This window comes from Camarhynchus parvulus, chromosome 15 (assembly GCF_901933205.1).
Source record: "Camarhynchus parvulus chromosome 15, STF_HiC, whole genome shotgun sequence".
NCBI lineage: Eukaryota > Metazoa > Chordata > Aves > Passeriformes > Thraupidae > Camarhynchus > Camarhynchus parvulus.
In genome coordinates this window covers 5784344-5928522 of record NC_044585.1, presented here as the reverse complement: position 1 = coordinate 5928522, position 144179 = coordinate 5784344, and the positions used below count along the sequence as shown (strand labels likewise).

The 144179-nt window shown below is 43.6% G+C and overlaps 1 protein-coding gene across 1 annotated transcript; it reads left to right on the top strand.

Annotated features, from left to right (window-relative positions):
• Positions 1-39950: 39950 nt before the first annotated feature.
• HIC2 (HIC ZBTB transcriptional repressor 2) lies at positions 39951-111108 on the top strand. The gene is given in 4 exon segments (XM_030959241.1): positions 39951-40296; positions 102923-103066; positions 109291-109936; positions 109939-111108. Coding segments are annotated over 2 exon segments (1713 nt in total). The 5' UTR covers positions 39951-40296; positions 102923-103066; positions 109291-109326; the 3' UTR covers positions 111042-111108.
• Positions 111109-144179: the final 33071 nt, after the last annotated feature.

The following is a 144179-nucleotide window of genomic DNA, read 5'->3' as shown; positions in this document are numbered from 1 at the left end:
CTGCTTCAACAGAGGTCACTTGGATGCCAAGCAGCAATTATTTACATGCTGTGTACCCTGATGAAAGGTACATGCCATGAGGCAGAGGTCCACTGGTCTGTGTTCAAAGCTTGCTACTCAGCCCTCAGCAAAGAGCAAAAGTGGAAGTGTGACCTCAAGATGTGAAATGACTCATTAACCAAGAGCAGCAGGAGCAAAACTCAGCACCAATGGGATTTTTTACTCCATCCACTCATCATCAGTGAATACTTGTATATCAGCTGGTAACAATGCCCAAGGATCTTCCAAAGGAATGGTATAAAGAGTGGCTCACAGCTAAATTATATATGGAGTATTTTAAAATAAGTGAACATTCAAATATTTAAATTTAAATAACATTATTTAACATGCTTATTTGTTTAAAACAGTGGAAGATTTACTAGTTGTTGAAGCATTGTTGGTTTTTGTATCTATCTCAATATTTGGTTTGAGATAAAAATGTGTTTTGTGTTTGGTTTTTGCAAATATGAATGTTGGAGATGGCTTTCTTGTGACACAGGCTTACTTAAAGCAACATATTTCTTGTAGTTTTTCAGCATTTGCTTTTAAACCCACTATTTAGTGAAGGATAAATTTATAAAACCTTATGAGAGTTCTCTTGCCCTTGCACTGTGTTTAGTTTCACAGTTAACTCACAAATGAATCTCTTTGATGAGAAGGGAATTTTGCAGATGAAAAGTGCCAAGGTCTAGTGTGGGTTCTACTGATTTGTGTGAAGTCACTCTGTCCCTCCCAGGTGGGGACACTTGAGTGCCATCCTGCACATTCACACTGCCCAGGAGCTGGTCTGGCTTCTGGCCTGCCTGAAGTACCTAAAGCTCTTATCAGTAGTTAAGAAGGTGCTTTTAAAATCTTTTCAATTTGTGAACTTTGGGTGTTTTACAGCGAGGTACAGAATACAGGAAACTTCACCTTACTGCTGGCATAAAGCTGCCCTCTGTTCCTTACTGCCGGCTGTCTCAGACAGCCCGTGAGCCCCTGTTTATCAAACAAAAAGGGGAAAAGGGAAAGCTGCTCGCGGAGCCCCGGCACGGAGCACTTTCCGAGGCTGGCTCGGGCTGTAGGGACACCATTAGGTGGCAGCAGAGCCCGGGGAACGAGACCCTCGCGTCCCTCGAGTCCGGCCGTGCCCCAAATGTCCCTTCTCCATGGCCCCTGGGTCGCCTTCAGGGGATTTTAAAAAGGAACTTTTAAAGCAAAACACTTGCTCTTCACCATGTGATACACCGCAGCTCTTCTTACAGCATATAAACTTAGAGAGTTTCCAGTCCTGAAAATACTTTGATACTTTCCCATGCCAGCAATGTGTCCAGCCCGTTGAGAACACAGGTCTGCACAATGCCCAGGGCTGAGTGGCTCTGCCACACACACACGACAATCCACAGGGTGTCCCGAGGTAATCCCAGCACTGGAACCCACACGCTTGTGTTTGCCCCACTGCAAGAAATGCTCTTGTACAGCAAAGCTGACGCAGGCTGGATGCACTGATGGGTGCCCTTCTCTCCTCTACTCTTAGCTCAGTTTGATGGAGCAGACCCTGTGGAAAACCATAACATTAACCCAAGTTTTATAGTTCCAGTATTTCAAGCCCCCTAATGTTGTTCTAACCAAGAAGCAGAAGTGTCATCCACTGAAGGGGACACACTTTGCTATGACTTTTACCCCTGACCTTTCTTGCACAGCACGTTTTGTTCCTGCGACCCAAGCACAACTGTTAAGCTGTCACATCCATGCAGAACGAGGACTTAGAGCTGGCATTAGCAACTCTGCTTATTCATAGACTGTGACAAGAAGACAGATCCACAAAGTAGGAGCCAGCCCTTCAAGATGGCAAATTTGGAGCATGCTGGTTGGCAAAAGAATGAATTTGTGTTAGTTATGTCTTGTGTTAGTTATGTCTTGTGTTACTTGTCTTCTTCGTGGTGTTCACTGGATATGTCTTTACTCTTTATTGCCTGTAGGTAGAGATGTGATGAACATGGTTTGGCAGGGAATGTTTAGATTGGATCTCACAATAAATCACCAAAGAAAAGAAATCCTTCTGTGACTTATTTCCCCCACATGACCAAAAGCATGTCCCCAGTCAAAATGGCATCCTCCATTCTGTAATGGCTTCAATTCTGGCTACATGCAAGGGGACAGATGCCTCCAGCTCCTGTCTCCATGGATGCCTGTCCAGTCCCAGGGAGCCACATGTTAAAATAAGGGAGTAACACATATGACAGACAAACCACAAGTGGACTTTTGTCCACAAGATTGACAAAGCAGGGAATGAGTCAGAGGAATTGTTCTGCTACCTTGCATTTGGCTCCCAGTGCATGATTTTCACACTTGCTTTACCTAAAGGACCTTTTCCATAGCAGGTGGAATAGCAGTGCTTCTCAAGGCTTGACAGTTCCTTCTGCATTCCCCAATTCTCCTTCAGAAAAACAGGAGTGGCAGAAGGATTGCCAGAGCAAGTGATGACTGTCCACTTCTGCTGTTTCTTCTTACAGTTCCCAGAGATTTAATTACTAAAAATTTAAGAATACTTTACATTTTACTTTACATTCTAGTTCTTCATCACTAAGTATTGTCATCATTTTCCTTGAGATCATACCAGTGACTTCAGAAAGCTCCAGCACAACAGTGTCTATAACTGATCTGTGAAACTCCAAGATCAAGGAGTTGGTTTTTTTTTTTTATTAATGCTATTCATTCTCAAAATAAGAAAACATGAAGAAAGTTCTTAATGCTTCAAATTATCAAATCACAAAGTAGGAAACCATTTAAGTTTTAAATCAAACTCATCAGTCATGATCTCTGAGAGGGCTCCCCAGTGACAAGAAACATGGTAAAGACAAAAATAATTTTTCAGCAGCATTTACATTGTATTCTGTATTGCAAAATAGGTCTCAAAATTCTAACAATTCTCCATTGCTTACCTTACCCTATTAAAGAAAGACAAAGAGCCTAGGGACAACAGAGCTTCCATGGCTTATGGCTTTTAGAAATTACCTGCTAAGTGTGTAATTTTAAAGTGATTGTCTTCCATTAGGACTACAATAAACAGCATGGTGGAAAATTCTATCTGATTACCTTTTCTAATGAGCTGCAGGAGGTTGTGGAGGCCAGAGCTGTAGAATCTTAAACATTTCACCACTGATTACAAACCTGCCTCTGAATTAATCAGATAATGAAGTGCATAGATGTAATGAGCCTTATGCTGATCAACAAATTATTAGTGATCCTTGCAGATTTTTGGCAGGTTAAACACCTGTTTTTATAAGATTTCCTTAAGTTGAAAGTTTATAAAAAGTATGTGCTCTATATATAGTTTTTAATGCAATAATCAGTAGCTATAAACTTTATAATTTACACAATTATTTAATTTACTCACAGTGTGTTTAAGTTCCTGTTGAGGCTCCGGGGGGCTGTTATTATCACAGATGCAGTTTAATTGAGACAGCAGCAATTAAAGATGAGCTAAATCTTGAGAACCTTTAACTACAATCTCACTGGAACAGGTGGAGCTCTGACTCTGGAAATGAGAGAACAGGTTTTAGACATTGCCAATATTGGTACTGAGGGCAAGTCCAAGTTCCTAAACCTAAACCCTCCCTTTTGGTAGAACTACTCCCCATGCCAGCATCAAACTGCCCCTGCCCTGGTCTCCTGGTGTCCACCCTGCATTGTTCCCCCTCCAGCCGTTTCTTTTCCCTCCATGTTTCATTCCTGTAGCTGGAATTTAATTATACACTTCCATTTTGCAGAACAACTGCCCAGTTCCCCAGGCCATTGTACCTGGCTGGGCAGGAGAACAAATCAAGTGGGTGCCACTGGGGCACACATTTGCCCTGTGCTGGACCTGCTCCCTGGGAGACACAGCCAGAAATGGCCACACCTGCTCTTTCTCCTGAGTTTGGTAGTGTTCTGCCCTTGGGATCCCTTTTGATTTTCTGCTTAGTCACCAGCTTAATACTCACTGAAAGATCAAAGTTATTACTGTTAAAATCTAATATACTGCTCTTGGCTACTGATGGATCTGGGGTATGGACGAGATAGACCTTTGCTCTGATCCAGGATGGCATGTCTTATGTTCCTATTATCACTTAAAATTTACTTTCCCCAAGGGGATGTGCTTGTAGAAGTCCATCTGTCAAGTGATTCATGAGAAGTGGACATAAAAGAGAACTGAATATGACTAACTGAATACATTAAAAAAATTAAACAAGTATCCCTGGCAAATGAATACTTGAAAGATCTTAAATAAAAACACTAAGAACTTGAATTTGTCACCTCTCTAGTCTCTGTTTTGCATTTTAAATGGTTGCACCTTTGATGAAACATTTTTTTAATGTTAAGTATTGCCCTTTTCTTATAAAAACATATGTGGCTTTTCCTTTCTATCTCAGTTGTTTTGGATTAAAAGAAGAAGAGGCAATTATGGAAATATCAAAGAAAGAGACAGAAGCAATGGCATGGATCAAATTATTATCTCATTGAAATCCAGGGCCTGCTATTTGCAACTTCAGTCAGACCAGGATTCATCCTCAGTGCCTGGAACGGTGGCAAATTGGTTTTAATCTCTGCACATTTCTCATCTGTGCCCAATATGATTTATCCTGCAATGCTAGGTTCTTAGTATTTATCTGGATGGCTTTTAATAAAGATCGAATAAAAATGCCAAACTTCTTTTGTAAAGTAAATTTTGTAAGAAATTTAATTTTTATTTCAATTCCCAGCTTCAAATGTTCAGAGTCACTGTGAAAGTAGAGCTGTTTGATAGTTTTTGAAAGTACTTTTTACAATGTTTGCTCCTGAGGAGTGGGAATAAGCTCAATTTTATGACAATAACAATTTTACACATTATTCCCAATATCGGTATGTATCTTTCAAGTGGTGCCATGTGTGTTATAAACAAGGTATCATTGTGATTCTGATAGGGCATAATCAGAATAGATCAGCCAATAGATATGTGAGAGGTGGAATGGCACAACACTGACACTCTCATAAAATAATAGGATAATCTGATTTTTCTGCCAAATGCAGATAAAGAATTGCTTACTGTGTGTTTGAGGGTGACATACCTCTAAAATGTCTTTTTCTAAGTATGATTTTGAACACAAATTGTTTCATTGCTTTGGAGTTTTCATTAAAGGCTTAATTCATAATGTTAGAAACCAAGACCTTACCAATTTCAGAAGATAAAGATACATGTATGGAAACAGGAGATTGTGTTTATCCTCAGCAAATATCCACACACTCAGAAATGAAGCCTCACTATTTAACATAGTACCCTTTGCTATAAATTAGCCCACTATCTCTTATCCTGTGTTAGTGTGCCTAAGGAGTGATGATTTTAAAATGCAAACATAAAATAGAAACACCATTTACATGTTTGGAGTCTTGCAGCTGCCCTCATGACTTTTCTAAATTTAATGAAGACAATTCTCTCAGCCTTTCCTCACAGGTCATGTTTTCTAAATCTCTCAGTGCTTTAGCTCTCCCTCTCTTTCTCTGCTTCCCCACTTTTGCTCTTTTCAGACTGCAGAGTCCAGACGAGATCCAGCAATCTGGCTCGAGTCTCACAAGTGCTAAATTGAGCAGAGCAGCCACCCCCTATTTCCAGATGTGCCTTTTGCAGACACATTCAGCCTGGGATGGATGACAGCTCTTCATGCCACGCAGCTACTAACCAAGAGCAAAAATCAGCTCATTAAATGGCTGAGAGTTACCAAATTTCCAGGTGTGCCAGTGCTGAGCAGGCTCTGTGCCATCCCAGCTGTGAACTATGGTGAGAAGGCAGTGCAGAGAGGGCTCAGTCCAGAGAGGGCTGTTTGTTAGAGCATCATGATGGGTCAAAGAAAGTTCTTGGCAGGCAACACAAGCTCTTGGTCAGATGTTATGCAGCCCTGGTTGATGTCCTGTTTTTTATGTATGAAATTCTTGTGGAGTTCTTCAAAAACAAAATTCCTGTTGCTCTTCTGCATGTTGTTCCAATGTCTGAAAATCTACCGACTGAAAATCTAGGTGCTTTTGTTTACAGAGGCTTGAATTCACATATTTGCCACTGAAAGTTATTGCCCATCCATTTAACAAATCTAACATTTCCACATGGCTCCCAAATTCCCACACCTCAAGGTTCTTCAGGACACACAGTTAAAATTAGATGGGAAGTCTGTAAATGGTGTAGACAGATACTCCATTTATCTGTAAATCTTTAACAATGGAAGATATGCAGAACGCTAGTGGGTCAATGTATATTTATTATATGAAGTTGAGAATTCAGCCAAGTCTATAAAGTGGTTTTTCTTTGTCATTTTCTCCAGTTTTCCTATGTCTTCTTAGAAAGAGTTTTGGGGCATTCAGTGGACATTCATAAGCAAAAACTATTGCTATGCAAGTGGATTAGAATGTGGGTGGGGCTTTAAAGAGAAAAGAATAGATAATTGAATAAACAGGAATAGAATAGAAAAGGAGAAAAATAGATCATTTTATAATTATAATACATGCATGGAGAGGGCTAAATTCACTGCTGCCATCAGTTGCTCTGACTCTCTTGATTTAAATGAATTTCTGTCCATTTACTCCCATCTGACCAGATGTGCTGGCCAAGTACATTTGAAAGCTTCCAGAGTATCTGATCACAGAACTGAGGACTCTCTGGATTAACTGCCTGTACAGATTTGAGTGACCCAACCACCACACATTCACCAATCACTCAGGCCTGCTGGCACCCTGCACCTGTGGCTGCTTTCTGAGTTGTGCAGAGCTGTGAAGGCTGCAAGTCAAATCCACTTTAGCTGAGCAAAGCACCTCGGATGCCAGTTTTTGAATGTATAGCTCTATAAATCTCAGTGTGGCCTTTTGAACTGTATATTACTATAGAACTGTGGGAAATCCCTTTTGGGAGAGAAGTGGCACAGTTGATATTTATCACTACAAAGTCTATTGCAACACACTGTCTCTTTCCTTTGAAATAAAAGCTTTTGAATTACAGATGATCAACTATATTCACACCCCAAGCGAAACCCAAATATTTCTGGCATTTTGCCAGTATCAGCTTGGGTGTGAAATATTTGACATTTTGCATTAATTTTTTACAATAATAAAAGCACTTTCTCAGCTAAAATCTCCTTTGCCATCCAGGAAGTGCCACTGGGCTTGCAGCTGCTCCAGACTCCTGCTCAGTAAATCCATGTTCCATGAGTGAAGGGAGCTGCAGTCCTGGGCACTGAGCTCCCTGAGCACATACAGATCCCACCATGGTACAAACATTGACCTCACCTACAGTGTGAGCAAGAGGCATTACTCTGGGATATATTTTGATAAAGGTAATTGCATTAATCTATGCTCATGACCAGTGAAACAAGGCTGCTGTGCAGTCTGTGTGCAATGTGGCTGAGTTAGCACCAACACAGGCATCTTACCTCAGCAGTTCCAAAATCTCTAGCTCTGCAACCTGAATGTAGCATTAACTTATCTTCCTCTCTCATGTATTGACATTTCTTTCCTTTGGGGAAGGAGGCATAAGATTTTAATGAACTCAGAAAGAAGATGTTAACCTTGTAGGAGGGATCAGCCACAGAGCGGGTTCCAAGTTAATTTCTATCATTTGGTCATTTGAGTATTGCTGCTCACAGGGTCAGTGTTCCTCTCTCCAGGAGATGAGCAGTCATCCCACTAAACTCCATTTTGGACAGTTTTGGGAACAGAGGCTGGCCAGTCTGTGAGGACCTAGGAAGTGAAGGCTGACAGATTTCAGACCATTGGGCTGCCCAGCTCCTGCTGATGTGCACTGAGGGAACAGACCAGACCCTCTCTGCAGGACCTTCCTGAGAAAGCAGAGCTGTCAGTCCTACTTCTAATGTCTCAACCAAACTGTCTTAGCTGTAATTAAATAGAAATAGAGAGGAGGAATAAATATTTCTCTTCCTGCTACAACAGTCACTTCTAGCATTCAATTCATCTCCAAGCAGAGATCTGCCACTGGGAATTTCACAGGACAGAAAGAATGCTGCCACTTGTGGATATGAATTTTTACAAGGGAACACTTGTAGGTATGAGGTTTAGGCTCTCACTTGTGGCTCATTTAAAGACAGCTACCCTGGGCTTGATATAAAGGTATGAAATCTCCTCATGATGCAGACAGAAAGCCAAGACCCTTGACCCTCTAAAGCCATGATCTGAACAAAAGTTTTTTGCTTAAATTGCTCAGAAGAATTCGTAATCACTTCAGGACTTCTATAATCTTCCTATAGGTGAATCAGGAATAGTTTCATACTTTAAATGCTCTCTTCCTTGAAAGGAGTAAATAACTGGTTTTTGCCTCTTTAAACAGGAAAAGTTGCATCATGAGACACAGTCCCATGAGATCTCCAAGTTATGTGAGTTTCCCTTCTGGTCAGTGGACACTGTCAACAGCAGAATTGCAGTCTGCAAAAGTCTTGCATTTGGATGCTCCCTAACTTCTACTTAGCCCTATTATACAATTATATTTCTATCAAAAAATAATTGAAAAAAAAAGTGTAAAAAGCAAAAAGTCCCTATACCTTAAAGGTATTTGGTTCTACAACAGTGGATCTACATAGGCATCTGCTGGCCAGAAGACTTCCTTCATTTATGATGTTAAGGGTTGGGATACATGACCTAGTGGGCAGGAAATTAGGCACACACAAAACTTACCATGTTTCTGACTCGCACTGAAACAGGATAAAGAAAAGCTGGTGGGGGGGAAGAGGATGAAGCAAGAGGGAATGAAAGACAGAACAAACACAGTTGTTCCAGCTCCTCATCACATCATTTTTATCTGTGACCACCTCCAGCCTTGCATGAGATGCTTTGGGACAGCCCTGGCTGTATGAACAACCATGGGCATGTGATGCTCAAATGAGAACAAAAGGCACTGTGAAAGCCATGTACACTCCATGCTGCCTGAAGTATTGAAAGCCACTTTTAGGAGACAATTTACAGAAAAATAAAAAAGTTTACAAACTGGTTTATGAGACAGTTAAATGGTTCTTGCTGGGGGGGTCTTTATAATTGAATTATAAGAACAAAAGAAATCTGAGGAGCAGGCAGAGGCCTTAAGGCCCAACATGCTTGACCTCATTTGGTTTAATTGCACTGCTGGCTCCCTCACTATAACCTTCACTTGGACAACAGTCTCTGGAAATCATTTAAACTCCTTGCTTCAGTTGCCTTTGCTAGAGATTTAGTCAATAATTTTATTGCCTCCTTGGTAAGTTAGCTCTGAGTGCCCCAGTCTTTAATTAAAAACCTCTTAAGTTTGAATCTTTTAGCAATATGAACATATTTATCTAAGATCATTATCAAAACCTTCTATAAATTTTATAACTTCCTCCTAATCATCTTGGGGATGCTGTTTTCCATTGTGGATGAACTCAGGTCCCCTGGAGCAGGGCACAGAGCTGAGGGCAGGCTGAGCTCTGCACAGCTCCTGGAGGAACAGCGAGGGGCTGGTGGGAGGGTGGCCAGGGCAGCAGGGACAGCAGGGACAGCAGGGAAGTGTCTGCAACTGAGGTTGAATGGGGCCAGGGGAGGTACCACAGCACTGGGAATCCCTGTGCCACCCCTGCCACCTTTGTTACTACAGCCAGGGGCTAACTGGGTGCAGATTTTGTCTTCCTGTGTGATGCTAGTGGCTACAGCAACATTGATGCCACAGTCCCCAAGACTTTCCCCTTCCTTTGTACATAGTAAGTGTTAAATTTGAAGCAAGGTCTTCTTGAGAGTCTTAGCTTCAGACTGACTTTTTCATATGTGCCATCCATTAGCTTTTTATTTTTAATATTTAGGTTATTTCTTTTTAAATCAGGTCCTGTTCTTCAGGAGGGTTTCTGTTCAACCTTTCTGAATCACAAATTCAGTGCCACATGATTTCAACTCTAAATGATCAGAAGTGAATGTCTGCAAAGCTGGAAATAGTCATTCCTCTTCTGAACTCAGTTGTGATGTTCAGTTTTCTGGCAGTGGAGCAGGGGCTAACAATGCAATGGGCACCACTAAAACACTAAAACTCCTGGGAATGTGATTCTGTCAGGGCTCAGTACTGCTGTGAGAGGGCTGGGGAGGATGCTTTTCTTGGGAGCATGTTTTGGAAGCACTTGGGTCTGATCCTGGCCTGTTTCATGCTCTGAGTCCTTACACAAAGTGTGCCCAGTGTGGCCCCTGGGCAGGGAGGACGGCCTGTGAGGATGGGGCTGGGACAGACACGAGCAGTGCTCAGTGGCTCTGTCCCCATGGTCCCCAGTGAGGCAGCTCAAGCTTCCTTGCCACAGAGATGGCACTTTTTTCACCTGTCCATAATCTTCCAGCCTCCTCCCAGGGCAGGATCCACCCAGGCAGATCTGAGGAGGATTTCTTGAAGGATACAGCACCCAGCAGCAGGTTACTCTGATTCCTCACTGCCTGCAGGCAATGGGAATGCTCAGCAGTTCCCTGGGGAGGTTCTCCAGGGCTGAAGAAACCCTCCTTGCACCTCTGTTCCCCCATCAAATTTGAGAACAACCTGCTTCCTACCATCAGAAGTTCAGCCAGCTCTCTCATAGGCAGGATCCTGAGCACCAGGGCTGGCTGTCACACTGTCCTCCAGCCCCAGGATAAGGCACAACCTTTCTGCCTCAGTTTCCCTTTCTGCAAAATTAGGGTAATTGTAGTGGACACCTCAAGAGGGAGGGGGTTCAGAGAGATTAATGAGCTCTTTGTAAACTGCTTTGAATATGAATATTGCTGTGGATAGTAAGTGCTAACTATCAATTATTAAGTGGGAGTCAGGTTTCAGGAGCCTTATATCAGGGAAAGGTTAAGGAAGTGTAATAGCAGAAGACATGTAATGAAGCTCAGTACTGCCCCATAGCACTGGCTGTGAGAAGCTAATATCCACAGTAAAATTCCAGCTATGTAGCCTATGTAGAGTATTTTGCTCTGCTGCTATAATGATGACACTTAGAATTAGACTGACATAACCTAGAGAGCTCTGGGGACTCATCATCTCTGAGATTTCACTTAATTATTGGCAAACTCTGTCATTTAGTATCCCAAGCAGGCTGCACTATGTATAACCAACACATCTAATTTGATTTCATCTTGAATTGCTCCTATGAGTGGTCTTGAATGGGACCGCATCTGGTATCTTGGCAACGTCCCTTCTTCTCATGGAGAGAGCTGTCCTTGAATCCATAAAATGGATCTCTTGCAGCAGGGGGGTGAGTGTGCACGTGGGGGGGAACCCTCTGGGAGCACACAAAGGGAGGCTTGGCTTACACGCACATTTGACATGTTTAGGTTTTTAATACTTTGGTTTTTGAGATAAATTATATCCTTGAATCTTGGTGTAAATATTTTTTTTTGAGCTAGGGCAGTGGATTTAAGAAGCACTTAGGATGCTTGATCCTTAATTTAAGCTTTCAAGAAGGAACTGGTTGCTGGTTTGTATGGACAAAACCTTATTTCTTTCTTCCCTGTGATGTACAATTAGAAGGTGGCGTGGGAGATCAAGTGTACATTTCAAGGAGAGAGCAAACTAATCATAAAAGAATAGTCAGAAGGTGATTTTTCTGTGTAACTGAGTGAGGTTCAGAATTCTGGTATGTAGGACACAAGGATCACTCAGCTTCCCACTAACTCAAGATTTCTCTGTCCAGCCAGCCCTCCCTCCTGGCAGCTGGCTTGTGAAGAGGAAAAATCACCCCCAATTTTCATGTACACCATAGAAATGAGAGACAATTCAAAATTTATTTCCTTCTTCAGAGATTTGATCTTACAGTTTACACAGGGATAAGCCCAGGTGAAGGAAGAGTGGTTTCCACAGAGGATGTGCGTTCTGCTGTGCTCATGGGAGAAATGTTCAGATAGACAATATACATATATATGTGTGCCACAGTTTTCAGTAACTTCTTTCAATTTTTATTACTCTGTGATAAAATGACATTTTCTGAATGACAGGAATTTTCTGTCACTTAAGACTTGCTGTTTCTTTTTGCTGCAGCAAACTTAAATCACTGCATTATCCTACTGGTCAGTAAGACCTAATCCTGCAAAGCTGAAAGCACAAGGACTCTTGTCCTGTGTTTCCAGAGGAGGAGTATCTTACAACATTTGTGACCTAAATTGCAATACTCTCCCTTTGTGTCACAAACTGAACATCCTTGGGAGTCATGTTTCAAAAGAAGTATGGTCCTTCCAGCTGTGAAAGACAGAGGCACATCAGGAAGAAGCTCAGGACTAAATTGAACAAAACAGTTCAGGTTTTGTTTTATGCTCTGTAACTCAGAAAGTGACACATTTTTCAGTCTTCTCTTGGCCATTCCCAGACTACCAAGTTAAAGTTTCAGTAGGATTAAAATACAGATTAGAACCCTGAACATTGACAACTACTTGGTAACTTGGTGAACTACTTGCTTATTTGACAAGCTCACAAAACTTTTTATTTTCCCAAAGGAAGATCCAGTCTTATCCTATTCAAAAGAAAGCTCTGGTCATTTCTTGCTTTAAAGACAGACCTTTTACCAGCATCTAGGATTGCAGAAACCGCTTATTTACAGTGATAGTGTCTATTTACTCCTTTGCCTTGCTCAGTTCTCTCCAGCAGGGTGAAACCACAGTACCACGTGCACTTGTGAATATACTGGTTTTGAGTGGTTAAAATACATTCATCAGCTCTAATAAAGTGCTCAGTGCTTCCTGGATGTACAAGATATGAATCACATAATGTGAAGAAGATGACCACATAGCATCCTCGTTACTGAGCTGGGGTAGTGCTCTGCTGCCTGCAGAGCAGCTGTGCTGGTGTGTGACTCTGCACATGTCAACAGACTGAGCAAAGGGAGGGAGATGGATGCAATTCTCTCCTCAGGCACACAGGAGTTAATCATGAAAAGGTGTGATTTTTGATTGGTATTTTCTTGTGTAATTACATCCCTGACTTAACATGGCTTCATTCTGACTATTCCTCCCAGTAACTGCATTAAGATTTCAAGTACAGAGTGATAATTGCTATTAATATTTGCACTTCAGGTTTGGTCAGATGGAGGAACTTCTATGACCTTCCAAATAAATGGATTAAAAAAATGATGCTAACATCAGGATATTTTGGGTGATTAATAAGCGGGGTAGTGTTTGGAATCAGGATAGAGTTGGCAGTGTTGCTGGGAGACCTCTAAGTAACCCCACTGCAGCAGAGCTCCTGCAGCCTGAGACCCACACCGAGTGGGACACTTCCAGTTTGTGCACTGGTTCCACTACACTTCAACAAAGCTGGACTAACTAGCAAAGAAAACATTTATAAGCATCTATGAAAATAAGTGATGTCAGGATAAAACTAATCAGAACAAAGGGACTTGTGCCTATTTTAAAGTATAAGCAGATCTGGCTTTAATTGCTTTTTTGAAAACTTTTGCTCAATGTGGGCCTTTCTTCAATTTAGAGAATAAAACACAATTTTTGGTTACTTTTAGATTCAAACCATTGCTGGCACTGTGCAATGGAACAGTTTTTAAAAAATATTCCAGGGCAGTCCTTTGATTAAAAAACTTGATGACTGCCAGACTAGACAATCTCTTGGGGTCTCTGCCAGCCTTATGGTTCCATGATTTGTCATCACTCTGGAAAAGACTCTGCTCTCATTCCTATCTGTGTAGCTGCACTGTCTTCATTTTACACAATGAAGAGATGTGGAGAGGCTGAAGTAGCTTGCCAAGAACCAAAAAGGGATCAGTGATCAAATCTGGGCAGAACTCAGCCTTCTTTTTTCCTCTGTATAAGCAAAGAGCACAGCCTCTGACAGAGCTGCCCAGCTCTTGGAGCTAACTTCTCTACAGACCTTGGTGCCTGATCCTTCCAGTCAAATACCAGTTCCACAAGCAATGGTTTTCATTAATTTCTTTAGCATCCTTCATTTCTCCCTCCTCCTTCCCATCTTTTTCCTAATTCCATCACTTCACACACCCCTGACATCACCTGCATGCCTTCCCAGGCCTCCATTGCCACTCTGTTCTCCAGATCAGTATTCCACCACTTCCTTCCCAATGGCTTTTGGGGTCACAGAAAGAGTGAACACATGTGCAGAGGTGGGAAGAAGAATTGGAGACAGGTTTGATTTGTGGGAAAGGAAAAAAGGCTGAAGAAGACCCAGCCTGTGCTGGCCTTACCATAAACTGCAGCTCATGAAAACTCTCATGAAAGAATTTAACACAGAATTACCAGGAAATGCCAGGAACATTTCAGACTCCCTCCTCCCTTTCACCAACAGGTACAACATGCCAAAGCATATGACACACTCACAGCCACAAGACTGCAGACTTCCTGTCCTTATTTAAATCAAACCTGCAACAACCCTTCAGTATTTGGCTTCCAAGAAAATTGGCTGTACAGTCATTTTGTCTGCCTGTTCCTTGTCCCAGTAATGTTTCAATTGGATGGCCAATTTCTAGGAATATGTTTCAAAGCCATTAAGTTCCCACATGTTTCATGAAAGTGAGTGTCTGGACAGAAGATGAAAGCCTTTGCCATAAAACGTTCCTATGCCTCATAACAAAGATCTGGAAGAGGATGTGTGGTTGCCCATTCCACTCTGAGCTAGGCTAAAACATCTACATTTTCCTCAGTGAATTATTTTTGAGTCTTTATCTCATCTGGAAAAAGCCTCTAGCAAGCGGATGCCTCATCACCCCTTGACCAACTCAGAGCAGCCACCTAAGCTTTTCCTTCACACACTGCTGTCACATCAGCTTGGTATGGAATACAGTTTTAGGGAAATGTAAAAAAAGAAGAAAAATAGAAAAAGGAAAATACTTCAGGGTAACAGTGGCAATGTCAGCTCTGTATCCTGATACAGATAACACAGCAGCTGTCTGCAGAGGCAGATCCTTTCAAAATTTAAGAGACTATTTGGAGAAATCAGTCCCAATAGTGCCATAAGCACAGAACAAAACACAGCAGTGCTGGATGTTGCCAATTTGTTGCTGACAATGCTTTGTGTCACTACCCTCATTTAGGAACATGAGATGGAAAACACAGTCCTAATACCTACTTATCTCCAATAACCTCTGCCCCTTATTCATTTCATTTTTGGTATAAATCTACTCTACATGCCATATCCTTTTGTGAGAGCGAGGGACCTGGGCTAAGTGTGCGTAAATATCACCCAGACATCGCTCAGCCTTGAATGCAGGCGGGGCAGCGTTGCTCTGTTTGAAGTGTGGGAGATGAGAGGACACAGCAAACCCACCTGCACTGAGGAGATGGAGCCCATGGCGGCCTTGGCCAGGGCTCGGCGGTGCTGAGGGCACACTGGGACCGCTCCCCGAGCTCGCCCCGTGGCCGCCGAGCAGAACCCAGCAGAGGGCACTGCTGAACCAGCGCCTGGAGAGGCTCTCCCAGGGCAAAGCCGCTGCGGGATCTCGCTCCAGCGAGATCCTTTCACACACACAGGGGCATCCAGAGCGGAAATCCTGACAGAAAATCCTGAACTTTCTGGGGAAAAAGCGGAGACATTCGCTGGCGCCTTGCTTCCCCGATGAGAGTTTGGTTTGCCAGGGAAAAAGTGATAGTTTTCCATATCCTCCAGCTCACGGTCACGGCTCTGAGTGCAGTGTTTCCGCCAGGTTTTCTGGCAGTGCTAAGAGCTAGGGGTTGTATTTCAACATGTATTAAAACAAAAGAATATAGGGAGGGGCAAAAAATTATTGTTTTAATGGGAAGGGAGAAGGCAAATGCACAATCTGCAGTCTTTGCTTTTCTTCACATTTTGTGCAAACTGGTCGCTTACTGGTTAATCTTCCCCTGTTGCTGCCATCCTGCCAGAGCAGCTCATGTTGCCCTTCCAACCACACTGCAGTGAAAAGGAGGTTTAAAAATCCTTCAGCACTCACAGAATGCACTGAGCAGTGCTGCTCACTCCCCCCTGCCCTCAGCAGCAGCTCCTGTGCTTTGACTGCAAACTCCGCGGGCCACAACTCTCCCAGGATAATTCGGAAATACTGAGGGAGTTTAGTTCTGGCTTTCCCATTTCAGAGCTGTCCTTTTCTCTGCTTTCAACTGCTTATTTTATTTGGTCTGTGTTGAATGCTCTGTCCCTTGACCTTTCACCTTTCCAGGAAAGTTACTTCAGGATTTTGCCAAACATGCCAGGGGAGGGCAGAGGCTGAGCAGGGAGAAAGTCAGGCATTGCCCCTTCTTCCAGCACCCAGGCTCTGTGCTGTGCCAGCTCACAGGAAATCTTGCTGCCACTTGCCAATGGGCACTGCCTCCACACATAAACATAACAGCAAAGGTGTAAGAAAGATTTTGTTAAACCTTTTGGGAAATAGGATACCATTTAGAGGTTAATCCCAAAGATTTATGGAGAGTTGCAGCCAGTAGAGGGGTGTAGGAAAGTGGAGGAGAGACATTTTTACTTCTGAATACAGCCTGATTTTATACCTGCAAGAAGAGTTGAAAAACTTCTCCTCCCCTTGGCAAGGAGAGAACTGACAGGTATAAAAAAAAACTCCACTGACTTTGGAGAAATAAAGGCCCTAAGAATCAACTCTACATATGCTCCTTTGGCTTCAGGTTTAAGTTAAAATCACCTCTTTCTATCAGTAGGTTTGGTTCTTGTTTAAGTGACAGCAATGTTTATTGTGGCTCAGCCTGGCTGCACAAAGGCTTGTCCATCTATTACTGGGTGGTTAAATTCTCAGGTTTTGAATTCTTGCAGGTGACTCAGGGAAATAAGATTTAGTGGCTTTTAAAAAAATTATTACTTGTAAGAGACAGACGGATTGCAAACAAAGGGCTGGTTCCTGCTCCTGTTGAAGGCATGGAATTGAGGCACCAGAGTTCATTCCTGATTGCCTTAGGTGTTCAGCGAGAAAGAAAGAAGTAAGAGAGAGCTGTAAGGCTAAAAGCAAGCACTGACATGCTGTAAGACCTTCATGATTACCTCTGAGGGGAGAAACACAACTTGTAAAAAAATTATAAGAGGATAACTGCACCTTCTTCATGAAAATGAGCAAATTCCAGAGTGTTTCTTCTGCCTGCTATGTGATTTGCTTCAGCTTCATTTCACGTGCTGTCTCACACAATAGCCTCTGGGGATTCTCAGGGAAAAAAAAATTAGCTGCCTCACCTTCTATGCCCAACTCCTGCCTTCCCGCAAGGAAATTATTTGCTGCTTCCCTAACAAACCTGCTTCAGTTGTCACTGTAGGTAAGGTTATGTCAACACTGCTATTATAAACTCCTCTTGTCAGGAATTTACAAGTCGGCTGTAAAAATTCCCTTTGCACTTAATTCTGGCAGAGATGAAAAAGCCCCAGGAGCACATTAAAAAAAAATAAAAATCAACATTTACATATTAGATTTTAACACTTTCCAAGAAATGAATACTTCAGTGTTAATGCAGACACTGTATGACCAGACAAAGACCTAAACAAATGGGTCCAGTCAGGGAGGGAATTCTCTACTGAAATAAGTCACCTTGGAGTGCCCTGCACACCAGTGCTGCAAATATGGAAATGTCACTCTGAGTGCCACCAGAGGAATAAGAACAAAAGTGCCCTGGAAAACCTCATCTACTTACACTGCAACAATAAAATGCAAGCCATCCTGTTTATTGAGGGATACATCCTGTCTGTCGTACCAAGAAGCTGAGTTTAATGTTTGAAGATTTCACTGGAGTTGGGGAAGGATTTTTTTTTAATCTGTCTGAAGTATTTATCTCACCTTCATCCTCATCTGAGCCCCTTGTAATCACCAGCACATTTAGCTTTCCTGGTGCATTACTGCCGTTTATTTTCATTTCAGAAACAGAATGGTGATATGGAGAGAGGTTAAATGATTTGCCCAAGGTCACAGAGGACAAGCCTGTGCTCTGGGAAAGGCACTGGCCCATGGCTGGGACCCACCCAGCACACTGTCCATCCTCTCATGGCTTGCTAAGAGGTAAGGACAATTTATTGTGCTTAATACAGCTCTGAGCCTGCAGTTTCTTTTCCCTGGGCTTCTACTTGGCAGGATTTAACAGTTACTGGCTTCATTCTCCCTCTCCACTCCCACCCTTGTTTTTTATGGGTTTAAGAGGAACCTGAAAAGGTCTGATTTTGGATCTGAGGATCTGAGGAAGTGTAGAGAGCCTGAATTGTTTGCGTACAAGAAACGTTGCTGTGTAGGGGCTGAAACAGACAGGGCAGATTTGGTGTGTACAGAGGTGTGTGCTTTTACATTCTGCCCAGTTCCATATTGAAAAGGAGGACTACATGGCACTAAGCTAAACTCTGGAAGTCTTGAGAGAAAAAAAGGGGAAGGCCAGGAAAAGGAAAAAGAAGATAGAGAATAAGCAGTAAGTGGTTTTGATACAGTCTTTAGTTAATTTTCAAATGCTATAGAGAATCAACAACTGAAAGAAATTATAATAATCCAGTTAGAACTAGTGCAGCTTCAATAAGACCATATTTTTAAAAGTATGATTCCAGCTCTCTAAACTCTTCCACATATTTAATGCATGCAAATATCTACACCCATGTGTATGACTCTGCAAAGTTATGTTTGCAGCCTTGCAAACCACATTTTAAACAAAGACTCAGATCTCCATCTTTTTCCTCCTCTTAACTGTTCAGGACACACACAAGGAGTGCTGCTTCCTCCAGTGACACCAAGCAGAGCATGTCCTAAGCTGGGGCACCCCAGGCCCAGTTCTGAGTGAACAGCAGTGTCAGTCTGCCAAGGAAAGGACCAAATTCTCTGGAACAGAACAGGTCCAAGAAGCACAAAAGGAATTTACAAAGCAAGATTTTGGTAATATGGTCCATTGGCTTTTGATAATAAAAACCACATTGTAAATGGCCAAGAAATTAATCTTTAAAAGGCAGCTGTAGCCCATGTGTATTAACTATTTTTCAAAGATATTTCCTCTGGATTTTTGTTACCTTCTTTAATACATGTTTCCAGCCAGCAGAGATGTTATGCTCTGTGGGTGAAATATAATATGCATTTTTAAAACATTTATAAATATGTATACACCCTATGGATTCACACTGCACTGTAGGAGCTGTGTTCTGGTCTGCAGTCTTTAAAAATTAATTACAAATATACTAAGGTGTATGTTCAACACAATGCATGGGGATTTAGCCACATAAATTTCATTAAGGCTGATGAGAGGTGTGCAGTTAAAGCCTTGCATATCAAGACATCATGCATAAAGAAAAGCCTGTCTAATTATGTATTTACTTATTAAAGCGGAACAGCTCTGAAGGGCATGCATGTTTATCTAATTTTATTTATTCCTTTTCAAAACAAATGAAATGCACACATGAGTACACACGTGCACACACACACACACCTGTATTCTGCAGAACATGGAATTTTAAAATTTGATATGTTAATATGTTAAAAAATCAATTAAAATGATTCTTCAGCTATTGTTATTTCTTGTAACAAGCAAGATTAAAACATCCCTTGAGGTCACAAACTAGGAACATGTAAATAACCTGACAATGTGAAATGGTATTTTTGTGCTATTAAAGGCATTGGTGGCACATTCTAGTAAAGTTGCAATTGTCACACACAGTACTCAAAGCTGGGAAATTCTCAGTTCCCTTACCTTGTTTCCTCAGGTCTCACTTTTGCCATCATAAAACTTCTTTCCTCTTCTTAACAGGGAGGCATGTAGATGGCACACAGCCTGCATTAAGGTAAAGCCTTGGCTTTAGCACATGCATGTGGGTAGAAACTGGGTATTTTGCATGAATGTTGTTAACTTCTGGACATGAAGGAATGCATTTCACACAACTGTTTAGTTTCTTCTCTAGATTACTGAATGGCTCCAACATGTGTTTGCTGCCAAGTTCAGGATCTGAAGATGTTGCTCCAGTGTCTCTTCTGAGCACTTTGATGCCATCTACTAGATCATTGTGTTAGGGGCCAAGTTAAGGCCAGCAGGGTAAAGGCAATTTATAACCCACATAGTGACATCAGTCTAACCTAGCAACCTCCCTAGCAACACTGCCAAAGCATCACAATGTGGCCCCCATAGCTCAGATGATATGAAGATAGCAGCATTGTTAGGGTGGGAGGTTGCCATTTTGGCCTAGCAACAAATAACAGCCTGACCTTGGGATCTATTGAAAGCTGAGAAGCCAAGCAGAACAGAGGGAGAACCACCAAATGAAAGCCCAAGGGTTCCTGTCTATTTATTTTATGTAACCTAAACAAATTCTTCAGAGAAAAATATGGCAATGCTTCCAGACACACTGCATGCTTATATATTCAACATTGCTTTTCCACATGGCTTGTTAAGAGATTTTACGTTGTGATTTGGAAATCACAAAACCTGTGTGCACAAAAAGGATGAATAAAGAAAGCACTCCAGCCAATTCAGAGTGGTGACAAACAGGCTGCATGTTGCTGTAAACGTGTGCTGATGTGAGGGCTCCCACCCCCAGGTATCACATGGGGTGATTTGGGAGCCACACACACACACTGGGCTTTGGGCTCAACCAAGAAATCCAGCTGTAACCAGCTTATTTGCAGCATTTTGTCACTGAAAATAATGAAATGGATATAAATCACATCCTCCCCTTCCTTCTCTTTCTTCCTGCTGCCCATTCTAATAAGCCCCTTGTCCACACCATTTGCCAGGCCTGCAGAGGCAGCTGCTGAAGCAAGGTAACACTTCTCTCTCCCAGATACACATCAGGAGTAGGGCATCCTCTAAAGACACTCTGAGGAGTTAGACCTGATCTGCTTGGTGTTTCTAGTTTCTAGCAGTGATCCCATCCTCCTGGTGTTTGTAAGTGAATCCCATGTGCAGCATCCTGACAGTTACAGTGATTCAGAAACAACAGAGAGAAACAAATGGCAAGCATGGAAAAAGCAAGCGATGCTTTTGTGTCTGTACTGGTGGCCCTGAACCAGTGTGTGGTGCTGGAGGTTGCCTGATGCTGAGCTTCCAGGCACCATTTGGCCTTAAGAAAATAGAAAACAATATTAGCCCAAGAGTTCCTAGGAGAATCATAACCCTCAGAATTCCAGAGCTGTCCTGTACAGTGAGCACTTCTAAGCCCAGCCAGTGGGGATAATTCACCTCCCCCTGGTTTGCTGGCTCTAAGCTACCAGCTGGCCAGTGCAGGGAAGCTCAAATTGCAGCTGCCTTCACCCTCTGTAGCTGTCAAGATAAACAGATGACTTTGGTTTGCAGCAATGGAATATTGAATATATGCTTTCAAAAATGTAATCTCTTTGGAAATTTCAATGAAACATGCTTTCACATATGTGTGGCTTTGCATGTGGGTGTGTGAATGCGCACACATTTTTGTATAATTACATTTTTCAATAGGTATTTTAAAAAATAATTTTAATTCCTTCAATTTTTGTGCATTGTGTCCCCATTGTATAACACTTGGTATCACTATCAGTTTATAACTTCTCTTGAGAGAGGAGCCACTAGCCACAAATAGCCAATTGTCTACTTGCAGCAGCCTTTTACAAAGGGCCTGATAGAGCTGAAGTGGACATGGTCTGTCTGTCCTGCTGTCACTGCTGCAGTAACCATAATTGTCGTGTGGGTAAGATGAAGTCAGGAGCAATTTATCTTATAAAACCTTAGTGCAACTTTCATCACAGAGCACAGCATCTGCCCATTAGCTCAGTTTCTGTTTTCAGCCAAGACTGTGACACATTCAAAGGCATTGTATGAAGTGTGTGAAAGTTTACTCCTTTGGATCTTTCTTAAATTACAAGCTTTAAGTACATTGAAAAATAATATTGGGAGAAACCTCTTGTGTTAGTGCCACTTCCTCCATTCCACACTTTTTCAAACTCAAACCGGCCACCCAAAGCTTTTTTAACTCCTTGGCTTTCCCATAAGAGCCCTTGCAGGAATTGTGTGTATCCAAATGGTGAAGGGGAGGCTGCAGTGGTACCCAAACAGCTGTTCCTACCTCCCAGCGATGCAGATGTGCTGGAAACCCCACAGACATGAGGGAAGAGCAGAATTCAGCTTGTCAGAGTGCTTCCCAGCCACACTGCTCTGTCTCCTGCTGCCATCTCTGCACGAGGGTGTCCCCAGAGGTTACTTCCAAACTGTAAAAGAATGGGAGGAGGATGGGAATGGGGATGAATTCTTACCAACTGACCATATTACCTTCTCCATGGATTTCCTGCAAAGCATCTTGGAAAGTGCTGACAATCTTTCTCAAGTCCTAATGCTGGCCACAGGTTTCCCCCCAGGTCTCCACATCAGCGTGAACCTTCTCTCCCTTTTCCATGTCATTTCCTTCCCTCTGTGAACCATGCTTCCCAGAGGAGGGAAGGGAGCAGGGTGGGGAAGCAATTCCTCCACACAGGACTGCCAGAACCAATGGTCAGTACTAGCTGTGTGTCTTTTCCTCAGCACCATATTTTGCCAATCTGTACAATAAAATGTGTGAAATACACTTGCAAAAAATAGCTGAGAAGTTCATTTCCTCCTCCTTCCTCATCACTCAACAGCTCTATAACTCCAGCCTGAGCTTTCACCAGTCCCAGCCATGGTGTTCAAAAGCTCCAGCCCCAGCTCTGGACATCCTCTGCCCTCCCACTGCAAATCAAGCCCAGAGTAAGAGCCTGGTGTAATGAGTAACCCAGAGGAGATTCATTGGGACCAACACCAGGAAAATTACTTGATTTCTCTGCTTACACAATTCAGAGTATTCATCATTTTGCCAGTTCTGAAACTGAGTAACTTTGGCAAATACCAGAGTCAGTCTCAGTTCCTTAGAGGAGACAAAAGACTTTACCATTAATATTTCCAGAGCCAGCTATATTTTTAGACAATGGAGGCTAGGACTGCATTGTGTGGGTTTCTGTATGTGTATAAATTTAACATTCTGGATACCCATGCTGTTTAAAAAATGTAATCAGTATCTAAAAATAAATGCACCTTATTAAATACTTAAAATTCCTATCCTTCCCTCTAGGGACCATGCATGACTGGCATTGAAGCTGGGTCACTGCAACCAAAAGAAATGAACAATTCCAATCACCAGGCTCTGACTGCATCAGTGAGCTGGTGGAGCTGGGGAGATTGTACCAAAATTGGGATATTCAGATCTGGGTTTTGTTCCACCAGTTAATGACAGATGTAGAATCTGGGATCCAGTTTATGTAGACTTCTCTGTGTTAGATGTCAATTTAGGCCCCTCTTTGGTGTAAATCTGAGTAAACCTCATGCACAAGTGCTGGGGAAAACAGTCTCACTCAACTCCTTCATTCTGGCCCAGGAGGGAAAAGCAGTGGCCCTGTATTTGTGAGAGGAATGCAGGGATATATAAGGCTCTCCAGTGGCTGCAGTTAATGCCAAGGTCAGCTCCAGCTGACACCGTGCCTGGGGATGTGGGGGAAGGGATGGCTGTGCTCTGTGGCCAAGCCACAAGATGTCAGGAGACTGCTGGGCTGAGCTGAGCCTTGCTGGGCTGTGCTGAGTTGTGCTGGGCTGAGCCGTGCTGGGCTGAGCTGGGCTGGGCTGAGCTGGGCTGTGCTGAGCTGTGCTGGGCTGTGCTGGGCTGGGCTGTGCTAACACTGAGCTGAGCTGCGCTGTGCTAACACTGAGCTGAGCTGGGCTGTGCCATGCTGTGCTGAGCTAACACTGAACTGAGCTGGGCTGGGCTTTGTTGTGCTGAGTTGCTCTGTTGCACTGTTGCACTGTTGCACTGCCTGGCAAGGCAATCTGCACTGGGGCCTGGCAGCAGCCTGGAAGCTCCTGCCATCATTTTTCAGCCCTCTGTGCTATTCTGCATCCTAACCATGCCATTCTGCTTCTTGATGAAAAGATGTGAGCAAGAAAATGAGGAATTTCTCCTTTTTCAAGACTTTTCCCAAGTCCCTATTTTACAGCTTGCCAACTCCCTTGCTGTATATCTACAAGCAGGTTCCTCTCTTATATTTCACTTTACGTGGTTAATTGTGTTTGCATTCTCCACAGGGTTCCTGGCATTTACAGCACACTGTGAGGTCACTGATTTGCTACTGTGTTTTCAGAAACCTGCCTAACCATCCCCATGTAAAACTGAAAACAAGTGGAAAGTGAGAAAGCAGCAGTTTGCAGGAACGTCAGGATGAAAGGGTAAACAAGATCTTACACAGAACCGTGCCTGGGCTTGCATCCAAACACAGTGTGCTACAGCTTTAATATAAAGGGATGGCTGTAAGATGCATTTCATTCTCGCTGCATGCACTCTGCTAGTGAATACTCTGATCACCAGACACTAACTGTGTGTTATGCACAAATCCTGCTGGTGGAATAAATCCTCTTCCCACAATTACAGTACACCCTGCACCAGTTTTTGCATGTCAAGCAGCCAGAGCACAGCCATGTGTGTTTCTAAAGCAGCAATGGCAAATCCATGAAGTCCAGTTCCAGCAGGTGGTATTTGGGGTGTACACAATTGCTGGGAAATTTCATCCAATTTAATTTCTTTAAAATAGTCCTTCAGGTCCACTCTGGTTCCTAATGAATATCTATCTCATGGATTGATAGGGCACTGTCCAAGTGACTCCCATTTTGTTGCCACTGTCAGATCAATCCCCAGATGGTGTCCTGCTGCATCCCTCTCCCTCTCACACCAACACACTGCCACTTACTTGCCTATACTTGCAGAATGAAACTCTTATGGAGAAGGCATTTTTCCAAGTGCAAAGCTGCCATACACAGAGGATACGTGTGGCCAAGATCTGCACAATTCACAAATTAGACTGGAAATTTCAGGGCCCAGTTCTTTATTATTCTTTTTATATCCTTGCTTTGGCTGTAAGGTATCAGCCAGCTGAATTGGTAACTCTGATCACTCTCTGTGTGAAGGTGTAAACAGAAACACAGGTCACCTACATGCAGGGAAGAGTCAGTCCCTTATTTTTGCTGCACTAGAAACTGTAGTGTCCTACACAGAAAGTGCTGCAAAAGCTCAATGGCTTTAGACAACTTCAAGCTTAAGACATTTCCTAATATGTTATGCCTGATTTCTCCAATGGTGGCACCACTCTCCACCAGCTGATCTCCATTGACTTTGGTGAGACCTGCTAGCCTATGCTGCATGCCAGCACCAGTGGTGCCATGAGAGAGGAACCAGGGCCGCTGAGAGTCTGGGAAAAGCTGAAGGTGCTGTGTCTGGCCATCCTTATGAAACCTGGTGTTCTGCTCAGGAGTTTGTGCACCAAGGGATTCACTGTTTGCTCAGCACTGCATCACCTGTGCCATACCACCACTTCTCCTTGGGTTACATTTTCAAGGAGTTGTGAAAAGCACATTTTAAAAGCTCTGCCATTGTCCTGTACTGCTATTAATATATGAAAAATGGCTTTCTGAGTCTCCTTGCTGCTAAACTCAGCTCTGGACTAGCAGGAATCCCATCCTGTTCAACACCTTATTTTACTTCTGTATCAGTGTTCCTGAGTTTCTGTATAATAAATGGATACAGTGTAGCCCCCTTTTTGATATTAAGTGGCATCTGCACGCCCAGGTCTTGGGTGTCATGCTAAGGACTAAGAAAATCAGAAGACGCCAGAAAAAAAAAAAAAGAATATCAACATTATTAGGGTGATAGCTCATTTGGCAGAGTGACATCAAGAAATACAACACATCCCTCAGTGTGTCAGTGTGTCCAGTTTCAAGAAGATTCAGTGCCGTGGGTGTTGAGGCAGAAGGCAGAAATGGGTGCCAGATACAAAACACAGGTACCATCATACACACAGGGTGTTTGCACACATTAAACATTGAAATGTTCAGTTTGGAAGTGACTGGAAGTTTTCATTCCACAGATTTGGAGTGGCTGCATGAAATGACATGACACCCATCAAGTTCATGTTCACATAAAAAAAACCCAAACCACGGACAGATGGCACTTTGTCTTTCTGGCAGTGTCAGCAGGCTGGACAAGGTTTAAGCAGGTAAGAGAGTGGAACAGGCTCTGTGGCTGCCACGCGTGGGGCTCCCCTGCTAGAACTGACTTGAACAGAATTATGATTCCTTCTGAACAAACTGCAGCCCTGTCCTGTCCCCTCCATGCCCACCCTCTCCATCAGGCCTGCAGCTCATTAGTGGAGCAGCACGGGATCCCTGCATTGTCACTCTGCATTTGGCACCTTGGAACCAGAAAATGTCTTCATTCAGCTCTGTCAGCCCAGTGCCCAGCTAGCAAGTCAGTCATGAAAATGAGTGCAATGAGTGCTTTTGGAAACAGTGGGGGTGAGAGGAGGCAGGAAGTTAATGAGTACTGAACACTGAATGCAACTGAAGAAGGAAGATGTTCACAGGTAGGACCCCACAATTCTGTAAATCAAGTTCTCTGTCCAACCTGCTACTGTAGCTGTGCATTTGGCATTGAGCACTGATGTGTAAGAATGAGCACAAGCTCTGCAAGGCAAGGCTGCAAATCCTGAGCTCCTGTGCAATGGCTCTTACTCTGCATTTGATATAATCATCAAGTAATCATATTTTAATGAGGGAGTAGAACATGCTAATTGTTTTTCTTCTGCTATTCTACATGGCTGCAAATTAAAGGGACACCAGGGAAGCAAGAATTACAGCCCTGTGTTTTAGGATGGTGCACACTTGCTCAACACAGCTTGAGTGTTTGGTCACAGCCACTTCATCTGTACGATGTGCTTTGTAGCCTGTGGATCATAACAAAAAAATAGATGGATTGCTTTTGTCATTGTGGCACCAGATTGGTGAGGAAAATACTCATGGATCTGGTAGCTTAAAGTGAGTGTACATTAGGAAGTTCTAGCATTTCATTTTATCTTAAAAGCATATTTCCTGAGACTATCTGAAGAAAAGCTGCTAGATACCAACTACACTCTCATATTTTAAAAAGAATCGCAAGAAAGTGAAAATAATTCTAGGAGGAGTTGCTAGGTACAATTCTGGTGCATAACTAATATAAATTTGTCTTATGTTATAAATGAAATATTTGGTTCTGTAAATTCTGACTCCTGTTTCAACAGGTCTACAACTGATATTCTGGGACACATTTTAGAATCTTCCAACAAAAACTGCTAGGAGTTTGGTAAATCCTGACAATTAAATAAATTGCTGTATTTCAACTAAGACCTTCCTCCCATGCTCTGAGTCTTCAGCACACCTCAGGCACTGCAGCACCTTCCTGTCAGGGCTCTCTGGTGCTTGCAGAGCTCTTAAAAAATGGATTCCAGCTTGAAGCAAAATTTCTGTTGACTGGTAATTGGTCACTTGCACATGGTGGTGGTACCTTGTCTGAACAGCAAAATGAGGGCTGGCTGCTTGCAGGGCTGCAAGCAAGTAAAAAAATAACATTAATTTCTGTGATATTTATTTCTATGTCCAGGATAAGACAAGGGAAAGAGGCAGCAGTTTGGTTTTTTTTTTTAAACTTCCCTATAAATATTGGCAATTATTTAAAAACAATAATTCTTGTCACCCAGTAAAACCTTGCTGTCATATATGACACTAAACATTTGAACAAGTGAATTTTCACACTGCACAGAATGATTTAGCACTTTCTTACTTTCTGGGAAAGTTTTTTAGCAAAGCCAGCAGGCTGGGGCTGAGTACTGGCATGATGGATCTTTTTAGAAATAACTGTTAAAAGAAACTGTGTTCTGCAAGTCCAACCCTTTTACAGGGGAACAAGGACAGCAATGTGTGAGCACTGCTGCGTGCTCTAGTGTGGTTTTGTGCCTCGTGTTGGCGGAAAAAACAAGTCGATGGTGGCACAATTTGTAAAGCAATTACTGCTCCTGGAATTGATAGTGTGGCACTGCTAAGTGGGTCTAAAGGAATCAGGTGTTTGAAGGCAGCACTGCCCAAACTAGGACAGACAGCAAATTAAGTGCTGTCCTGAACAGCAAAGAAAACATGACAATTTTTTTTCTCTAAATTAGCAACACTGGAGTTTTTATTTGGACTTCAAAGGCTTACATAGAGAGCAAAGCAGTGTGTTGCTCTGTGGTCAGTTTAAATTTTTAAAAAAGTAACAATGCTAGATTGAAAAGAAAACAAAAAGTCACTGAATTTGCTCTTGGATGCAAAAGACCACAAACTCTGGGAGCTCACTGTGCCATGTGACCGACCTACCCTGCCCATGGATGGTGGATTATCATCAAAGCTATTTGGGTACGTGCACATGACCTCACAAAAATGTGCACTAGCAAAAATATACTTTTTCTCAAGCCAAAAAGGGAACAAAATTTTTCATAAAAGAGACCTAAGACTTGCTCTTGTGCTAGTGATTGGATTAGGTAATGACTAATTAGATGAGGTCATCACTTTCTATGTCATATATATACAGTATTTATGGAGAATTTACTCATTCTAATTAACAGAATAGAAATAGTTTCTTGACAAACTTCATTTTCCTGAAACTAAGAGCCTTGAATTTGTTGCACTTTTGATCTTTCTTTGGTGGCTATGTTTGCTTTACATTAAAATAACTTCTAACATTCCCATTAAGGATAATCCCTCCAGCAGCCACAGTATGACATTTCTATATTAATCTTTTAAGCATTTTAGAAAAGCAAGGTTTCATGTTTTAATAATCACAGTGTTTTTCTCTGAGGAGTTGTAAAAATTTATGGGGCTTTTCTATCCTATTTGACTTCTACATCTTTAGAGTTTGGTGCTAATGGCCCATTCAGCCTGCTTACTCTTTGACTCCTTCTTTATTTCTTTTTCATCTTCTTACAAAAGAAATATTGCTTCCGTGCCTTACGCTGTTGCAGATGCTGTTCAAGTGGTAAGTAATTTCAATTCAACTGGCTGAAAAACCTCAGTTCAGCCTCATCTCAGAATCACTTGGGGGTCTCCAATGTAGACATGTGCATACAAATCCTTTTATTTATAATTAAGATCAAAATGTAGCCAGTTGTTTAAAGCAGAAAGAGCAGCAACATCAATATAAATACATACATTTTTAACAGTTTATTGGCTTGTCTTAAAAAGTATGTTTTCCTGCTCTATTTTAGTTCATTCTTGCTGTTTTAGCAGAAAAAATAAAAGATAAAATTAAATAATCGATGAACTATGTTTATTGTAATTATAAGATGACCATAAGCATCTCATAATTATGCTCCAGTGCCCCAGAAGCATTTTTGTCCCAGACTACTCAGACTTTGCTCTATGCAGAGCCAAGCAAGACATTGCAACTAATAAAAATCCAGCCATGCAATCACAGTAAAAAAACAAGCAAATTCCTCACTGTCACCGAGATCTCTGTCACTGCCCATGCCTTCACTTCCTGAAAGCCAAAAAATCTGTGCCCTTTTGGACAAAGTAATTTCCGAAGAAGAGAGAAAACATGCCTGCCTTAAGTCAAGATTGCCTCTGGTGATTTCCATTGCTAAAATCCCTGCAGAAAAGGAGCTCTAGCATCTCAATTAGGCAGGTCTCAAAGCATTTGTGGTTACAGAGAATAAAACAATATTCTCAGTTCCAGTGCAAGTGGAGACACTTAGTGAGATCAATTTCTTGGGAGATGTTGCTCTTGATTTGCTCAAGCACCAAACCGTCAGAAACAGGAGCTCACTCTTTACTGAAGCCACCTCCTTGGCTGCCCCATAGAGAACCAAGGGGGCCAAAAAGGGCTGAGAGGATAAAGAACAGAGCAGTCAGCAGCACATCAGAATGTTTGATAATGAAGGAGACAGGAGTTTCAGGGGCTGGGAACACCCACCAAGGAGATTGTAGTAACTACAGAGGAGTGGGAAAATGTAGTTTCTATTGCATATTCAAGACAGTAATTGAAGAGATAAGTGCCAAAAGATCTGCAGCATCCAGAAATTGTCAGAGTTGTCTTGCTACAGGTTCCTCAGTGATCTTATCCTGAGTGTTTCATAACAGATGGAAAGATAGCTGGAATGCATGTTTAAGAATAGACAAGGAAAAAGCAACTCTGTTTTGTACCACAAGACTCCAACCCTGTTCAGAACCAGCAAGGGCATGGTGGCAGCTCAGTCAGCACAGCAGCATCAGCCCTGCTCAGTGCCCTGGCAGCCAGCAGGCAGATGGGTCTCCCTCAGCACAGCTCTGTGATTTACTGCACACACACAAAGCCGCAGTAACTTAAGTGCCTCTGGGTGATTTATAGAGGCGTGGGCTGCTCATCTAAGCAGAGGAGTGGGATGCAGAAGTGCTTGTGCTCTAACCAGTTTCCGATGTGGAATCCTGCGGCCCAAGGCAGGCCAGGTTGTTTCTCAGCCTCTGTGCAAGTTCCCAAATCTCAAAGTAAAGCCCAAGCCTTTTTAGATGTGCTGTTAAAGGTTCCAGGAGAAGGGAAAGAGCTTGCAGAAGGGCCCAGCTGTTCCACCCCTTTTCTCCTGTGTATCCAGCTCTCCCCTAATTCAGCCCCCAAGAGTGGGTGAGTACCTGCTGTGCACGAAGGTGCAGTGATTTCCTTCAGGAGCCTCTGGGAGAGCCAGCGCAGTGCATCTGTTGTGCAGGATGCAAAGGGCAGGGCTGCTGTTGTTCACTGGTTTCACAACCACACAATTCTGGTCCTTCATCACACCAGAATCTTCCTTCAGCCCTTGTTTGTTTGACTTGGAACAAATATTTACTCATTTTTTCTTTTATTTGAACAATTATAAGTGCAATATTTCTTGCTCTGCATCCTTTTCCAGTGTTTGTAAAGCCACTGAAAAATGTTACATTTTTACTGACAAGGTAAAGGTATTTTTCAGCAAATAGTGTTGATTATGTCTATTGTTTTACTCTCTGTGTCAAGGTTGATCTTCAGTGCACATTTTGGGTAAGTAGACTGTTACTTAGCAGATGTTATACCAAGGAGTGGGGTCAGCATTATGGTTTAGAATATTGAATTTGCCACCAGAATTTAAGCAAAAGTTGAAAATATTTTCCTCTGATTCAGCCCAGTGAGCACCATATGGGTGGTACTAGGTGGCCACTCTGGTGTCTTTTGTGTTCCCAGTCAATGATATCTGCAGTTGCCTGTCCCTGCACCATCCTGTCACCCATCACTGGTTAACGCAGGCTAAAAGCTGCTGTAAATGATGCACTGGCCCAAGGGCAAAAGAAGAGCACCAAGAATTCCCCCTTGAACTGGGTTTCTAGTATGTTGCCTTTTTACTTGCATTGTCCTTAAACTAAAACAAGAATACTGCTAGAGATTTGTGCCTCCAAGAGAAACAGAAAGAAAAAATCAATGCAAATACTGAAAAGAAGGAGCAGCAGAGAGCTGGTGAGCAGAGAGCTCCCCATTCCCCATTCCTCATCTCCATGCATAACCTCTGAACTAGTACTGGAGATCTGCAAGAAAGCACCACTCAGCCCTTGGTGCTGATACAGACAACAATGAAACTAAAGTGCCCCAAACATTCATAACCAGCCCTCTGTCTGTCCCTGAAAGAACCCCAATCTCGTGTTCTTTGTCCCCTGAACTATAGTCACCTTGCATTACACGGTAGCAAATGACTGGCCAGCCTTTCCATTGCCGCTGGCACTGAGCACAGAAGATGAATATGAACTGACCAATGGTGTTTATAACCTTGTTTAACCATGTCAGGCAGTGGGCTGGGGTCTCTCTCCCTTTCACCCATAACATTCCAGTGGCTTCAGCCCAGTAATTTCAGACTTACCCCAGCACCAGTGAAGTCAGACTCAAACAGAAAAGTGCTTTTAGGACAGAAAAATCCAACCACACTTTTGAAGAGTAAAAAGAATGAGAAGTATCAGAACCCTGAGTTAGAAGTATCACAAACAGTGAATTTCTTTGCTTTGCAGCTCAGGTGTACCTGTGAAAACAGCACAGTGTATACCAGAGTGAGAGGGTCTGGCCTCTGAAACAGATCCCCTTGCCAGCTTTAAGGAAAACATGTTTCCATGTATGTATTTCCTTTCCCTGTATATTTTCATGAACACTTGAAAAATCACAGTAAATACAGTTCATGTGGGTAACAAACATGAAAATGTATCTCTGGTGGTAGAGAAACTTTTATCTTGGGTCACCAGTGCCCTGCTGGCACTGTAACATATTTATTTTTTAGCATTCAGTGACCTTTGATATCAGGAACTACTGAGGCTGCCAATCTGCCCATGGGCTCTTCCATGCCAGTCTTTATCTGCTTTGTGTGCCGGGCAGTCTGGAATTGAACTCTGCCTGTTTGTGAAGAGGTGGGCAGGGGAGGGGGCAAACCGTCTGGGGACTCTGCCCTGTCAGTGTGTGCCTGCATGTTCTGTGTGTGCCTGAGAGTGTGGCACTGATTCTGAGGCCCCTGACACTCAGCTAATGCACACCAATGTCTGCGTGCATCTATTCAAGGGCTCTGTAGTTTCTTTCTCTCATACAATATGAAGAGTGGTGTTTGCATGGCTGTTGGATTTAAAGAGCAGCCTTCAGCTGGGCTACAACATACCCAGTATTCTGGTGTCCACTTTGGATGGAAAAGAGTCTTTTTGTAGTTCCTGTGATTATCTTCTCTGCCATGCTAATTAAAAACACTGCTGTGACCTGTCCAAAACCAGAGTGCTCCCTGGGTTTGTACTTTACCCTGGGCAGTGCCAGCTTTTGGGGAGTTTGCACTGCCCAGCTGCTCTACTACAGTTCCATTTTTTTCAGCTAAATTCCCAGGTGGAGAGGCACGTGTCACCCTGATCCAGCTGTCCCAGCAACCACAGGACGTGGCTCACGTTCATCTAGAACATGTTCTCACTCACTAAGAAAATGCCAAGCTAGGAGAGAAGAAAAGGTGCTTTTTAGTTAGACCTCCACCAACTAAATCAAGCTAAAATTATGTCTGCCCTTTGCTTAAGTGCCACTGCTTGAGAAGCAATCTCATTACGTGCGGTAACACGTAAGCTTAAAAGCATTCAGCTAAAACCAATCCTTCTGCTGTCCCCTGGCCACCAACTGGCAGCACAGCTCCACACTGACACCACTCTGGCAACCTGTAGAGTTTGCCCTCTATTTCATTTTGCTTCTATAAGCACAGCTATTATTGGAACTGCTTACTTGACCATATTGCATGCTTTACCTCCATCTGACAATAATTCATTCTTCCAGCTTGCAACATTAATTACTTATGCATACTATACACACTGCCTCTCTAAGTACATACACATGAAGAAAGCAAAAAGATTTTATGTACAGCTGAATTTGGTGGTGGCTTTCCTACTATTTTTACCTAATGTGAGGACAAGAAGAGATTTCTGTGACCTGAAAGTCATTACCAGAAATACTCAGAAATGCAGCATACCAACAAATACTGGCTGGCTCTGTGGGTTATTACAGAAAACACAAAATATACCTCTGTGTTTCTATGCTTCTCAATAAAGAATAGAAGGAAAACTTCACTCAAATATGTATTTATGGATGGGTGTGTGTACACACACATATATGTACCTATATGTAAACAAAAACCCAAAACAAACAAAACAAACAAAACCCTCCACAAAAACAAACAAACAAACAAAACCTCCACAAAAACATGACCAGCAAACACATGTTCTTGATGGTTAACCCTTTCCTATCTGTAACATTAGAAAGATAAGACTGGAAGACATCCTGGCACATCAGAAATTCCCAGCCACAAGCAGCAAGGTATTGTACATGCCTCACACCCAGGGTCAGTATCTGTAGGGCACAGTTTTAAGCCCTCTCCTCTTGCTGGAAAGCTCAAGTCTGTTATGATTACTTGGAGCATCCTGACAGACTGATACCTGTGTTAACATGTGTGACAAGATCCTGCAGCAGTCAGGATGGTCCAGCAGTGCCCTGTGCAATGTCAGCAGTGCCTTCCCATTGCTGCAAGAATCTTGTCTAGGATCACATTTGTCATTTCTCTCACTGCCTCATGGACTGATGGTTCAGTCATCCACTGGCACACTAATACAGAGATTTGTTTCCTTTTTTTAAATACTGCAGTCAGTTTTCTTCCTTAAAGAGAATCTACTTTACTTTATCCTTCTGCATAGTTAACAGAGAGACTGACATATGCACACAACAGTCCCTCTTATCCTAAATCAAGAACCCAAAGGAAGCAGGACAGCCCTCCACTTCAGGGAATCTTCCTCTTTTCAGTGCCTGCAGAAGAAGCCCTGGATTAGATTAGCTTGAAGAAGATGTTTAATTTACAATTGTTAATTATGAAGTGCATCCCAAATGTATGTTTGTTTTTGTATGGAACTGCATCCCATTTCCATCACTTTCACCATCTTCCAGCTCACCAGCCACAATACTCTGATGCTGTTAATGATGGTGCCTCTTGACTCTCATCAGAACATTTCTTTGCCATTCTCCATCTTAAATGACAATAGATCATTAGCGTGAATATTAAACAAGTTCAATCTCAAATTACAAGAAATCTCTATCCCAATAGCAATCTCTCCTTTAGTACAAATTCTTACACATTTTATTGCTCTTGTATTAATCCCCATCTTCTCCATCTTAATGAATAACTTCCCATGTGGCATCATAGCAAATGCTTGACTAAAATCCATATAGATTAGATCTACTGCATTTCCCCTGGCTTAGACAAACAGATATCTCTGCAAAGATAAAGTGTCCAGGACACTTGGCAAAATCAGCATTGTGGTTGCATTTTATCCTGTTTATCTTCTCTTGCCATCTTTAAAACATATATATATATATATATATTAAACATGTTAAATATATTTTTCTTCAAAACTCTTCCGAAAGTCTGAGGTGATTTCAAAACCAATGAACTCAGTAGCTTCTTAGAAAGCTTTCCAATCCATTTAAAAATAAAAATATTATATCTAGTATTTTCAAATCATACAAGAACAACCTCCAACTCAAAGATTTATTTCAAATGGTTGCTATCAATCTGATACTAGTTCCTTTGGAGTTCTGGGATGAAAATTACTGGTCTCCCTCACTTGAAAATGTTAAGATATTTTAGATTTGTTTTCACTTTTCTTGTAATAACTTGCATTGTCTTCTCCTCATTCCAACTAATCAAATTGGTTTTACTTCCTTCTTCAAACCCACTGTTTCTCTTAAAAGCTATGGCAAAACTTCATTTAGATCTTGGGTACAGAAGTATTTTTAATCTTTTCCTTGTCCACTCTTCAAAGCAGCACCAGTTCTTTTCTTGTTCCCTGTTTATACATGGCTGAAGAAATGTTTCTTTTCTGTTTTAATCTTTGACATCTATTTGAGACTTATTTTCAGCAAGTCTCTCTTTACCCTGAACACTCACAGATGGTGGATTTGTTCATCACTTGTTCCCCTTACACTTATTACTGTCCCACAGCCCCATGGAGTGATGCTGTTGCACAGACTATATTAACTAGCAGGGTAGACACAGTTTAATGCAGATGTTTTGGAGATAGGTACAGAGTGAACATATTTGCAATGAAATTCACAGTCCAACAGAAATCAAAGATCTTGTTATAATGGAAGGAGCGTTTTTATCTGATTAGAGTTGCAAAACCCCTTGCCTCAGCCCTGCCTATGCCAGAACATCTCACAAAAAGCTTCAGCTTCTAGAAACAAAAAGAGTGCAATTTTCTTCTCTTCCAAGGAAATGAAAACTTCTATCAGAATGAACAGAGGCAGAAGTGGACAGGCAGAAAATAGTACCTTGTACAAGCACTAAACCACTAGCCTAGATTTTCAACCTGCTACCTTCTGTTGTGGTTTTTGTTTGTTTGTTTGTTTTTGTTATTGGGTTCTAAGCTCATGATTTTGAGCAGAACTCTCACAAGGCAAAACAGTGCAGAGCTGAAGGAACCCATGACCAGCCACAGCATAAACTAGCTCTGAAGTGGGGAGCTTTGTGGCAATTTTTGATACCAAGGATTCAGGTTACATTTACTGTTTCTGATTTTCCTTCATTACAAATATATTTCCAAAAATATTTTCTTTCCCTTTTCAGGTGCAGAAAAATTACTTCTCAAATTTGTGTTCTATCAAGTTCTGCATTAGTAAAACTAGGAACAGATAGGATAAATTAAGATATAATTACACAAAGGTCATAATGTAATGCTCTGTGCACCACCCACTGACTGCAGAAGTAGCAGAGTGGGGAACCCAACTAATCCAGTGAATGATGAAGGAGCTTTACTGAGGATGTACACTCAAGCATAGCACACTTGCAGGTAAGAGAGAAAAGATTTTCCAAACCCATCTTAGCATAAAATTGGAATCTCCTCCATGGGCACTTGTGAGTCTGTTGGACAAGACCTTCCGGACACATATGTCTGACTGTAGAGGAATATTTCTATGGAGGGGCCAGTGAAATAACTTTTTCATTTCATGAGCTATCCCCAGCTGTCTGATACTATTCAAGCACAGTTTCCTAGGTCATTGCAACGCCTTACACGTTGCCTCTCTCAGTTCCAGACCAACATTCTGGCCCTCAGCATTTTTCCTGGAGCTATCAGGAGTACTCTACTGCAGAGACAACGAGTGCAAACCTCTGCTAGGAAACTTTGTCTCAATTTATGTTTAGAGGTAAATCATTATCTATTCTTGAGGAGCAGGCTGGTCACCCCTTGCTTTAACCTTGCTTTCAGACATAAGCCCTAAACTGGCATTCTCTGCCCTGTATATTTTGCTTCGTTCCTTGAACTGCAGTTTTTTGCTTTTCATGAGAGATTTTCTGCCCAGCTTTACCCACCGGCTCGCTACTGTAAACAACAGTTTGCCTGCTAGATGGCACTGGCCATCCACCAGCGCTGGGACTGAAGGCAGGTGGCACTGAAGAGCCGTAAGGGCACAGGGCCACCCTTTGGTCGTTATTCTGTTTACTTTCTGCAATGGCATTTTCTTTGCTCAGATGACTTCACTCCTCACACACAGCACTCACTTGCCACCACAATAATTCTATCCATGCTCTCTTCCTGCTCTAGGATGAATATAAACTTGCTGTTAGCACTGCTACAAAGGGCTGGAGCGGCTTCTGAACCCATCAGTTTGCTGAAAACTGAAATGAAACCAAAGCCCTGAAGTTCCTCTGGCTTTCAGTCACCGACTTGAGTCTAAGTATTTTGCAAACGATAACTTATTGGGGGGTGATACAACCAATTAAACTTGTCTGCTTGAAAACAGCATTGCAGAGCTATTGTGAATAGATACTAAGGACTAAGATACAAGAACGGTGTGCAATCTGCTTGTTCCTTGGATTCTGCTCTAAATTTTTTGTATATTGTTAGGACAAAAATCTGTTTGTCAAAGCTACCTTGGATGTGCTGCATTCAATGTATTCATCAACACACCAAGGAGGAAGTTGAAGCTTTCAACTGTGTCTGCAGAGCACCCAGCACAATTCACTGCTGCCTTCCTCTCCATGGTCCTTTCAGTAAAGTGCTAAAAACCTCAGAGTCAAACAAAACTAGAAAACAGTTAATGACAAGTGTCCAGCTGGAAATAGAAGAGTCTCTTTCTTCAAAATATTCACAAGCCCAAATCATCCTCCAGAACATGTCCATTGTGCCACAGTGTCTGCAAGCAGAGTGCCACCATCACCCTTCTAATCCAGCCTTTCATCTGAGCATGCAGCTCTCTGCACCTGAGCAACCCGTTTGCTTCTCACACACAGGGGCATGTTTTACCAGTGCCAGATGTGCCCACAGTGGGTGTGATTTCTCAGAACTTGAGGGTGTACCCTCTGTTTGGATGGCAAATTCCCTGGCTGTGGTTGCTTGGAGACATCACAGGTATCATGGTATCTGCCTTGCGTGCCTGTAGATGTTTTCCAGGTAGGTGTGGCCATACTTCAACTTGGCTCATCAGATTCTCCACAGATGTCCCTGGTTCTAGTGACAGTGCCAGGTCTAACTTTCTCATTAGTTCTTTTCCAACCTTATAATTATCACCTATATATGAAGCTGAATGCAGTGTTGTATCATACCATATCATTTCCAGGTGCCAGACACCTAATTTCTATCTTTTTTTTTTTTTGTCTCCTCTCTACTGAAAATGTGTCCATCTCTCAGTTTGCTGAGGGATGCTGCAAACTGATCATTCCCAAAGCTAGAGAGGATCCAAATACAAGTAAAGGTTTTTAGACTAAACCTTGTGGTCTCATTTTGGGATGTTTCTGTCCATCTTCCCAAACTTCTTTCTCCCTTTCGCTCTCAAAAGTTAACACCTGCCTAGCAAAGTTGGCAGACAGGCTGAAATGCTTGTGCCTCAAGCCATTCCTGTGAAAAACCTGGCACCTTTGTTCAAATGTCTGATGAAAGCGGGTTTGAACAAAGATGTTGGCTTGTGAACTGGCAGGGGCACAGATTGTGCTGGGGTGGAAAACTTGAGCGGAAGGAAGGACGATGAGGGCAGATGGTAGCATTGTTGAGGTCTTGAAATGCCACACAAAGATTCACAAAAGTGGGTCTTTCTAAACCCAAATGTCTAAACTTATCTGAAAAAAGAATCTATGATGCATGTAGCCCCTGTTTAGATAGTGCAAGGACTTCTGTGTATTTGCCTACCAATTCCTCTGGCACAGCATGAAACAAATGGCGTGAAACACCTCCCTGGCTATTTGCAAGGCCACTTAGCTTTAAAATACAGCTCAGAGCAGCACCACCGATCTTAAATTAACTTTCCTGGTGGGGGAAGAGTCTTGAATTGATCCTTATCTACTTCACTGGGTCTTGTGCTGACAGTCAGGTTTGCTGTTCTCACCACTGTTAGTGTTCTGCTCTTTATTGGGTGTACTGTGAACAAACCACCAGTCCAGACCCTTCTGATATGGCTGTTGTGATTTGCCTTATCTTTATTTGCTCCTCAAGCCACTTTGGTAAAGCTGAAGAAACCATGTCCTGCAAAAACTTTGAACTCTGGATGAGCAACTAGAAAATATCTTTATTATCAGGGATGGAGAGCTTAGGCTGCAGCTGGGATCCAGCTGAAGGGCATGCAGACTGCAGGGATCTGCACAGGAAGTGGCTGAGAGAGTCACTGGCATTGTGGCTATTAGGGAATTATTAGACATGTGTTAAACGTAGGCTTAGCTTCACTAATGAATCGCCTTGCTGAGGTTACAGAGAATTTTGGTTATGGGTGGCTGTGAGGGCACAGAAGGAAAGGAAATATCATCTCATACTTGGAGTTAATACAGTGATTCCTACATGGGATAGTGGAAGTACTCCTGTGCACGATTACAATAAAAATGTTTATGTGCATTTCTCCAGTTATTACAGAATAATTATCTATGGAAGAGAGAGAGTGCTACAAAGGGGTAATTCAGATTTCTGCACAGTTGTACTTTGTGGCAATGGTCAATAAGATTAAGATGTAAAATGTTAAGTGAACTTAACATTTTACAAAGTGATAGGTTGAGTTTGCAGGCTGGGCACACTCAGTGTAAGCATCTGAGTAGCCCTTCTTACTCAGTGTGATCACTGATGTGCTTTAAGTTGAGCGTGCAAGGAAATATTGCAGGACCAGGGATGCATAACACAAATAACTTTTCCCTCCAATATACTTCCATAGATAAATAACTAAAAAAGAAATGCACAACCCAAAACTTCAGATTCAGTGGGTGCAAAGGCCATGTCTGTATCTGTGCTTTGAATGATGCAAAATGCAGCGACAGTCCTTAACACATAGATATGAGTGACAAAAAACTAATATGCAAATAGTGCTATGCATGATGTTTGCTAAATTTGTGTGTAAAACTAATTTCAGATTCCAACACATGTACAAGCTATAATCTATATAATTTCTCTTAACACACACTTAAGAGCTCATCAGTGATGGGAGAAATAATCTTAATAAATGCCTTTTTCATTGCTCAAAACCTGGGAGGGAGCAGCAGTATTTGGGTTGCCGGGAGGCAGTGGTCAGGCTCCGGGCTGGGTTTCGGGGTGTGGGTGGCAGGGAAGGGGGGGCGGCTCGGGGGGGGGGAAGCCCTGGTCCCTCGGTGGGAATTACTCAGATCCCCATCCCTTTCCCAGCCCCGCCGCGGCAACATTTATTGCAAAAGCAGGAAATTGCTTATTACTAAACTAGCTGGCAAGGGAGCAGAGCCGATGCTGTTCCACACTGGAACAGCACTTGCTTAGCTGCTGACTTCCCTGCCTCTCCTTGTTCCGCTCTTTCTTCTTCTTCTTTCCCTTCTTTCTCTCCTCTCTCCCTCGCTCTCTCTTCTTTTTTTCATTTTGGCTTCTATTCAAATGTGGGTCAGGGGTGAGCGGCTCCCAACGTCACAAGCTTGCAAGATGGCGCTGGGAGGAAGGCTGTGAGATGAGGAACAGGCTGGTATAAACCGAGAGGACAGGAGAGGGAGAGGAGGAGAGGGGAAAGGGAAGAAAAGCTACTGCTCCAGATGCAATAAGAAGGTAACGCGGCGCGGGGCGCGGGCGGGGGCGCGGGTCCCGCGGGGCGGTCGGGCGCTGCCGGGCTCCGCGGTGCAGCCCAGCCCCGCTCCCCCGCTCTTTATTTGCAGCCCCGGTGATTTGCCCATCTGCACGGGTCCGCTCGGGAGAGTCGCCGGGGTGGCGCGGGTGTCCCCTTGTTCCCTGCCCTACATCAACCGTGCCCGGCACCGGCGGTACTTCCATTGAAAACGCCCGAGATGGTTTCTCTGCTCTTGCCCCCCTCTCTCCGTGCCCTGGGCCCCCTCCCCTCGCTCTCCGGGCGCGCTGCCCCGTTGCTTCGGGGGCCGGGGCGTGCATCGGTGTGCCGGCCACCGTGCCTGTCTGGAGCTTGCAAATGTTGGTTATTTGGTTGAAGCGGCTGGAAACTTTCCCCTCCTCCCGTGCCATTTGTGTGTGTGCGCACGGGTGTGCGCTGCCCCTTCCCCGGCGGCAGTGGGATCGGGCCGGGGGGCCGCAGCTGCTGCCCGCCGGGGCCGGCCAGCGTGGGGCTTACCGGCCCTGGAGCAGCCGCCTGCTCCCCATCCCCACTCGTCCCTTCAAGTGAGCCGTATTGTATTTTATTTGATTTTATTTTTTCCCCGAAAGGAGGGAGCGGAGCTCCGGGGTGCCGGGGGGCGTGTTTGTGCCGGGGATCTGGCCGCATTGTGGAGGAGAGGGCAGGAAAGGGGCTCCGGGGACTTGCATCGCCTTCTTCCCGCCCCCCGCGGTCCATCCGCCGGGCTGCGAGGCGACGAGCCAGGCCGGCATCCCCCAGCCCCAGCGCCGGCCCCAGCCCCACCGAGCACCCCCTGCCCTACCGGGACCGCGGTGAACTTTTGCCCTGGCTCCCCCCTTCCCCGCCGCCCCCCTCGGCCGCTCGGGATCGCGGAGGGAAGGACCCGCTGGCCCCGCTCGCTCTGCCCGTCTCTGCGGGTCTCTGGCTTTTGTTACGGCCCCATCTGGGACGCAATGGACGGAGCAGGATCGCGCACCCTCCCGCGGCCAGGGGCTCCCCGGACCCTGCCCGCCGGCTTTGTGCCCCGCAGGAAATGCACGTTCCCCGGCCGCGCTAGCCAGCGTAGAGCTGTCCACTCGGTTTGAAAAAAAGAAAAAAAAAAAATTGTACGTCCGGGCTGGCAGAATTATTGCCGAGGCGCTCGACATCGCAATTGAGGGAACCGAGAGGGCTGGTTGCTGCCCGCGGCTGCCCGGTCCCGGGAGCACGGCGCCGCGGAGCCGGACCGGGCTCTGCATCTCCCGGCGCGCCGGTGCCGGTGCCAGCTCGGCGGCGGGGGAAGCCGGGCTTTTTGTGTTTTTCTGGTTGCATTTAAAAGCAAAGCGAAGCCGGCGGGGGGAGTGGGGGCGGGGGAGGCTGCGTGCCGGCCCCCTGCGCGGTGCGCGGCCCGGGAGCCCCGCGGTGCCCGCAGCGCCCAGCCCGCGCCCGGCCCCTTTGGTACGGGGCGAGAGCCGGCGGGAAGTCAATTATTGACTTCTGCTTGGCCGGGTCCCAGGTGGAAGTGGGCACGGCGGCGGTGGGCGGCTCTCGGCGCGCCCCCCGTTATCGGGGCCGCCAGCCGCGCTCCTCCCGGGGGCTCCGGACACCGTGCCCGGCCCCGCCGCCGCCCGGGGAACGCGGATGTACACACGGGCTCGAATCTTTCTGCTGCGAAATCCGCAACCTTTGAGAACTCGGGTGGCCTGGGCGCTTCCAGAGACGGGTAACTTGGCGTTAGAATGTGCGAGTGGGGCGGGGGTATACACACCTTTACACAGAATTAGTGAATTATATATGGAACCCAGTGTTTTAGCAGACGGTTACCGAAATCACTCAGGGTATTACTTAGTTGTTAGAAAAAATCTGAGAGAGCAGCCAGAAACCAGTTAAGAGCATCAGAATTACATTCTGCTAATGAACTGTCCTTTGACCAAAACTGGTTTAAATTTGTTGCGGAATGCTGTTTATATTTGAATAGCTCCCATGTTTTTCCAGAAATTAAGAGGAAAACAATATGCAATAGTCACTTTCATTGGAAAATGTCAGAACTATGAGCAGATGTTTGCTATGCTTGATAAATACAGTGTATAAACAACTAATATTTCAAGATGACTTATTGCTATTTTTTATTACTCAGAATTATTGTATATACTACAGCGGCTCTGGAGAGAAAGCTGTAAATGACTCCTTAAGATTTCACAGCAAGTCTACATGAGGAAAATGACATATGGAAAGAAAATTGACTTATTTCCACAACTGCAAATGGCCTCCTTTTTGCGCCTTTTCATTAGCAATCTAATCCTAAAAGCATTATGAGCAATTATTTGCAGTGGTGCCTGACATTCTAGGTCTAATTATTTAAATCAGTTTAACTTTTGATGGTTGACCCATTAGGTCAATTCTGTGTGCCCTTTGTTATATTTTTTAAAAAAAAAAAAAAAAAAGAGGAGGGGAGGGGGGTCTTCAAACTTGACACCTGCTACTGACATATCATTTTAGCTCTGGAGGAGATCAGCATTAAGAATAAGCAACCTCTTACATTTGTTACTTTCCATTCTAACATGGGTAAGGACACCCTGTGTAAGTGCCTTGTTCTCTGACATCTAAAATCCATTGCTTAATCACGACAGACTTGTGTGGCCGCAGGAGCGTAAGCAGGAGGAATGGGAGAGTATGAGGATATGGCAGGTTTTCCTTATGTCATGCTTCCTAATCTACGTGAAATGCAGATGAGACACACACATAAAAGGGATGATTTTTCAGTATTTCAGGGGACAAGCTTCTTCCAAGGATCTGGGAGAGCTCTAAATCTTTAATGCATAAGGAAATAGCTCATGTTAGTATTCACATTTCTGGGTGGAATGACTTATGGATGTGTAGATAGTAATAAGTATTGCAAGATGCTTGAAGCACTTGGTATCACGTGATGTGCTGTAGTGTCAGTGCTGAATTGTTTGGCAGAAGCCGATGTGTGACAAGGGATGGGGGGAGAGAGGAGAGAAAGAGAAGGTGAGAGGCCTTGTTCCAGAAGGGTACATGTTCAATTTATTTTGATTAGTTGTTTAAAATAACTAGAAAACAACATAATGCTAAGCAGTTTGGCTGTGTAATGGATTTAAACTCTCTAAAACAGCCACCACAGCCCAAAATTGGTGATCACAGCATGAAATTTGAAGTTGTGAACAGCAGATCTTGCAATGAGAGTTGTCGTTTTCTAGCATCTTTACAGCCCATAGTAATTAAGAGCTGCCAAACATAAAGTGTATGTTGTGCATTCCTCTGACCTTGCAGAAAATAGTATGTGGCTATTCTTTGAGCCCCTGCTGCCTTTTTTGATGATAGATGTAGGGAAATGGGATGATGTTTGAAAACCGAGGTGCATTTGCCTTCCTATCAGAACTGTTTGTGCTGACTGCAGCATTTAACCCTGTCATCCAGTCTGATGAACATATCACAGCTCGACAGCCAGAGCTATTGGTAGGAAGAAGTTGCCATGTTTTCTCTACAGAAAACCAGGTTTCCCATACCCTAACCAAATCTGACTGATAAAGTGCATGAACAACATTGCAGCTTCTGCCAACAGCCAGAGAAGAACATTGCCACAAAGTGACATTTCAGAGCTGCAGCAAATGTGGTGTTGGAGTGGAAGAAAGCAGAATCACATTTGTGCCATAGCCATTATATTGGCTGCATTGTGACAGGCGAAGCTCAATGGGAAGGGCCCATTTCAGCATCAGCAGACATGCCTTCCCTGCTGGGCTTGGAGAAAAATTAACAGGGCTCAGCTGTGGCATTGCAACAACAGAGTGTCAACCCAACCATAAGCAGGAGAATATATTTTAAAAAAATAAAGATGACTCCTTTGGTTTGGTGTGTATTGAACACCAATGACTGAGCCATTAGGCCTTCTTATAGTGGTTTTTGTCTTGCTGTACTATCGAGAGCAAGGACAATGCTTTGCAATAGGGATTTCACTCTGCTGTGCAGGAGTTCATTGGCAAAGAAACTGCGCTGGTTTGTTCAGGTCTCTTGCAATCAGCAGTGACAGTGTGCTTACTTCTCTCAAAAGCAGCAGGACAATGTTAAAAAGATGTTCCTGAGAGTTGTATTTTCTTGTTCAGTTAGCATCCCCAGGTTCCAGCTGGTTTTAAGCTGGGTTTCTTTCCTTGAAGCATACGTGTATTGTGCTAGCTGTCCAAACTTGTAAGTTACTCACGCTTGTTTGTAATTCCTGGAAAGAAAATTTACCCTCCAGTGCTGGCTCCCACGAAACAAGGAAGAAATGAAACAGTGAGGTCAATCCTGAATTTTAAGCTGATACAAAATGAGTTGTTAAAATAGCTGTAAAGGATGAGGCTACAACACAGCAATAGCTGTACCTGCTGTAAGTGACAGGTGGGAGAAATTCTGTTCTTTTTCATCTGTGTTTGGATGATGGCCCAGTGCTGGCCACAAACTGCAATCCAGGATTAATCCTCACATAGTGTTTTCTTTCTATGTATCAGATTTCTCATTTTGTTAATAAGCACAGCCTAGCATGCACTTCAAGTCAGCTGTTCTGGAGTGGAAGCAACAAGGTTTTGCTTTATTGAAATGATGGCTCTCATGCTTTCCTAGAGCCCGTATTGTTTGACCAGGGTAGGGCGGACTGTGATCCTTGTAATCACAGATCCTAAACAGGGATTCTAGTTACTGATTTTACTTAATGGAAAGGGGTGGGGAATGGAGTTTATCCAGGATTACATATGTATTATATCACATTTTCGGATGTGCACCCTGCGGATTTGAAGGGGCTGAAGAGTGATCTTTCCAACTAAAAACCTCAAGCAGGCATTTGGAAATGGACCAATTGTAGGAAGCGTCCTTCACTCACTCTCTCTAATGGAGAAAAGACAAACTGAGCTGTCCTGCAGAAACTGTCAGAAGACATGCACTGACAGCTAAGCTGGGAGAAGAAGGGTCTGAATCTTCAACTGGCAGTAAGAAAAGTTTAAAGAAGTGCAGGGATTGGTTTCCTGCTCAAAACATCACCAGGGATCCCTCACAATGAAAGCATCCCCGAAAACAGGGCAAATTTCTTGCTTCTGTTGCTAGGTGTTCTGAGAGATCTGTGCAGGAGTTAGGAACAGCCCCTCTTGTTGTTCCAGCTTTAGATACTGGATGGAAAAATGTGTCAGTGTTGTCCTCACCCAGGTTCTGGATGGGAGGTAGGAAACATTTCATGTCAGTGCGCTGGCCTGAGGCATTTGCTGTCCTTCAGTCCCCTGGGTAAAGGAAGAGGGGATGGCTTTCCATAATACATCAGTTTGCCCTATCCTCTCCCTTCCCCCACTGAACCAAACACTGTGCAAGATAAAATTGTCTTCAGAGCAGTCCTTTGCCATGAGTGTAAAAAGAGATACACGATGGAGTGGCTGGGGAGAGGCCTCATGGTAAACAACCTGACTGCTCTTCATGCTGGGCTGGTCCCATTCATCCCTGGACCCGTTTAAGATGACAGGGGTGTACAGCAGATTCCTTCCCCTAAATGTGTGCTCATTTCCTGTTGTATAAAGAGCCATTCAGTGAGGGGATTCAGTTTTCTTGGAGTCACATGAAGACACTGCCATGTAGTGGCAGTACACACTGCCATGCACTTACTGCATTTCCATCTGCTGTCAAGATGCCACCAGCCAGTTTGACAGTTTGGAAATCTTTTCTCTTGTTTGATAAAGAACAGAATAGAGTAATTTGCATTGCCAGTTTTAACTGAGAATTGAAATCAGCCAACAAGAAACCTTATTTTAAAGCTTGCTTGTTTGTCTATGTGGTAGTTACTCTCCAGTAGAAAGACTGGATCTTGCTGCTCTGTACCTATTAAAACATGTTGATGTGCAACTAAGATAACTTTAAAGTAAATTTCATGTTAAGCAGAAGGACAGGGTTAACACATTCAGGCTATGATTCAACATGCAAATCAGAAACAAAATTAATTTACTATGTTATTGTTTCTGAGAAGTGACTCAAGAAACTTCTTATATAGCATTAAATTCAATGAAATGCTAAACCTGAAGATTTTGAAGTGTTAAATAAAAATATTTGTAAAATTCTTTCTGATCAAAATACTTTGTGATGACCTCCTGAGGTCGCTTCCTGTATGACTTATTCTGTGATTTTTATTCAGCTCCAATTTAAATGCAAAGCAAAGGAAGTGTTCTTTGAGCAAAAGGGAACAGATTATTTTCTATTTTTGTTGCTCTTTTCTGAGTTTGGAACTAGCAGATACTAGTTTCTAACACCTAGTTTTCATTTGGAGGGAAGTCAGCTTTCCTGCCTTTCTGCCCCTCCTCAAATCTCAGTTGCTTTCTGCAGTCTGAAAGAAGTGGTTATTGAACTAAACTGAAAAAACAGCCTCTCTGTCCCTTTGCAAGAGGCTCCTGGTGCAAAGGGTTAGTTAACTGCCCAGAGTGGATGGAGCAGTAAAGTAGTGGCTTCTTCTGTGGAGGGACAAATTGTCCTCAAAACTTCACCAGGAAAGACATATAATTGAAGAATGCTTTTTTGAAACAAGACCTGTTTAAAAGAAGGTTTGAAATTATGACAGTGTGTAGTGAGACTTAAACTTGTGCTGTTTTTATTTAATGTTGTTTCCCCTGTCCCTGGATGGGTAAGGTGCTTTGTTATTCCTAGTTTCTGTTTACCTCTATAAAGTATCCAGAACAGTCCTCATGTGGAACTTTTTGCATCAAACTCCTCAAGTCCTTGAAAAAAGCTCTTTGTTCTTTTCTGGGCAGCTCAAATGTTCTTTGATAATGTGATATTAATGACATGATTATGCCCAGTCTTCAGAGAAAAACATGGATGTCGTTCTAGGCAGGGAAAATATCTACCAAAGTTGTAGATGGCAAGGAATCGACTAAAAATTATAAATTTGTGTGCACAGCTATGAAGTGTACATAGCCAGAACCATAGTACCAGAATGCTCAATAAAGGGAATTTTGGCATGAGAGTGAGAGTTCTCTTGAAATTCTTCAGATGTCAGCAGAGTGATGTTTGGCTGAGTGTTTCTTAAAAGTATTGTAAAGTATGACTTGAAAAGTTTTACCCAGAAAGCTTGGTTACAAGCGTTTCCTTTTATTAATTGATGCAGTGGTTGAATATTTGCCCACATTTGATTCTTCTGTGTGAGCTTGTGGTCCAAGGAACTCTGCTTCCATCCCTGATTTAAACTTCCCATGCTATGGTCATGAAGGAAGTTAAGCAAGTTCAGTTTTCTTCATCTTTAAAGTATGAAGAATATGATGTCCTTGGTTTGTTTTGTGTATTTATCTTACAAATGCTCATCATATTTAAAAGTTTGCATAATGGGACCCTGACCCTAGCAACACTCTGTAAATGCTGTCATCATACACATAATTCTAATAAAGCTTCAAAATGGTAAAGTTGCCAAAGGAGTAATGCTTTAGGATTTTGCAAAACCCATGACAGGGGAGGGAGGCTAAAGAAATCTCTCTAGTCATTCAGAAATGCTACATTTCTTAGTCTCCACTGTACCTTATCAAACAAGGCTTTCAAAATTGTAATGAAAATTGAAACACGCCAGCTATAAAAATAACTCCCTTTTTGCTACAGCACTGGAAGTATTAATGAGACTATATTCCCCTGCAGGGAGCACTGGGAGTTTTTGGAAGGTCTGTTCTGCACTGTCAGTCTCTTCCTGAAAATAAGTAAATGCCTCTAAATAATTCCCTTCAGGATGCACCAAGCAGCAGCTTGTATTTTTGCGTCTTCCCTCCTCGGGTTGCATGGTGCAATGCCAGCGCACGGCGTGACGCAACAGTCTTGGAAATTCTTGGAAAAGCACTTCCGTTTGCTCTAGGTAGAAATTGTGTTGGCAGCAAAACTGACTCTGCTGTTTACAAGCTGGCAGCATTCTTAAATGAGCTCCAAGAAAAGCAGTTTAATGTATGTGGTTCTGCATATCCATCCAAATGCAGAGGTGCTTGAGACTGTTGGCCTGTTATTATGGGTGGTGCCTTGCAGAAGGAATGTCTTGAGTATTTGCCCAAGTGTGGACCTCTTTTTAGCAGCTGTAGTTAGCTGGTTTATTCCAGTCAGGCTGGGTCTCCCAGTTTCTGGTTGCTGCTTGTAAGGTGATGGGTTTAATTGTTGTATTGATATTCCTCAGCTCCTGAGTGAGGGAAAAAGTGACCTGAATGCGGAGAGAGGACCATCAGCATCCTTCTGACAATTTCTGTTTTGGCAGCTAAAGCAGAACTGAGTACGAGAATTTGTTTGCCACTGATGGATTGTTTGAATCTGGAAAAATAATTTCATGTGTCTGTACCTCTCCACCACTGCCTGTGTAAAGCCATGATATTTTGAAGATGGGCTGAATTTCCACTAGCATTTAATGAACAGAAAATCAACAACAGTAACTGCTATTTTCTAATATTTCACCCTGTTAGTTGTGCAAGAGGATTTCAAACTGAATGCCGTACTAATAATTCAGAGTCTTGCAAGTGGAACCAAATGCAGAGAAAACTAGTACTTCTGATAGAGCTGTAGTACTTGAAATCGTGCATGGAGGTGTAACTAACCATAGAGGACAGTCATGGAAGGAAAATATATTTTAAGGGTCTTGCTGAAACACTGATCATTGGAGTATGCAATGAAAATACTTGCCTATCCAGAAAAGACATCCTTTCAATTCAAAGATCTCACAATGCTTTCTTAATTAGTAATCTATGACTTACAGTTGTGTCTCTGGCATATTCATGTAACCTTTTCTGAGATGTTTATATGGCTTTCTGAAAGTTGCAGAAGAGTTCTTCCTTAACAGAACAGAAGCCATGGCCACAGCCCACCAAACCAGCAAACCCTTCCACTCCCATTAGAGGCAAATGACTGATTAAGCACCCCAGTTTCTCTGTTTCACTTGTAATAAATAAAACCTTCTTCTCCCTTCCAAATTTTGACAGGTCAGTGAAGTGGGACCTCTGCTACATGACACCAACTGTTCCATTTCAAAAGACTTATCAGTTTTCTGCCCAGAGCATCTAATACCATATGCCAGAGGCTTGGGATGTTCCCTATCCTTTGACTGGTTGGACAAGAAAGGGGGAAAGGAGTCCAAGTGAATTCAAGCAAGTTTCCATGTGCATCTGCACTGCTATTATTCAGAACATTTGCCTATTTGTGCTCGCTTCCTCTGTGGTTACACATGGACTCCTGCTACCTCTGTGTTTACCTAAAACAGCTTGGGTTGTACCCTCACCAAAAACTGCAAAACCCAAAGCACCCTCCCTAAAACTTCCTGGAGCAAAAGCAAAGCACATCCCCTTTTGAGGCAGAGGGGAAGTCACTGCATTTCAATGGCTTTGACCATCAGAAGTGGTGAGTGGGAGGGTATCTGACAGCATTAGTGCTGTAGATTGACTGGCTGGGGTCACATTTTTGCAAGTGAGAAGGTAGCAGCTGTCCTTTGAGGCATGCAGGATGCAGCATTTCAGGGGAACTTGCAATTTTTTTTCCCATAAGAACTGCTCCATGCTGTGCCAGGCCTCCTCTGTGTCTTGGCAGGGGGAAAGGGGCTGGGTGGCCATCAGGAATGCTTCTGATGGCACAGAGGAAACAAGTTTGCCTCTGCTAAACTTACACATTACTGGAGACTAACCAGTCAAGTTTGTTGCTTTAATTTTAACTTCAGGGAAGGAAGGATGGCAGCATCTCAAGTGAAATCCATGTAATGCCAGAGTGTGGGATTTCTGTAATTCAGTGCCTCTTGTACTGTATTTTAAGAAAAAGCTTGAAATTAGAGAAGTGGAAAGATAATATGAACATGGTGATTTTGTAATAAAATAAAAATACAAACAGTGCAAACTGGTTGTTGGTCAGATCACAGTCTTCAGGGGAAAATGTATTTAATAGATGTCATTGTAAGGCTAACGCAGCACTTAGCACCAAAAATTAGATTTAATGCTATAAATGGAGATAAAGCCCATTGCAGCTGACAATATACTTCCAGACCATGTCCCCACCTAAAGAGCTTGCAGTGCAGGGCCCAAATAGGTGCTGTATAGATAACTGGCTGGGGGGGTCAGATTCTGCAAATGCTTACTGAGGCAGTTTGCTTGAACTCGGTGTGACTGCTGGAGTAAGAGCTTGCACAATCCAGCCCTAGGAGTGGGGCTGGAGCCTTAAAGCTGTTGGGTAAAACAGAACTGCTTGGGGGGTTTATTTATTTTCCAACTGCCTGGTGAGGCAGGCTCTAAGTAGAAGCCCGCTTCCGACCCTGACTTGCATGCCTGTTTATTTGCTGTAATCACCTGTAACCTAAAATTGCAAAACTCCTGTGGATACACTAATGATGCCTTTGTAAAGTTCTCCTAACAAAAATTCAACTGGATTTTAAAAGCACATGCTTCTTTCAAAACACTTAGCTGTAAAGTTCAGTCCTGCCAGCCTGGTGGGCTGAGAACATTTTGGAAAAGGTCAGAGGGCCACATTGAATGCTTTGGGTCCAATTTCCCAGGATGATTTGTTGCCTGCACGCTTTGAAGGGAGTGCAGCACCTGCAAATCCCCTTCTGGGGATTCCCTTAAAATGTGGGGAAGCCTCCAACAGGTGTGTGGAGCTGGCATGGCCTTGGCCCAAGGTGGGAGAGGTGGGGCTGGGACACGTCTGAACCTGCACTTGGGCTGGAGCAGGGAATCAAAGAGGCTGTAAGTGGTGGCAGTTCTCAGCTCCTCTTACTCCCCTGAGCACAGGGAAGGGATGCTAACCTTCACCAGCCAGAATTCAGAAGCTGTTCTCCGTGCTTCTGCAGCCTGCTTGGAAGTAGCAGCGGGCAAGGGAGTTGCAGCTGCCTGTGCCCCCCTCTGAGAGGCAGCGGGTTGGCTGCCGGGGCAGATGCTGACTAATTGTATCAGGAAAGAAGTGGGAGGCGATATAGCTGATTCAGATCCCTGCTTTAAAAACCCAGAGCCTGGCTGAGTGAATGCCTGATTAATGTATTTTCTTCTCAGATTCATTTGCTTTGAGGTCACAGTTCAGAGGCTCAAGAGAAAACAGGCAAAACATTAGGAGAGCCTTGCTGGATGTGTCACACACTCGCTGCCTAAGTGCTCTCCGTGTAAAAGGCTCTGACACAGGGAAGTCCCAGATACACTGCGGTGTCAGGGAAGGCTCTGGCTGGCAAGTCTGCTTGGGTAGGGGTTTCAATCTTTATTTTTCTTTGGAGGCAGTTGCCTGGTTGGTATTAAGAAGTTGTTCCTTCTGATGGGTCATAGGATCTTCTTCATAAGATCTTTCTGGTTTATTTTAAACTTAAGGTTAACAAGGCATTTCTTTTGCTTTCATTGAAAAGAGTGTAAGCACTTAATCTGAGTAGGAAAGAAAAGCATGGTTATTCATAGTAAGTCAGTCTCTACAGTGAATAACTGAACAAAAAAAAGTCCAACTGGGAGAGTACATTAATGCTACTGAGGACAACAGATTTTAAAATTTTGTTCATCCCTAGAAGTCACAGAGAAAAATATGTTTTCTGTGTCCTGCTTCTTGTCAGCGGATTTGTCAGAAAGAAATCTACCTCCTTCCCAATCTAGTTTGCAGAGTGTATTTGCTCTTCAAGAACAAGTCAGCACAGTAATCCTGTTCCACGTTAACTGTTATGAAATATGGTGTTAACATTTTAGTCCTATACTGGCAGTAAATGGGATTTAAGATTTTTTTTTCTCTGAGTAAAAAAGAGTTCAGGAGCAGGATTTAAAAAGAAAAGATCCTTACAATCCTCTCTCTGAGTCAATTTCCATAGCTTAATCTTTCAGTTCATCTCATTTGCCTATTATGCAATTTGGTTTATGATTTTAACTATGATAGTCTTTAAATATAAGTTGACACTTCAGATCCCTATGCTGGCTTCAACTCCTAGTCCATAGTGTCTGCTTATTGAAATTTATGCTTTGGTTATCTAACCTGTGGGATTCTTTTCTTCATCCCCAGTTGTGCACATGCTTTTTCCAACTATTCCTACATATTTGTTGTATCACCGTAATCTCCTTGTTCCCTGGGCTGTGTTTATTCCTGTCTGTTCTCTTTGTCTCCTTCCACACAGATTTTACACCATGCTTTGGGCTGTCCTTCGTAAATACAACAGCAATTTCTTCACTAAAGAAGTAAGCTACTGCAGAACTTCAGAGAGCCATCAAATAGTTCCAAGTTACATCCATGCAAGTGTTGGTGTGGCATCTGTTTGTGCATGGAGATTCTCTTTAGAACAGGATCTGTCTTTCAAAACTCTCTGCAAATGCCCTTCCTTATTATAATACTTCAAGGTCACTTGCCACAAATATTTTATTTCCTGACTTGTATGAAACTGAAATCCCAGTAAGTGAAGTATCACTGCAGATGCATTTAGGAACAGGGAAAATGAGGAACTTCCACTGTTAACTGCAGGAAAATCTGGCTGTTCTCTTGACAATGGCCTTCAGCTTCCCTTAGTATACTTTTAAATATTTGATTAATTCTTCTGGAGCAGAAGAGTCATATGACAGAGTTTTAAGGAATAAATCAAAAGAGACAGACTTCAGTGTGTTGCTGCTTTGTCTTGCCAAATACCAGTGGTTAGATTGAAGCCCCTGATTGTACAATTCCCACTTACTCTTGACATCAAACCTCCAGCCTATGTCAGAGTCTTGCTTTTAGAACTGCATGTCCTTACATCTAGGGGAAACTTGTGACTGATGGAAGGTTTGATATCAAATGCTCTCAAATCCCACTGAAATCAGTAAGCTGAGGGTGCTGATTGCTAAGATCAGGCCCAAGATCAAAAATGCAATTTAGAGATCATATCCCTGCAGCTGGGTCACAGAGCCTTGGAGAGATGCAGTAGTTTCTTTCCCTACCAGGGACAGTCCTGAGCCCTCTCATGAAATTGTTCATTATTTGTTATACACATATGTGCATTCTTTCTCTGTTTAAAATATACATGCATAATACCAGACACGAGTGTTTCTGTGTGCAGTAGCTGTCAAGGTACACTTGGCATTCAGTTACAACAGGAAAAAATGGGTTTTGGTACTTAGTGCTGAATAGCAGAGGCCAACTCATCAAGTTTTTCTGTTGCAAAAATGCTAGGTCTGAATTTCTTGAACAGTGTGTCTCTAATGCCCCAGAGACATGACAGCACATGTGAAGCACATGAAGGGGAAGACACAGGACATGAATTTTTCTACAGGTTTTAACAAAGCCAGAATCTTCCATGCCCTCTCTGCTCTGCCACACAGAACAAAAGCCCCAGGGGTTTTGTTTCTAAAGTCATTTGAGAGCTGCCAGCACAAAATGAAAGCCCCAAGGGTTTCTCTAGTCATTGAAGGGGCACCCACCACCTAAAAATGTGAAAATGCAACTGAGCTGCACTTTGAAAGTGAGAGGGCAGTGGCCTGGCACAGTCACTGTGGGAGTCACTGAACTAGCAAGAGTGACACAGTGTGGAACTCCTGAACTCCTGCTTAACCAAGTAATTTGTTTAAGCAGTATGTGACTGACTGCATGCTGCTGGCTCGTGGGCCCCATATCCTTAATGTTCCCCTCCCACCTTCCCTGTACCTGTGCCTAAGTCAGCTCCCCTTTGGGGATGCTTGATGTGGCACAAAACCTGCTGGAAAATCCTGAAGTCAGGCTTCATTTCAGACCTGGGCATGTAAAATGCCTGGCTCTAACAAGAAACCTGAGCTTTCCTCCACTGATTTTTAGGTGGGACCGCCACCATGGTGTCTGGAGGTGTGGGTTCCATGGCTCTGTGAGTGTGGGCTGGTCCCAGCATGGGCTCCAGGAGCAGATGGGCCTTGGCAGGGAGCAGCTGCTTTCCCAGAGACCTCGGCTGCAGCTCCCCCTGAGCCAGCAGGGCTAAGACAACATGGCAGGAGTGGGAGGGCAGCCTGGGCAGTGCCAGGGCTCACAGAAGAGCAGTGTGGGCAGTGCCAGGGCTCTCACAAGAGCAGCCTGGGCAGTGCTGGGGCACTCAGGAAGGCAGCCTGGGCAATGCTGGGGTTCTTGCTCCAGCCCTTGGCTGCCTGAATTCCCGGCAGGCAGAGCTGCAGCGTGGCCGCTGTCACGGACAGTTGCACCTGATGTGTGGGAGTTACTTGGCACATGGTGGATGTAGTTTCCCATTGATTTTTGGTGGAATTGATTTATAGAGCTATTTAATGGAATTGATTCTTTTTACAACTTTTTTCCCCTCTTAAAGACCAATTGTTTTTCTTGAGTGATGGCTGCAGGTTTGTGTTTGTGTATTAATATGCTTGTGCACCCACAGTCCCAACTGTGTTCTCTCTACTCAAACTGCAGAAGAAAGTCTGAATCTCAAATGCCATCTTAAATTTTAATATTATGTTTGATGTATGACCTGGGATAAATTAAACGTGCTAGCACTTGCAAGATGAAATCCTAGTGGTGGGTATAACCACAAAGCAGTGTTCTATTAAGCCAAGGACTGTCGAGAATGTCTGTTGTGGTTGTGTCTGGGTTATGAGTGACTCCCTTTGGTTTAGTGTAGGTGGATATTTTTATTCCGCCTGGCTTGTGAACAAGGGGATGAAACTTCAGAATTTACCTACAAGAGGAGTAAGGCTCTGCTGACTTTTCCTTTACAAGCCCATAGGTTGGAACCACATTTTTATCCTAAACCCAGTATTTTTATTGTATTTTAATGTATTTCATTGATTGTTACTCCAAAGTGGTTTGTATTAAGGAAACATATATTACACCTGGAGTGGTACTATGAGAAAGTGTGAAAATCATAATTCTCTGTTACTGTTTGTACTTTGCAGGTCAGTTCTGTCAGTAAGCTTAAGTGGCAAATTTGTGTTGTGGTTTTGGGATTCTTTCTTATTCCCTTCCTTTCTGTCTTTCCTCTTCCAAGAACACTGAAATAAACATGTGCAGGATCCTTACTCTGGGTGGGACTCCTGAGCAGATATGCCACCCAGATTTCCAGATCAGAGAGATTTTAAATGTGTGTGCTGAGGGCTTAGGGTCCAGCTAACAACTGCCTGTCAGGATACAACAAAATAATCTCTGAACTAGCCAGCACCCAAGTCATAAAAGAAATTAGTAATCCAAAAGTACCTCCTTGAATGGCAAAGTGAAACAAACATCAACTGTCACCGTTGTTGTGTGTGATCCCTGTGTGAAATTTATCTAAGCAATCTGGCAGCTGTATGGAGCAGTAACTGGATCTTCCAAATGCTCTGATGTGAGCCCAGTACATTTGGGTAACCTAATTATCACCACAGAAGTGAAAGGGATAAGAGACAGCAGTAGTCAACATCCTATTTGAATAGAAAAGCTCTGAACTTCATCACTGCTTATGAAAACTTCCACCCATGGCCAGCTGTAATCTGGAGCCACCTAAAAACTGCTGAGAATCCAGCAGGGCTCACTCCTGTGCATCTGCCTTACACTGTGAGTTTAACAGGATGGCCAAGAATAATATCATTAGGATGCTGAGTGTGCAACTGCTGCAGGAGTGGGCTGTCCATGTGAACAAAGACTAGCAGGAAAACAGTAGATGGTGGATGCATGATGCAGAGCAGATAATAGCAGAGTATCCTTGTATCTGCAGCTCCAAATACCATGCACCATTAATTTTGGAAAAGGACTCCAAATGTAAGCAAATTGCTTTGACCCAGATTTTAAACTGGTAAAGGAACCTGAATTCACAGGCAAGGCAATATGGGCCCTTTTGCAAAGCATGGTATTTAAATGTGGCTTGCTTAGAGAAACTTCCAACAACAATCAACCTTCACCCTGTGCCCCAGAGGACTGCCAAGACTTTATTCAATGTCAGAGTGATCCTAAATGCCAGTCTTTGAGAGAGAAAACTGTATCCTTGCTTTGTAAATGAAACTGCAGCAGTTGAATTATACTGTAGTTTTACAGAGGTGTTTTATATACCACAACCACATTGTAAACTAGATTTTGTTTGCTTGGAATCATCCTAGTGATTTGTAGTCTGTCTCTGGCAGATGTGTCTCTCCCTAACCATCACATGCCCTAAGCAATTATGCAGAGTTAACAAAACCTAGAGAAGGCAACTGCTCTTATCTATCTTGCCCCATGCCAAGTCTTTGCCTTCTACTCTCTGCTGGGAAATAGTACAAATTCCAGGCATTCTTTGGAAGGGAGAGGGTTAAATTTAAAGAGAAGGGTATCTTGTCTTTCACCACTACTAGGGTGGAGAGATTTTAACTCTGCCTGTTCCCCAGAGGTGCTTTGTGTGATGATATGTCCTTGTGGGATAGGTTGGACATTAAGGATCTGTACTGCCAAGTTTCTTCATTGTCATATGGACAGATTCAGGACATCAGAAGAAGCATTTACATGAGAATACATGATTTCATAGTTGGTGTTATGTAAATTGGACTGTCTTTGGCTTAGGAACTGCAGAACCCTAAGGCTGTCACTGGGCTGTACCAGCACAATCTCTTCCCTGAAGAATGTTCCAGTCTAAATAGTAGATGGTAGTAGATAGTAGATAATAGTAGATAGTAATAGTAGATAATAGCAGATAGTAGATAGTACAGCTAAAGGGGAGTGAGGAAGCAGAGACACAAACAGATGCATTATTTGGCCAAGGTGGTGTGACAGATGTAGAAAACTAGGAGGAGAACCTAAACTCCAGTTACAGTTTACTTTGCTGCCAGAATAGGCTACTGTTATTATAGCACTCTTTTTTTCATCCTTACTCTTCCAACTAAATTAACTTTCCTTGCCTCAAGGACTGACACAGTCCCTGTACAGTCTTCTGGCTATCTTAGCTATTCCAGAGAACTGGAACAACAAGCATATAAACAAGACACTGCACACTGACTGATCATTGCTTACTCTCTGTTCTTGAGGCTTTAGCTCATGGCAGCGAGAGGTAACCAGTTACAACCTAGGACAAAGCCAGCCACACAAGCAGCAGTTGCTTCTGGATTTGCACAGTTACTCATCAGTCCTGCTTGTTCCAGAGATGCCTACCTTGCATTTTGGTCTGCAGGCTCCTGGTGCCAGCCCACATGGGGTGAGGCCAGGTAGCGCCAACACCACCTCAGGCTGCTCTGGCTCCACTTCAGATCTTCATGGGCACCTTGCTAGTGTTAAAAAATTCCTTACCAAGCTTTTACCTTACAAAGGGACTGCATTTCTATAATGCCTGGATTTGGAAGGCTATGAGATGGAAACAAGTATTCTCCAGAAGATGATAAACAGGACCAAACAGTTACTTACTCTTTGTGTGTTGCCTTGGTAAATTAAAAAACTTCCATGTATTAAATGATGCAATTGCAAATTCCTTACAAAAAATAATATGTCTGTAATCAGATAATGGTTGCTCTGGTGCTAGTGGTAATGTGGCATAGAATATCTCTTGGTTTGGCTTCCACGATTCAGGAGTGAGGGGAACTGGAATGGTGTTTACTGAGCCAATAAACTTCTCACTAAACATAATTCATGAGCTCTAGCTGGCTAATAACCAGGACCTCAATGCTCTAACAGTTGGCCCCATACATATTAAAACAAAGCTTTATTTGAAGTGAAAACTTTTAGAAAAATAAACTTCAGGATTTAGTGGCCTCTAATATTGTCCGCCTCCACAGGCCATGGGAGATCCCATAACTAGAGAGAAGGTTTTAAAATATTTCTATTGCAGTCTCTTTGACCAATGCTGAAAGACTGCTTGCTCCAGAGATTGCCTTGGCATAATTTTTTGTTTGCTGTTTCCAAACTTAGAGGAATCCATATGCTTCTTTTAAAATAGCACTGTGCAGGCATTTTTCTTCCCCATTTATGTTAAAAAGAGTTTCTGCTGGCCATTTGAGTGCTCTAGGCAGTCAGCATTCTTCAGCTCTATGAAAAAGCTGAAGAGCTGAAAGAAGGTTTACTCTCTCTAAAATGGCATTTTAAAAATTACTTTCATAACCTTTGTTACAGTCCTAGTTTTTCTCTGGAGAGATCTTCATCTGAACAGGTTTATTTAAACACTTGCTAGAGTATGTATCAGGATTTCCCTTCCTCTCCTCATGAATGAAAACCTGTGCTTCTGCAGGTTCATTCAAGGAGTGCTTCTCCTTGGAGCACTACAGAACTTCAGATCTGGATTGGCTTCAGCTCCCCATCATTTCCCTGTGTGTAGAAGAGTATTCCTGTGTTCTGTGTTTGTTTAGTTTCTCATGAATTAAATTTACATTCTTAAAGAATCTTGAGCAGTGCTCAGAGGGGTGTGGGTGAATGGTGGCTCTGCTCTCTGGGGCACGTGTAATTTGTACTGGGGCAGAGCAGTTCATTTTTAAGGACTGGGAATCACTTCATTTAGATTTCTGCTAATGGTTTTACCTTCTGGGGAAGCCTTGCCACTCTGTGCTGCAGCTTCTTTCTTGGATGGATGAGGAAACAAGGCCTGCCTGCCTCCTGTCAGATGCTTTGAAGTCTGTAGATGAAAGATATCATATGAATGCAAAGTACTTGCCAGTTAATGTCAGCAAGTCATTTTGCTTGTACCTTGATGAAAAAAGCTTTATTGTCAGTTTACAATGAATTGATCAGCATATGCACCAGTAGTTCTTTCCCTTTTACTTAAGTCTTTTGGAAAATTACATTGACTACCTCTCAGAAACATAGAGGGAGGTTAAATAACAAGAAATAAAGATTATCGAGGAAATTTCTCATCATGTGATACTTTGAAGATAATAATATTTTGAAAGGGAAAGAAAATAACAACTATGCACAAGGAGTCTCTGCTAAATACTGTTTCATTCCCTGTCTTTCAGGGATTATTTTCTCATGCAGAGCTAAACCTAGTTCCATCAATGCATAGAGAAGTTCTATTATTATACACTGATTTGATGAGATAATATAATTAGTGTCTTGGTCCATTGATGCAGACCTCGACTGTCCAAAACCAACATTAGGTTATTAAATCAATTCTTGTATTTGTTACAGTAATAAGATAAAATAGCATTATTTAGATACTGCTTGTCTAAACTCAGATAAGTCATTCAACCGTATCTCTGTTTGCTTATCCACATTCTTCTTCTGCTTTTAAAAACCAGCACAAATTCATGAGGCAGTTGCAAGCTTTGGATTTCCTGGTCTTTATTGTTTGGTGTGGCAAGGTCTTCCCTGTCAGTTATTTGTGTCTTGTCTGTGTGGCTCTGCCTGCCCTGTAGCAGATGGGCACTGAGGAAATGAGGGCTCCCGTGGATAAATGCAGCAGCAGCAGCTGCTCTCAAGAAGGGTATCCATGAGCAGGCCACAAGTGAGATGGTGTCCAGGCAGCTAATCTGGACAGATATCTACTGGCAATTTCTGGTGACACACAGATCAGGAGACCTGGAATTGATGGCACAGAGCCAAAGTCAAGAGAGAGAAGAATTTTTAGGTAGAAAGGCAGGTCTGAGTTTCCCAAATTACAGTTGTCTTGGGGAGCTTGGGAGCCTTCTGGCTCCAGAGCAGGAAGAAAGAGACTTTGCCAAATGCCCATTTCAAGTATAAATGCTTTCTCAAGCCCCTAGTTCATACACTGATACAGTTATTTAATATTCTGCTGGAAGGGGTTGACTTACCCAAAGTTTGTACAAATTTGTTTTGTACGTAACCTTTGATGGGTTTGTTTTCCTCCTGTGATCTTTTTTTGGGTCTAAAGGCACAGATCCTATAGGGCAATGACAGGTCCAACCTGATGTTAAGGGACCGTGGTGTCTGGTGAGATCTGTTGTTTTTAAATATTATATTTTGTATTAACTTGTTCTTCAGACCACAATTCTGCTCTGTCCCCTTGTTTTGCAACACATTTATTTTCATGGGAATGTCCTGCTTCTGCACATGTGAGGACTTCCAGGTTGAGGGCTGGTCCCTGCTCAGCTTTGTTCCCAAATTCTGTGGTGGAACACAGGACTCTTTGAGAGTGCAAAGGGCCAAGTTGTGCTGCTGTGTGCTCCTGGTGTGCTGCTGGCATGACTGTGCAGGGCCAGACAGGGAGGGAAGGCTGTTTAATGGGGCCATGTGTTATTGGAACTTGCCATCTAACATTCCTCTCTTTCCCCAGTGTGTTCTCCCCCTTCCAAGCTGGAATGCAGTAATTGCCATACCAGAAAGAAGCCATGATCTGTCTGTCTAGCCTGGCATCCATTCTCTAAGACAGGCAAACACCAGATGCTTGAGGGAAAGGTACAAGAACTCCTAAAACAAACAAATATGGTATAACTTGTGCATAGAGGAAGTTGGTGGTTGGTTTATACCCTGAGGTGAGGGAGTTTCTAGCCTTTACATGAGTGTGTAGCTGGGTATTCTCTTCATGTATGACAGACTTGCACTCAAGCCACTCCCTGCCTCTGGAGTTGGGTGCCAAGGAGCAGCAGAGCTCAGCTGCATCACTGCACTGTGCTGGTGTGCTCCTCAGTCCCCAGCTTTTGCAGTAAGGGGTCTGAGCTCCCATAGTGTGTTGCTGATATCAATGTCTGCAGAGGATGCCAGGAGACTGTGTTCCAGGCAGTATTGCCAAGTGACAGGATTTACTGTGCTCAGTAAGGTGTGATCTGAGCTCTGCCCTGCTCCTGTCTTGTGAACACGAGAGCAGGATGGTTGGCTCCATGGGTGCTCAATCAAGGCCACCATGGGGGACACTGAACCTCGATCTCAAGTCACGATAAGCGCTGCTATCAGCCTTCCTCCCTCCTGCTGTTCTCCAGTGGCCAAATCTTTCATCACAAGCTGCACATGCAAACAGCTTGTCCTGCCACACAGGGACCTTTGCAGGAACTGCTGTGAAACAGCCTCCAGCAACTGAAAGCATGAGGGAGAGAGGCCTGGGGAGAAAGGAGAAAGACCTCAAGGGATGGCTTCATCATCTGGTGCTGATGCAGAAATCAGTAATGTGCAGGACCTGTGCTCACCTCAGGGATGAGGAAGGGGAAAGTGCTTTTTTAAATTATGCATTGCTAATTCTTTCCCAACCAGCCAGCCTGGGATTTCCTTGCATTCTGAGGTAATGCTTTCATCTGTCTCCTGTTTAACAATCTGAACTTGCTTGAGAAGTTGTTTTTCTTTCTTGTGGAAGATTGCATTGGAGGCAGAGTGTTGTTTACCTAAGATCTATAATAAAAATTCTTTATCCTTATTTTGCTTCCTCTCCAACTCGAAAAGGGGTGGCATGGAAAGCAGCACGTATTCTGTAGGGAAGATCTTTCAGGTTCAGCCTATTTAGTAACCACAGTTACCAGACTGCTCTCACTTCAAGCAGTTGGTCAGTCTCCCTTGTGCTACCTGGACTTCTACAGTCTATGGTTCTGCTTTGCTGCAAGCTGTCCCAGCAGTCCCAGGTAAACTGAAGCAGAGAGGTTGAGTCTGTTCCCAAATGGCAGCTAGGGATTGACCATTACCTGTCATGTCTCCTCTGTGAAGTGATTTTGATGAAGAAATGTTCTGTCCAAGCCACTATCTGGGTTGTGGTGTTTCAAGACCCATGATGAAGCTGTAAGAGGTCCGTGCCACTTAGTGAGCTGGAAACATACCTAGCTGCTAACAAACAACAATCTCAATTCTAAAACTTGAGAATTATCCTCTCTGTCAGGTAGTCAAATCAGTAGCTCAGGGAATGGTCTAGATCCAGGTCTGTTGGCAAACTGCAGCTGATGTGGCTTGGGTCTGATGTCTGGCTTTTTTTTAAGAAATGCCATGAATATTTCTTATGTGCTGTTGTCTTTTCCAGTTTTTTTTATTTTATCAATATTCTTTTTTCTTCTGATGCTTTAATTTTTAAACAATGCATATGGTCTGATAGATTGAAACAAAAGACAGATGCAGAGCCAGAGGCAAGTTTTTCTAAATGCAGCTTTAGGTTTGTAGGCATAGGTAATTAGAAAAATAAAATTTATAATTTTAGTTAGCTTATTTTTAAGTGGTGGGAAATGAGCTTTTTTTAGCATGGAAGTGGGGAGACTTCTATGCCACATTCAGCTCCAGTTTAGCATGTAACTTCATCATTTGTGTAACCCACTAATCCCTGCATGGGCATTCTTAGAATTAAAATGCACTTAATTTAGTAGAATGAGATAAATGAAATTAAAGTTCCTTTTAACATGGAATGAGGGTGTCTGTACAGAGATACAATGTGGTTTAGCTAATCCACTTTAAATTCACAACCTTAGTTAATCTGAATTAAGTTTCCCAAGTGCTGCGTGTAAAGACATCTTTATTTAGAAAAAGCTGCTGCTGTGGAAGGAGCACTGGGCTCAGCCCTGTCCCAAGGCATTGTGGCGTGCAGCTCGCTTGTTCCGAGACAGAGACTTTCTGGCCATTAGCAAATTGTCTACCACATCCTTTTCTTCTCCTCTCAGAACGCCTCTGTGCCACCTCCTAAAATTGTGGTTTCTGAGCCATTACTCTGAGTAGCTTGCTCTGGTTGTATTTGCTGTGCAGCTGAGGAAACAATATTTCAGCAACTTGTACCATTTTGGAGCAGGGAAAGTTAAACTTGTCCCAAAAGCAGCCATGAGCACACCCTTTGATCTGGAGGGCCTGTCCAGTGGATGTTCCCTGCCCAGGCCAGGTACAGAGCAGGGAGCAGGATGGGGGATCTCTTGTGCAGTAAATCCAGACTTGTGCTGCATATAATTCAGAAGCCAAACCATGAGAACAACTGTCTTGTAGGGTCAGAACTTAGCTGAGATGCTTGCTTCTGAAAATATTTGCTTTTCTGCTTCGAAATGATCTTGTGGTCATGTTACATTTTTCTTAGGAAAAGAGAAACTGGTCACATGGGTCAAATACAACGATTTAGGACAAACCCCTAAATGAAACTTACTATTTGCCACATGCAAGGAGTGCTGGACCACGTAACTCTCACTGCAAGTTTCACCCAGTTCACTTTCTGTAAAGTTTGTTTTCCAACCCTTGTCCTAATGGGAAATTGTTCATAGTTGCATTGTCTCACGAGCTGCTGGTTTTGGTAAGAGATCAGCTGGAGGGGGATCACTTGGATTTCTCTACATTTTTTCAATTGGAATTTCTAGTATGTTGATCATAGATGTTACAAATAATAGGTAAGAAAAAATGGAGTAAAAATTATTTTATAGCACTCCATCTTTGAATTGGGGTACACGGATAGACACAGTGAGGAGGAGGCAGTTTTCCATGGCCCAGCTGATGAATTCCAGTTCCTTCCAACTGGTGAAGTTCTGCCTGACAAGCTGAAGTCTCCAGAAGTCCTGAAAGCATCATGCACTCTGCGTGTGTACTATAAATAAACTTTTAAAAACATAATTTAAAAACACCTTTGGCAAAGCACATGTTTAACTGAAACCTGTCTGGTCAAGGTTGACTCAGTGGTGTAGGAAGAAGATGGGGAAAGAGCAAGTGGGAGCACATAAATGAAACCTGCTGTCAGAGAAAAGCCACTTGTTTGTCATTTTCAGGCTGTCCAAGCTCTTGGCATGTGAGCTGTGGGAGATCCCTAGTGACTTTCTAGATATTTGCCCTTGGCATGCATGTTTGTGAGTGATCTGAGACTTCATTAACAAAGCTGCATGAACAAGGTTAGTTAACCTGTTAGAAAAAGATCAGGTGGCTGGGTATTATAGTTGATTCTCCAGTTCTAAGAATCCAAACAGCTCTGGCTGAAGGTCTCCAATCAATTTGACAAAATACTTTCAAGAAGTTCTCTTAATGAATTTTTATGTGTTCCACCCACAGTTTGGATAGCTGCATCCTTTTATTTTGAATGGACAATTCTTTTGATCTGCACAGAACAAGAGGAGGTTTGGGGAGATGAAACTCTCTGAGGGTAAATTGCCCTGATAGTATCTGTGGAGGTATATAATCTATATAATCTGCACTGCTGCTGTCTCAAAGCAGGTCTGACTTACCTGCTTGTTTTTTAAGTTGTGTGAAAACATGATGCATCGTCAAGCAAGAAAAAGAAATCTACACTAAGGCTTCTTTAGATGGGGCATTAAGGGGTTAAAGGCATTGCCAGTCCCAAGGAAGCCTGTTTCAAGGCAGGCATCCACTGGAATAAGGTTTTGCTGCAGACACAGGCTGATGTGCTTGCAGCAAGGATTGCAGCCTTATCAGTAAAGATAAACATGCAAAGGCTTCCAAACCCCTGTGTCCCTGCCACTTGTTTGGGATCCTTTTCCAGAGACCAAGAGAAAATACAAGATCTTCACCAAGATAGATGCTACTTCCAAAGGGGGCAGCCAGCAGACTTTGTAGACAGGGACCATGTATTACCCTGTGGTTTGGAACAGGTACAGGAGATATTAGTTTACCTGATTCAAAATAGTACTTGAGACCTGGCAGTATCATGTGGGGTTGGCCCTTTCCCCTCACTCATCAGTCTTTTGCTGAGTGTTCAAATGCTGGAAAACTCTGCGTTTTGTTGCCCTCACTGAGTTACTTGCCAGAGCTGATTTCTGCTGTCAAGCAACCTCCAGGCTTTACTACCCATTTGTTTGCCATTTCCCACAAATACTTTGAATGTTACTTTATTTTAATCCTGATGCTGAGAGGAGAGGAATGGAGATAGTGTTTCTGTTAAAAATGCACAGGATCAGCTACAGAATTTTTGGGCACAGAACAGGCCACTTGAGTTGCCTGAAAAAACAGTCATTATGGTTATATTAGGTGTAACCTTGAAAATAATACACTTTTCTTATTTCTCTCTCCTCTTGTTCTGTCACAAACACAGCAGAGCAGGAGATGCAGAAATCGAGCACTTGGCTTCTTGAGGTCAAATTCCAAAAGTCTGCATTGAAAAATGCAGAGATTATTCCAGATGGGTGAGAACTGGCACTCTTTTTCTGTCCAGGGAAGTTTGTGCCATTCTGCAGGCTCAGCCTGGGTCCCTCTGTTTTGCCACTGAGCCTGATTGACACTTACATGTGTGTGGCCTTTTTACACAGTGGTGGACTTAAGTTTGAAAATCCAGACATTTTTGGACTGTGACAACAGTTGGTATGGTGTTTCAATCTGTATTTTATTTTTTAAAAATTATATATACTATTTTAAAAGAGAGTGGGGCAATTTATTGTAAAAATCAGAGAGGAGAACAGTTTACAGAAACAATTTAAAAGTTGCTCCCAGCTGAGTGAGTCTTTGAGTGTGGAAAAAGAGACTTATTTCAAAAATTTCTCTTAAACTTGCAGTGTGATAGATAAAGCTAGTTCTGAGAACGTGAAAATGTGGGCTCCATGTGCTAAAGCTATTTGAAAAGAGGTGTGAGTGAAGGGGCTGAGGTTGGTGTGAACGTCAGACTTCCTGCCTTCTGCACTTTCTGTGTCGCAGCTGTAGCACGTTCATGGTGTGGCAATTTTTTTAAAAGGGACTCTGAACTAGCCCAGCCTTTCAGGGAAAGACAAGCTGCAGCCAGAAATTCTGGCCCATCGCAGGATGACAAGAGGAAGAGCTTTGTTACTAGCTTGTGTTTGATCTTAGCTGCTTTTTTTCTGCTCTCAGTAGCATGCTAATGATACCTGTGGGAGGTGAAAAATGGGTGAATTCCTGCTAGGGTGCGGACAGGTTCGCAGTTTAGTTCTTGTCCTCTTCTTCCCCTCTGGTAAAAATTTTGGGGGCTATCCCAGATACATAAAAAGGAACTTTTTCCTAGAATAATTTCTGTTCTATACCTGCTGAGGCATCTGAATCAGAAAGGTAGTAAGCAGTTGACTCAGTTTGTTTTGTCTCCTCTCCCCTTCTTATGTTTGAAATTATGAGTATTTATGGGAAATGACTGGCTTGAAAGTCTAGGACAAGTCTGAGCTGCCCATAAGCCATTCCATTTCTACAGTTCAATTTTACCTTGTTTATCTTAAACTTTAAAGCTGAAATGCCAAGTGCTAAATCCCCTTTTGTTTCAAATGCCAGAGTTGCCAGTTTCACATTTCTTACTCGTGATTCTCTACATGTTATGCCCCTCTTGGTATCAGAGGACCCAGCAGGGTGGGCAGGCTGCACCCTGGGTCAGAAGAACAGGGAGATGGTGAAACAGAAGAGTGCCAAACCTGGAGGCAAATACAGCCCAGTTTCTGCTGCTGCCCAGGGAGAGGGTCTGCAAGGCTGTGATAAGGGATGGAAGGACACCAAGAGGGATGGGTGGGCCCCCAAAGGAGGTGATCTGGATGCCAACATATCTTGCTCCAGCTTTGCAAGGAGGAGCACGCAAGTGTTTCAGAGGGAGGGCTAGTTGTGGTCTGTGGTTTAGGGAGTTGACACAAATAGTCTCTGAACCCTTTTTTTATGGGCCTGCAAAGGAGTGCTCTCTCTTGTTGTCCTTGGTGTAATCCTTTCTTGCTTAGCAGGTTCGAGGCTGTGCTCAGAGCAAGCAGCCATGGCTGGCTGACAGAAGGGGGGTTTAGCATCCTACAGGGTTTGTGCTGTGTTGCATTAGAATGGGAATGTTGGTAATTAAACACTTGCGTCTGGGTTTCTGTTCCTAAACTACTGCTGTAAATCAGCAATTGAGTTCTGTGGCAGGCAACCTTTGACAAAATTTCTGTGCCCAAGAACCATGTGGGCTAGGCTATTTTTAAACCTCTTTCAGTAAGTGCACTGTGTAACATTTTTGTGGACAGAAACACAGAACAGTGTGTTGACCTTCATTGCTGATCAAACTTCAGTTGCGCCCAGATATAACTGATAGCAGGTCTTACCTGGATTTGCTTTCTGTCAATGCATGTAGGTGGTCACATGGAGGAGAAGTGAAATACTTCCATAATATATATATCACAAATACCTGGATGGAATAAGAAGAAATAAGAATAAAGTGTGTCCTAGAGGAAAATGAATTGCAAATCTTTCAACTTCAATGAGAAAACATTCCCATAGTTCAGATATTTCATTCTACATGAAGGCTGATGCTGAACCTAATAAAAACCATCCAGATGGAGGGAGATCACTACCTAGTACTAAAATATCAGCACTCCTATTGGCATGCACTGTGCTCCTTGTAGCTGGCAAAGCACTGGTTACACTGATCTCCCAGCCTGCTTCCCTTCCAACTGGGAGTTCTACAGGGATGACCAGAGGGAGTCTTAGTGATACTACAGAGAAGCCTGTTTGCTTAAGAGGGCATATGTACATCTTTTAACAATCTGGTTGTGTACCTTCTTTGTGGGAGGATCCCTGACCTTATACAGAGAGGGACAAGTGCTAATTAACTTAATTCTGGGAGCAGGAGGTGGTATGACCTTTTCCAAAGTGATTCTTTTGGGCTAGAGTTTACAGAGAGGTATTTGCTAGGCCTGATGCCTGGGTTTGCTATGAAAACATTATTCATACAGAGGTGTAAAATTGCCTGGTGTGGCCGGGGAAGAAATTAACCTCCCAATCTTTCTGGTTAGGGTTCATGGTTCCTTGTCTAAAGATTGTTGGCATGGTGTCCAGATTTATGTTATTTGGTATCAAAACAGTTACATTTTCTATCATATCTTTTAGCACTGAGCACAGCAAGTAGATCCAAGTTATTATTAGACCATTGTTTTGGACGCCACTCACTGGGTTGTGAACACCCCATCTTATATTGGCAACACGGGAGGAAATTAATTTCTGGGGAATTTTTTTTCTGAACTATCAAGGTATTATTTATTCTGAGCATCTTCCAAATTTCAATCTCTTTTGCCAAAGAAGTGGTAAGGCCTCTTAATGCCATCTCTTTGCTGTGCTCCCTCTGAGCAGCTTGGGGACACAATTACAAGCACTGTGTGTGCCTACACCATCCCATATTTGTTCTTAATACCAGCACTAAGCAATCAGTCCCAATTGCTCCAGTGTAGAGAAAACCAGAGGCAGCTACAGCACTGGAAATGTGCCTGAGGTGAGCAGGACAGAGGGCCACTGCTCTGACTCTGCTGAGGAAATGAAACGCAGCCCCACACTGGAGGTTGCTGTAGACCCCTGGCCACGTGTCGGGCTCACAAAGCATTTAGGATGCCTGGCTGCAGAGAAGTGGGCAGAAAGCTGTCCATGGTGTCTTACAGCCAGAGAAAGGTAGGAAGGCAGCTGATAAAACTGAATTTTCCTCAGGCAAAGAAATATCTTCGCTTGCTGTTGCCTTCTAATGTATTTTTAAAAACCCCAACAAGGCAACTCTCCCTCATTCCCCACCACCACCCTCTAACAAAAAAGCACAGACTTGCTGGACCCTAAGAGAAACAAACCCAAGCACCTTTTGGAAAACACTGCCGAGGCCTGCGGCCATCCTGCATTCCTGAGGCGGCTCGAGCCTCCTCCCCGGCGTGCCTGCCCAGCCGGGCCGCGCTCCGCAGGCCGCTGCTCCCTCACGGCTCCCTCACTGCTCCGACATGCCCGCGCACAGCCCCCGCAGGGGCTCGCTGCTCTCCCCGCCGTGTCCGTAGCCACGTTTTGTGCTGCCCCTGCTCAGGGGAACAGGAGCAGCGCCTTCACCATGCGGCATTTTCTGCCACGTTCATTCAAAGGACAGCTCCGTGTCTGAAGTGCTGCCAGACTGAGCTAAGGGCACTGCGAAACAACTGCCACATCCTCATCCTACTTCTTGTCAAGGCACTGCAGTGGAGCTGGAAGTTTTTCAGCAGTGTAACTAGGTAAGGGGTATTTATTTTGATGAAAATGAAGGTAAAATTCCTATTTCCCAGTTGGTTTGACCCCTATTTACAAAGATCTAGTAATGCATGTATGTAGAAGAAATATCTACATGAGTGAAAATGTACCCTGCTAATATTAAAAGGTGCATGGTGGAATTTTGCCTAAGGATAAAATGTCATTTTAATTGAAAGCTGCTGTAACTTGATAGGGCATATCCACAACAGTCTTGAGGATCTACTTTAAAATACAGTTAAAGACAGAGACTACTCCCACCACTCTGTCTCTTAGAGCTACATGTCCTCTTTGATCCATCCATGGTGCTTATGATTCCTAAGAGACACACATACTGCCAGTAGTCTGAGCTCATTAATATTTATATGACACCTTTCATCTGAAGATGTGTGCTTTGCAATTATTAATTAAAAACCATTTCACAAAACCCTAAAATTTAGCTCCATTTCAGAGCTTACAAAACTAAGACCGAGAAAGTTTGTGTGTCTTTTGCATGAGACCAGACGAGATCAGGAATGTGGAAGTTTGTCTGCATGGACTTCTACTGTGCCGTACTTCTTTATTTTTCTTTTGCTAGTAACTTTGGACAAGGCAGCACAGGTTTCCTTTGACAATAAGATGCACTATGAGCCTGTACTACCTAGGCAATACTGAGAAGAGCAGTGAAGGGAGCCTTGTCTTTCATTCTGGCTCTTCACACAGTACTTGCTTGCTTTTTAGAAAGTTTCTTTAAAAATACAGCCTGGAAATGCTTTGTCAGCCCTGCATACCACATCCCAATGAATATTTACTTGAATATGTTAAACCTTTCCCTTGCTCACTGTAGTTTAGGTCCCATGTTAGAGCAGATAGAAGGGATGGTGGGTTATAATCCACAGCAGACATGGGCCCTCTCCTCTCAGTCCTCCCTGGTGCTTATGGAATGAAGGAGCTCGGCTCAGTGTGAGACTGATAACGGGAGGAAAGGCTTGCCATGCAATTAGACCAGTTCACTGTAAACACCTAAGTTGCACAAGTGGCTCAAACTTTGATCTTTTTGTTGTGGAAAAGAAATCTGAGACTCTAATACCTGCCCTTGGTCACAAACAAGGAGGTGGACATGACTCAAGCCCAACTGTGGAAATGTAAATATAGTTAAATGTGATCAAAATGGAAAAAGCACTTCTTTCTTCTTTATCCCCTGATCCCCAGTGCACTGCCTGCTTTTACCAGGGGCTTCTGCTCTGACTTGCCTAGCTCTGTTTGTGAATGCAGGCCCCAGTCTCACACCTGAAACACCCAAATCCAAATGCTCCCAAGTGCTGTCTGGGATAAGGTTTAAGTCACAGGTGTAATTAAGCTTTTAAGTGGTAAGCCTATTTGGTTAGGGGCACACCTAGAGCCTATAAGAAGCTGGGAGAAAAGTGATCAGTTTTTCAGCCTGATAGGTGGTTCCTCAAATACTGCTGGAAGGGTTAAGAAGAAGCTACAGCATTTGTGATTCTCCTAGTATTTAGTGTAACAACTCTCAGAACAAGGTCTCTGTGGATACATCTGGCTGTCCTAGAGAGGTGGGATTTGATTTTAATTACAAACCTGGTAATGGATTATCAAAATGATGGTTTTACTGAAGCCTTGGGCACACTCTTCATAATCCCGTCTTCTTTTTCTCTCACACCCTCCTTCCAAAATCTGCCTGTGCAAACACTGGAGCAAAAGGATAATTTTCGTAGTAGTGTAGGCTGTTAGCCTGTGGTCTCTTTTACTATTGGCATTTAGGCTTTTGATTAGATTTTTAGAGGAAAAATGTCATAGTAGGTTGTCTGGTAAAATGCTGGTGAATATTTTAAGATGCAAATGTTCCTAGGCATTCAATGAGCATAACAAAAATGGGGGATGTGAGACTTCAATTCCTCACCATTCTGATTTTTTTGCATTGTGTCATAGCTTTGGTTTTACAGTCATTAGAACAGCATGAGACCTTTGCTTTGCATAGCCTTGAGTTCTTGGGCAAGGATTTAAACATGGAACATTAAGACATGTTAGTGAACATGTCCTAATTAGTCTCTTCCTTGGCTACCACATCCTCAAAGGCCACGAGCCTTACCTACACTATACCTCTCGAACACCTTCAACAATACAGCATTTTATCCTAGTCTAGACAAAGTCTTAAGGGTTATGTTGTCTAGTCAACTAATCACTCCTTTTAGTGGGAAAACTGCTTTTCCTTTAGGATTGTTTCTCTGTTTTTTCCTCCTTGCTGTGTCTTTTCTCCTCCTTCCCCCTGCATACCTTCCCTGCAGCAACTCCTGTTCCATCTGCTGTAATGGAAGTATTAACTATTTAATTGCTGATTAGGAAAATCTCATCACATGGGCTTTGCAACAATGCTGGAGTGGGAGGCAAGAGGAAGGAGATGTGTGAGTTCCCAGTTCTGTATCACAGGCTGACCTGGGAGGGCATTAGTCATTCTTGACGCCATGAGGGTGTTTAACATCTCTTCAGTCTAAGGGGTACAACAGTTGAATGGGATTTGAATGTACCTGAGCCCTTGTCATCTCTTGCTGCTGAACTTGCTATTTGACCTCGAGCAAACCAGGCTGGGTCTTTCATCCCTTAAGTGGATAGAGGGCAAGTACTGTAGCTAAGTGCTTTTTGATTCTTAAATGTAGAAAACATATTCATGCAAAGGACTAGTTGCTTTTCTTGTATAGTAAAAAGTACTGTGAGGTTTTGAAATATTTTCTGTGTGCTTCTGCACCAAGTTGCAGAGGGTGAGATGAGAAGCTGGAGGAGATCTGCAGTTCTCCAAGCAGTGAAAGCCCTTTTAGCTCTGCATTCCCAAGCAGACATATGGGGCTTTTGCCCAACTGACTTATTTCCTTGTGTGATGCAAATTCAGCTGGTGGCCCCCTTCTCTTCCCCTGGCATCTGCTATTCTAAGCATTCGCGTGGGTTATCAGCGTTTCAGCTCTTCTTTGCACTTCCAGCACCCAGTTGCCACAGCGGGGTGTAGTCTGTAGTAGGCTACTTGTGAAAACTCGGCAGACTCGGAGGGGCTGTGGGTGATGTGGTAAGAAAAGGTGTGCAGGTGGACTCTGCAACCCACGTAGTCAGTCTCTGCCCTCAGGGCTTTCTGTGGCTCCTTGTAATTGCCAGTTTCTCTCTTGGTTTTGCAGGACTCTGAAAGTTGCACTGGAGATGGGAATCAGACCTTTTTCATTCTGTTGGGAAAGAAAAAGGACTGAAATATTGGGATAATTGGAGAACTAATGAAATTGCCATTGTAAAAGACAAGAAAATTGTATTCTTAGCAATTAGCAAGGGGAAAGCATTTCAGTCAGACTGAAACTATCTTCTCATTCATTTGGGGAGTTTATTGTTAGCAGATGTTTAATTTCCATAGGCAATTAATATTTGGAAAGCTTAAAAATATTTTTGTATATGTAAAAACCCCTTGTATTTTACTTCAGTGATGGAGTAACCACTCACACAATGTCTCCTCAAAGACCCTACAAAGGCCAGAACTGGCCTTCTTGGTTCTTTCAAAGAAAACATGGGTGTGTATGTGTAGGAGAATGCAGAGGAGAGGCTAACTCTATGTATGGGCACAGAATAGAAATAAAGGGACAAAATACCTTTGAGGAAAGGGACAAAACATGCCAAAATACTTCTCTTGCTATCTACCTCTGTCACTAACAACCCCTACTTCCTCTCCCGCAACCCCGTGTCAAAAAAAAAAAAATTCCATTTAGAAAACATCCTTGCAGATCACGTGGCAGCTGGCAAAGGCTGCTGCCCCTTCTGCCAGAGGCAGTGTAGGCTCTTGAAACAAAGCAAACTGGGTTGAAATTCTAGGCATTAAAAAACTAAAGCAGCTGCCTCACTGACATCCTGGGCTGGACTCTGATTTCAGTTTCGCTTCTACTAGATCTTGGGTAATGTCATTGCTACGGTGTAACTGAAATGAGAACTGGGGCTGCTAATCTTGACATTGGGTCACCCAGTGGTAATCCATTTGTTATCTCTGTTACATTTGTGAGAGCACACACACCCACTCCCTTTAGACTGCAGTAAATTATTTGGCCTATTTTGTGTCTGATGGTCGCTTGAAACTGTACCTCTTGCCTGTCAGCAGCTGTAGTTGTTTTGCTAAGTGACGATCTAAAGTGAGACTTGTGCAAATGTGTATTTTAGACACTGTCACCAGAAATCCAGTGGCTCTCCTCTCTCCCTACCCCTCTCTCCCTGTCCCCTTCAGCTGTTTAGCTTTCAGGACACATGGCTTAAATGAACGTATGCTTGGAGTTTGCAAAATGGCTTGAATGACAGGAGAAATCGGATCACACAATGAGAGTTCAGAACCCAGCCACCAATTGGTACAGCAGGAGTCTGCAGCTCTCTTATGCTCATTATTGTCTCAGCATAACATCCAGCACTGTGTGTTTCTCACGTCCCCTCTGAAAAATGGGCCTGCAGTGGAAAGGAGTGGGCAGAGGAATGTCCCCCTCCCTGCCAGCAGGGCTGTCAGCCTCCGCTCTCTGCGGTACCCCCAGGCCTGTGGGGAGCGGGTGGAGAAGGGCCTGCACACCTCATTGTGCCTTCTTTGCTTACGCTGGAGAATCTCCAGCTTATCCTGCCAGTGCAGTGACTGCATGTGGAGGAGGGGGAGAGGTTGTGTTGCAAGCTCTGAGAAAATTAGTTGTCTCTATTTTATCTTTTGCAGCTGCAGCACTTTTTTTTTTCTCCCCTCATCATTCCCCCCTCCCCATGCGAGTGGTATGTCTGAACCATATCCTTCAAAACCAGTTTTCTAAGCAGATTAGATGGGCAGCAGAAACAGCTATGCAATCAGGCAAAAATGTGCACTCAAGCCTTCATTTCACGCAGTGGCCAAAGCAGTGTCTGCCACCTGCATTTTTTTACTTAATTTTCTCCCTTTGCTGTTATTCTATAGTGTTGTTGTCTGTCACTGTTGTAGACTGAAACAAAATGCTTGTTCTGATCCTTAATTATATAAAAATTAGGGAGGGGAAGGAAGTTGGGTTCCACACAAATACTCATTAACATGAAACATAGAGCATGCTCCTGAGCTGGCATGCTTCACCATGCAAAGTGACATTTGCTCCCTGTGAGTGTGGGGAAGGGTAATCTGGGGATTACCCTCAGGTCCTCTAAGATCAATCCTCCCCTGACCAGTCTGGAAAACCAGTGTCTCAGTTTAGTGGTCCTTTGTATTCAGTACTCCCCTGGACTGCCACTGCAAGTGAATTTGGTCTCTTGCTACCCCATATCTTTCAGTGCTCCCTGTCAGCCTTGTTGCATGCTAGGAATCTGACAATAATGGTCTTCCCCTGCTTTGAGATATCATGGGAACTCTTAACCATTGGAATTGGTTTCATGTTGGGTCCCTTATAGGATAACGAGCTGAATTTGGGACTAAGCTCTTCAGACAAGTTTGGAAACTCTGTCTTGTTCAGTGTGGGTGGAAAATAGGGATAGGTTAGTGGGCTGAGTGGCAGACCTGAGGAAGAGAGACTTGAGTAAGCCTTGGCTGTCTTCCAAGAGAGGAAACAGAGCAAAGTGTCCCAGGAGCCAATTGTTGCTTCTCTAGAGCAGAGGCAGGAACCCAGAGCAAGGTGATCAAGTAATGCTTCTTACTGTGAGTCTGGAGAAGCGGGGAAGAGAAGTTGTTTGATAAAACTAGAAAAGAGAAATTGGGGGTTGAGGTTGGGGGTGGGGGAAGAGAGAAGGAGAGAAAATAAACCTTTTATTTTCTATAGAGGGTATGAAGAAGGAAAGAAAGAGAAACTAAACTGAAAACTTTGGTGTGCTTTGTAGGGTAAGAAAGAATCTACTATAAACCCATACAAAGAAAATTTTATTTGAGATACTGGTAGAAAATGGCTTTAACATGTTGGCATGATGCACTTAATTATCTTCTGCTGGCCCCTCAAAAATAAAAAATTACTTTGAGAAGAGTTAAAAATTGCAAACGAGAGACTCAATCTTGCTGGCAAAAAGGGGGTGAAAAAGTGGGTGGAAAGCTGGTTGAATGTGTCAACCACAAAAGTGGTGAGATACAGTTGTAGAGAATTCAGGTTTTAAAACACAAGGAAATCGTACAGAGATATTTCTCACACTGACTCGTAAATAGCATCTTTGGGTGTGCAGCATTGCCAAATTTACCCTCGTTGCAGGGGCAACTTACAGTAAGTTCCCACCATAGCCATACACCATCTGTTTGAATTACTTAGAGGAAAGGTTCGTCTCCTTATTCCCCTTCTATTAGATGTGACAGATTAATGTCTTTGAGGGCAGATCACTGTTAGGCTAAATCTTTCTCTGGTTATGATTCCTTATAACTATAAAACAGTCACAAGGTTATGGGGTTTAAAAAGAGAGGTTTATTGCAGTTTCTAACTCTGAAACTACAGGCTAAGTGTCTCTCCTTTTCTTTTTTTTTTTTTGAGAGCAAATCAAATCCGTCCATACAGACACACACTCTGCCTTCTCTCAGATATACAGACCTGGGGGAAGAACACACACTGCAAGAGGTGCATTATAGAGTCTACAGAAAAACTACTAAAATAGCTTTCTGTGAATGCATACTAATCTTCCCTATGCACAGAACTGTTTGCTGAGCATGAGTTGGTGGCACCCCTAACGTTTGGGGCAGAACTCAGAGCCTTCAGCAGTTCCACCAGCAGTTGTTACCAACTGCTCATAAAAGCTGTGCCTGTGCCTTGGCTGGAAGCAGCAAGGCATTGACTGGTCAGACATCTGTTGCAAACCCCCTGGTTCAATACTTGTCAGACTCTAAACTAGTCGTTAAACTCGGCTGATGAACTAAATCCTACAGTCCTCAGGTCATGCCAGGAGCTGTGCAGGAGGCAGAAGGGTGCTGATATTGCTATAATTTAAGTTCCCTGCTGACGAAGTTTCTGCAGGAGTGAGATTTGTTCATGGTATTATTTTTAAGCCAGTTTGTAAGAATGCTGCTGTGGTCAGTAAGAGACTGATCTGAATTTTCCTTGGAGTGGCTTTTTCAGGGAACAGCGTAGTTTCTTTAAAATGGAAACATTGTTTTTCTCCTAGAAAAGCACAATGCTAGATTTCTGATCACCCGTAAAATTAATAAACTAGCTTTTATCAGAAATGTTGCATTGACCTGTGTATGCTACCTGAATGGGAATACCTCTTTGTTTTGCTTTTCTCTAACTGATCTAAAAGGCTTCACTCAGGACTGGTTCAAAACATTGCATTGGATTCCAGGGCATCCTTGACTGCTGAGAGAGCTGTTGACTGAGGTACCTATTCTGCTGGGCTCCAAGGGCCCTGGCCTTGCCATATGGCAGCACAGGTCTCCCAGGGGCCATGCTGTGCCACAGGAGACCTCAATGTGTGCTTTGGGAGCTCCCTTCCAGCACAGGAGTCTCACCCAGAAGTGGGGCCAGGGCTACCAGGCTGCAGTGACTGGGGCAGTGCAGCACTGTGGGAAGAAGAGCAGCTCAACATTGTACTGACTCAGAACAAAATTTCTCAGGTCAGGTCACCAAACCAAAATGAAGTAACTTTGGTTTCAGTAGTGTAAAATATTCCATTTCAAATGACACAAAATGCACTGGTGTTCATAAATAGGTTTCCTTTTTTTGTTTCTTTCTTTTTGAACTTGTGAACTTCCATTCTGCATAGTCTCTAATTTCAGTTTTTCTGCCCGAATTGGGATGAGAGTAAATGTAGAAATACTGGAATTTCTTCCTTTCTGGGGAGGAGGAGGCAGCTGGTGAGTAAGAGCAACCAGTTTCAGGGTTGGGACAGCTGACTGAAGCCCTGTACACTGGAGCAGAGCAGGCGATGGAGGGGCAGATAGGCCATGGAGGGGAGGTGAACACATGGGCAAAAGGAGGGAAGTAGGAGACAGGAATGAGAAACAGCAATGAGGGCTAGAACAAACGATAAGGAGAAGGGAGCAGAAGTTTCTGTTTGGCTCCCTGGGCTGCAGAACAGCTCTGTTCTTTGCTATTACACTGCTGGTCGTGCCTGGCTCAGCACCCTGTGCTTGGCTGAGTGTCCAGCAGGTGTGTGGAAGGTGCCACTCTGAGAGCTCCTGTCCCAGAGCACAGGAGGAGCTCCTTGGAGAGCTCAGGGGCTGGGTGAGGTGGAGCTGGGGGGTCACAGCAGTGCACGGCCAGGCAGTGCTGCAGGGTTTCACTTCTGCTTGCAGAGCACTTGAGTCCCTCTGTGCAAATGGAACAGGGGTGAATGCAGGATCAAAAGCTGAGCACTGCTGAGTTCTCATCCCAGCTCTGAGCAGGGCACTGCAGCCCTTGTGAGTTACAGACTCTGCCCCTGAGTCTTTTTCTGCAAAGTAGAAAGCACAGGAATACCCTTCTCTGGTGGGACTAGGAAGGAGCACTAGTGACTGTTCCTAACAATGCAAAGTATTTATTATTTAGCAAGTTTCTTGACTTTTAAAAGTAAACCAAATTGATACACTCCATCCATCAGCAGTGCCCTCGAGGAATGAGCAGCTAATTAGAGAACAGGACTTGTGAAAAGACAAACCTGGGTTATGCACAGAACAGGTTTCTCCAGTATTTATTGCCTACGTTACTGGCCAAGCTTCCTTGTAAGTAATAGTCAAATAATCGGCCTGGGTCCTTTTGTGAATGGCTTGAGTCTGTGTGGTCCCTCCTTTGTTAGAGCAACTCATGGCTTCTGAAAGCTTCTGCACCCCCTGTTCTGAACAGCAGAGCCTAACAGCAGCCTGGTGGCACCAGCTGCTTCTGCCTGGAACAAACATTTGCATGTGACATCAAAAAGAAAAAAGCTAGTTTCAAAATGTATTTTCCTTATCCCCTCATTTTTTAGCCCTAGTTCAAACTCTGGAAATATTTAAAAGATTAATATATTTAGCTTTTGCTACAAGCATCTTTTAAACAAGTAAAGCTTAAAGAGGAAAGAGAAATCTTTCCTTCAGAAATAAAACAGCAGCCAGTGTTTGGAAATATTTTAACAATAGACCATATGGGAGTCCCAAACTATTAAGCTTTATTATTCAGAAGGCGGAAAATGTGGTTTGATATTCAATTGATATACAGCATAAATGAGAGCCGCAGACTCGGCTCCCTTGAGCTGGGATTCAGATGTTCTCTTGAATATAATAACCAATGCTTTGGCCTAGTTCCACAGAATGCATCCAGCCTGCTGATCACAAGCCAAGAAACTGTAGGCTTTTTTTCCCCTTCCCCTCTCTTCTCCAAACTACTTTCCTCTCCTGCCAGCATGAGCTTTTGGCCTGAATATAAATCTCCTGATACTGGATGTGTATAGAAAGTGGGGAGGATGCTAATGGTGCACAGCAGTGGAGCTGTGTGTGTGCATGTGTGTGTTTGTTTTTCTTCTGCTTTCATGGTAAGGTTTTCCCCTCAAAATGTGCTCTCAGGGGATTACATTGGTCATCCTAGGTGGGAGCTTCTTTGTTCATGTCTCACTGTTTGTTTCTTAGTGCTGTGGGAGCAGGTGAATATCTTTTGGGGTTACTGTGAAGTGGTGCCAGAGACCATGAGAGTGTGGAATTTATTGGAGGGAGAGACTGGAAGTGGCTTCAGTTTCTTTCAGCTTTTTTTTTTCGCTGGTTTGATTTGCAAATATTTACATTTGACCTTACCCCTTTCTATCATGTCTCTCTTAACTTTCTCTCCTATGGCGAAAAGAACCCATAAAAACTGCTTATAAAATATTATGTACTGTGCTGGTTTTGCACACATGCACCACATGTACATGGACAAAGATTGCCTGTATGCACAAGAAAGCTGAAATATTGATACTGTGATCAAGTTATGGCAGACTGGATCACCTATTTTTTGACACGGGATCACTTTGGTACTGGCATTCTCAGCTGTGCTTGGTCCTGTCTTTTGTATCCTCTCAGGATCTCTGTGGTTTGTGATTTCCCCTGAGTAGGCAGGAGACACAAGCATTAAGGTATCTTGCATTTTTCTCTAGAAGTATGGTGTGCCCAAGAAAAAAGACTCCCACTTTACATGTGAGTCCAGGAATGCCTCTCATGTAGAACACTGAAGAGAATATAAATTATGCATGCTGAATATGAAGTTTAGTTTTGGCTTCTGTCTTTTCTCTATTTCTCTTTTTGGTTGTTCACAATAGCTTAAATTTTCCGTATTTTTGTCTCAACCCATACTCAAATTCTTTCCTTTGGGGAAAACTGGAGCAAAATCAATTTTAGTGCAATTTTTCAAGACTCCTTGACTTGCACTTACATCTGTTTGGTGTGGGGGAGTGGAATTTTATCATAAAACGTTTGATTTATTTAATGTATTCAATAAGCATCGAAGATGTGCCAGGTACTTTCTCAGCCCTTTTGGATGAGAAATCTTGCAAGCTAAGAACTTAATAAACAAAGAAGTTCCAGAACTCAAAATTTCCCTGCTGTTAAGGTCTCCCTATATCTAAGGAATAAACCAAGTTTGAACAAAGCAGATCCTAAGACTGGTAAAGTACACAATGTCACAGGCAGTACTGATGAGATCTGTAATTGAAACAACTGTTTTTTTAAACATATTTCCTGATCCTGTTATCTGCCCGACTTAAAACAAACTCAGCTGAGATGTGCCCATGCAGCAGCTCTGCTTTCATTGCAACTGTGAGTCTGTTTCTGTTGGTGAAACCAGTGTTAGGGGTGTGTGATGCTGCACCAAGGGCTCATCTAAACAGGGTCATTGATTGAGACCAAGGTAAGTTACAAATTGAATGGAGGATCTATTCTCAATTAACTTCATCATCTTAATGAAGAGGCCATTTGGAATAGTTAATGAGGAATAGCTGTTCTGGAATAATCCCTTTTTAAGACAAACCCTCACTGTTTCTGTAATTGCATTCCAGGAAGCTATTCTGTTCTGAATCAGCATGGGATAGAGTGCCTAGAAGACGTTCAGACCAAGCTCAGCTAGCGGTGAGTGGGCAATACACACCGGCTGCCCTATGCAGCCATTCCGAGTGAGCAGCAGAGTAGCCTGACTGGTTGTCTGTACATCTCTCTAAAAGGCAACTGAAAGTAAATATGAAAATCATGGTACAAAGGCCTCTGTCTTAGCAGGGATGAAGTCTGAGCTGCCTGTTACTGTCTGAGCATTAGCCTGGTGTTACGGACAGAATGCATGTCTCAACCCGTAACTGATCACAATTTGATTAAATGTTGGGATGTGGAAAGGACTTGTGTGCTTTTTCCCAATATGTATATTTACATCATTATGTGGGAGCAATCAATTTATCAAACCCATCTGATTATTCAATAGTGGGGAAAGACAACTGGTTGGAAGAAAATGTGTATTGTTTTTAAAGTGGATAGAAAATTGGTTTGAAAGAAATTCACACAGTCCCTTTCTTTTGAGGAGAACCTACACTAACAAATTAATCAAGGTAAGAGAAATCCAGTAATTTGTAATTGCCAATAATTTAAAATGCCACGAAAAGTTTCCTGCAGCGTAAAATTTTGTGCTTGTCCTAGCCAAGGAGGATGGGCTGGAGCAGAGGTGGTGCTCTTGTGCTTCAATACATTGTAGTTGTGATATAGCTGCTGTTAATTCATAGTTCTCTTGACTTTTGGAATTCCTCCATTCCCTTAAAAGGGAAGGTGGCAGCCTGGAGTGGAGAAGCTCCAGTGCAGCCCTCTGGATGTTAATCCACCCTGACTTTCTTAAGCCTCCTACTTAAATCATTATCTTAATGAATCACCATTGCTGCTGTCTTCAGTGCTACACAGGAACATGCAAATTTTAAACAGCCTGGGGGAAAGCCCTTTTTGTCTGTAAAGTGCTCTGATACTTGCATTTAGATGTTACCATGATAGGTACCTTGGATACTACTTTCTGCCTAAGCCCGTGGATAGATCCTGGGGTGTAGCTCTCCCAGGGCCTGCTGGGCAGCTGTGGGCTCCCTGAGAAGGGATGGATGTGATGATTCTGCTGCTGACTGGGAGCAGCAGCTTGAGCTCAGGTGGTTGAAGCCAGATCGCTCCACCATTGTCCTTCAGCTGAGGGCCTCTTGCCTGTGCTTTCCTGTAGCTGCAGAATGGCAAGGAGATAGGGGAGTGAGGATGAGGGTCCTTCCTGAGCTCTGCAATTGTCAGTTTCACTTTAGGCAAGTTTCTTCATCTCTTCACTTGAATTTTTTTCACAGCTAAAATAAGCCATGCAAATGTTCATGGATCAACTAAATCTTGTCCCAAGTACGTACCAAGGAATTTGATACAATAGGAAAATCACCAGCTTGCTAGAAAAACATTTGTTTAAGGAAAAACTGAACATAGTGAAGCCACTGCAAACTGTCTCCAAGACTTTCAACATTGTGTTGTCCAAATTTTTCCTTGATGATTCAATTTGGCTACACACTGAGCTCTGCCCACTTCAGCTCTCCCAGCTGATCACTTGAAAAATCTTTATTTGTAAATGGTGGATATGGAAAGAGAGCCATGTATAGCTGTTTCAAATGGCAAATCTTTGTGGTTATTTACAACATGTCTTGAGAGATTTGATTCCTTTATTCGTTAAACCAAGAGCTGGAGAAGCTGTTTCATGCAAATGTCCTAGATGATAAGAAGTACCCTTCTCAAATTGCAAAGTCAATTCATCCATTATCTCTCTTCTGAGGCTTAGAAGTAGGGTCCATTCCCTTACTATGGGTGACTTTTCCTCACTAGTAGTAGTTCTGCTTCTGGAGCAATGGCAGGATAAGCTGGAAGATACCAGATGAATAGAGAGCCTTTAGTTTCAACTAAGAGAGAACTTATTAACAGAACTGAGCTTAAATGCATTTTCTGTGATAACATTATCAGTTGTCAATTCCTGCTTGGGAGAGTTATGCCCACAAGAGGCCAGAACATTTATCTCAAGGAGGGCATCCTCATTCCCTCATTTTTCTCAGTCAGATATTCTATGAAACAAGTTCAACTGGAGCTGGATACTTTCATGCTGAGAAGAATGCAGCTTCTCGGTTGGTTACCAGAGAAAGGAGATGTGAACAAACATGCATGCTGACTTTTTGTAGCTCAAAGCCTCAACAGGTGTCCAGGTGTAAGGCAGGAGATATGATCTGCTTCCTCACCTGTTTGTGCACTCCTTTCTGGAGAACAGCAAAGAACTAGCTCTGTGACTCAAGTGACTCAAACTTTTTTCCCTGCTTGGTGTAGCTCTGAACAGACTGGCACTTTCTTGTCATAGTGTTTAAGGCACTCTTTGCAAACTGCTTTACAGTGATAACTTTTCTGCTTGCTGTGAGCAGGCTGTTGTGTTCTCTGTGTTCAAGCTCCTGGCTGGTTCTGATCCCTCACGGGATGGCAGCATTTTATAATACAGGGGGTTCATTAACTGTTCTGTTCATTAATAGATTCAGCACCACGAGAAGTGTCAGAGTAGGGATTTCAGAAGAAATATCAGAAGGGAGCTGTACATGTGTGTATATTGTGCATATATTTCCAAGAAGAAAATAGAGATGGCTGACATTTGAAGCTGAGCGTGAAATTTAAACACAACTTTTTTTCATTCCAGTCTTGGAAAGTCATGGTGATGGGTGTGGGCAGGTCTCTGGCTGACTTTCTGAATTGCCTTTATGTCAGAACTCCAACAAGGGATTTGGTGCAATTTCTCATCCTATTGAGTAAAAGGATGCTCTATCCCACATAGTTTCCTTAGGAAACTGAAAGAAAGGGATTCTTCTTCACAGATCTTAATACACCCAGTGTATTTTTGCAGGCACTATGTGCAAAATATTCAGTACATGAGATAACCAAAAAGAATGTTTCAAAATGTTGAACTGGATTAGTTTATTCCTCCAGCTTTTGCACACTGTTCTATACTCGTGGGTAGTTGTAGATTTTTTCAGTGTACAAAGGTTGTTATTTCTATAGTTACCTCATTCAAATGCAGAGGTTTGTAACTGTGGAAGTAAAATATGTCTGTTGCTATTATTTTGTTAATGTATTTTGAGCTACTTTTGGTAACTGTGTGTTCATAAGAGCCTGTTTGCTCAAATTAGCTACTCGGTTTTCTGGTTGGGTATGCTGAGATTCAGTATTTCAGTTTATAACTTTGTTTTTTGTTATTTTTCTCCTGATGTGTTACAACTGCCTGCCAGAAATTCTGAAACTGTGGTCAAACAAACTGCTCTGATGTTTCCTCCCAGTGTTTGCTAATTCAGCAGCACTTGAGCTGTTTATAAGAAGCACAGAGAAACCGCAGCTGAGGCCTGCGAATGGCAATGCTGTGTGAACGACTGATGCACACAGCACTGCACAGGTAAAGGAGTTTAAATCTGCAAGCATATCTGTCAATAATTTTAAGGCCTTTAGGAACCATGGTAGCTCAGCTAAGAGAGGGGAGATAAGCCAAGCAATTATATGGAGCAGCTCTGTTTGGTGAAGCACATCTTTTGGGATTAGCAGGGGCTCATGAGGCAGGGTAGTGATTTGTGCATTGCACTGCCAAGTCTGACTGATCCTTCAGGACAGTCACTGTTATGTGGGGCCTCCTGGGAAATTTATTAGGACTGGGTTATGGGCTGGGACAAGACTGAGGAAGTTTCCTTGGTTTGTCAGTAAAGACTTTAATGCAACAATGCTCCCCCTGCTTGCTGGAGAGGACTGTGTCCTTTCTGCTTCTCTGCTTTGTGGACCTTGCTGGGTGTACAGGTGAAAGAAAGTGGCCATGAGCTTTGAGTGACTGCAAACTGCTGTTGGGAAGACTTTGAAAAATGGCAGGGATTTGAAAGCTGAGATTTTGACTGACTTGAATTGGGTCAAAAATTTGAGAGAACTTTGGCAGCAGTTGTTGGGAGAAGAAAAATGTCACCTTTTACCTCAGCAGATTACTTAAGAGCACTCTGAAGTGAGTCCCCAGAAAATGCTTGCAGAGAGACGAATGGGCAGCTGGGAGGAAATGCTGTACTCCCTGAAGAAACAACAAACTCTGGATGTTTACCCAAGCTGGTAAACCAAACAGAAACCATCAGTGTGCTGCTGGGTAAATCTGTGGTGTGCCAGTGTCTTAGGCACTGTGCAGTTTTAATCATCACCTTCAAAGGTGGTGTGGAGGGCTAGGGAAGGTCCAGAGAAAAAAGTCAGTCCCTGTGATTTCTCTTTGCCATAGAGATGACTTATTACAGAAATTGCAGATGCATTGTATTGTCATGAATGGCAAGGGGAGTAGGGAGTGATCCTTCACAGTTCCTGTGTTTGCTAAATTGATTCAAAGCAGGCAAAGAGAAGGCACTCTGTCAAGCAGCAGTTACCACGTGAAACTCATTGCCACAGGGTATTATGGATAGCAGAAGTCTAAACAGATTGAAAAATCGATGAAGGACAGATAAGTTCTTATTAAAAGTGATGGCCTGGATGCAACCTCTGGATCAGGAGATCTTTAACAATTGCACAGGGTGTAAGAAGGAAAAAGACTGTCTGTATTCTATGCCATTACTTTTCCTCCCTCTCTGCCATCCTCACTTTTTTTTTTTTCTTTTTGGCCCTATTCTGCCTACTGCTGAAGAATAGAGAGAGATAGACCTTTGCTCTTATAACTTGGCTATTTTTATAGGTGAAAACTAGAAAGGAAACCAGCTACCCTGCAATGCAGGGAGCTAGTTTTGCCTTGCAGCCTACGGGTAATGTAAAGCACACTGAAATGAAGAGCATTAGGAGTCAAATGCCTAAAAATGTATATGTGTTATAAAATGCCTCTGTAGCCGGCATCTTTTTTAAAATTTTGCGTTGACAGGAAGCTGAGCTTGTTAATGAAGTGTAAGTAACTACAGTGTTTCCAGTTACTTTTCACACTTTCTCCTCTCGGTGCTAGTCACTGAAAATGCACCTAATGGTTTGGGCCCAGCAGTGACACCTTGGGTTGGAAGCTGAGGATGGCTGCCCTCCACAGAAAGAACTGGGAAGAAGCAGAAGGTTGGGAAGGAGGCTGAAGAGAAGGTACTAAAATCCCTTGTATGTGCACCAAAGCAGGAAAGTGTAACACAGAGGCGGGCTTGTAGCCGTGAGTGCAGCAGCAGCAGTCGTTTGATATTTGGGAGGTGAAAGAATCAGTTTTACATTTTGCTAGATGACTGTACTGTAATACAGCAGTGCCTCCTGGCAGGGAAAGCAATGTAATGTAAAGCAATACCGCGTGGAAGAGCAGTTGGAGAGCTGTCAGAAGCTGAGTAGCTTGGAATGCTTCCACGAGGAGCTGGGAGCAGCGGGCTGAGCTCACTGCAGCGTGGCATTGCCCTGCCCCAGGAGGAGAGAGAGCGGCTGCAGCGCAGGCATCGCTGCCCCCTCCCAGCACGGCTCTGCTCTCTGGAGAAGCCTTTTCTAGGCAAAATAGCAAAAGTTCCTTTCTTCTCTTGGGAGATTTCTCTTCCAGCTCACAGAGCCCTGTGAGTTCACGTGCCAGGCAGTCCTCGGGCAGATGAGTTTGTACCTGTCAGCTGTCATTGCCTGCCACACAGGAGTACTCCAGGGCACAAGGCTACCAGAGGGGTAGCAAAGGGCAGGAGCTCTCCAGAGTGGGCTGCTGGGTCTCTGGGTCTGATCTGATGGGGTGAACAAGGAAGAAATTACCTTTTTTTTTTTTTTTTTTAATATTTGTGTTTCCAGAGGGCTTTGGTGCAGGGCATTGGCTTTTATTCCAGTTTTTAGATTTTGGATATACTTGGTAATCTTACTTGTGGTTTTTACCTCCCCTCTCCCCTTGCCCCCAGCATTTTCCTACCCTTCAAGTCTTCTGCCTCACTCTGTGTATTGCTACTTTAAATTGCTTGGTATGAAGGGTCCTGTTTCTTACTTGAAGCTGCTGTATACTATTAAGTAATTGGTGGAAAAGCTTGTTTAAACACCACAACCTTATGTTATTTTTTAAATAGCCCTTTGAGGTGGCTGAAATGCTACTGAAAGACTACTTTCCTTTAATACTGGACAAGGAACTTATTTAGGGAAGAGAAATAGTGTTCTTATTAGACTCTTTCCAAGTTACAAGTCATCTTTCTTTTAAAGAAGGGATGTGCAGTTTTGTTCCCCCTTCACACCACCAAAATCACTGTTTATAGTAAGGAGCAAAGAAGGTTTTTTGGTTTTATTCCTTCAGTGCATCCAGACTTTCTTTTGTCAAACATCTATAAGAACAGAATGATGCACTCTGTGCATCTGCTCTCTAGGCACAACTTGAAACCAGCAATGCTGGTGAATTATGCAGGAGAGATTGTCTCAATGTCCAAGCTGACAGTGGTCCAGCATGATGTAGGACCAGGGCACCATGTCCAATACAGAGCTACCTTTCCTGCTTTATCACCTCAGCCAGATTAGTGGATGATGAACATGTGGCCATGGGTGAGCTTGAACAGCATCCTCCACCACAGAGCTGGCAAAAGGAAACATTTCATTTCAGGTTTCCTTACCTTGACAGGTCTGTGCAAACAAAGTGTGAATTTTATAAATGGAAGTGCTATTGTGGGGAGGAATAAACAAATAAGGAACTTAGTGCAGAAGTGGTTTGAGAAATATAATGGATTATGAAGGCAAAAATAAATTTGAAAGTAGCATGGGAAGGTTCCATGAAAGCCTGTTTCTTCTGGACTTCGCACATAACATTGTGTTTGATCAGGTGAAGGTCTCTCTTCTGTTTCTCTGCCATCTTCCTGATAGCAAATTAAGCTTTGTCTTGTTATTTTGGCATATGTATTAAGATTTTTCTTGGAAATAAGATTTTTTCTCTAGTATAAATTGCTAAACAAAATGTGGACAGAAGCAATCACAGCCTCTCAGTACACAAGCCAAGAAAAGCAAAGCAGAATGTGTATGGTAGGAAATGGATGCATCATCTCTTGCTTTTGTTGGTTTTAGTGGTCTTTGATGGCAGTTTGTGGGGTATTGCACAAAAGTCAAATCCATTGTAGATGTAACAACTAAGAGCTACTGAATTGAACAATCTTTTTAATAACTAGGAAGAGGAACTTGAAATTACCATGGCTGCCTTAAGCAATTTTCACAGATCTTAATTAGCTGAGATATGTCTCTGTTTAGGCACTGCTTGTGTTCTGCCAAAGGTTTAAGGAGAGACAGAATGCTCAATTGCAGAAAGTCTGTCCCTGTACATGAGGAGCAAGAGATTATTCTGGCTGATGAAGCTGCCTTTGCAAGGCAACCTTTAGGCTGTTTTTGCAGATAAAAAAAAATCAGTAAAGTATTTGAGTTGAGAAAACAAGGAAAGCTTAAGAAGTTCAGGATGCTTGTTCTCCTTTTCTAAGCTGGTGAATAAGAGCTAGATCTAATGGAAGGCCAACATCTGGTAGCTCTAGATTTTGAAGGACAAGGCAATGTGAATTCAGTTTTGAATCATCAGCTACAGCTTACTCTTCTTTTTGAAAGGGTTTGTTTTAAATGTTCAACATGTTTGGACTTAAGTGCTTAGTATGGTACATAGAAAAATGAAGTAAAAAATTCTCAGTGGATCATGACTTTTTGAATTTTCAGGCATTATCATTCAAATGAGAAAATGTCTAATGAAAGTAATTGGCTGTTTATTAAAATTATAAAAAGAAGAAAAATATCAGCTGCATAAATACCTGTGAAATTAAATAAATGTTTCAGCTGGAGATAGTGAAGCTCTAGTTAGCAGAAAATAAGACCAAATTGAGAACAGATTATATTTGGTTTTAAATCAGTATGGATTACTAGTTACCAGCCACTGATCATCCTTCATGACCTAGAGTGTAAATGTAAAACAAGACTAAAATTGGTAGCTTTCAATTACTTTTATTTAAATCCAGTCTCCTCTACCACTGAATGCTCTCTGAATAAATAAACAAGTAAAAGCACATTTAATTGCTGGCATTGCCCTAGCTGTTCCTGTATTTGCAATGGTTTGATACACAGATAAAGGAACCTCCCTCTGTGTTCATATATGAAGTCTCTAATGGAACAGCTGATCTCTTTTTACCCCTCCCCTTCCTCTCTCTCATCTCCTCCCAAGTGGGGGCAATTTTGACTTCATGTTTTAAATACTTCTCAAAGTATGTAAGGCTGAAGATACCTTTGAACATAAGTGCACCTGGCCTCCTATTTTCCTGTGTTCTGTATTGTTGATACAAACTACAAGAGAGCCCTAAAGAGGTTTTTTCCTATTTTATTACTGGTCACGTGTCTTTTCACTTCAAATTTGAACATTAAAATTAATTATGGCCTTAGAGACAGAGAGTCCAACAGTGAAATAGCATGTAATTTATTTGAACTCTGAAATTCCACCAGTTAAAGTTGTGTAAAACTTTCCAGTAGTTTATTTATATATTATTTTAAGAAAAAACACCTTAATTATGAGTCTGGTTGTTCAATAAAACAGAATAGCTATCTGGCTAATCACTGCCGTGCTCTAGATCATTAATTTTCTTCTTAATAACAGTAGGATTTTTTTCCATTTTCTCCTTTAAAACCTTTTCAATTATATAACAAATGTGCTTGATTTATGGGGACACTCTCTAGGATTTTATGCCCCAAGACAGGCATGTCCTGAAATAGCTGGAGGTTGGTGAAGAACCTCAGTTGGATTAAAGGCTTGCAAGTACTGACAGGAGTGGGAGTTGGTAATTTGGATGGAGGCCTGTACAGAGGCACGTGGACAGCTCTGTTCTCAGCTACTCCCACTAAAGGAGTTGTTTTGTTTTGGTCTCACCTAGAAATTCAGACTTTCCCTATGGGAACACACAGCCCTGGCTATGCAGAGGGTTGCTCATAAGGCGGCCTGGTTTTCCCAAAGGCTGAAAAATTTTTGTTTGTGGAAAAATGAAGTGAATGATTGCACTCCTGTACTAAATGTGGGGATTTTAAATATGGGTTCTTAAGTAATCATTTCTGCATTAGGTGTGTCACCAGGTCTCAAGGTTCCTGGAGGTGCACATTTTCTATGTGGCACAGTTATGAAATACAGCTGGGCCTCCATTTCTCTGTTTGGGGACCTGCTCTGTTAACTTGGTTTCAAGTTGCTTGAGAAGTACAGGACAGTCTGTATTCTAAGATTTCCTGACAAATGTGTGAAGTTCAGAGCTCTTACTAGGCTGGCTGCTAACTGGCCAGGAAGTCCCTAACACTGTGGCTGGCAAAGAATAAAGAAAACATAAAGATGCTAAATTTTGGTTATGGGAGGCTGTTCAGAATTTAAAGTCCTGGTGTCTGAGAACATGGGGTGGCATTTGCAGCTGATGTTTGCCTGGTAGTGAAGGAGCCAGCATAATAAATAGTTGGCTACGTTGTAAGAGTTCATCTGGCAGTTAATGCTGAATTTTATGGCTGCAGACTTGAGGCCTCTTGAAACTGAGTAATGGCAGTAATAAGAAGGTGTTTGTAGGGGTAGATGGATTTGTGGGGGGCTTTGAGGTCCTGCTCACATGTTTGAGCATGAAGTATAATGGAATGCCCTTATTCTAGATTTATTTGAACAGAAATGGCCAGTGACATGAAGAGATGAATGGGATGTAAAGTATCTCAGAATTTCCCTTTGCTTCCAGCTTGCACTGGACTGATGAGCTGGGTCCATTGAACCCTCTGTTTCACCCAGTCCTTGAGGGGTTATAAAGCAGAGGTGGAAAAAGCACTTGAGAAGAACTTTAGCTTGGCAGTGCCTTCATCCCCAACAGCTGACTGTGATGCCTGGAGTCATTTACTGTAGGGATGAGCAGATAAACCTGATGTGTATTGGAACCTGGAAATTGGAATTAATTAAACAGTGTAATATTTAATGGATGTGATGAGATTCCTTGTAAGTTAGGCTTTTCACCAAGATTGGTCTATTCATTTTTACTCTCTCTCCTAAAAGCTGTTGCAAGAATTGTTCTCTGGAAAACGAAAGCACTTATGCTCTAAAGAGGACTAGGAAGGACCCTACAGGGCTCCACCTCTTAGCCCATGTGTGCTGCTCAGCAGCTTCTCACATCTGTTGGTGCTCTGGCTCCCTGATCAGTACTGCAAGATCCCTTCATGATGAATGGCAATGGGGGAGATCTTCATGCTGAAGAATTCCTTTGAATTGTGATGCAGAGCTATAGCTAAAACCAAGTAGTTCTTCCTGTTGTATTATCTGTGCCACTTGTGACACAAAAAACGTCACTAATGTGTTTGCTGCCATAAAAATTTTCTTACTATCTCTTCCAGCTGCTTAGGCCAGCAGCTAGCATGCTCCAAGGTTAGTGATGAATTAGGTTGAAATTGCCAAGGGGTGTCTTTCTGCACTGACTTGAAGACGTATGAGGCTCGCTCTCCTTTGTTCTTCCTCCATCCTGCTTTAGCCATACCTGCATTGTGTCCTGTCAGCATTTTCTGCTTGGGAATGGCCGAGTGGACTTTGCTCTGTTAGCCATGCATCTTTTTTTATCTAAAGGAGGTCTTCAGCGTGTCTATTTGGCATGCATTGGTTGAGACTTTGCTGGTAAAAAGCGCAGGGGAGGGAAAGAAAAGGATACTTGGAGCCTGGCTCACTGTCTCCCGGCAGTGCCCCCTTCCTGCTCTGGAGGAGCTCTCTTGCTTGGGTCGGCCCCTGGAGCACAAGTGCTCGGAAGCAGCAGTGGCAGGGTCGCTGTCTGTCTGTCTGTCTCCGGGATCATGTGGCAAAGGGGCCGTGCCTGAGGCGAGAGCGGCTCCCCCCGTGCGAGGAGTCACAGGACACCGGCGGGGGTAGCTCCAGCTGGTATGCACTGGTACTAATATAATCCCCAGCCCTGTGTCCATGGGACACAAGTGGTGACATGTGAGGTATTTAAGGAGACACACCTGTTCTAGGCACAGGCTGGCTATTGCATGCCTTGGAAATGGAAGGTTTTGGTGGAGCAGGGAAGACACTCATTTTATCCTCAGGAGGGCTTTGCTTTCTTCTTTCTCCCCAGTTGCACATTATTTTATAATTCCCTAATATGAGGCAGCCCTGTAGCCTGTTAGCACCGGGCTGTTTCAAAGGCCAGGCTGGTGTTTGCAGGAGAGAACAGCCTCTGGTCTGAGTGATGGTTTCGGTGTAACTGCTCCCAAGAAAGAGCAGAGAATTCGGAGAATGTCATCTATGTGTGGGGTTGGGTTTTTCGGTCCTTTAGATAATTTAGATTTTGTGTTCTGTTTACCAGTATTTTTATTATAAGGCCTCTGTCTTGCAATTTAGAGCAGTAAATCACATGAAATTCGTATCATCTTACAAATTTTGTACAAAAATATTTTGTCACTTTGAAATCTGAGTGTATTTCTTTCTCTTCTTTCCATCTGCCCCCAACCCAAAAATTACTGTGAAACAGTTACTCTCCATAAGAAGCAGCAAGTAAATACAAACTAAATCTCATGATTGCATAGCATAAAGAATTAAAATGCTTAGATTTTTATCTCTCTTTTTGAAGTTTATCTGACACTTGTTTGGCAGAGGATAATTTTTTTGCTGTTGAAAAGGGGATGTATTAAGATGAAGGAAAAAGAAATTGCAGGGTCTGTCATATGACTTGATTCCATCTGTCTGTCATGTCTTTCAAGTAGAATGGAATTCTCTCAAATTTGATGTGCCTTTTTTTGATGTTAATGTGAAATCTCCTAGTTTGCCTTAGTCTCATTCCACATGGCCCTTCTTTCCACGGATTCCTGCTCTTGGTGAGGTGTTAAGTGTTTGTTGGTTTGGGACACCTCCCAAGATTGGGGCCAAGGCTTCTCCTACATTTGATAGATTGTTGTGTGGAAATAGTAGCTGGAGAGGCTTTCCCTCCCATCTTTGTTTTAAATAAGATTTTCAGGTAAACATCCAGTATGTCAATTGTTTGCAGAACTGAAGTAATGGCTGGTGGAAATAAGGAGGCGGGTTGTGCTCCAGGCCCTGCTTAGTTTGGGCAGTCAGGTATTTTGGGGGGAAGGTGATAGTTCTCTTCTGTTGCAGCTTTGCACTCTGAGTGTGGTGGTCTGGAATAACCAGTCCATGAGTGGATGACAGACTCTCCTCAGAAACTAAAGGTTGTTGGCAGGGGAGGGGATCCTGGGAATGGACACCCCTCAGCTCCCAGCCTCACTTGGCCCATGGGGTTATTGATCCTTATGACAAGGGAGTATAAATATATATCTTTTTAATCCTAAACTGAAAGAGGACTGCAGCTTTATGCTGGTCTTCGGACCAAATCCAAACCTTCAAATAGCTTTCCTTCCTTGTGGGCAGACACATTTTTTTACATATGAATGTAAAAATACCTTTGATTGTGCTACTGAGAAGCAGAATATCTTGTTGTAATGAAAGAATCATCCCCCTTTAGCTGTGGTGCCTCCCAGGCTGGCTTTGGGCCTCTGCAAATCACATTTTGCTGCGTCGCCTAAGGTAGACACAGCCTCACTATCCCTGCTAGCTGGTAAAAGTGGGCTCTCCCTCACCTCTGTTCCTACTGGATTCTTGCAAAGTTAGGATCTGTGCAATCAAAAACTGAAGATATTTATTCTGGGTTGGTTTGGGATTTTGGGGGGTGGGGGGGGGTGGTGGTTTGGTTTAGTGGTGTTTTTTGTTCCTTAACTGCACCCTGCAAAATGTCCTGGCTGAGTTGTTTCTAAATACTGGCATCTCCAGGGAAGGGGTTATAAATTGCTAATTTAAAGCCTGCAACAGGATAATTAACTAACCAGTTTGATGTAAATGGCTTAATGGGGCTTTACTAGCCCCTTTGAACTTAAAGTAGCACTAAAAAGTAAATACCTTCAAGGAACGTAGTGGCATGTTTGAATGTGGGGCTGCTTGGCTGTAAGGAGCAAGCCTGCTCAACTTGCCAGGAATCCACTGGCCTGTGTGACAACAAACGTGTCAAGGGGGTGAGGGGACCAACCAGGCACCCCTTGGGGAAGGCTCTGCAACTGCCTTGGTTCTCAGGAAGCACACACACTCTGATATATCAGGCTTTCAAACCTGTCCTGCCTGCTTTGGAAAATTTAAATCACAACCTCAGTTTAAATGCAACTGTAATGAATTTCGTCAGGATTGAAGGGGAAAAAAAAAAAAAAACCAACAGAAAACCCAAAACCCTGAGGGGGAGGCAGCCACTAGAGTCCACCCTAATTTTCCTGCAGTTCTATTTGCATTAAGGTCTTTTGGCAAGTCCAGGCAGAAACTCTGATTGCACTTTGTTTCAGAAGACCTCGTTACTGAAACTGCTGAGACAATTTACTGCAGCCCTGCAGCAGATTCCAGTTTCTGATGCATTTGGGGGACTTTGGGGAGAATGTCCAGACTTTCTTTCTTGCTGGGCTGCTACAGAGTTCCAATGGAGGAAGTCAGCAACAATTAATCACCTAGAAATGAAGGTCATTACAAAGTGGAAACATCTTGTGTAGTTAGGCATTGATCTCACTTCTGACTATGGAGGCTGGGATGTTGGAGAGGAGAATTTCAGGCCCAAAGGCCCTCAGGAATATTCCCTAGAAGCTCTTCCTGGTCCCAGTGCTGCTCTGCTTTCTCGCTGTGCACCACACAGTGTCAACAACAATTCCAAGGACCTTTTCTTCATTGTTCTTCTGTCTCACCACCATCTTTCACCTATTGCCAGCAGCCTTCCTGGATACCAGAGGATGTTTTGGGGGTTGAAGCACAATCCTCAGTTACTGCTGTGACCTCTGACATGTAGGATTTGGCTTTACAACCAGCTTTGTTCAAGAGTGTTCCTGATCCTTGGCTGTGCTTTGCTGCCTGCTCTGTTGTGCTGCCCTCAAGCCCATGGGGTTTAGAACGCTGAGCCAGACCAGGGCTGATGCAGAAAGAGGGCAAGACCTGACCTTTTAGGTGGTGGTTCTGACTTGGATGCCCTAAAACAGATCATGATGCCTCATCCTCTGTAATGATGGCTCTATTTTTGTGTGATTTGGTTTGGAATTTTTTTCCACCTGGTAAGTGATGTATCATTGGCAATGTTAATGCTGGCCTTTAAAAAAGCAGCATAAAAGCACTGAGATGTGTTGTAGAGGGCCATGATGCAGAAGTGCTACATCTTATTTTAAAAGCCATGTCTGCTAGAGGATTCAGCCCTGCACTGTAATTATTCAGGTGTCTGTTGTATGCAGGGATCAGAATGCTCTGCTGTGGCCTTTGGAAGAGTTAATAACATGGCACTTTGCTCTTACCTGCTGACTGAAGCAGTTGGCACCATGGTACTACCTGCTTGCTGTGTGTGGGTTGGGAGCACAGCACAGGATTAATTTGGGGTTGTGTTGGGAAGGGTCTGTCAGCAGAGCTTGCCCAGCTGCCTGTGCTATGCTGGAGCTGTTAATGCTTTACTTTTATAAGCACTAACCTAGAGCACATTTTAAAAAATTCAAAATACTCACTGTTAGAGAGAGAGAGGGAGACTTGCAAGCAGAAGAGCTCTGTACACACAGTGTTCATGGCTGGAGACTTCCTTCAAGGAATGCCCCAACACCTCAGCCTGCCAGCTTTGCTATCTTGGCATCTGACTGGGAAATGCAAATACTCAATCTTAATCCTTCATTCCCACATGCTGACATGTATCCAAGGGGAACTTCTGTGAATGTTGTTGTTATTTCCATATAACTTCAGCTGCTGCTTTGCTTCCCAGAACCTCCCCACCGTGTGTCTCAGTGCAGTGTTTTCCAGGTCTTTTGGATTTGTTTCCCTAATGGAAGGCAGGCTTTAGTGTGCACGTCCTTATCAGAAATCTGGGCAAGGGAGTTGAGGGCACTTTCAGTGAGCTCACAGGTGACACTAGGCTGGGTGGGAGTGTTGATCTGCTGGAGAGCAGGAAGGCTCTGCAAAGGGATCTGGACAGGCTGGATCCATGGGCTGAGGCCACTTGGGTGAGGTTCAACAAGGTTGAAAGGATGGTGTAGCCAGATGGGGATTGGTCTCTTCTCCCAGGTAACAAGCAAGAGGGCAAGAGCAAATGGCCTCAAGTTGCACCAGGGGAGATTTAGGTTGGATATGAGGGAAAATTTCAAGGCAAGGGTCATCAAGCGTTGGAACAGGCTGCTTAAGGAAATGGTGGAATTGCCATCCTTGGAGATTATCCAAAGGATGTGGAGATGGGGCACTTGGGGACACAGTTTAGAGGTGGACTTGGCAGTGATGGGTTAGTGGCTGGACTTGATTTTAGGGGTCTTTTCCAGCCTAAGTGATTCTATGATTTTATGTGGAGAAGAGGAACAAACTCCCTGTTTGGGTTGTTTTTATAAGGCTCTTCTCTTTCTAATCCCCCTCCAACAAAACCTTCCACAAATTTTTAGATTCCTCACTAAATCCTTTAAATAATATGATAATAAAAAACCCCCCTTCTAATACACATTTTGTTTTGAAACCCACTAAACCTGGCAACTAACTCTATTTGCTTTGTTGGCTTAAGAATTACAGGGAAAATATAAGTAGAAACCCTGGGCCAGGACTCTAGACTCTGACTATCACTAGAGAAAGAACAAATGATGTGTAACGGTGTTTTCCTGACCTCTCCTCTGCTTTTAGTAAGATGAAAAATTTCATCTGGCTATTGCTAATGTTAGAAAGTTGTGTAAAAATTAGAACATAATGAAGACAAATTTTAAAGTGGTGTCTGCTGCAGTTCTTGGGTGTGTTGTCTCAATTGCCTCCTACTTAAAGAGCAGCTGAAAAATCCAAGTCCTTTTCCAACATGTCAAAACCAACTTTTTCAAAGGATTCAGTAGCTGTGCCAAAGCACCTTGCCTATTTGTAAGCAAATGCCTAGGGTTGGGATTGTCTCTGCCAGGGCCAGCATTCACACAGGCAGCTGACTCTTTTAAATCAATTTGATTAATTACTATATACCTCCTAATTTTTCAATAGGCAAGTCCCTGCTATTTCTTGCCTGCACAAGATTAAACTTTCACATTACATACCCTATTATAAGACTTTCATTGTCTGGAGTAGGTCTGAGTGTGCAATGACTGCTCCTGGAAGGGTCTGGGTATTTGGCATTACTGTCAGGTTTCTTACATGAGGTTCCAGAGAAAGCAGGTGTGTGAAAGCCATGTTAGCATCTGTGATGGAGGATACCTTGTGATAAGAAGGATGTGACTTATTCAAGTTCTTCAGAGGTGTTGACTTGTTTGGATTGGGATTTTGAGGTGGTTTTCCTGTTGTTAAAACATGTTCTTTGAGTGAAGTGCCTGCCAAGAAAATGCTTGGAGAATGGAATAGATTAAGCCAAAGTGGACTGACTTGGTGGGTCAGGGAAAGCTGGATGGCATCAGAACATCCCTGTGGCTGGGGAGCCTCAGGATGTCTGTGTTTCCGAGCACCTGCACTGTGGGGGAACAATGCCACAATTTATTCAGCCCTTCTCTGTGACAGAACTGCATGTGGCTGAATAATGTGCAGCCAGGGGCTGAAAGCAGCTGGATCCTAGGTACAGGTGTTTGGGAATGCACATTGCTGAGAGAGGTTTAGTCCAAATGTATCCTCACTAAGAGAACTTCCTGCATCCTCTGGGTGTCTCTTGATGCTTTTACACCACTGGGCTCTGCTGGAAGTGGTAAGGATGGAAAAATTTTACTTTTTCCTTCCACTCTAAGGTGTGGTATCAATGTTTGTTGTGGCTGTGAGCAGAAGTTTGTACATGTATTACTCCTTGGGCCAGATTCTGATCCTATTTATGTAGCTGTAGAACTGCTGTGTTGTTCCATCTGTGTTAGGGAAGTTCCAGCCTCTCTGCTTGTTTTTAGGGTTTGGTTCTGCTTGGCTTTTTGGTTTCTTTTCTCCTTCCTTTAACCCCTTTCCTTGCTGAGAGGGGAGAACTCCATGGGAAGTGATCCAGCAAAGTTTTAAAATAACTTTTTAGTGTGGGTTTGGTTTTGGTTTTGGTTTTTTTTAAACTCTTGCTCAAACTTTTAAATATGTGAATTGTCTCTGTGAATTCTGAGTGCCTCTGAAACCTGCCAGCCAAGCCTAAATCTTGCAGGAGGTGTGGCCACATTTGTGTTCTCAGAGCTCTCTGGCACAGACACCTGGTACACCTGTGTCTCCTGCTAGTTTCAGTACTGTCATAACTTCACCCCTCATGCCTGTTTCTCTGGTACCTCCTGTTTTTCCCAAGGTTATCTTCTAAAAATAGAATCTGTTACAGATTTTCACTCCCCCACACCCACCTTGAGGACAATAATTACCAGTGAGATGGTTTTAATTATGCTGAAAGAAGGAGGGTGATGCATTCAGCTCTGCTCTTTGAGGCATTTTTTTTTTTCTGGCAGGGAAAAAATTGCACCAATTGCTTAGTAATTTCCTTAGGTGACAAATACAAAGTGAGTAGTTTTTGAAATACTAAAACTTGAGTATTTAAACATTTGATAAATCATGAGTTAACTGAAGATAAAAATTAGGATGTTTTGGCACCAGCAAAATTCAATGCAAAGGTCTCAATCTGAATAGAAAATCTCTTAATTTCCTTAGTTGTTGTTAAACTGGTAGAGATAGCTGTGGTATCTGTGGCATTCACCTGTCCAGAAACCAAAGCCATGCTCACCCAAGTGAGCAGGGATGCTTTGGATGATGCAGTTATCTGTCAGCAGCCAGAAATTAAAACATTCATAAGACAGAAAAACACTTCCCTAAAATGAAAAAAAAACCAAACTGAATGAAAGCATGTAAGTGTCTGAGTGGATGATGCTGACTTTACTGTCCTCTAAACTATGCCTGCAGCAGCCCAGAGCTTATTGTCATATAAACCAAGAGACATAAAAGGAAAGCTGTCTCTATAGGCTACATGATGGAACTGGTGAGCAATTGCTCTGATAGTAGGGTGCTCTGTGTGTGATAATTGCCTACAGATAGAAATGCTGTGTAGAGGAATCACTGCTGGCACACTGACACAGGCTGGCAAGCTAAACAGTTTGGTGGAAGGATAAGAATCTACTACAGCTCTTTAAAATCACCCTCATTGTGATCACCTCATGGTCAAACATTACTTTCTCCACTGTGAGTAAAAGCATAGCACATTTCACAAATCATCCCTTAAAATAAAACCAGATTGCTGCATAAGAGACCAAGTCAGCACAAGCATGCACTGTGCTATACAAGTAGCACTGTACATTCTTAGGCAAGAATGTGCTGCTACACAGAGCTCAGAATGAAATGGGAACACTGATGGTGCTTAAGGTTTTACAGCCACCTCTGTGCTCGACTTTGACAATTATTTATTACCACTAATATTGTGCTTTGTAAACTTATACAGTGCTTTATGAAGAAAGACATGTTTCCTATTTTAAAGATCTTATAATCTTGTGGGCTGATAAGGGGTACAGATTATCCCTTGGATGTTCATAAATAGCATTAGCACTAAGAGTTTTATTAGCACTGGGTCCTTTCAAGCCTGTGGCTCTTTCTTTTTCTTAACAACACTTCCCTATTCAGGTGCTGAAATAAGGATTTCTACAGCATGATGTTCCAGGCTGGAATAATGTGGGCATTCTTTGGTTTTGCTTGTAGTGAAAGAGCAAAACCCAAGGAGAGTCCCAGCACAGTGGCTGTAGCTCTGCATGAGTTTAATCCACAGCCTTTGCTTGTCTCTCTGAGACTACAGATCTGGAGTTTGGGGGATGGCAGCAGAGAGCAGGCTCGGGAGGCTTGTGTGTGTGTGTGTGCTTGCGCGTGTTTTAAATAAACAAACAATGCAACAGCAACTTCAACAAATTGTGAGCGGTGCTAATTTGTTATAGGGCTGTCTTGCCTTCTGGCAGTGTTGATTTAGGAGAAGCTGAGCAGACTGGAACGGAGGCAGGGAGCTGCCGGTTCTCTTGCTCTGTATATGGTTCAGCATAAAATACTTTTAAGGGTCCTGTCCTGAGGAGCTTTTAGATTACAGGATAAAGCACATACATAGGCTGTCAATCCCCTTTTCAAAACCAAATCTTAGGCAAAAGTACCTTTCCCCCTGCTTTGCTCCACCCCTTCTACTTTCTTAAAATGAAGAGAAGTTTTAAGTCTTAATTCATGACAAAAGCCTATAATTTGTGTACTTTGAGGACTGCCAGGAAATCCTTGGCCTTGACAAGAATAGTGTGCAGGGAAGGAAAGGAGGAAGATCCTGTGCTTTGGACTGTAGCAAAGTTTTCAACACCCCATGACCTTGCTGGGCTGCCTTTCATAACGTGCCTGGGGCTGTAATCCCCCGGGCTGAGAAGCTGTCTGTCAGGGAGGGCTGGCCAAATGTGCCCCAGGTATCTGCAGCCCTGGACCACTGCTGTGCAGGGCTGGAGGACAAAGCCAGCAGGATGGGAGCCTTGCTAAGAAAAGGTGGATTTTGGAAACATACATAGAGTGACCCCCTGCAGTCTGTGAGCTGAGTTTAAATAATGCTTGAAGTCTCAAATGAAGAAGACAGAGGAATAAAACAATCAAAATAAGAAGTAGGGGTTGAGGAAAAGCAGCCAAAGAAATGAGGGATTTTGAAAGTGAGTAAACTCTGCTTTCCCATTAGGTCATTTGGATGCAATACAGGCAGTTTGTAGAACTTTGAGTCTGTTAGGCCTTCTGCTCTTACAAGCAACGGTGGCTTTCTGGCCTTCTCTCAATTGCCAGGCTTAGATGTGCTGAGACTTCGTGGTGGCTGCAAAGAATCAAATACAAAGGATTCAGGGTGATAGGTTAAGTATCTGACTTGGAGGGATGTTTGGTAGGCGGTACAGTCCTAATACTGCTGGGACCAATTCTTAGAGTGGTTTGCTTGAAAGACTTCACCAAAGTGAAACTTAAAAAGATGTCTTTGTTAAGTACAGGCCTGTGTATGGTCAGTTTTGGGGGAAAAGCAAAGAAAAGAAAATGTGGCGAAGTGCTAAAAGTGCTATATTTAAGGTGTCATTCATATTAAGAACTGTTGCTGGATCTGTAGATATGGGTAAAGGGAATGAGATTGTTTCTTATTGGAAAAAAAAATAAGATAGCAATGCATGTTTTGTGCACACTGTGCTCACCACTGCACTGGCTTATGGTGAGAGAGATGACATTTTTGTCCAAGACAGTTACTACACCCCTCAGCATGGACACTTGCTGTTAACTATTGCAAGCTCATGATATTAGCAGTATTGTGTGTGCAGATGCTCCTGTGCAGACTACTTCTCTCTGCAGAAACGTTTGCTGAGTCCACACCAGAAATGAAAATAAACAGGCCGATTGGGAGGATCTTTATCAAACCTGTTCCCATTTTTCCTGTACTCTGAGGCTTTGTTTGCTCTAACAAATCGTGTAACTAAGGAGTCTGAGTCACAGTCACTAGTTCCAGCTGCCTGCCTCATCCCTGTCCTGGAGATCCCTCCCCAGTTGCAGGGACAGTTGAAAGGGTCATGCATTTGCTCCAGTGTTACTGCATTTCACAACCTGCTATCAGCTTGTACCTGTGGTGACTCAGAGCCCTAAAGCAGTGCTGCAGCTGGGAGTGTCCTGTAGGACAGTCTTGGTTGGAAAAGGGTCATGACATTCCTCCTTCTGCACAGTGCTGGGTGTGCTCCTGCCCTCAGAGTGATGCTCAGCATGAGGCTGGCACCCCATGCACCCCCTGCCAAGTGGCCTTACCTTACTGAAGGACAGGGCCCAAGACTGGCACTCTCTAGGATTAACTGGGAGATTACAACGATCCTTTAGTAATGTCCTAAATTCTTGCATTGTAAAGGGAGAATTCTGCACAGGCTCAGAGGTGGCTGGGAAACAGAAATTTTGCATACCAAAGGGGCCTTTGAGCTACTTCATTCAATATGTTGTTATTTTCATGCAATAGGGAGTAAATAAATGAATTAAATGAGATTAGCATTGGACATTGGAGTTGCCTTTACTACTTGCAATGCAGGTACAACTACAACTGAGTTTCTCAGTTGTAGGATGAGAAGAAGAGCCCAGAGTCTACTGCTGGTTACTTAGTGGTCACGAGCTTCTGAAGCTTTGTTTTGTGCCCCTGCTCTGCTCCTGAGATCAGCTATGCTCTGTGGATATGCAAGAATTTTTAATGCCAGACTCTGGCTGACAAGATCTGCAATGTCCATGCCTCTCCCCTTCTCCTCCCAGTAGAGGTTTGGGTAGTCCTAGTCTCCTATGTGTCAGCAGTGACAATAAATGTATAACATACAAGCACTCTGTTTAGGAGTTGGCAGGAAGCTTCATTTCTGACTGCAGCGAGATGTTCTAACAGTAGGAAACACCTTTGGTTGAAGCAGTTCTCTACTAAACTCTGCCCTAGAGGGGAATACAACTATAGAGAAGAGCTCTTGCTTCACAGTGGCGAGAAGCAAATTGATGTAATCTGGGCGGGAAAAACCTCATGTTTGAGCTGCTGTTGAGGAAATACCTTTATGCAGCATTCACCTTCTGTTAAACTGAGAATTTCTGGTATTGCTGAGGGTTTTGCAGAGTTGTGATGCTGGGAGATTCAGCCAGAGTTCAGCTTGCTCTAATGCTGTGCAAAGTGTGATCTTCTGGAGAGGGGGGAGCTCCAAATTCCTGGGGCTCTGGCCTAGGGTGCTTCAAGTGTGGTAGTTAAGTGTGGGTTGGCCTGTTCATGCTGGCAGTGGTCTGTTCAGACTAGTTCAGCAAATGCTCTTGGCTGAGCACAGCCCAGGTCAGTAGGCAAACAGTTGCTTACATTTCACTTCTTCATTGTATTGACAAGATTTAAAAATCTTCAGCCTACAGCAGTCAAAACAGGGTGATCTGAATACAAAAGATCTATTATTTTAGTGTGAAAGGGGTTTGGTTACAGAGTTGTGGGGATAAGTATTCAGGTGGGAATGATGGGAGCACTGTCCTGGGCCTAAGCCCAGCAGATGTTCAGGAAGAATGAACTATCTTCTTAAACTCCGTCCTTTTCATGACAACCCATTCCATTTCTCAGGCCTGTGTCCTCCTTTATGCTCTCTCTCATTCAACATTAAGTATTATAGGTCTTTTTCATTTGGCCTTGTATTTTTAAAGGCTGATAGTATTCTCACTTTTTTAATGTAAGATTTCTATCTCCAGAAACACAGCTGGAGACATGCAGCCATCAATGTGATAAAAGCTGTGCACATGTTTCACTTCACCATGAGGGTTTAAAAACCCATGTTAAATCCCTGTCAGGCTGCAGGCTTATTTCTGTACTGGTTTTTGGTGGGTTTGGGCTTTGTTTGTTTGTTTTCACTGGGGCAGCATCACCACTTGTAGAAAGGGACCTGTTCTTAGCATCTACCCTGAGACTGCTCCATGATAATCCCGCTGGAGCTGATTAGAGGAACTCCATGGGAAGGATATGCACTGCAGAGGATACAACCAGCTTGTCAAACCTAGGGTAGCTGTGCTATGTGCCTTTCCCTGACATAGAAAAGATGATGTTGCTTTTTCCTTTGGGCAGGGGAGGGTGGAATTACAGATCTTAAGTTTTGCAATGCTCATACAAGCTGCAGATCATCATGAATCAACTTGATCTCCAGTCTCCAAGAATGGAGATTAAATTATCAGTGAAGCATCATTATAAATAGGAGAGGGTATATAGTGTCGTCTTCTCCCACCTTGCACCAAAGTATCCAGCCTGGTCCAATGCCATAACACCTCTAGAAGATATTTTCAAAGGCTTGGGAAGTGGGACAGGAAAATGGGGACAACACAGCGGATCAGGTTTGAAGTGTTTCTTCTGCTGCCTGTATTGTGTTGGGAATGAGACCAAAAGCTCTGGCACCAGGCTGTTCTTGTCATAGAGGCATTTCTACATGGTGATGATATTTCATTGCCTGAATTTCTGGGCAGAAGGAAGCTGGTGCAGACATCCTGAGATCTGCTGGTTTTGGATACATGTGAACTGGTCCCCCTGAAGCTCAGTGCTATTGGGAGTCATGAATGTAAGTGGCCAGGGAGCATCAGTAAGAAACTTGCAGAGTCCTGTTCTGCTTCTGTCACAGTTCACCAGCTGTGGGAGATGGGTGGAGGGGAGGTTGTTCTAGCAGTTACATATTTAAGGCAGGTGGCTGTATTAAAATGTACGTTTCAATTTTGATTGCAGTATTTTAATTGCATTTAACAGCGTCCCTGCTGGTTCTCCATTCTGCATCCGTGCAGCCACGTTCTATTGATGGCCTGTTGTGATTTCAATGGAACATCATGGGATGTACCTGGCACGTCGGGCAGCACTGGATGGAGGTGCCTTTAGCCCAATGTACCTGGCATGGTAAGCGGCAACCAAGTGGTTAAATCTGCATTCTACTGCTCACAGTTTCAGCTTGTATAGCAAGGTGTTCCTGCTTTGCTGCAGCCTTGCACTGACTGGAAATCACTTTGCTCTCCTGATTTTAGTGCTTTCATGCACACAGAGCCCCTTCCCTTTTCACCCACGGAGATTCCCCTTCCCTAGGAAGTTTGCCATGCAGTAGAGAAGGGCCTAGCCATGTCAGGCTCTCCTTGTTGTTCTAGAACATGAGAGAAGGGACTGGAAAATCATCTCACTCTTTTTTTCTCTCCTTTTTGGGCCAGGAGCTGGTAGCAGTTGAGCAGGTATTGCCCATGTCCCAAATATCCAAATGCTGCCGCACAGAGGTACCAGACAGGTGCTCATGCCCTTAAGCAAAGCTGTGCCGTTTCTGCAGCAGTCCTGCAAGAGCTGCCTTGGGGAGCCAGGAGGGCAGTTCTGCCTGGCACTAATTGGAATGTAACAAATTAAACAAGGGCCACTCTCAGTTTGCTGATGTGGTATCCTCTGCAAAATGATCCTCCATCCTCCATTTTCCTTCTCTTTTCCACGCCCACACCTACAAAATCAGCTGCACATCCTGATCTGTCCTGCATGTTTTCTCTTCCTCCCCCAGCTCTGCAGACCTCTGCCTGAGTAACTTCACATGTTAGTCTTAGCTATTTTAAAGTGCTAAATATTTGTGTGAGAAAAACAAGGGTGCTGCATCCTGTTTTCTGCTTGAGCCTTCTTCACAGAGCTTTTGCTGCTCCACTGCCAGTGATGAAAATGCATGTTTGTGCATCAGCTTCTGAATTCTGCTATCTGACTGCTCCAAGGGGCTGGGGATAGGGAACAATTTGGACTAACACAGTTCCAGCACTTCTCCCCATGCTTCTGCTGTTCTAGAATATGAATATCTTTAAAAGTCATGGGCTAACGACCTGCCAAGTGCAACTCCTGGGGGCAGGTTAGGGGCTGTGAACCATCCACTACACTGACACCTCTGAGGGTCCTTGTTCTGTTGGGATGTGGGGAAAGGAAGATCAGATAAGCCAGTGGGGAACAGGAAAGGTCTCTTCCCGGTGGGGTCATCAAGTGCTCAAAAAGAAGTTGGTTCATCTGAAACTGAAGAGTGCAGAAGTCATCTGTTTCAGTTTCACTCAGTTCCAGTAGCAGCTGGACACAGCATTTTTAATGCCAAATTGGTGGGAGAGAGCTATGTAGGAAACAGTGGATTTCATTTTGTTTTGTTCTTCTCCTTGCTCACTGCTGCAGTGTCTGCTCAGTGCAGCTCAACTGCTTGGGAAGGTGGAGAAATAAGTAAGCAGGCCACAGTCTTTTCGTGGGTCTATTATAACATGCACAGTAGGCTGATGTTTTAACAGCATCTAATTTGATACATCACATCTAATCTGTTTGTTGGTTTTTATCTGCAGTACTGTTAACTCACTGTTCAGGTGCTTGGTGTCTAGCCTTCTCATCCAGCCACAAATCCTCTACGTGCAATGAGTGATTCCTTAGATCTGTTTATGATTGATTCTTTGCTTCACTGGTGTTGCTTCTTAAAAGGTAAACAATATTCATGTGCTGCGATCTATAATTCAGATGAAATCAAAGAGCATCTCCTGGCAGAGGTTGCTAAGATAACACATTTAGCATTCATTCAGCAGTTACTTTTAGGTAGAGATTTAGTGATACTAAAGAGAATCAAACCTGTAGTGAATATGTAGATTCTATACTGTTGAAAGAGGTGAAGGGATTTCTCTTCTCCTCTGTTTAGCAATTTCATTTTCTGTGGTGTCCAGAGTCTTTGTGCAAATTGAGAGCAAATGAAGTTTTTTCCTGCTGTGTAGTGAGAGCAGCACAGCTTCAGGAGCAGCCTGTGTGTTGTGCAGAGCCCCTGGGGTCAGAGTGTGCCCTAGGCTGGGCACAGAAGCTCGCAGTTACCCAGCTCCTGGGGCAATATTGGGTGTGAAGATGCTGTCGGCTCTTAGCTTGCAAAGCTTTGTTTGATGTGTGGCATCTGCTTGCAGCATTACTGTATTCTGTGATTTGTGCCCTGTACTTCTCATGTCTTTGCATGTGCCGTGTCTCAGTGTCATGGATATGGTGGAGGTAGTGGAGAGTCTTAGCCTTGTTTCATTCCCTTCTAGCATGGGAGTATTTGAGCAGGTTCGCTGCTCTGAAAAAAGTGTCTTGAATGTGAGAAAACTAAGCTGAATCTGGGAAAAGACCATCACTGCTGCTATTTGTCCAGAGCCTTCTGTAATCCTCTTTTAAATACAAAGGGGTGAAATTTTGCACACCACATTCAATGTTTAAAGACTGTGGCCCCAGTGAGACATTTATGTATTCTTGAGGTCTGGGGAGTTGGGTTTTTTACTAGAAACGCACTTGAGCCTTTTCTGAACCAGGGCTCCTGTGAACTGGGAGTATACTTTTTCTGGTGTTTTGGTTTTTTTTTTCTTTCCAGAAAACAGAAAAGGAAGGGTTATTAAAAATGATACTGAAATACAAGAAGTATAAACCCACTGTGATTTTTCAGGGCTTTGGAGGGTTGTGGTGATGTTATTCAAATGTTACGGTTTGTTAAGAGACACTCCCTGCAAACTAATGGATAGCAAGGCCTTTCTAAGGCTGCACCTGCCATTTGTTTGTGCAAATAACTTTTAAACAGGATTTAAACTCACAGTTGTCCTAGGTCCCATGCTTTCAGCTAGAAGTGAGATTCTAGGAGTGCCATAAGTTAAGGAATAATGCCTGCTTCTCTTTTGCTAACAATTTTTCCAACACACCTTTCCTCCTCCACCTCTGAAATACATCATGGTCAAAGAAGGGTTTGTAAGTAGGCACTTCTATGAACTATCTGGACTGGATTTATTTTTGTTGAGGACTGCACAAGATACACAAGGCAGGTTGCTATAATGCTTTTGTCAACAAAGGGACCATCAGCCAAAGGAGTGTTCTCTGAGCCATACTCCTGTCCTGGTCAAAGCCCTTGGTGGGTAATTCTGATGACGTTTTAAACACAATGCTCTAAGCTTGGTTGAAGGTTTTGCTGCCTTGATTCATTAAATTCATTTTTTTGGGGTTGTTAAATCCATGTTAGACTTCAGCTAATAAATTCAAATTTGATAGGCAGGGTTATACTGCTTACACCAGACCACTGCTTTTGAAATCTACTGAAGGTAATAGCCTACCTTATACATATGTCCTACTGAACATGAACAGTCCTGTAAAATTTGACATGTGAGATAAATAGAGGTAATTTAAACAACTTGTACTATGCTAGTTTTTATGCAGCAGAACATACTCAGTAATAATAACATTATCTTTCTCATGAAGGTCAGTAGCAGAATTAGAATTCTAACTCTGTTTCCAGGGCTTTCTCTGCTGGCTTATTACTTGGTTTCAATATCATTTAAGGCAGAAAGAAAAAAAAAAGTAAAACAAAAAAAGTAAAACACTAAAAATATTCTGCATTAATAGCTGTTTTAAGCCTTAAGGCTTAGACAGCTTGAATCCAGTGATTTCTAGGCCTCTGCTTGAAGTGCTATATCAATGGGGAATAAGCCTACTTAAACTTCAGAATATCATTATTATTACTACTACTACTTTGTTTAGGCAGAAAATATTGGCTGTACTGTTTCCCTTCCTTTCCCATATTTATGTGTCCTTTATGGAACACTTAAAAATCATACCCAAGGATTTTGTGTGTTACATGCATGGAAAAGCACCATGATGTTTGCAGTGAAATTGTAGTACTGGGCTGTTTCTTGCTATCTGTAGTACTAGGCTGTATCTTGCTGTAAATGCAGGATGCATTTATATAGCAAGATGCTGTTAAGTTGCAAGCCATGTTTTTGTCCTCCCCTGTTGATGTATCTCAGTGATCCAGAAGTAAGGGCTCTTACTGGCCTGGCTAGATAAAAGTGGGTATTTTGTGCCTCTGTGTTGCTGCTTCTTCCCCTTAATCAGCAATTCTGGAAGCAATTCACTAGAACCAGACACGCTGCATCCTCCATCCTGCAGCTCTGATGTGACTAATTACATCAAAACTTGGTTTTTAAATGCTCAGCACTGCTCAGTGGAGGACAGGAGCCCTTGTCCTATCACGTTTTTCTGATTCTGCAGGGTGAGTTTCTATTACAGAAACACTACAGGTGGAACTAGCACCATGGCAAGCCTGTACTTCCTCCTTTTGGCTGCCACCCTTTCTAAAACCATCAAGCTCTGGGAACAACGTCCATGTGCACCAAGGCACCGCAGTGAATCCACTGTCTTCTTGGGTCGCCATCCACTGCTGAAACAAAATCAAATGGGAAAGTAGAGCAGCCTTTTTGCCTTTTTAGCTGTGGGTCAGGGTGATGCCAGAGGGATCTGTGTGGATGCTAAATTAGGTGCTGCTGCACTGAAGAGCCACCAAGAAATTCCACCAAAAGCATAAGCAAGCACCAGGCTGATCAGCAAACAAGCAAAGAGCTGTGTCCTGTGGAAGAAGGGAGGCACCTGCTTGGCACATCTGTTAGGAAAAGTACCAGGGTAGTCAAGCAACAATGCTGGAGGAAATATTTGATTTTTAAACTTTTTGGTAGCTTTGTTCATAAAGCAAAACTTCTCTGTTATGCAGAAATGGATGATGTAAATTTACTACCTTTCTACCAAATGCAGTCTTTCTATTTATCATCACATAGTAAGAATCGGATTTGAGGGAAGCAATTTTTTATACTGACTGCATCACTCCTTATTTCTTTTTGTCGTGTACCTATACTTGGCACAGAGGGAACATAATGCAGTCTAATGCTTCATTATTTGAACTCTGATGGGATAGAGTGTGGTAATGGAACACACAAACAATAAAAAAATTAACTGATGATGTTTTTAAGAGAGAACTTAAGCTCTTAATTTCTCTGTATTTATGGCTTGCTTCTCCTTCAATAAGAGAAATCTTTCAATAATATGATGAACTAAGAAAGGAAGTAGAAGGCTAAATGGTGGTTGTTGTTAATTTGGTATTTAATTCCTCCTTTTGAACCTCAGAAACTATTTTAAAACAACTTTAATGGATAAATGCAAGTAGTAGTTGGCACTTTCAAACAAACGCACACGCACCAAAAAGCGCTCCAAAAAACAAGGAAAAAAAATTAAAATTGATCTTGGATTCCCAAATGCAGTCCCAGATTGAATTCTGGGTTTGATTGTAGTATCTACCTAATGTGCAACTACAGTTAGTTCTGACATATCTCAATGTGGGTGTTTCCTGCAGTCCATACTACTGGGAAGGCCAATATAAACATCTAAACTAAAATACATCATGACTGCTGTTTGTGAAATGCATTAACTATATGCAGGTAACCACAATTTTCCTCTCTTTATAGTATTTCAGGATAAAGAAACTGTGACTTGAGATATGCTACTTAACTCTATTATTTCAAACAAAATTCTTCCAAAATTAAAGACAGAACAAAATTAACTTGAGAAAAATGTTTCAGATTTATGAAGACATTTGGTGACATTTAGCTAGCTCAGCATCCTGAATTTCAGCCAGTTGAGGGTTGATTCTAACCCTATGTGTTAATGGATTGGGATATGGACATAGCCAGGGGAGTGGTTTTTAAAGCAGCTTTTCATACTCTTGAGGAGGCTTCCCATTCACACTTCAGTGTGGGTAGTTCCATCTTCAATGGATTTAGTTGCTACATGTCATTTTCTCAACCCCAGAGCAGCTGGGTGTTACAAGATTTCAACATGTAACAGCCAAGAAACAAACTATACATTAAAGCTGGGAAGCTCCAGTTTATGCTAATTATTTTACATGCTCAGATATGCAAATGACAGTGAAGTAGATGCTTCTCTTTTCTTCCTCTTTTTCTCACTTCTCACCCTCCCTTCAAGTCTGTGTCAGGAGAGAAGAGCTTTCCTCTGTACCTAACTATTGTTTTCATGCTGGTATCTTTTGAATAGTGATTCTAGCCAATGACGATTGCGTTTGTAAAAAGATAATTACAAATCTGATTTTTGAAAGCCTTGAATCAAGTCTTAGCATGAGAAATATTTCTCTCTGTATTCCCAGCAGGATCACAGCTTGCAGGGCTCAATGTACTCAGATCTCCCTAGTCAGTGTCAAGCCTAACATAGCCTGCACTGTGTTAAACCAGTCTATTAAATGTAACCTGTTCTAGTGGAGATAGCAAGCTCACACCTCTCATTCTCGTGTTTTTCAGGTGGTAAGGTGAAGGTGAGAGGACGAGAAGGTGGAGATGGAACTGCCAAATCATGCCAAACAACTGCTACTGCAGCTGAACCAGCAACGAGCCAAAGGTTTCCTCTGTGATGTGATCATTGTGGTAGAAAATGCCCTGTTTCGTGCCCATAAGAACATCCTGGCAGCCAGCAGCATGTATTTCAAATCCCTTGTCCTGCATGACAACCTGATAAACTTAGACACGGACATGGTGAACCCCACCGTGTTCCGGCAGATCTTGGACTTTATTTATACTGGCAAGCTCTTAACGACTGACCAGCCTGGTGAACAGAACTTTAATGCTCTCCTCACCGCAGCAAGCTACCTCCAACTGCACGACCTGGCAGCTCTCTGCAGAAAGAAGCTGAAGCGGAACGGCAAGTCCTTTGCTGGCAAGGCCGGTGGCCTTGGTGTTGGGAGATCTGCCAGGAGTCAGAGACTTTCCACTGCTTCAGTCATCCAAGCTCGCTATTCAGGGTCAAATGAGGGGTTGAAGGGCTCGCACTCAAAGGAGCTGTCAAAGGGAAAGCTCTCGGATGACGAGGTCTTCATCAGCAGCTCCAACCAAGAGAACTGTCACTCCTTAAGCAGGGGAACCAGCAAGAACGGTGGTGGGAGCAGCAGCGCGACAACGGGAGCACCGGTGACCAGGAACTAGGCCTTGACCTGTCCAAAAAAAGCCCCTCGCTCCCTGTCGCAGCCTCCCACGATGACACGCAGCACAGTGAAAGCCAGCACGGCTCTCCCCAATCTGCCTCAGCCCCTGCAGCCAACAGTGCCTCATCGTTCGACGAGCCTGGCGTCGGAGCCCCCCACAGCATGGTGGACAGCAGCGACCCCATGGAGATGGAGCTGAGCGAGGAGTGCCACCACTCGCTGACAGAGAGCAGCCAGCGCAAGGGCCTCCGGCACTCGTCCCGCAAGAAGGAGTGGATCAAGAAAGACAACGCCTTTGACCGAAAAGAAGGGGGCAAAGACAGGGACGAGGGTGAAGGGCTGCCCAATGGTATCCTGCTGGGGCCCTTGTCCAAGTCTGTGGAGAGGAATCTGGCTGGGGCCTACGGGGCAGACCTGCCCTACCCGTGTAAGGAGGAGGTAGAAAACGGTAAGGAGAACAGTGATGACAGTGGCCAGAGTGAGAGCGAGAGTGGTGGCCATACCAGTGCCAACTATGTCTACCGGCAGGAGGGGTTTGAGCCAGTGGCTTATGGTGACAACCTGTATGTCTGCATCCCCTGTGGCAAAGGCTTCCCGAGCTCTGAGCAGCTCAATGCCCACGTGGAAACGCACACCGAGGAAGACCTTTACATCAAGGAGGAAGGCACATACGGCAGCAAGGATGAAGCTGAGGATTTGTCCAACCCCAATCAGTCCTATGCTGCGGAGTCCCGGCCCTTCAAGTGTTCAGTGTGTGAGAAAAGCTACAAGGATCCGGCCACGCTGCGGCAGCACGAGAAGACTCACTGGCTGACACGGCCCTTCCCTTGCAACATCTGCGGCAAGATGTTCACACAGCGTGGCACCATGACACGGCACATGCGCAGCCACTTGGGGCTCAAGCCCTTTGCTTGCGAGGAATGTGGGATGCGCTTTACCCGGCAGTACCGACTAACAGAGCATATGCGTGTCCACTCAGGAGAAAAACCTTACGAATGTCAACTGTGTGGTGGGAAATTCACCCAGCAGCGCAATCTGATCAGCCACCTGCGAATGCATACCTCTCCCACATAAGCCAAAGACTCCAGAATGAGCTTCAAGCCCATCCGCAGTGATTTACCTTTCTGTAGACTTGCTGCTTTAAAAAAACAAGAAAAAAGAAAAAAAAAAACAAAAAAGGGGCAATTCCCCATACTCTGTTCAGTCATGAGAGGCCTAAACAAATGTAGCTTTAACATTTAAAAAAAAAAGTTCCTTTTTTTTCCTTTTTTTAAAAAAAGAAAGGTCCACAGCCAAGCTGATGCATTTAGTCCCAGTCTCCCTTCAAATTTTGATGACCTGGCAAGAAATGCCTCTTTTTGCACACATCAACTTCATTGCCATATTGTTTATCTGGAGCAGGTAGGGGGACCTTGGGGAACTTTCAGCCTCTGCTGGCTCCCCCTCCCTGCCTCTTTCTGTGTTCCTGTCACTGTACTCACCTCCTCTCTTAAAACCAAACTCAGTAGGGGTATTTCTTGCCATTAAAAAAAAAACAAAATACACCTTTCCAGTGGCCTAAGTAGCTGTGAAATAACAGCATTCTCAAGTGCAGAAGCTGTGTCTGTGGACCATCTCACGGGGTTGGCAGTCTCTCCAGAGCCTGTGGGAAAGCCACAGCAGTGGTGGAGCCCAGCCCTGTACCCCTGGGCTGGCGATGGTGTGAGGAGCAGCTCTCAGGGCTGCACCAGTCCCAGTACTTCATTTAAACAAATGGCGAAGCCTCCCTTCCCATCCCTCCCCATTTTGGTTTTGATCTTTGTCCTTGGCACACATAACCACGTGCCAGCTTCTCCCATAAAACATGCAAACCTCTTTTGCCTTACCCATGACTGAACAGGGACTGGATGCCCTGGGAATTTCTTTCAGTGAGCAGGGGGTTGTCTTTACTTTTCTAGTAGTTTCGTATGAATATTCTTTGCTTAGAGGTACTTGTTTTATTAAAGGAAAAACCATTGTAACGTTTATGTGAATGTTTGAACTGGAAGGTCTGAGGTTAATTCTAGGGTGGGTGGGTGGGGAGGGGGTTTGATGTAGGCTGGACTTGCTACAAGTTCCATAGGTACTTTTTTATTATTTTTTTATTTTATTTTTTGTGTGTGTGTATGTTTTTAGCTTTCCTCCCTCACTAAAGAGCAAGTCTGTGTGGACAGACTTGTTACCTTTGCTACCTCTTGAATTCATGAGAACAATAAGATGGTTAGTGAAAGATTAGGCATTTTTTTTAATTGTAAGTAATTAAATGTATAAAAGTAGAAGCTAAATTAAAGTTAAGGGATTTTTACCACCCCATCCTTCCATCAAAAGTCAACTAGAGAAACGTTAAAGCAAAGCTTGGCCAAAGACAAAGCAAAAAATACACTGAGCTAGAGGCTGTGCTGGCTGCTTGGACTGGCTCAATTTGCAGTCTCTTGGCTGTCTGTAGTCACTTTTAGATAAAAGCAGAAAACTTCTCTGAGCTTTCTGGGCCCTTTCCAGCTTTGTTTATTGAGTCTGGATACTATGGGGAGGGGAGAATGTCCCCCTCATCTTCCACTCCCCCAGCACATCTGGGTCAGTCTGTAAACACCTGGCAGGACAGAGGGTGAGGGCATAGCAGCCTATAATTTACTAGAATCCAGAGTGCAATAAGGTGGGGGAGAGGAGGAGAAAGAAAACCAAAGTGTTTCATATCCTCCCTTTTAGACAATTTAACACACGCGCACAAAAAAAAAAAAAAAGAAAAAATGAAAAGAAAAAGAAACAAAACGTTCTTGCAACATCTGCCTAAGACATCACAGCCAACAGCTGCTATTGGTTTAGGAGAGAAGACAGAGAACTTTGCCCACCGATTCTTGGCCCCCTTGACTTTGTTGGCGTGACCTTGTGGAAAGCTATGGCTTATTTCAAGCCTCCCGTGACTGTGGTGGTAAAAATTCACAGCCAGTAGAATCATCCCTTCTGAAATGACTAAGGTTTACACTTGCATTTTTTCATTTGTTGGTTTTTGGTGTTTTGTTTTTTTTTTTTTCCACTCAAACCAGTATAGTCTCTATGCGTAAGTTTTACCAAACCTCACGTTTTGTCTTTTTAAAAATAAAAAAAAAACAAAACGAACAATTTTTTAAAGTTTTGACCAAAAAAGAAAAAAAAAAAAAGAAAAAGTGAGCATGTTTGACTAAAACAAAGAAATATAAGCTTCATTTTCTATTGGGGTTTTTTTGGGTTTTTTTTTTGTTTTGTTTTGTTTCGTTTCGTTTCTTGTTATTTGGGTTTTTTTTTAAAGTAGACTAGTCCATGAGAAGTTTTTGGGTCAATTGACTGAACTGAGTAAACTGGAATCCAGGCTCCAAGCAATAGACAACCCAAAGGCGCTGAGCCTTGGCCTGGTGTCACGTTACAGGGAACACTCGCCCCTCTCCAGCCGCTCCCGGTGCTTCTCCCGGTGCCATCGTCCGCTCGCTCCCGGACGCCTGCGAGCCCTGGAGCGCGGGAGGGGTGCATGGACTTTTGCTTTTCTCGAATTGTGCTGAGACGCGCTGTTTATTTTTCGGGGGTTAAGTGGGCTTCTAGCGTCTTTAGCACTTCCACATTTTTGAATATATATTGAATTATTTTCTCCTTGATTCTTTGTCAACCCCCTCCGCCCGAGAATGTCCCCAAAATAGTCTTTGGGAAGGACAGGGAAGGCCGTGCCATCTACCTTGCTCTCAGAGGGAATCTAAGCAGAGCCCGGGGACAGCTGTGCAAGATGAGTTCTGGGCACTGTCACCCCGCCTTTGCCTCCCTTGCAGCCACCCACGGCGGAGCTGGCCCCGCTCCGGCTCCCTTGGAGCTAAGGGCCCATTCCAAAGCCGGGTTTAGCTCCCTTAGCGCGGGATGGGCCCTGTCCCTGCAGTGGCGCTGGGGACAGCAGCTGGAGCTGCCCGGAGTCACCTTGGGACAGCGGCTCTCGCGGGGACCGAGGGAGCCGAGCCCGGGAGCAGCCCAGGCACGGAGCTCCTCAGCCGGCAAACCCCTGCTCCCCCTCTCTTAATTCCATTTTTACATGTGTGTGGGTGATGTAGCTTCTCGCCCTGCCCCAGGCCCCTTTCATTTGTTTCTTAAGCCTCGAGAATTATGTTGAACTTTCAGGACCCAATGCTATTTTTTTAAAACTATTTTTGGAGCATCTTTTTTTTTTTTTTTAAATCCCCTCCCCAGCACTTAAACAGTACGACATAAAGTCTGTGTACAGCAAGAGTATTGTACAAAAGGAAATTATGTTCTTTTTTCAAATAGCTATGTAAAGTTGTGTTCCATAGACTGAGTATAAACAACGTTTTCCAAATTGTGACAGTAATAATTAATAACTAATAATACTCAAAACTTCAGGGACTGTTTCAGGCCTGCTTGGGGCCTAAACACTCAACTGCATTTGTACGACATAGTATTGTATCAACATTTTTCTGTATTTTAATGAGAAAGCAAAACACTAGTTTCATATTTAAGATTTTAAGAATTTTAGGGTGGGGGGAGGGAGCTGCATTTTTGTTTTTTTTAAATTTTATTTTGAAATTTTTTTTAAAATACACAAAGAGCCTCAAGAGGAAAAACCAATTTAAAAGGAAACAAAAAAAAAAAAAAGAAAAAAAAAGAGGCCTGGCAGCTTAAGTATATGCTTTAGTCACTTAGTTCCAGAATGTTTTCGGAATAACAGGAAAAAGAAGATAAAATAGCAAAAGTTGTATAAAAGAATAAGAAGCTCATACCCAAATTCACAAAACTATTTTTTAAACCAAAGCACATTTGAATGAGTATGGAACCTCACTTGGCTCAGAAAAGTACTAATATATTTATCTCATTGTTTACATAAACTTTTACAGTTTCAGACCTCAACAGATCTAGGGGCCAGTCAAAATTAATCTTTGCTTTTTCCATTGGTTTGTCTCTGAAGGCTACGCAGTGTTCCCCAGCTTGGGAGGGGGAATCTGTGTCCCAGCCTGCATTCCAGCCCTGCTCTGGGAGGGTGGGGAGAGGGTGGGCAATTACAATTATGGCATGTAGAATTTTTTTTTTTCTTCGATCCATGAGAGATGTTGCTGGGAGTGAGACCCAGGCACTATTGTAGAGGCATTTCGGCCTCCCTCTTCCTCAGAGGAGTCTGAGGGAACCAAGAGGGCAAAGGGAGATGCAGGAAGCTCTAGAGATAAGAAAGGATGTTAGAAGATGTTAGGAGCTGCTGTACCCAGCACATCTCCTGAACTTTAGCCACAGGGAGCCGGGCTGTTTTCCAGTCCTTTACTGCAAAACTTCCAAAAACAAATTCCTGGCAAAAAATCTCCAAAGGCCCAGCTCTGTGCACTTGGGGCTGTTAGCAGGAGCCACAAAGCTCACAGAAGACACCAAAGAGCTATTGACATGCAGCTTCTGTGGGGCTTTGCGGGGCAGAGCTGCCGGCCCTGCCCTCGGGGCACCGAGCAGCCCGGCCTGGGCTGGGACCGAGCCTGGGGCTCCTCTGGGCCCCCTTACGGGAACCCTGGATTGACTCACTCCACACCTTACAGTCCTGCACAAAGAGCCCAACCAAAACTCCTAAGGCTGCCTAGGTGGAAACCTAAGCCCATCTGCATGGTAGAACAGTTTAAAGATGACCAATGAGGATGGTTTGCTAAAATAACGCTGAAGCCAAAAATAAAAAGGTTTAAGAAAGCTCCCCATCATTAGTCTTGGCCCTTTGTAGCTTTTACTTCTACACCAAAGCCACCTCAAACATTTGAGGGGGGGCTGATGGAAAATGAAATATTAATTTTGCCTGGTCTTAATATCTAACAAAGATGGTGCAAACACTATTTGACAGTGTTGTTTTTGTATCAATATGTATGTGCAGTAATGAATGTATTTATTTCTCAGATTCTGTATGCACAGTTTTGCAATGTAATTCAGAAAGTTGCAAACACAAAGATGTGTCCGCAGGGTCTTCTCTACAGGATTTCAAAAAAATGAAAAAAATATATTAAAAAAAAAAGAAAAAAAAAAGAAAAAAGGAATCTCAGAGACTCAGCATAGCCATAAACCATAACCTGTGAAGACAATACAAAGACTGGACTTTTGTAGCTTTGCATAGAAGAGGAATTTATGTTTTGCTGTATTTAAATGTTTCAATTTACAGTGTCACTCTTTTAAAATTCCTGTTTTGGTTTTTGTTTTTGTTTTCCTCTCTCTCTTGTGTGTGGAAAGCATTGTTTTCAAGCAGTGCAGGTTCAAAGTCTGGGTTAGCAGTATTTTAACATGTTGCTTCAGTTCTGAAAAGCAGGAATATGGGTCTTGACCAGAGAAACATCCAGTACACTTAGTGAAACAAAATGAAATTTGAGGTGACTGCTGGCAAAATCCAGAGAAGGTAAAAGTCACTTGAGGAATAGCTGTGTGCTTCTGATGGCAGCTTGTGACTGAGACAAGTCTGTTGTCCTGCCTGAAGGACAGGATGCAGCTCCTTTTTAGAGTCCCTCATCCCTCACTTACTGTTTACTGTGGTAGCAATAAGGATCTCACAAGTGGGGAGTGGAGGCCTGGGATGGGCAGAGGGAGCTCCGTGCCAAACCCCACAGCCTCTGCCCGTCTCATGGTGGGCCTTGCAGATGATGCTGAAGCATCAGGTTCACCACAGCACAGGGGGCCGGAGCCCCTGGGAGAAGCTGTGCTTTCCAAAGCCTCTTGTTCCAGTATTGGTGGAGTCAGCACCTACTACAGTCTTACAAATTAGCATGAAGAAAGGATGTTTGCTGATTTCTGGATGTTTGCCAAATTCTGAAACCTTTCCAATCAACAGTACTGGAGTTAAGGGAAAAGCAAATAAAAAACAAAGAAACAAAACCTCCCTACGTTTTAATTGGGTGTAAGAGGCTCTGGGTAGCAAACATCAAGCTGTCCCCAGACAGCAGAGATGCTCATCATTGAGATGGCACATTTGGATAAACATTTGTTTAAGCAAGAATTTAAAATCTAAATGAACCCAGAGCTGTAATTCTGGAATAATTAAAGAGACTTAGGGCATTTTTTTCTTAGTTTTTGTTCAAGTAATTACTTGCTCAACATCAGTAAAGTCTCCATTTACTGTAAAATCCTTTCTTTTTATAAGCTTATTCTTGCACTCCAGAACTGGCCATATTCTTGAAAAAGAAAATTTAGGGGTTGCTTTCAATAGCTGAAAGTAGCCTTTTGCCATGTTTTAAGTCCCAGGGTACTTTATGATCCTGATTTTAGTGCAGGAAACAAGCAGGCAAAAGGAAAAGCTGTTTCTCAGCCCCTTTCCACTCCTCGTATTTTGCATTTTTTCAGAATAGGGTAAGAAATTTCACCTTTGATTATTTCCTGTTAGACTCACTAAATTTGCTGCTTTCCTTGCAAAAGGAAAATATCTGGGAACCCTTGTGAGGCAGTTCCAGTTCGGCTGTAAGGTTCCTAGCTGATCCTCCAAGTCAGGAAGCCTCCTTTGTTTCAGCCCTGGTTCATCTTTCTGCCACATCAAAACTGCTGTTTATTCTGCTTTCTTTGTTTTAACTAACAACTCAAAGGTCCTAAAACAGAAGTTTAGAGAGAAAAATGCATTTTTGTTCCATTGTCTCCTATTGCCACCATCTCCTTTCCTTCCTTCCCTAATTTTCCTGAGCATTTTGGAGGCCAGTGTTGGGCACAGGGATCAGGGGATCAGTGTTTTTGGAGCAGAGCAGCCCCTGTGGCACGTGGTAGGGCAGGTCTGAACCACCACACCTGATGTGGCATTTGTTGGCAGTTAGGGACCCACTTCATAGTGCTGCTTCCCCCGAGGAGTGGGGCTGGTTTACACTTCCTCTGTCACAAGTTACCAATCGAAGCACTCTCAGCACAGCTGTTCCTCTGACCTTCCACAGGACTTTTGACTGGCTGGGGATAATTTTTCTACCAGGAGAGGATCTTGTTCTGGCTGGCTGGATATTTTTCCCCATTTTATTTTAATATTTTTGATACAACTGAAAAAGGGATGTTGCATCACCCCTTTTGGTTTTTGTTTTTTGTTTGTTCGGGTTTTTTTGATTTTAAGCCTTAACTATCAGTCAGTCTGGAAGCCCTGGATGTTTCCTGGGGAGGGGGGAAGGAGGGAAGGTCAAGGGAAAGGCCAACATTCCTGCTGCAATGTTCTGTTCATTTCCTTCAAGAGCTTGAATTCAGGTCAGAGCCACAATAGTTGTGGCTTCAACTCAAGTGTCATATAAAAGATACAGAAATTATAATATGATCTCAGCATTCAGAAATTTGCAGTCTTAATGTACAGTGATGAGAAACTGTTATTTTATGATCTTTTCATTAAAAGCTTGATTGAAAAATTACATCTCTTGCTCTAGAGTTCACCTTGTTCCTATAGCTGACTCTCTCCATGTTTTCTCTTCATTTACTCTTGCCCAGGGATCTGAACCAGCTACTTCACAAGGAGACCCCCCCTCCCCACATACACAGCCTAAAAAAGGCACTCAGCCTCACATTTTATGCACCTCTGTACTTGGGTCATAAGCTAAAATCTGACACTTGTTAGAATATAAGAAAGGATGAATTGTGTGGGCCAGGTGGGCACACAGAAACAGTGCAGGCACTGCATAATGGACTAATCATAATTTCACTTTTTTTGTTGTGACCCTGAGCAAGATGAGGCTGATTTTGAAAAGTTATCCCTGTTTTGTCCTAACCACAGTCTGAAAGCAGTGTTTGCCAGAGACAGGAGATGGTAGGTGGACCTTCCAATCCATAAATCTCTCCAGACTATTTGGGCTCTAAGTGTAACTATGAGGACCAGCGAGGAAGCTGAGGCAGAAAAGTTTCCTAAAAGAAATTATAGTTCTCCACCCACCTATGGTGCAGGTAAAGGGAGTAAATACTTCCAGGGAAGATTAATATAATTGATGACAGAATCACCACTGCAGATTACAACCCCTCCAATGTTACAATTCAGTCATTTTTCCTTGACAAGGTTAAATATGACTCTAGCAAAATTAATTCACATTTCCAGAGCCTGGGTTCTAAATGGTATTTTTTCAGGTTCCCAAGCCAAGTTTTTGGATCTAAGAATTCTTTAATAAAATACCTGATTGAAACAAATAAAGCATCTTCACTACAATGCAAGAGCCAAGCCTAATATTTTGCAGCCCTGCCTTTGTAACACTACTCACCAGCTCAGTTGTGCCGTTTCTCCCAGAGCACGGGGGAATGCTGTAATGTACAGCAGAGTAACTCTGCTGTTGAATTCATATAGTTCATTTTTTTCTTTAAGCACAATGCTGACTATATTTTAAAGTGACTGAAGGAGCTTCAAGTTTAGTCGGTTTTCTGACAGGTTGCAAAGTCAGCAGCACTGGCAAGAAAATAATTTTTATTTGTCCTTGGAGATGTGTTTTACCCAGCAAGGTTAAAGAGAAGGACAAAAATGAACAGAAAAACAGATGAAGAGCTACAGAAAACCAGAGACTGTTTTTCAACATCTTGGATGTGGTAATGAGCCTGCAGTCTTTTCCCAGCTACCAGTGATTTTTTCTGGTTTTTCCCTTTTATTTCTAATTTCTTCTGGAAGTTTTTGCTTCCTGGCACCCGTTTCTCTGTGGCAGAAGTGGTTTCTAGCATAGTTAAAAGATTGCATGTTCTATTTTACTTTCTTTGCCGTGGTCAGCTCCTTTTCATCTCATAAGATCCTGTAACAACTATACAAAACTCTTCATACAGTAACTCCCAACTGAAATGCAGCTGCCTCTGCAGTGGAACACTGAAATATGTACAACTGAAGTGCAGAGTGCAGGATGTAAAGGATACCAGATATGTCTGGAATGCCTGGGAATTTGTACTTTCTTCCCTCTGCTTTCATTAGCCCCATTTATTGGTAGGATTTCTTTTCTCCCAAACCCACACTCGTTTGCTTCCTCTCCACTACCCTTCTCCCTCTTGAAGAGCAGACATTGGGTCAAACCTTTGAATGATAGGTTTGGCTTTTGCTTTCTTGCAGGAAATATTTCATCAAAATTGGAACTTTCCATGGGAACAATTTTTTTTTTAAATGAGATTTTGTTTCAGCCACTGTTGAGGTTCCATTTGGACTCTGCTGAGTAGATACAGATGGAAAATATTTGTTTCATAAGAATCATCATGACTGGTACCACAATGAGAAGTTAAAAAGGAAGGACAATTTTTTAGTAAAGAATAATTTCAGGTCAGTGAGCGCTGAAAGACTAGCATCTCACTTTGCAAATTATTTCTAAAATATGCCTTCATCCTGTTTTGTATTGAAGATAAACTGAAGCACTAGAGATTTCATCTGCAAGTAATGCTACATTTTCAAAAGGTCTAAGACTGCTGAAGCAGTTACTAACTATTAATTTTGTGTGTCTGAGTTTTGTTTGTCTGGATGTCTTACAAAGTTGTCCAGGTTTCAGCAAATTGATTTTGTGTGCACTTGTGCAAAGCCTGCTGTGTACCAAGTTTAGTGTGACCTGGCTTAAAGCAGTAATAACTAAAGCAGGTGCACTGCCATAGCAAAATGCATTGTTCTTTGTCTAGTTATTTTTCCTGTGCTGTGGGAGGCAGCTCCTGCAGCCCCCTGTGAGCTGCACCTGAAGAATCAAACTGCATCTCCCACAGGAGAGGTTGGCTGCTCTCAGCAGAGCCTTAAGTCACTCATCCCTTCCATGGGCTGTGTTTATGCTCATGTTCAGCTCCCAACTCAGAACCATAAATACTCCAAACTTTGCTATTTGGACCAAAACTGCTTCCCTCTGCATCTCCTCTGGGCACTTCTCTTGCCTAAATTCTGCAGTTTCCTCCTTGCTACAGGTCACCATATCACATCTTCCTTCCTTCCCTTCATGGCTCTGTAGCAATGATCAGTTTTGGGTTTGCTTTTTTTGCCCTGCAGTTGTGCTGTCTTAGTGATGAACACTGTTGGAAGCTGCTGCAGAGCAAGGTTTGGATCCATATGTTTCAGCTCAGTAGCTGAGCCAGTTGTAAGAAAGCACAATCTCCCTGCAGTTACAGCACATCCAGAGCTCCAACACTGCAGAGCACAGAACATCCATCATACTGTCTTCTGCTGTTCCAGGTGCTAAGAAGAGAGACCAATGGAGCTGGCATGTATCAGCCCACGAGGTGATTCATGGCCCAGCCTACTTCCTTTGCTTCTGCCTTCTCATCATTTTGCCCCTTTCTTTTTAGTAAGGAGAGATGTTGTTGCAGGGCTCTCTCAGCAGAAGAGGGTAATTTTGGGGATAATTTGGCTCTGAAGCAAAGGCCTAATTCTCCCTCTCTGTTCTTGTCCATCCTCTCCTTCTTGTACACAATAATTAGATTTAAAAAAACCAGACAGAATCCTGCACCCCTTGTCTCTGGATCCAGCTGGTTCCTTTACTTTTCATTAGAGATTTTGAGTTTGATAAAAATCAAGAACTCTTGCAGAAGCCATGCTTGAAGCAAGCAGCATTTTAGGCTAGTAAAATTAAGACATAGCTTTCCCTTGATTTCAGAGGACAGCAGTGGCACAGCAGATTCCAGCTCTAAGATCTTTTGGCCAATCTCCCTTCACAGTCCCCAGTCAGGCACTGGGGATTCAGACACAGGAACCTGGCCAGACGACATAACCACATCCCCTGGCTCTGGCTGCACAGGGAGCACTTTATGAGCACTAGGCAGAACTGAGCTTCACACCTGGGTAGATGCTGCTGTTCTGTAGCCCTACAGAGCTCTGTGCCTTTGCAGTAACAGGCCTGGCCATTCAAACACCATCTGGGACTGGCCAGACAGATCTCACTGCAGGACAGTGGTAACAGCAGCATCACCAGATGTCAGTTCTCAGCCTCCCAAGGATCTGTAAAACGTGCAGAACTAAGCTCTGGGTTTCTAGCCTTGTCACCAGAGGCCCTTGCTACCCCCATCACCAGGCAGCAGCCTCCTGCCAAGTCCAGCTGGTCCCCTTGCCACAATAGCAGCCAAAGGCCAGCCAGAGAAGATTGCACAACCAGGCCTTGATCTGTATTTTCCACTGCTCAGCCAGAAAACCCCTCCTTTTTTCCAGCACAGCTGTTTTCCATCTCTGCTCAGGAAACATGCCCTGTTTTTGATTCCTGGTCTTGCTTTATGAAGCAATCATGGGCAGGCTGTCTGGGTGGAATGGGTCACGAAGTGGTGGATAACTCTGGATTCTGAACACCAACACAGAACAAAGGGGAGCTTTGCCAAGGCTCAGGTGAGCCTGGGGTCAGCACACAGACAGGCTACTGACGTAAGCACAAACGCAAGGTTTTCTTTCTCTGGGCTGTAGTGTTTGAAATCCCCCCTCCCTTTTCCTCTCCTGCCTGCTTGCCACAGCCTTTTCCTGGTTAGAGCCATGTTTCAGTAACAACATGTATGGGTGATGGTGTCATTATTTTGCTACATCTTACTCACACTAAACTCCTGGGCCACGGTGGCTGTTGTTCCTAAGCTGCCAGCCTTGTACAGCTCGGTTAATGAGCTGCCTGTTTGTTCCCTCCTAGGCATTTTGGGTGACAGTATCAGAACACATAGCTGCAGCTGGGTAAAGGCAGCCTTGCTGTTAGAGACAGTTCAGCCCTGTGCACACAGAGGGTGGTGGGGTGGCAGACAGTGGCTGGAAAGCCAGGATGAAGTGCAGACCCGGATGTGGTCCACTCAGGAACACCAGCAGCCAGAAACACCCTGGCATTGCACTTCTTGGCTCTCTCCCCAAAACACTGGAAATTAGCCAGCTCCCTGGCCATATCGACCTGGAAATTAGCTAGCTTCCTCAAGGGTTAAGGCATTAATGTTAACACCATCTATATTAACTAAAAATAATATGTGTGCAAAAACATCTGAGTTACAGCTGTTACAAGAGTCCTACCTTGCCTTTTTAGAGTCCTTCACATGTGAAGTGTGGTCCTGTAGAGCAAAGGCCTATAAAGTGTATTTTATGCTGGAAGAGGTAGAAGGAGAAGTTACATTTGACTTGGAGCTCAACAGAGGTGCTTCAGGACAGGCTTTGTGATCACGAAGGGCAGAACAAATGATGAAGGAGGCTGACCACTTTTTCTAATTTATTTTTTCTGTGTAGGGTTGAGCTAACAACCAGCTGGGTCTGTGCCTCTAGGTAGAGGAAACACAGAAAAAGAGAAGGGAAGCAGAGTTCCACCTCCATTTCTTTTATAAATTTTCATTGATCAGTTCCTGGCCACTCTAACTGGTTTAAGAGTCTCCACACAAAGGACTTAGTGCCATAAGAGGAAGGACTCAAAAATCATGGAATTGAATCCTTGCTGCCATCACAAAGCCATAGCCTGCAGGAGCAGCAGCAGCTGACATGGGCAGCAACTCAGGAATCTTTCACTATAGCTACTTCTTTGCTTTTCAGTGGGAGTCCTTGTCCCAGGACTGAGGGTGCAGTGGGAACTGGAGGAGGGGAAGGAAAGCAAGCAGGCTTAAAGCTCTCCAGGAGTGCATTGCAGACCTACCAGTTGGCTCTTCCAGTCTCAGGACTCACACCAGACCATAGGATGCAGTATAGGATGTGCACAAACACTGGCAAGAGGGAGAGATGCCAGCCCTTGGTGTAGGCTCTGCCCTAGCCTGGCTGCACAGCTTTGCTCACAATGGGGGGTGTGTATCTGCCAGGGATTGTCACAAACTCCCCCTCCTGACAAGGGGTGTGAGGTTCCTGTCCTTTGCTGTGTATGTGTGCACACAATACAGTCTGTGAGCATCTTGTCCTGCTTCCTCCCTTTGAAAGCAAACGTCAGAGGGATCTCCATGATTTTAAAGAGAATTTAGCTTATACTTCTGAGCTCCTTACAAGATGGGTACCTTTCAAACCTCCTGACCACTGTGAATGCTTTCTGCAGAGGCATACTGACTTCCCTTGACTCAGCTGGAGTGCCCACCTGTTCTCATTGCACTTTTGCTCTGCACAGCACTGTTCCACCAGCTGGCATACTACAGAAGACCTCTGCCTACAAAGCCCAGACCGGTTCCTGGTCCATAGCAAAACAGTCATACAAGTAAAACAACAATTTCCAGATAAAAAGGTAGCCCAATAGTAGTTCATGCAGTCTGTGGGTCACATCATCCCAGCAGCATGGCCCTTTCACACCCCTAGGAACCAGTGAAGCAACATTCTTGAGCAACAAAGGGAAGCATGACACAGTGGCACATAAAATGAACTTGTTAAACTTCTTCCACTGCCATATTCTTTCTGCTGGGCTCTGATTTAACCTTATCTCCAATGCCAGCACCTTGTCTTTACCTTCATTCCCATTCACTTTTACAGTGTCATTTTCTTTTGCATGAAGCACAATTAAAGAAGCTTAGGGAAAAGAAAGATTTCCTTTGTTTTGATGCCAAAGCTAAATGTTTTTCTTTTTTTCCCTTTACAGTTTTCTAGTCTAAACAAGAGATGACATACCTTTTGAAAAGCAGCTTTCCTGAGGTGCCTTGTGCCCTGAAAACATACACAACTGGAAGTTCCAGTGCTCCAGAGCAGCTGTAGGTGTTTCTACTGCCCTTGGGTAGCTAGAAGAAGGGCTGGATTCCATGCTCTGTGGCTTCAGTCTTCTCTAGAAATGGCAATACATGAAAGCATCAGCATCTTGAACAGCCTTCCTCGACGTCTCAGTTTACTCTACTGAGATATTCAGAAAGGTGATGCTTTGGAAAGCTGATCTCAAATCATACAGTATAGCAGTAAAGGTAAGAGATCTCTTAATATTGCAAGAAGTACAAAGCAAAGCACAAAGTTTCTCCAGGCCTTCTGAACAAACAGACCTATTCCTTAAAGTTTCTGTAGTGGCTGGTTCTCCCAGCCTCATTAAGCCTGGAGAAAGGATAGCATTGACGTGCATTTTTTTTATATGAAGCAAAACAAGGCACTGTCAGCTGCTGGAAAGCACTGAGTTCTTCAGACAGCCTTGAGATGCTTGAAGGAAGGATCTGTGAACACATGTAAAATATCTGTGAGCAAACTATGAAGCTGTTATAAAACCAGAGAGGCTTAAGTTGTGCTACCTTTCAAAGAAAGCCTCTTCTGAGCAAAATTAAGTAGCATCCCATCTAAACCACGACTGTCTGTGTCACTTTAAGCTAATGGAATCAAACATGGGAGAGAAACCATGCAGTGGGAGGGAGCCTCTGATCATCGTTCATTTAGCCTATTGTTCTTTGGTACCTGTTAGAGCCAAAGCACTCCATCAGGCAGCCAAGGGCATGGTTGTTTTAGAAGTATGCATAGCACTAAGGAGAGGTAGCAAAGCTATTTCAGGTAGCTCTAGTCCTAGTCTGAAAATCTGCAAAGAAGGAGATTTCATGCACTTGCTGGCCTACCTGTTCCAGTGTTTATCCCACTCCACTGTGAAGTCCTTTTCTGTAGGTTGAGGAGTTTGTCTAGAATGCCACCATTACATTTTTCTCCCTAACATGATGTGTGGAGGCTCCAGACCATCAGGAAAATCTCCCAGTCACAGCACTACAAAGGGAGTCTGTAATGCAATTATGCATGGGCATACAGGCTGCAGGGGCCCAGATGTCTGGAGATGACAAAAGACAGGGGAACTGGCTGGGCCTTGGCTTTGTCTTTCAAGGCCTGTGCCCAGTGTGCTGCCAACCATGTTTGCCATGCATGTTTTTATCAGCTTCTTTCCCCTCCTTTCAGACATTAGACACTGGTCTGAAAAAGCCTTCCCTCTAGAGTATCCTGGTCTCTGCTGCTATGCAGATAGCCACCTCTTCATCTTCCTTAGCTTTGTCAGCCTGGGACTGTGAACAAGCCCCCTGTAAGAGCTGCAAGGAGCAATCATCCTCTTGTTCAGGTCTCAGCTTGTTGTGGAGTGTCTCTGTGCAATGCTGAAGGCAAAAGCAGGGCATGGATGCTGAGCAGCTGGCATGGTATGGCACAGAGTGAGAGAGGGCCTGAGGAGAGTCATAATTCTGAAGGAAAGGGTTGCCCCTCTTTGCCTCTTGGGCAAAATGTGTCTTAATAACTTCATGTGCTTTCCTAATTTCAGGTACAGGGAAATCCGTATTTAGAAAGTGGCAATAGGAAGAATTCAGCTAATGCCATCATATCTGCCTCCACTCTGCCTTAAAGAGTACAGGGGGCCTTGCTTCCCTCTGACAAAAGGGTTAGGGACTGGACTTGTATTAAGTTTATTCTCCTGGCTTTGAAAGGCTTAGTTATAGTAGGGCTGAGAGCCAAATGCAACTCTGTCTTGAGCTGTTCCTTCTCCTCCCCCACTGAAGAATGATCTTTAAGCTCTGGACCCTCATCTCCACCCAAAATGACTGCCCTGATTTATTTTATGCTTTTTGTTGTTTCCTTTTAAATCACTCCTAAGCTAAGCTTTTGTTTGCCAAGTTTTCAGCCTGGAGCAAATTTTTGCAGTCGAATTAAACCTCCTCTGCTTCCATTTGAAAAAGAGGTGTTTTTCTGGATATGCTGCTGTCCCACCCATTACTCACCTTGCTGCTGGGAGGCAGGGGAGATGGAAATCTTTTTAAATACCAGCATCTGCAAGTTCAGTGTCGCAGGCATGGGCACACATCTGGTTAAAGCATTTCCTTCATATCTTGGCTCCAAATGCTTGGCTGAGACATCTCATGGCAGTAGATGTGTCCAGGGAGCTGAGAGGGAGGGAACAAAGGACACAGAGTGGTTAGGTTTCTCAGAAAGGGAATAGCTGTGGGCTGGAATATAAAGAAATGCCAGGAGTAGGGAGTCTGCTCCCTCAGCACGTTACAGGGTTTGGCTCTCCAGGGCAGTGTGAAGCTCACCCACACTTGAGCAGGCGCTCTAAAACACAGGCTGCAGAAAGCAGCAGACCGCTGAGGCCAGTGCCTTCTCTGAAGGAGCAACTGAGAGATGGGCTGAAAAGGTGCTATGACCTGGAGGCTGAGGGAGACTTACAAACTCCTTCTTTTCCTCAGGGATTTTGGTTTCACAACTAAGGACTCAGCAAAAGCCTAAAAATCCCTGCTCAGCTGCTAGTCAATTCCCAAAGCTGATTTTGAAGCCAGAAAGGTTCTGGAGAAGATGTTTTAAAACAAGAAACTTCATCTCCCCATCTGCCTGCTTCACCTGTAGGACCTATTCCCTCTGGCTTACTCAGAGCATGCCTAAAAATGTTATCTGTGGTCTGGGACAGGGTGTGGGAGGGTGCAAGTAGGAAGGGAATAAGACATATTTGGTGGGGAATTCCCTATGGAAGTGTCGGATCAGGATTTAAAGTCTTTCAGTGGATTACAAAGGTTTCTTGTACAGGAATTGATTCCCAAATTATTCTGCATTATGACCTTTCATTATTTTTATCAGCTTATTTCCCTTCCTTCCACAAGATCAGTTAACAAGCAGTGGTTGCCTCTCTCCAGGGAGATTGCTTGCCTTTCCACCACACCCCCTCTCCTAAGGAATTGCTCCATGTTAGGAGCCACTGTAGAATGCAATGACATTTTTACAGATGTTGATGTTGGCAGCAAGTTATATGATTGCAGGGCACAGGTCTTCTAGACAGGCTATTGACAAGGGAGAAGAACAACCACGCATAGAAAAACAACAAAAAGGCCAATTCTGGTATTGAGCTTCCCTGCAAAGGGCAGGGCTGGACCCAGGACTAACTCTGAACTTGGTGACATCACCAGATGCATCTTACCTTCTGAGACAGTACAAGGGTCAGAAAACCACAAGGTAAAATGAATTTCTCTTGCTTTTTAAGAGTTAGAAACTAGAGTGGGGGGCATTAAGAGAAACCTCTTCCTGCAGGCAAGCTCTCTGCTGCATATGAGCTCCCACTGTTTAGGGAGTCACAGAAGCTGAGGACAGAGGGTCTTTCTGGTCTATCCATCTGCTTGCCCCAGGGCAAGTCAGCTCAGTCTGCCATCTTTGATTGAAATTTTTATACTGTGTTTTAAATATTTCCTTCATAGACCCCCACAGCCATCTTTGCACTTTATTCCTGGGCTTCATTAGATTTACTGGTATAAAGGGTTTTTTTTCCTGAAAGCCTTGCTGTGGTTAAAAATCTTAAAATTTTGTCCTATATGCCCTGGACATGGAGAACAGATGTTACTCGTTCTCCTTGTATTATCTGTATTGTCTCTCCAGTCCTTTACTGCTCCATGATGTTATCACATTTCTCCTTCGTTCTTCTTGTTTAAGAGCCTCGGGCTCTCTCAGTTCTAAACCTCCTAGATTCTCCTCTCATATCTTCAGGCAAATGCCAAGCTTGCTATATGAGGGAGAATGGCACAGCCCCGTACTTTGGGGCAGGGGCTAAAGTGTAGCTACATGCAAAATTGTCTGAAATAACTGAGGCAGCTTAAAAATTTCTTCTCTCCAGACACTTTGCTGCAGTACTACAGTTCACTCTGCAGATGAGATTATCAATTAGTCTGCAGGCTATGTTTCACATGGCCTGGAGAAAAACCCAAAATACAGAAAGCTGCTTTCAACTGTGCTATTTCCAGAGATCTATGAGAACTTCCAAAGCTAATTTCACCTCCCAAGTCAGCTCATCCCAGCTACCCTCTGACATGTATTTTACAAGTGTGCTTACAGGATCACAGAATTGCTGAGACTGGAGGCAGCTCTGGAGATCATCTGGTCCACCCCCCTTTGCTCATGACAGGCTCAGCTAACAGCGTGTTGAGAACAGTCCAGTTGGACTTTGGATTATCTCTGAGGAGGGAGACTCCACAGCCTCTCTGGCAACCAGTTCCTATGTTCAAACACCTTACAGTAGAAATCACTAAGAGTCTGTCTCTGTCCTCTTTATTCCTCCCATCAACTATTTATACACATCAGCTAATCATATCCAAGTTCAAAAATCTTTTTGTCTTTTATCTCCTCTCCATGTCTTTTTCCCATTAATGCCTGCTCTGATCAGCAAAGCAGATTCCAGTTTTAGAGAGCTGCCAGGGAAACACACAGCAAACAACCACTCAGGTGTGTCCAAGTATTTGCTCCTGTTCTGATCATATCTACATGACCAAACCTTGTTGTACTTCCCAGTAACAAAGAAGCAAGGATGCAGCGAGCAGAGCAATCAAAGGCAGCATCAGAAAAGAGGGATGAAGAACTGCTCTACTCATTTTCTGTATCCCAATTCTGACATCCATTTTAAAAGACACACCCTCTCCCCACCATCTCTAGAAGCCTGCAGGATGATAAATACTTAAAAGCCCATGGGCAGGGAATCTTGTGATGCCTGTCTGAATCTGCAGGTGGTTTGAGAAGTGTGACTAGCTGACATCTCAAGAGAAGATAACTAAGAACCACAGTTCTGGACAGGGTGGGAAAGGGTAAGAGGGCAGCAGCCCAGTATCTTTCCCAAAATACTGTATTTCTTACCCAGCCTCCATACTACTATGCCAGCTTTTCCAGGGAAGGACTATGGTAGGGATGAGATGGAAAAAAAAAAACAAAACAAAACCCTCTGCCCCTCCCTCCATTCTCAGTTGGGTGCCAAGAGCCCAAAAACTGCACTAATTTGACCTTGCCAGACTTTTCAAGGGAACAATTATGTGGGTCTCTGCCATTATGCCTTTACATTTAAAGCCTGCAGCCCTTCAAAGATGCAGGCACTTGCCTGGCTTACACTGCTCACAACAACATGATACAAATGAGCTACAGGCAAAGCAGGGCAGGGACATGCATCCTCTGCAAGGGTTGTTGGGGAGCAGAAAATAATCACAAACCTCTCTCCCCCACAAGGTGAAAAACTTTACAAACCATGGACACTCTGGACTTTCCCCTTGTCTAATGCCTCATTTTTCCCTGGAATATTTATCTTTCCTACATTTCCCCTCAGTAATAATCTAATCAAGTAGAATTCTTCTGGTATTAATCAGATGAGCAAGGGAGCACTTTGTGGTTAATATTATCAATTGAGGATGTCAGGAAGGCTTTGACAGGATCACCCTTGGAATTTGCCATTTATTAGCTAGGCCATTAGCTAAAATGGCATGGCTGGGGTGGGGCTGGTTTTGCTTTGCACAAGGGAGATGTCCTGGCTGAGGGTGGGGAAGCTGAGGGTGGTGGAGTTCTGTCTCCATCTGATTCAGAGATCTCAAACAGCTGCCCTGGCAGCCCTGAGATATCTTTCTCCATCTGTGCACCTCTCTTTGATTTCATAATCTCTTCCCATTATTGGGAAACCATCACAAATCAAGCTGGAGACTGAGCTAGGGGAGCTTGCACCACCACGTGTAGGCTTGTGGTCCTGACCTGGGAGGGCAGGAATGGAACCCTGCTGTTACAGGCTGCTTTGCCAGGGGAGGACAGAGAAATGCTCCAAGCCCCTAGCCCAGGGCACCAGGAAGAAGCTAGGTTTAGAAACAGAGGCATATTAGACTTGCAGAAGCAGCTGGGTACAAAGTAGGCACATGCAAAAAGTTCAGGCAAGTGAGGAAAACAAACCGAAGAATTTGTTAAAAAATTTATTTTCTCTCCTTGAAGTTTAGCACTGACAGATAGATACCCATGGCCAGGTAATGGAAGAATACAGGCAAGCACTAAAGAGAAAGCAATTTTAAAAATATAGCTGCAACATTCTTTCCCTCTAAGCAGGTTTCTATCCCAGATGCCAGAGCTTCTAGGCATCATTTGCTGTAAGCTCCAGACAACTTCACACGGGCTATTGCTAGAGGGAGCTTTGACAAACCTCAGACTCAAAGAAAACTGCACCAGAACAGAGGCAGAGGCACTCAGCACTTGAAGCCACTGGGCCATGATGCAAAGGGCTGAAGAGTGAAGAAAACTCCCCTAATATATCATAGGGTATGTCTTTATTCATTCCTCATTCAGTCAGGAGCAGGGAAATAAAATAAGACCTCTATTCAGGACCCTTTTTTTTGTAGTAGACCTCAGGAAAGACAGCAGGGACTCCCTCTGACTGCTATCCCACATGATGGCATAAAAGGGGTCTCTAATCCTCAGGGGCAATTGGAAACACAAAGCTCCACAGCAGAGATTCTGGGAAGAGAACAACAGGAGCTTCTCTGGACAGACACGAGTCAGCACCTGAGAAGTGTGAGTGTAGCCCATACAGGGGCCAGGTTTGGAAGCTGCCTCTAAATAGCATCTCCTGCTGCCCTTCGTAGAGACAAAACCTGTGGCTAAATGGAAGCAGCCCAGTGGCGTGGCCCAGCAGGGCAATTTTTAGATTCTTATAAAGCCCAGAATCACAAAGGCATTGATTTAGAGCTTGCAGCAGCTCTGGGAGTTTGTGCACTGTAGTACCCATCACTGCATCCAGACACCCCACAGCATTTGTTTGTCATGACTCAGTGGAGTAACTGGACTCAGGAAGGAGCAGAACTGGACCCCCACAGAGCATTTACACCTTGTTCTTTTGGACAGAGCTTTGAATACAGAAAGGCAAAAACCACCATTCGTTTCTAAATTCTGTCCTTTCTGGCCAGCTAAAGAAAGAATTAGCACTAGAATCCAAATTGCTGCAGGAACAAAAGCACATCCAATGTATGCAGTCACCTCTGCTTTGATGCACACAGAGAACATATTTATGTAATTTCATCTACTCCCCCTTGAAATGTGGCAATTATGCATAGAAAGGCCTGAAAAAGGAGGGTCTTGAAATCTCTGTACAATTTGTAATTTATAAATTTCCTAGATCACAAACCAAGATCTTGAGCTAGCCCTTTACCATTCATTCAGCACAAATAGAATTAACTGAAAATTTAACAGCTACTCAATAACTTCTCACATTGCCTGTGGAAAAACCTATCAACTTATGTCTCAAAGTGCAGGTGTAAAATTCCTACTTCTCAATTTGTTCCAGCAACTGCTCTGATGAGGGAACATCCCAGAAAAAGTATTTCTTCACCAGGTACTTTGCAAAAGTATGGCTCTGAACCCAAATTCCCTATACCAAAGTAATCTTCTTCACCTTATGCAGATCACTTAGTCTTCATTTAGAAATAAGGTTATGGGTTCTCCTTGAGACAGTTTGCTCCAAAAAGGTCCACCCAAAAGATAAATGAAAAGCCAAAAAAATGTCAACAAAAAATAGAGACTGAACCTAGCAAAACTGCAGCTGATATTCAGGAGCAGAAACCACATGCCTCTTGCCTGAACAATTTCCAAACCATAAATGATGTTTAATGTGGAAAAAGTCATAAATGTACAAAAGTTACTTCTAAAACCAAAAACACAGAATTTCTTACTTATGGCTTTGATGAATGAAGTGTTTTGTATTCTGGCGTCATGCTTGGCACTCTACAGAACTTTTCTGCTCGCTGGAAATTAATGGCACTGCATGTTGGCATGTCCACTGGCTTGCAGCAGACTGGAGAGTGCCCTTCAGGATCCCAACACAGGCTGTCTCTGTTGACTGCTCAGCAAGGTGGAAAATGTTCTCCTTGCACCAGTCATATATCACAAAAAAGGGTTAAATACTCCTAAAAAGACTTTAACTGGTTCTGTGCATTATGTTCTTTAGTGCTGTTGGCTCCTACCTGTCTTTCAGCTACTGTCCAATTCAGGAAGAAACAATGTGTGAATAAATCATGCACAAACCAGAAGCAGCTCACACAAAGCAAAGCAGATCAAGGTGTTTCAAAGGACACAGGAATTAAGGAAACAGTGCTTTAGTCTCCTGTCTGGTACTGTTGATTTGCAGACATTTCCAAGTGTGTTCCAAAACTATATTTAAAATTAAGCTTTTAAAGTAAACAGTTTCCACCGGGTGCCAAGATTGCTTTAATGCCAGAACAGAAAGCTCTGTCTGACACATGCATAATTTTCCAAGCCGGAAATATAACAAAGCATTTAATACAACAGACATCATTTGATAGTCTCAACTTAGACTCCCACTTGGCAGTGGCAGTAACCAGTCTTCCATCAACTGCTTCCAGAAATGATGCTTGCCTAACTTGTTATCATGCAAAACATTAATGGGAGCATCTTCCTCTTTTGAAGTCCCTTAGAAATGGAAACATAGACTGAAACTGCCTGGTACACAACCATGCAGAACATCTGAGAACTCTTCCCAGGTGGAAGCAGACAGAAAAACATAGGGAAGCGGCCTTTTCCCTACTGTGAGTCACATAATGTGCACACAGGGGATCCATGGGGAGCACAAGGAAGCAGAGCCAGTAACTATTTCATGGAAGAGCCATGCTGGAAGAAGTCAGCAAACCTGTAGCTGCCTGGTCAGCTCTCTGAAGGCAGCACACACTGTTCTGAGAGCTATCTGCTTTGTTTTTCCCCTACCACTGGTTACTTTTTGCATTATGCAATCCCAAACTTTAGTACGAGGATCTTTTTATCTTCCTGGATCAGTGAGTGGCACGGGTTCTTCACTTCTTCACCTAGTATAAAAGAGAGCTGTTTTAACTCCTTCACTTCCAAAAATGCACATATTTTTGGTTATAAAACACATGTATGACACCAGATCCTCAGGACAAACAACACTTGAGTGATAGTTTTCCTAGGCTTAACTGGTCTGTTGGAAGAAAATCATAGCTAAAAATATGTGAAAATATTTTTAAAAAACCAAAAAAACAAACAAATCACAGTATGATTTGTTTAATGACACTTGGTGAGGACCTGTAGCCTTGCCCCTACACAGAGAAAAGGCTCATTACCTACCAATGGATCTTTGTGAGCAGGTCCTGGTAGTTGTTTTCATCATTTCTAACAACCAGTGACTCAGTTTTCCTTTGCTCTTCCTGCACCTCACTGAGTGAATTAAACAGCCTGTCAGTGGCTCAAGGCCAAGTCCAGCCCTCTCTCTCTGACAGCACACTTCAATTTTGCTGTTCCAGCACTTCTTGTGGGACAGGTGCCCAGTAAGTGCTTTAGAAACCAGTGTTTACTATTCACAAGAGGAAGAATTTCAGGAAAAATACTATCGTAACATCCATGACACGAGTTTTTTATAACCCTCTTGGTAAAGTCATGTGCTTTTGCTATGGCAGCCTTCTGAAATGCATCTCTTTTGGGGTCCAACCCATTCTAGAGCAGCAATTTTCTGCGTGCCTGGAGTGAACATTCCCTCAGGTCTGGTAGCATCCAGATCCATGGCAATGTTCTCCCTGGGAAGCAGTGACTAACGTGCTCCTTAAAAACAAGTCATTAGTTCTAAAGTATGTCAGAGGAAATATATTCCTGAACTTACCCACTGCAGCACACCTGCTCTTTCCTTAAAGCTGCAACTGAAAAGATCCAAATCCTTTGTGTCTCAGCAGACTCTCGATTCCTGAACAGGCAACAAAATTGAGTGTCCCCCCTAACTGCTCATGAAGTTCTCTCTCTTTTTTTTTGCTATTTGACTTCCAACAAGTTTTCTTTTCAACAGAAGCAACTTCTACATCACCTTAGAGCTGGTGCAGCTGGGTCAGAGTCTGTACACACAGTGACACGTTATGCATCAATTGCAGAGGGAATTAGCTGGAGTTCCATGGGACTGATGAGGCATTTTCAGTTTCATTTTACTTTCTTGCTCATTATTGAATGCTGCTCCTGCTCCTTATCAATTTGCAATGTGCCTGTGTCTTTAGTGCTTCTGTACAGCCCTCAGCAACCCACATGTTGCTCCCCTGCTCCAGCCTGATGCTTGCTGGAAATTCTTCTATGCTTTTCCCAAAAGACTGAGGCACTTTTTCCTCTTTGCTTTTTCTCAGCTATCCTATGTGTTTTCCCTCACACCTTTTAAAAATTTGCCACCAGAACAGTCCAGTGTGCAACACAGCAACAATCTTTGAGCAGTCATTCCTGGAGCTGCTATGGAAACAGAAGAATTGCTGGAAAAGAGTTTTCTAGCAACCCAGGCTCCTCACCTGCAGCCTGAGGCACACCACCTGAAGCTGCTATCATAATGCCTTGTCTCCTATCTCATTAGGGCAGAAGGTAAATTGCGATTCTTTATTCCTCAGCACAGATCACAGAAGTATCCTGAATAAATTCCCCCTTTTATTTTTTTATATGATAATTTTATTTGGAGACTGCTTCCAAACTCGGTTCAAGAAATGCTTTGGAATGAAGAATACAGTAGTATACATTATTCAAATGAATAAAGATCCTCACCACTGTAATGCTGCACCCCTGTTCTTTAAAATGCTGTAACCATTGAATGTTAACACTTTTTTTGCCCTAGCTGGACAACTCCATGGTCAAAACTACACTCATTAAACATGTACCAAGAGACCACAAAAAGACCTCCCTTATTTTCAGTAAATTAAACTTATTGTTAAACAGAGTGCTAAGATTGAGTCTGAGTTATCAAATGCAGAAGCCCCCAGCTTCAAACATGTAGATCAAGGGACAAAAGCTATTGGTAGAGCTTTGAGTCAATGGAAACATTGGCATTATTTCTACCAGCATTGGTGAGAGCACAGACAGGTTACAATACAATAGACATTCCTGAACCCCAAATTTCTCAAAAGAAGGAAATGGTTCTTGGACCAGGCCTGAAGCTTTCCAGGGAAGAGACATAAAAGTTTGTCCTGCTGCCACACAGACTTTGTTTGGTGACTAAGTATGCCTGAGTATCTTGTTAACATGCCCTACAATCTTGAAAGCTGACCCTTTGCAATAAGAAGTGTGACAAAGAAACAAGCTCTTGAATGGGGAAAAAAGGCTCTATGCCCCAAGCACTGTAACCCGAATAAGGGGCTTTCTGAAGGAACAAAGCTGCTTGTACACAGGTGCCTGCTCCTTCAGTCAGCGGGTAAAGTGCAAGCCAGCAACACTGCTGGGAATTGGGCAGCTCAGGAGTTTGAAGCAGAGGCTGGTCTGCTTTGTCTCTCGATGTCACAACAGTTCCTGAAAATTTGAGAGTTCCAGGAGAGCTGCCCGACTTCCTCTGAGCCGCTGCCTCCAAGCTGCATTCGCAACACTGGCGGCCTGTGTATTTCAGGAATGCAAAAAACTGGCACAGTGAGGTCTATGATTCAGCCAAGATGATGTGTTGGGACATGACTGAAGTTAATTAAAAGGAGCTTAAGACAGACAGACAAAAAAAAGAGTTTGCAAGACTTCTTAAAGAGCCAATTAATTATTATTTGTGGCTGCACACGCCAGCTGGGCCACAACATGGAATCTCCCCAGCCCTTACCACTCACCTCAGAGTCTTTATACAATGCCAAAGAAAACCCATATGCAGGTCAGCCTTTGGGAGCTCTGGGCCAAACTCCCTCCACTAAAGCTGAGCAGAACTTTACATTCAGCAGAACAGTCTTGTTTACACCCACAGATATGTGCTTGGTCTAAATAGTGGACATAGAGCAAGAAATTAAAGATATCTTGGTTGACACGTAAAAAAGCACGGGCTGTTTTTTACTAGAGCTGAGCAGGATGACCCAGTGGCAATTGTCTTTGTAAACATGAATTTTTTGAAAAGGAAGGACTGGCTCCACCTGGAGTCAGGGTGGGAGACGAGAGAATAAATGTGAATTTCAGCCCCTCTACTGCATGATAGTGATCATTTTCACTGCTGCACAAGGCGCCCATACTTAAAGAAGCATAATTTCCCTGAACACACTTCCAGACTAGTTTCCTATAAGAAATTCATTGCCTCATTAGCAATTCCCTAAGACTCTAAATTCCTTTAAATTCCCAAAGACTAAATTCCAAGTCCCAAGTCTACAGACCTAAACCCTTCATTACTTCCCTGAGGACCCCTAAGCAATATTCACATGTGTGAGCAACCTCTTTGCTTTCAGTTCTCTGCACATTCAGCCAGCACTGTCCCAGAGGCACAGCTGAGCAAGGACAGGAGTGGGCCTTGCCCAGCCTTGGGAACTCAGAGCCACATCACTGCACAAAGAGCACTCAGAGCTCCCAGGGACTGAACAGGCTGTCTGACGCATGCTGACCAAAACCTGCACTTTCCCTGCTCAAGAGGACAGACCGTGCTGAGGTCTGTCAGTAGCTGGTGTGTATGTTTAACAGGAGGTTACAAATTTCAGGTGGCTGCGGGTGATTGCGGCTCCAAGGCTGCCGTGTGCGTGCGACTGGCACGGCCGGGCTGCTCCCGCGGCAGGGCCAGGAGCCTCCCAGCGCTGCAGGCCCCACACCTGCTCGCACAGCCCTGCCTGCACGTAGACCTTGGCAGCCCCTGTGGCATTTGCTGGGGTGGGGGTGGGAAGACCACGGTGTCATTTACACACAGGTTGAGCAAACCAGGTGCAATCAGTTTGGGTTTGGCTGAAGAATCCTCCACCCTTCTTGAGCTATTTAACCCATGCAGTGCCAAACCTTTATGCATGCCCAGGACAATGACAGCATTAGTCTGCAGAGGAGGCATCTGTAGATCAGTCACCATTCTCGTATTGCCAAAGGCAACACAGGAGGGATGGGTCATATTAAGAGAAAGATAGCCAGCCCTCCAGCTACTGTACTCTTAAAATTATTTTAATCAAAGCAATAAGTATACACAGTAAATACAAACCCAGCTGTCATCTGAAAATTGTTTCATTGTCCTGTCACCTGGCCTTGGACAAGCTAAAATGATGCATAACCCTTTGAAGAGCACGGCATAGGGATCAATATGCTGCAGATGCAATGGGCAAGGAGGTGGCAGACAGACAGCCAGACAAGCCAAGCCTTCAGGACAGAGGAGCAATGCAGCACTGCCAGTGCACTGTCCCGGGATACAGCTGCACGGTCAGGCCAGGTCTGTCCCATGGCAGAGAGACAGGAGCCCTGGGATCCATGGTCTGAAAATTGCTCTCTGGAACACCCACTTTTGCCTTCACACCCACTGAGCTCTCTGGTTTGTGGGGTATACATCTTGCAGCTCTCCCATACAGGAAGATTTCAGTATGCAGTTTGTAGGGGGTGGACAATTACCAGACCCTGACATCAGGGGTTCATAAAGTCAACTAAGGGCTGTTTACTCCCAGTCTGTTGTGTTCCTCAAAATTAATACTGTAATAACAAAGCCTTAATTTCCCTATGGGAAATTGCTGAGGGCAGTTCGTTCAGTCTGTGGGGGACATGTCTGCAGAAAGGCCTGGAAGAACAGATTTTATTTGAGTTTCTGTTTCCAGGTGTTCTAAACCTTTCACAAAGGGTTGAAGAAACAGGGGAGGGTCCTGGGGGGGAAGTCCCGATTTAAAGTAGCTTAGCACCTTGCTGGATCCTCGCCGAATTCAGTTTCAAATTAACAACTCCAAACCAGCAGGAAAAATGCTTCTCTCGATCCCTGGGGGGGTCAGTGCAACACCGAAGCACTGGCAGAAGGCAGAGCTCAGATCTGACACAAAAGGACTGGGTTGCTCACCTCTCTCCGGGGCTGAAGCCCGGAAAAAGGGGCACTGCTTCCAGAAAGGGACAAAGACAGCCAACCCCACAACAAAGGACACTTTTCAGCAGCACATAAAAGGAGGATCTGGCTCTGCCCCTCCGGACAGACCCCACCCCTCACAGCGTGGAGGCCTTGCCCCAGCCAAATCTAATCAAGTCTGACACACAAGACAACACGGACGGACACTTGCCTTAGGCAGCCCCCTCATCTGCTCCTCACCCACAGATCTCCCCCCGACGCGCAGGGCGCTTCCTTGCTCGAAGAGCTCAGGCCAGCCCAGGCCCTGTCCCTGCCGGCCATCGCCCCCTCCGCTCGGGCAGGCACCACCCCACAGCCCCGGGGAGGGTGAGGCGAGCGCTTCACACCGCCAGCCTGATGGAGTGGCTCTGCTCATGTGTGGGGAAAGGCAGCCCCGACCCTGCCGTAGTGGGGCACGAGCATTGCCTGCTTGCAAACACAACTGAGGTTCCCTTTGCCTTAGAACCTCCATAACTGCCCCCACGTACCTGGAGGAGTCTTTGCCCTCACAGCCCTTATAGCTTAAACGCAGCTGAGAATGTTGATTAAAATATGTGGGAACTGGGCCAGATCCTCAATAATACAAGTGTTTCTTCAGATAGGTGAAAAAAAACCCCACAAAACTTTGTAATAATGCATTTAAGCATTGCTGGGACAATGAAGCAATTGCTGAAGGTAGAAAGCAGCTCAAAGCAGCCAGACCTGTCTCATAATAGCAGGGAAGGCTGAATATTTCCTAAAATTGTCCCTCCTGCATTATCTACTCCATTCCTCAGGTCAGGACTCAGTATGCTCCAGAGTGGGCGAGACTCTAGCAAGGAAAGCTGAATAAGCATTGCTTGAAAGGGAGGAGGCAGGAATTCACCAAAGTGAAGAGGAGGAGGAGAGAGCAGAGGCTGTTTTTAGTACTGGCACCACCTTTGTCTGCAGTGGCCAGGAAACTGGTTGGAAGCCCCATGACTTGAGCAAGAGACCCAGACCTGGGAGCCAGAAGAGGAAGGGACTTGGCAGAAATTCCCCTGCAGAGCAAGGAATCATTTATGCAGCAGAATATTCAGCTTGGCCTCACTGCAAAGAAACGCTGCTGCCAGATACCTGGTCGCGCCACCAGTATATTAGCACTCCACTCCCCTGCTCTAATATAGTCATGAATCTTCTTCATGCACTTCTGTCTTCCATTTGATCAGTTTTACACAGCTTCTCTCCAGCCCCAGTCTTCCTTCACTGCCCGGGGCCATCACAGCATTCTCCCAGAGCCATCGGTGTCCCATCCCCCTGGCTCCCAGCTACCCAGTCTCATTCCTTCCACACTTGCCCTTTGGGCATTGTTGTCCCACCCTCTCCTTTGAGAGTCTCATAGCACATGGAAGGGTGAAAACCACCACTCTGGCCTTCCTGGGGTTAAAGACAAAGAGGCCAAGTATCAAAGAGCCAACTCAGGGAAATTTTGGCACCTGCAGGAAGCTGAGATAACCTGGCTGATGCATTGCTAAACTCACTGCTTCTGTTTATCTTTACCCTTCCTCTCTGAACTAGCTGCATGTAGCTCACTCCATGGTGCAGTGTGGCATAAAGCCCTGGGTAGCCAGAATGCCTGCAGGAGACAGAGCAGATAGGACAATATTCCGTCACTGCATTTATTTTCTTACTTGCTTGCACCACAAAAAGAGAGTGAGAGGCTCAATATTAGGCAGCTGCAGCACCTGACACAGTATCACAATTAAAATGCACCTTTCCACAGTGCAGAAAGTTGTCTGCAAGGGCTGGTGGTGCCAGCTTACACCAATGGGCAAAGTCTGAGAAGTTTACACCCATGCCAGCCAGAACTTTGAAACAGAGCAGTGCCACTTCAAATACATACAGACATCTAAAAGCTTCACTGAGCAAGTGATAGTCATGTCCCTGTTTTCTGAGCATTTTTGCCCCTTTTCTATTTTAAAAAATGAAGCAGAACAGTTTTAAATGTTAGAGACTTTTCAGGGCACAGCCATACACCAAATAATTTCCCTTTGCTATAGTCCATGGAAACAAAAATAATCCTTTTAGAAAGGCTATAATCAGCTGGTTAGAATGTACGTATCTCTCTTCCCAACAAACACAGAAACATAAATCTACACTTGAGTTGTAGTCCTGTTTTAACATGTCATCTACTAAGACTGTCAATTTCAGTCTGGTTATGAAAATCTGTTGCTGGAGGAATAAAATCCTAGCTGAAAGTCTAGAGCTAAAACATAATATCCTGGAAACATTTGTTAATGAACAAATGACTGTGTAAAACATTGCATTGACAATTGTATTTTGTACCATTGTGTTTGTATAATTGTATTTTAATTATCCTCTGTGTTGACAAGAAACATAAACATATCCAAATCCACTTGGTCAGTGCTAAAAATTGAGACAGAAGAAAATTCACTTTGGACCTGATACTTGCCACACTGGGTTTGAAGTTTCACAGAACTGGTTCCAGACCTTTTGTCCAATGAATCCTGCTGCAGACAGGACCCTGCATTCTTTCCCTTTTAGAATAAATGCTTGCACAGGGAAGGCCTTGTGCCCACATAGCAAAGTGGGTGGCACCAGCAGGTATGGAGGGAAGCACAGAAATGAATTTTTGATCATGGCTAAAGGGGATGACTGATAAGCATAGAAGTACAAACTTTATTCTTGGATACTTCAAATTAGAAAAAGTCTGTTCCTTTGGGTCTGTGCCTAGTTTTTGCAAGTTAGCTGGATTACCATCCTGCCTTTCTTTCCATGTACTCATTCAGGCCATGAGTTTAAGGCTCCTGAAAGGCACCAGATATTGGGGGGAGGTAGGGTGTATTTGTTTGTTTGACTTCACCTTGCAAAAACAACAATAAAAGAAGGGAAAAACATTGAATGGCTTGAGATTTATTTTCCAGCAGAGTATGACTAAGGCAGGGAGGCAGCCTGGTAAATACACTCAGTCAGGACTTTGGGGTGGGAAAAAACATACAGAGAAACTCAATGGGAAATAAACAAGAGAGATCGAAGTTTCCAGTCATTAGTAGAGTGAAGAAAATGGAGACCAAACAGGTGATTGGGAGGCAGTTTTTGTGGACACAGCCTGGAAGGGAGGAGAGCCAGGAGTTTATTCTCCAGGCATCTCCAGGCACAGTCTATTAATATGGAGCCAGCAGACTGACAGACTGAAGTAAGAGGTGAGAAAAGCAAGGGCAGAGAGACAGACCAGAGAATAAAGCTCACATGGAGGTGAGTGGTCCAAATGCTGTGCTGGACCCTGTTTTGGTTAGTTGCTGTTGTGTAACTGGAGATTTCACATTGGCTTCCTGGAAGTTTATAGTATTCAGGAATCTCTCCCAGAGAACTTGCTGTGCCTGAATGGGAGAGCACAGTGACCAAGGTGAGCCACAAGCAGTGGGAGGTAGAACAGAAAAGGTGTGAGGGTGAGGATGAGGAGAGAAAGTATCTAAGAAATACAAATTGATGCTGGTTTGTGGAACAGGGAAAATCTGAAGAGGAAAGGATAACAGACAAAGGAAGGTCCTAGGAGAGAACACAAATTCTTTGAACTGAAATTCTGCTTTACTTTAAAACACACATTGCAACAGAGATGCGCATATGCACACACAAACAAGTCAAGTATCCACATGAACACAGTTGGTTCTGGATATCCCTTCTTTCTTTAATTGGTCCCAGGTGAAGCATCAACAATCACATCTGGAAATTTTTATACAAATGGCAGGAAAGCCAATGACTCGGGTCACAAATATTTCACGCTCTCTCTTTGCCAGAAACACGGGACAAATGTGGTTTACATCTGCCTCCCTATAAATACACACACACTTGCAAGATTCTCCGCTATGGCAAATACTTGTGCATGTAAAAGCAGAGCTGGTCAGTGTTCCTCCCATCCACCCAAAGGAGATTTGGTTAGAACTAAGAAACTGGATGCTGGGTGACACCTGCAGTCCAGGTCAGGCCTATTGTCAGTACCAGGATCAAAAGATGGCAAAGACATCCTTCCTTACTGGCTGTAGAAGCAAAACATAGAATCAAATTACATGGATGAGCACTTTCAAAAGCTGCTGCAGCCCCTGCCTTCCAGACCGAGACTCTCCATGAGACCCAGTGTCAGGCACACCCAGTTTGTGTCTGACGTGCAAACTCAGCTTAACTTTCAAAAGCTCACCTTTCAAGAAAAAAAGCCACTGGGTCCTCCCTTAATCCCCTACTCTTCCTGCCTCAGGTGCCAGCTACCACCTGAGTTTACCCACAGGGAGTCAAGAAGAAGCTGTAATAGTTTCTTGTCTGTGATGCACCAATTCAAGCAAAGCACTGCCTGACTTAATTAGCTCTACCCAGTATGCACTGGTGCTGCAAAATGCTCTGCAAATACAACTCATCTTAGCAGTAAGGACCAACCTCTTGGGCATCAGAGGATGAACTCAGATCAGGTTCTAACAGTAGCACTGTTTCCTAGCAGAAGCACTGTGTTCAGCTTCTGCACAACTACTCTGTGAGTATTATAATTGCAAGAGATGGACACTATCTGTGTCAACAGTTCTAAAAAATGCAGAGAAGCTGTATTTCTCTTCCATGCTAGCTAATTCTTAGAAGAACCACAATATCTTTGCTCTTCTGAGATGTCCTCGTAGTGTAGGTGATGTTGTTGGTACTTGGCAGTGGGCACTGGTTTGGGAGAGCTGAGAGGCATGCTGGGTGCAACAGAGTGTGCACAGCAGGCAGAGCCAGGCAGGGACAGCTTCCACACCCCTGATGAGCCAACTCTGATCCTATCTATGGCAACTTTGTGTTGCTCCAGGGGTAAGGATACTGCAGAGGTGACCTACCTAGTGTCATGGTTTGACACTGGCACAATGCCAGTGCCCCATGAAAATATACTTCCCTGGTGTTTGCTGTGAGATGTGACCAGGAAATAAGCAAAGCAGGCCTCTACCTTAGAAAAAAAAAGTTTATTAACTAAACTACAAAAGGAAAAAAACCACACACACACACACACTCACACACCTGGAAAATGAAAACTCCACAAAAAGCATTTCCTCCTCCCCCCACCACATTTCCAATACATCTTCCAAATTTCAACTCTCCATCCATCACCCTGTAAATACTCAATTCCAGTCCATCAAGAGGAGAGGAGTCCTTCTTGGGGCCATGTCTTGGGGCCTCTTCCTTGCATGCCCAGTGCTCTCACCACTGGACAAGGAACAGAGCTGCTTCAAGGGTTATCCTTTTAAGGGTGCTTTGACCAGTTCCAAAAAAGCACAGTTTCCTCTCACTCTTGGGACCTCTTGTCCCCCCCATACTTGTCTACCCCCTGGGGCCGGGGGGTCTCCAAAACTGAACCCTCTCAGTTCTGAGCCATCGCCTCCCCCCTGCATGCAGCCTCTGTGTCGCGAGGAAGCATGGTTCTGTCCATGGCTGTACCAAAAAGAGTCCAGCAACCAGCTACTCCATCATCTCTTTCCGGCCTCTTCTTTACTCTCCCAGCCTCACTCACTGCTCCGACTGTCATTCATTTGCTCATTTCTTCTTTATCATCCACTCCATCTCCCCTCCGGGAAAGGTCCAAATGCTCTGTGAGGTCTTCATTGTCCAGAAAGGGGTTAACAAACTCCTGCACTCGGCCAGGCTCCTTCCTTGCTGCACTCCCCTTCCCCCTCCTTCTTCACAGGCTGATATCACTTCAAGGCCACAGGCCTGTACCAGCTTTCTCTCTCCCGTCTTCTGGCTGGGGGCTGCCCAAATCTTCTCGGGGCCTCTCTCCCTCTGTCTCTCCTGGGGGCTGCCCAACGCCTCCTGGTGCCCCCACCACCCTTCCATCTTGAGGGGTCAGGCCTACCTCTGCCGGGCGCAGGTTTTTTCCTCCTCCCCCCAG